The 122,073-nt window shown below is 45.3% G+C and overlaps 2 long non-coding RNA genes across 2 annotated transcripts; one reads left to right on the forward strand and one right to left on the reverse strand.

Moving 5' to 3' along the window:
• The first annotated feature begins 32,421 nt into the window (after positions 1–32,421).
• LOC138283233 (uncharacterized) lies at positions 32,422–121,620 on the forward strand. Its single transcript, XR_011201142.1, has 4 exons — positions 32,422–32,476; positions 83,641–83,723; positions 120,638–120,685; positions 121,568–121,620. It is a non-coding gene; the product is annotated as an uncharacterized lncRNA (long non-coding RNA).
• On the reverse strand, positions 56,133–73,417 carry LOC138283232 (uncharacterized). The gene is made up of 3 exons (XR_011201141.1): positions 73,059–73,417; positions 72,115–72,161; positions 56,133–56,239 (listed from the first exon to the last, which is right to left on the reverse strand). It is a non-coding gene; the product is annotated as an uncharacterized lncRNA (long non-coding RNA).
• Positions 121,621–122,073: the final 453 nt, after the last annotated feature.

Genomic DNA, 122,073 nt, shown 5'->3' on the forward strand with positions numbered 1-122,073 from the left:
CACAACACAACACCAACAACCTTTGCCTCCGGATACACCACCACGCCAAGGCTGGTGGAAATGCTGAAGCAGACCAGGAGAGTAGGGTAGAACGTAAAACTGGTCTGGTGTCACAGGACAGCTGGTATTGTCAGCATGTAAACTAGAGGACAATGCCAAATCTCAGGCCATTGTCTCAAGTGGCATTCCCCATTGACAACATTTGCCACAACTACCTGTGCTGTATGCACTGGCCAGTTAGGAAATGGCAGTTAGGTGCCCATGGAACACACACACTCTAAATGATGGTACAGTATGACTTTGTGATCAATCCCCATCAATCCCTATCCAAGGGCAACTCCTGTCAACTGGTCATGTCCATAGACTCAATAACCATCAGGCACTGTCACATACATAATGATGTACACAGCACTAATCTCATACCCATGCTGGCCATCCCTGACTTTACTCCTGTGCCTGTGTCACAATAGCTGCAATGCCACCATGCAACATCTCATGTATCATAGTGCAAAGACAACTGCATTGAGGGGGAGGACATATGTGTGTAGGAAGGCAAACACACCCGCACAGTCACAAGAGGAAACAGAACTCTGCCAGGTCTATCAGTGCAATGCAATGTAGCACACATACGCAAACATCACCATGAGAAACTACCAATGGTAACACGTGCATTGTCTCATGGAAATGCCTTGCATGGTGTGGTGCTAGGTCTCAGCACCGCATAAGTGTATGTGAAAAATGAAAGATTGGGACGGGGCCAAATTGTCATGTGTGGTGCTGTGGCATCAGCACACCAACAATTATTGCAAGGCCTCACCATGCAAATGGAAGCAGAGGGAGGGTTGATGAGGACAAGAAGGTGGCAATCCACAATTTGAACAGAACCCACACCTAGAAGATGTGACGCAGACAATTGCCCAAACTGCCCTTCACTACATGTGACATGATGGTGGGGCATAGGGCTGAGAGACTGCAAACATTAATGACAGGAACAATGCATGGGAACCAAGATGACAATGTACCACCAATAGGAAGTCAGTAATGTCACATTACAAGAGGCACAATACAGACATACTAATTGTACAATATCTCATTGTAGAGGACGATGGCTCTCCTGTGGATCTGCCTGCCCTGGACTACCCTGATGTCCTGGATGACCAGCTGACAACCATCACCCAGGAAACCCTCCAAGATGTCCTGGGAACCCTCCAGACACCACCTTCAGTCCCAAGGAGGAGCATACATGAATCAGCTATCCCAGAGGACCCACCCACCACCCCAATAGTATGACCTGCCAGCTAAAACACAGCTGAGGACTCTGATGACACAGGTACCACCTTTGAGAGGACAGTAGTGGGAGTACAGTGGGAGCTGGCCAAGGAGGTGCGGGTGGGGATGCAAACTATGGCAGCCAGCCTTGAGGAGATGCGCATGTGCATGATAACGTCCGCTGAACAGCCAGCAGCCAAACAAGGCACACAATCCCTACTGCATGGAGTCCAACAGTGTGTGGAACCTAACCACTGCTGTGAGGGAGTTGCCACAACACCTGCCCTCCTAATCTTGCTGCTGCATGGATGACAACAAGCAGGACTCCATGCACCGGGACCTGGCCTCCCTCAGGGCAGACATGGCTGCCTACCACAGGGATGTTGCTGCCATACTCAATAATCAGCAGCTCCTCCTTGCTGCATATGTAGTTCCACAGATGGCAGCTGCTGGTAATTTGATGTCCACTTTTCCAATGACTGAAGTGTGTGTGGCCCACTCAAACCCACCACCACCACTATCAAGGGCAGAGGAGATGACACACATCAGAGGATGAAGATGTGGAACAGATCATTTTCACCCGTTGGAGTACCCGGTAGCACCAGCCCATGCCACATAGGCAGTGACTTCCCTTTGTCCTGTGCTTGACAACATGTTTCCTTGCACTGAATGACACTTCACCTCAGCATGTCCAATGACATGTCCCTCAACCTTGCACGTGTGTTGCATCACAATAGAATGGTTTACACTAATGAGGTCACAGACCTGGACTATGTAAATATTGCACTACAGCACTTTAAAATAAACAGCACCCACACAACCACTTTGGCTCTGTGTAATGTGACACGTCTACTTTGCTGGGAGATTTGTGATGCGTGCAACACATCTATGGTCACAGAGTGTCAATACACGTGTGCAGAAAAAATGTGGGCAGATATTTACGCACAAGGTATCTACATGATGATCGTCAATGCTGGCCACATCCCCTACAAGCAAGTCACTGTGTATGTGACATTTGCTTTAAAGCATACATGCCTCACCCACTACATACAACAGGAATGGCTGTGTAAGAGTGCTTTGCTAATAACGTCAACTGGGAGTACAAGTAAAACACATTGGTGTGAAATTTTTATACTTGACCTCATCTGAAATTGGCACTACTCAGTTTAGCAGTGTTGACATGAACTTCAGGCTGCAGACAGACACCCCACAGTGCGCAACCTCACGACACAGGATCCAAACAATTACAGCTTAAAAAGCACACCTACCTGTCTAATACATGGGAACCATAGTCACGTTGAGTGGTGGATGCAACGGATGGCAGATGCATTGAGATTTAGATTTGTTGTAGCTGCCAATGTGACAGCTCAGTTGGAAGTGGGAATTAACATGTCAAGAGAGGGATGTGGATGCAGGCCGGAATTCACAGGCCAACAGACAATTGGCACTGTACACTCATGCAAATACCCTGAGCCCCAAGCATATGACACATGCAGTAAGGGAGTACCTAAATTTATATTATCTATGTATGGAACTGAACTTAAAACTATGTAACACACCTAGTCTAACCTAATCTATCATAACTATTGATTACCCACATCTGGCCCTAACTACCCTATGCTAAACTTACTTACCACATTTAACAACACTCTAAACATTTGCCCTGCACCACTCTTATATAACGTGACACATGCAGGACAACATATACTAACCTAAACATATACTACGTAATGCTAAACAAATATATATATATATATATATATATATATATATATACAAAAAACATATAGCTCGGCGAGGATGGCACTGTGTCAATCCTATGCTTAATGATTTTGCTGTACATATGGCAGAAGACTTTGTCCCTATCTAGCTCGGCGTGGATAGCACTGTGCTGATCCTATGCTTAAAAACTTTGCTAGATAAACAGACATTTGAGGTGAGCAAATCTAGAGTGTCGCTGGTGTTGCAGAGTGCTCTTTACTGGAGCTACTTTCCACCTAAATTTGGGAACTACCCAGAGTTCTCTTTTGTTTTTTGCATAATTTATGCATCACTCTAACACTGAAAGGGCCTTGTTTTGACTTATACTGGGTGCTCCCTTGTGTCTGGACAAAGCTAAACCCCTCTGATGAGCTCTAATGAGAGCAAAAAACGTGTCAGGGGTTGCTTTACTCATTTCAGGTTGGCTTGGACGGTATTTGACCAGTCCAAATCTGTAATACTGTGCCTGGAGTGGTAAATGGCTTTTGTCATTTTACAGCTCAGCGAGGATGACACTGTGTCAATCCTATGCTTAAAGATTTTGCTGTACAAATGGCAAAAGACTTTGGTGGTCATTACAACCCTGGCGGACGGTGTTAAAGCGGCGGTAAGACCGCCAACAGGCCAGCGGTAAAAACTTTGGAATTATGACCGTGGCGGAAACCACCAACAAAGACAGCCACTTTAACACTCCGACCGCTACAGCGGTACAGACAAAAAGCGCGGCGGTCACCGCCAACAGACAGGCGGAAGACAATGTACCGCCCACAGTATCACAACCTTCCAATCCGCCACCTTTTCCGGGGCGGATTCACCGCGGATAAAAACACGCCGGAAACAGCCATTTCAAATGGAAAACGCTCACCTCTATACATCCCACAAGGAATCAGGACACCATGGAGCCGGAACTCCATATTCTGCCAGCGATAGTCTTCCTGCTCCTATACGAGGATCATCAACGCCGGCGGCGAAGAGCACGGTGAGTACTGCACCTACGACATAGGGGAGGGGGGAGGCAAAAACACAGGGACACACACAACCAACATCCCAACCCCCACCCCGACCCTCACCCACTACAACACACACACCAATGCATATCTATACATTACAGTAACAACCCCCAACCCCCCCGGAAGAATCCAAAGACAAAAGGAAATGAGTTGAACCATTGTAATATATCAAAATACAGTAAGCAAATATATACAGATATATATACACATTAAACAAAAAATATGCCACGATTAGTAGTGCAGGTAATGCACCATTCATTGTCCGTGGACCACTGGGCCCAAAATGCATGGGCGAGGCCCACACAAGATACCTGATCAAAACGGAGAGAACACTGCTGGGGCATCAGATAGAAATACAACAGGCACCTCAGGGGGAAGGGAAGGGGAGGCACCTCAGCCGGATGAGTGCACCACGCCAGATCCACGAGGGGGCTCCATGCCCATTGATGTATCCTGGGAAGTGCAAAGCCACAGGCTCTAAAGTCTTACAAGTGGGTGGGTTGCCCACTGTACCATCCTGGGGAGTGCAAAGCCACAGTCTCTCAAGTCTCTGCAGTGGGTGGGTTGCCCACTGCTTTATCCTGGGGAGTGCAAAGCCACAGTCTCTCAAGTCTCTACAGTGGGTGGGTTGCCCACTGCCATATCCTGGGGAGTGCAAAGCCACAGTCTCTGAAGTGGATAACAGTCTCTACTGGTTCTGGAGGGGGACTGGTGCCCAGAGTGCAGCACACACCCCGTGACGGTCCCAATTGCGTCACTGCCCCTGCCGCAAATAGGCTAGCGGTGCATTCCATGGCGGTCTTTGCCCTGTTCAGCGATCCCTGGCCTGTTCAGCGGTGCTTGCGTTGCCAGTGTCAGACCTGTTCAGCGGTGCATTCCATGGCGGTCTTTGCCCTGTTCAGCGGTCCCTGGCCTGTTCAGCGGTGCTTGCCAAGGTGGTCCTTCATTACCCAGCTGGGCTGTGGCTGGCGGTCCTTCATGGGTCAGCTGGGCTGTGGCTTGCGGGACCCTCCTGGCCAGCTGGGATGTGGCTGGCGGTGGCCTCCTGGCCAGTGACGATGGGGCTGGCCTCCTGGGCAGTGACTCTGGCGGTGGCCTCCTGGCCAGTGACGATGGGGCTGGCCTCCTGGGTCGGGGTGGAGGAAGTTGGAGGGGGGAGGCTAGACACAGGGACAATGGCTGCCATCAGTGCTGAGGCCAGAGTTTGCAGGGTTCGATGTAGGGCAGCCTGACCAGAATGAATGCCCTCCAGGAATGCATTAGTGTGTTGCAATTCCTTTTCTACACCCTGGATGGCATTCAAAATGGTAGACTGCCCAACAGTGGGTGACCTGAGGAGGTCAATGGCCTCCTCACTGAGGGCAGCAGAGGTGACAGGGGCAGGGGCTGAGGTGCCTGGCGCGAAGGTGATGCCCACCCTCCTGGGTGAGCGGGCACGGGGCACACATTGAGGGGCTGCTGGGAGGGCGGTGCTGGTAGGGGGGGTGGCGGCTGTACCTGTAGAAGTGGGGAAAACAGATTTTGCCACCACCACAAGGGAGCTCCCATCGGAGGACGAGTCCGTGTCGCTGGTTGCAGATCCTGTGACCGCCGTGATGCTCCCCTCGCCCTCTGTCCCACTGGTGTATTCTGAGTCCGTGGTGTGGCCCTCCATGGCCATGTGGGATGCAGCTCCCTCGTGCTCCGGTGCCACTGTACCTCCGCCTGATGATGCTGATGCACACAAGAACAGGGAGACCACAATAAGGGGGGAGGGGGAACAGAAGAAAGACAGGTTGAGTGCATGGCTTACTGCTACCGTTGGCGGACAATACAGGCACAGCAGCCCCCTGCACTACGTCGCGCTGTTGGGCTCTACAGATGCAATTCCTGGGATATGGCCTACAAGGCAATGGACGACATCTGCACACATAGATGACACAGGGGCATGAATACCTGTACTTGGCACTCTACAGAGGTGGGGTGGGGTGCCACATGGCCTACATTACGGAGGGGCCTAGCCTACGGAACTCGCCCTGGCCTAGGGAAACCCACAGCCCTCCTCCCCCACCCAGACCCCTCCACTGCACGCAAAGTCAGCAGAATGATTTTGTACTCACCCCCTTGTGTCTGCTGTGATGCCCTCAAGCGCCCATCCAACTCAGGGTAGGCCACCGCCAGGATCCGGAACATCAGGGGGGTCATGGTTCGACGGGCACCCCTCCCACGTTAGGAGGCCATCCCCAGCTGAGCCTCCGCCGTCTTCTTGCTCCAGTGGCGAATGTCCTCCCATCTTTTCCGGCAGTGGGTGCTCCGTCTGTGGTGGACCCCCAGGGTCCGGACGTCCTTGGCGATGGCACGCCAAACATCCTTCTTCTGGTGGGCGCTGACCTACGTGACATGTACAGGGGAAGAAGAGAAGTCGTTAACAACTGCACCGTCTAAGTGAGTGGCCCACATCCCTACCCTTGCCATGTGGCACATGCATTCACAGTCCATCATGCACGCAGAACTTTGCCCCCTTCATTCTTACAACCAGCCCTCTCCACACAGGCATAGCCCATACAATATGCTCCCTGTGTACTTACCTGTTGGTCTGGAGGACCGTAGAGTAGCGTGTACGGGGGGAGGACCCCGTCGACGAGCTTCACCAACTCCTGTGCAGTGAAGGCAGGGGCCCTTTCCCCAGACGCACGAGCCATTGTCTCTTCCATACCGAGGTCACAGCAGCACTTGCAGTGTAGGTCCTTTCCTGTCGAAGATCAGGTATCGAGTGATTTAACAGATAGAAAATGGCGGTCACGTCCGAGGCGGTCACGTCCGCGGCGGTCACGTCCGCAGCGGTGCGTAACATCACCGCCGGCGTACTTCGTCATTGGCTCCTGGGACCCATAGGGTCCAAAGTTAACCAATGCAGCATTGCGCGGCGGTCTTTGACCGCCTACCGCGACGGTGTACAACGCCAGCGCAGTTACCTCACATCCCATTGTCCCACTTTAGAGGTCAGGCCGCCTCCATTTCAGGGGCCCACATGCCCTAATTACCAACTGCGTCACACAGACCTAGGCCTTGTCGCACAACACAAATACAGGCCACATTTTGTTTATGAATGGTGTTCTGTGTAGACTCTGGGTACATACCTCTGAGTTGTTTGACTCTGTGGTCGCTGTGGTCATTCCTAGGCACCATCTGCTGGGACATGTGAGGAGATGGCGGAATCCTCCGGTGTACCGACCGCAGGTGGACCTGTCGACAATGGAGGAAAGACATTTGATCATCACCTACAGGTTTGACTGTGCCACAATCCAGGAACTGTGTGCCCAGTTGGAGCCTGACCTGATGTCAGCAATCCGCCATCCCACAGGGATCCCCCTCAAGTGCAGGTGCTATCAGTGCTCCATTTCCTTGCAAGTGGGTCATTTCAAACAACAGTGGCCATGGCATCAGGGATGTCCCAGCCTATGTTTTCCAACGTGTTGTCCAGAGTGTTGTCTGCCCTTCTGAAACACATGCAGAGCTACATCGTTTTCCCTCAGGTGGAGGATTTGGCTACAGTTAAAGGTGACTTCTATGCCCTTGGACATATCCCCAACATCATTGGTGCCATTGATGGGACCCATGTAGCTCTGGTTCACCCCCCCACAGGAGTGAACAGGTGTACAGGAACCGGAAGAGTTATCATTCGATGAATGTACAGATGGTATGTTTGGCAGACCAGTACATCTCCCAGGTAAATGCTATGTTGCCTGGCTCAGTGCATGACGCCTACATCCTGCGGAATAGCAGCATCCCTTATGTGATGGGTCAACTCCAGAAGCACCGGGTGTGGGTATTAGGGGACTCTGGTTACCCCAACCTGTCATGGCTACTGACCCCAGTGAGGAATCCCAGGACAAGGGCAGAGGAACGCTACAATGAGGCACATGGGCGGACTAGGAGGGTGATCGAACGGACCTTCGGCCTCCTGAAGGCCAGGTTCAGGTGCCTCCATATGACAGGTGGATCCCTATTCTACTCACCAAAGAAGGTGTGCCAGATCATCGTGGCCTGCTGTATGCTTCACAACTTGGCTTTGCAACGACAGGTGCCTTTTCTGCAGGAGGATGGTCCAGATGACGGTGTTGTGGCAGCTGTGGAGCCTGTGGACAGTGATGAGGAGGAAGCAGAGGAAGAAGACATTGACAACAGAGACTCAGTTATCCAGCAATATTTCCAGTGACACACAGGTGAGAACACATTCCTGCCTACTACAAGTACTTTCACACTTCTACCTCCATCCTGTCTGTCGATTTCAACCAGTATATGGTAACTGAGTTGTACATTTCCCTTACTGTTCCACAGGTGTGGTTTCCAACGTGTGTCATCTGCTTAGATTCCTCATGGACTTGAGATGTGTGACATAGGTATGTTGACATTACATTTGAAAGAGCATTTTGACACTGTAATTGCTAATACACATTTTCGAAATCACAGACTGACTCCAGATTGTTTTGTGCTTCAAGGGTGTTTGTTTCAATACAAAATATTGGAGGGGGAAGTTAAATGGTGAGGGGTGATGGCGGAGGAATGTCCATGGCAGAGTCCAGTCTGTTAGTCTCACAGGTGCATTGCCCATATGGGCATAGGAAGTGGAGCTGGGGCAGTTTAAATATGGACAGGGTGACAAAGTGGGACAGTGGGTTGACAATCAGGGTGGTCTCATTTCTTGGCGGGGGTCTTGGCATCGTGCTCTGTCTTGTTCCTGGATCTCAGGGACCGTTTGCGGGGTGGTTCTCCATCTGCAGGGGGTGGGGTGCTGGTGTGGTGGTCCTGTGGCGGTGCCTCCTGTCCACTAGCGCCGGCGGAGGTGGTGGGCAGTTCATCGTCCATGCTAGTGTCAGGGGCCCCTTGTAGTGCCACAGTGTCCCTCCTGGTGTTAAGTATTTCCTTCAACACCCCTACGATGGTGCCCAGGGCGGAGATGATGGTTCTGAATTCCTCCCTGAACCCCAAATACTGTTCCCCCTGCATGCGCTGGGTCTCCTGAAACTTGGCCAGGACCATTGCCATCGTCTCCTGGGAGTGGTGGTATGCTCCCATGATGGAGGAGAGGGCCTCGTGGAGAGTGGGTTCCCTAGGCCTGTCCGCCCCCTGTCGCACAGCAGCCCTCCCAGTTCCCCTGTGTTCCTGGGCCTCCGTCCCCTGGACCGTGTGCCCACTGCCACTGCCCCCAGGTCCCTGTTGTTGTTGGGGTGGTGGGTTATCCTGGGTTCCCTGTAGTGGTGAACACACAGCTGATTGACGTGTCCTGGGGACGGAGGTATGGGCCCGCTGGGTGGGTGCTGAGCTGGTGTTACCAGAGGGTGGAAGCTCTGTGGTGGCCTGTGACTGGGTGTGGGGAACCAACTGTCCAGAGGCCCACGATGGTCAGGGCTGGTCATCTGGATCCAGTTGGACAGAGCTGCTGTCATCACTGTGGGCCTCTTCAGTGGGTGTGGTGGAGATGTCTGGACCCTCCTGTCTGGTGACGTTGGGTAGTGGTCCTGCAGGGGTGTAAAAGCATGATTATTGCATCTGTGTGTGTCATGGTGTGCAATGGGTGGGTGACCGTGTACCCCAGTGCTAGCATTCCTGTGTGGGGGCTTGTGTGATGATGGTTTAGGGGGGTGTATGGGTATGTGCAGTGGGCATGCTTTAGTGATAGGTGTCCATGCTTTGTTGCTGCATGCAGGGCTTGGTGTTGGGATGTGTGGTTTGTGTTATTAGTACATTTGTGAGGAGTTGTAGTGATAGGGGAGGGGGTGAGGGTGGGGGTCTGTGATAGCATGCAGGTAGGGTGGGGGATATGAAAGTTAAGATTTGACTTACCAGAGTCCATTCCTCCACTGACTCCTGTGAGGCCCTCAGGATGCAGAATCTCCAAGACCTGCTCCTCCCATGTTGTTAGTTGTGGGGGAGGAGGTGGGGGTCCGCCGCCAGTCCGCTGTACCGCGATGTGGTGTCTTGAGACCAAGGAACGCACCTTCCCCCGTAGGTCGTTCCACCTCTTCCTGATGTCCTCCCGATTTCTTGGGTGCTGTCCCACTGCGTTGACCCTGTCGACTATTCTTCTCCATAGCTCCATCTTCCTTGCAATTGAGGTGTGCTGCACCTGTGATCCGAATAGCTGTGGCTCTACCCGGACGATTTCCTCCACCATGACCCTGAGCTCCTCCTCCGAGAACCTGGGGTGTCTTTGCCGTGCCATGGGGTGGTGTAGGTGATGTGTGGGGTGGTGTATGTGGTGATAAGTGTGGTGATGTGTAGTGGTGTGTGGTGTTTTGTGCGTTGAAGTTGTGTGGGTGATGGTGTTGTGTGCCTGTGGATGCTGTTGTTCTTGCTGGTGCTGTCTCTCTCTGGCCTTCTTTCAGAATTTTTTGTCATGGGGGTTTGTGGGTGATGTGGGTGTGTGTTTTATATTGTATTGGGTTTGTGGGAGTGGTGTGTGTATGTGTATCAGGTGTGTGCATTTTGAATTGTCTAATGTGGCTGTGTTTTGTAAGAGTGTGTGTATTTTGAGCGCGGCGGTGTGTACCTCCAATGGAATACTGCGGTTGAAAGACCGCCGCGTGGATTCGTGGGTCATGATAGTGTGGGTGTATTTCTGTTGGCGTGACGGTTTTGTTTTCGCCAGTTTATCACTGACCTTTGGTGTGGCGGTCTTCTGTGGGTGTCTAGTTTTTGTCGGATTTCGACCTGTGGGTCATAATAGCTGTGGCGTAATTCCGCGGCGGTGTGTTGGCGGTCTTCTGCACGGCAGTAAGCAGCTTTTACCGCCAGTGTTGTAATGACCGCCTTTGTCCCTATCTAGCTCGGTGTGGATAGCACTGTGCTGATCCTATGCTTAAAACTTTAAAACTTTGCTAGATAAACAAACATTTGAGGTGAGCAAATCTACAGTGTCGCTGGTGTTGCAGAGTGCTCTTTACTGTAGCTACTCTCCACCTAAATTTGGGAACTACCCAGAGTTCTCTCTTGTTTTTTGCATAATTTATGCGCCACTCTAACCCTGAAAGCTCCTTGTTTATATGTATGTATATATATATATATATATATATATATATATATATATATATATATATTAATTTGTAATTTAAAATATATACATGTACACAAAAGCCACAACATTAGCCCCCACCCACAAACTAACGTAATAATATGAAAAACCACCCCCAAACCTACTCATCCTATCTAAACAACTACCCTACTCTAACCTATCACTAAACCCCTTAAACCCACTACAAAACAGGATGAGGAATGAGGAAGGAGGGGACTGAACTAGGGGTAAGGGGAGGCAAGAGTTCGGAGGTTGGCCCTCCTCAGTGTCTTTTTGATGGCCTTCAGTCTCTTTGTGTTCCTCTCAACATCCTTTTGTATGCTGTCTAGCTTTTTGAGGACCTTTTTCATGTCCCTCTGGAGCTCCTATTGCCGACATGTTCATTGCAGCAGGCGTGGTGGGCTGTGGTGCTGAGGTTGATGGTGTAGCAGGTGAGGCAGATGTGATGGTGGCGGCTGTGGTCCCCTGTGTAGGTGTGGTGCTGGCTACATTTTTTGTGGCCAATGTGGGTCCCCCTTGGCCGAATGACCGCCATTCACCTGTTGCTCGCTCTCTTTGATAGCAGTGTGCCATCTTGCGGTACCCAGACCCAACATCCAAGATGTGGCAATATCGCACTGCCCGCTTTGGGAACGCCCTGATTTCCGCAACATCCATGTTGGCAGCTGTAAAAATGAAACAGACAACCATCAGTGTCATCATTGTGTGATGCATGTACAGATGATAATCTAACACTCTGCCTCGAAGTATTACAGTTCATGAAAGATATAATTTCAAATAAATGTTTTTAGTTATATCTGTAAAACGTTTTGTGTTATCCAAGAGGTACTTACAACAAATGCATGAACCACATTTATAACAACCTCTTGTTTACTTCAGAGTCCAACTCTCAATATCAGAAATAGAATCTAACTGTTCCTTATAGCCAACTGTATCACTGGGACGGAGTAATGTCCTCAATGTTAGTACCTTTCTGAAGATGATCAATACTTTCTCATGTAGAATTACAGAGATATCTGGATGTAGGGAAAGGACCCCTCCCCAATGTTTGAAAATTTGAAAAGACTTTAATAGATTAGGTTATTACTGGTGCGTCACTTCCAGTCCCAGTGTCGCAATGCCAGGGGACTATTTATGCCCACGGTGACTTGGCCACTTCCATTTCGACTGGGCCATCACAACATCGGGACCAGGGTTATGGTGGCGCTCATCATCCTACCTTCTTCAACACAGCAACAACCCCCATGGTTACTTATGCTCAAGGGTGGATGAGCGCCGCGCCGGGCACTGCCCCTGCTGCTTGGGAAGCACCACTGCAGTGTGACTGTCACGCAGTGCTTAATTTTTGCTTGTTGTTTCCGGTGCTGAGCACCGGCACTTATTTTTGATGGCCGGCGCTTAGTCTTCTGCCTCAAGCATTTGCTGCGAGCAAAAGACACGTTTGAGAAAAAGACGGAGGAAGAGAAAAACGAAAAAGTGTCACAATGAGAGAAAGCTGCAGGAGTGAGCTGTAGGGGCTGGGAGTGGCTATGAATGGATTAATGAGGCCCGAGATGGCCTCAGGATTACGCTGCCTCAGTATTCCGTGTTCGCACATTTAATTGCAGCAGCCGTGTGTTTAAGAGGAGGGCTTTGGGCACCGGCACCTTTTTATTTAAAAATTAAGCACTGCCGTCACGTGTCTCCCCAGGTCCCCTGATGTAGTAATCTCACGCTTTTATGTGTGGTTCCGACCAAGTGGATAATTTCGAATGTGTGAGTACTGCATCAATACTGCCTCACTGCTGCTTTTTTTCTTGTCCCTTTCCATCAGCCCTGACAGAACTACTATTCTCATTTACGGGCCCACGTCTGCTTCAGAGAACTGCATAAGCACGGCTTCCGTGCTTATGCAAGGAGCAATCCTTGATTTACTAAGGCTGCATCAGCACAGCCTCAGCTGCATTTTTCTCTGGCGTATACCCAGCGACCCGGCAGCATCCCGCACTAAGATAAACAATATTCATCCTGAGTGTCACCAGCCCTAACCTCGTCCCTTTCTAACCCAGGGTCTTCTTCTTTAAGGCAACATGTTTGAGGTGATACTTGTTTGCCGCTCAGACTTTCACAGAGGCAGCTTCCTGTGGCCAGGAATTTGGATCTGGGCTTCTGGTGTGGTGAGTAAAGATGTGCTAATGGGGAAAGAAGGGATTGTGTTGGGAAGATGTGCACTATTGTTGGCATTGGTCTTGTTATTGTGGGCATAACTTGTATCCTTTTTTGCTGTTCTTGAAAGAGCTTGTATTTTCACTGAGGGTGTTGGGATGCAATGGTTGTGTGGGGAAGAACAAGAGCCATGACCCTGAACTGGCTCACTTGCTAAAATTAGTGCTACAGAAATTGGGAGGTGAGGGTGGGCCTGTGGGATCATCCTTTGACTCTGACCCTGATGTTCAAGTGATGGAATGCACTAGGTGCTCCAGTATCCCTCCTCGTGCAGCCTTTCCCTGTCTGAAGAAGAGAACCAAGAAGCAGGGATGGCAGACTGGTTCTAACCTGGGTCAGGATCCCGATAGACAAAAATCTATAGGTCAAGAGGCATAATCTGCCATGCAAGTCACCACAGTCTCAGGCAATACCCCAGTGAAGGTGGCAGTCACCACCTTCAACAGACATCTAGTGTTCCTTGATGTGCAGCCTAATGCTGCCTCGAATGTTGCACCAGCTCCTGACACCAGTGGGTCTGGTGAAGTGCTTAGGGCTTTGAGGGAGATGCATCAATCCTTGCAAGATCTCACCCCAAGTATACAAGGCAACCTTCTCAACAGCCTCCCCAACCGGGCTTGCTAGCGCATAAGTAGCAGGGCCAATACCCTTGGTGGGTAAATAAGGGGGCGTCTATGGAAGCTTCCCTGCTGCCTAATGGGTCTTCCACCGGGGGGCACCGAAGCTCTGGATCATACCTCTACTGTTTTGTCATCTGTCGCCCTGCTACTATATCAGTTTCAAATAATGCTGATACTTCTTCCTCAATCTCTGCTCTAACCTTTTTCTGGACCCCTTCTAATTCAGTGTTGTTCACCATCGTGGACTTGAAGAAGCAAGTTAAGGCCATTGTAGATGATAGAGAAAAGGGGGAATTGCCCAAGAAAGCACAGAGAGTCAGGATAGTGGTGCATCTAGAACCAAAGATACACCCGCTACAGCAGATGGAAGTTAGGTAAAAAAAAAAGCTGCAGGAGCAGTCAACATGGATAGCAAAGCTGAGGGAGCTAAGGACGTTAGTGATTCTAATCATGGGAGGGGCATTGCTAGTCAAGAGGCTATTTTTTCCAAGCCAGGCAAACTGGCATCTCATGTGGTGGATGATGTGAATTAAAAGATTTGGAAGGGTGGTTTTGAAGAGGTGTTTTCCCTGATACGACCAAAAAGTAGGGAGTTTGGCGACTAAGGGGGAAGAGGAAAAGGAGGTTGCGAGGGAGAAAAGCAACAGGTTGAAGGGAATATCAATAACTGACTTTTCGGTTTCAATGTTTATATGATAGTTATATTGGGAAAAAAGTCCAAGTTGGCCACTTTGATGATATTTTATGTGAATAAGATCCTCAAAGCTCATCATATCTATGGAGTAACTGCGTGACTTGATTATGACCAAGACTTCAGGTGGGCCAAAATTGATGTTCCTGATATTTTAGGTGGGATCAAACTGAGGTAAATGTTTGGTTGGAAACAGTCAATAACAAAACCTCAGTTAAGCATCCTTTCATCAGTAGTACTCCACTGATGACAAGAAGGGGGCATGTTGGGCTTTCATCAGGCAGGCTTGTACTGGCTCATCTGGGTCATGTAAATTCAAGCATGTAGATTTCTTGTGTAGCATCCCATCTCACACCATATTCAAATTCAATTGGCATAAAAAGTCCAAGGAGAAGGGAAGAGAACCTGTCGAATCCAACAACTGATCTGAGCCTACCCACACTGGTACAGGTGGATAGGTAGTTGCCATAGCTCAACATGCACCCCCACAAACCGGTAGTACACTCAGGGGGTCATTCTGACCCTGGCGGCCGGTGACCGCCAGGGTCACCGACCACGGGAGCACCGGCAACAGGCTGGCGGTGCTCCCGAGGGCATTCTGACCGCGGCGGTTCAGCCGCGGCCAGAAAGGGTAAACCGGCGGTCTCCCGCCGGTTTACCACTGCCCTACAGAATCCTCCATGGCGGCGGAGCGCGCTCCGCCGCCATGGGGATTCTGACACCCCCTACCGCCATCCTGTTCCTGGCGGGTCTCCCGCCAGGAACAGGATGGCGGTAGGGGGTGCCGCGGGGCCCCCGTAAGAGGGCCCCACAAAGTATTTCAGTGTCTGCAATGCAGACACTGAAATACGCGACGGGTGCCACTGCACCCGTCGCACCCCTGCAACTCCGCCGGCTCCATTCGGAGCCGGCATCCTCGTCGCAGGGGCATTTCCACTGGGCCGGCGGGCGTTCTTTTGGAGAGCGCCCGCCGGCCCAGCGGAAATGTAAGAATGGCCGCCGCGGTCTTTTGACCGCGGTGCGGTCATTTGGCGGCGGGACTTTGGCGGGCGGCCTCCGCCGCCCGCCAAAGTCGAAATCAGGCCCTCAGTGTACTTTGGTTTCTCTTCCAGTTTCAGTACCACAGTCACCGATGTGGCACCAATTCCACACTGCAATAACAGGGGCGGCTCCTTCGCAATGGCTAAGGAGTGTTGCCCCCCTGGCTAAGCCAGGAGCTGAAAAATAAAAGGATATATCATTATCATTTTCTTTGTCAGCTCCTGGCTCAGCCAGGAGCATGTTAAGGGAGGGGCTGGGCCACGGGAGCAAGGAGGAGTGGAGTTTGTGCACTTTAAGTGCACATGTGTGTTTGTCTGGCCGTCTGTCTCAGGCCGGCCAAACACATATGCACAGGCTTCAGTGCACTGTCTGAGCGGCAGAACAAGCCTCTCAGACCGATTCTGGTGCTGCTCTCATGCTGGGTTTAGCATGAGAGAAGCACTGGGATTGCTGGGGAGCCTGTACTGGTGTCCCAGTGAATGCTGAGACACCAGAAGAAGAGCAGAGGAGCAAGGGAGCAGGTGGCGACGGGAACAGGTACGTTTTAAAAAAAATATTTTTTTAATCCCTCTCCCCCTAATGGCAAGGCAGCCCCTCCCCTTGAAATTTGATTCCACCGCGGCTGTGCACTAACCACGTGTCAAGGTTTACTCACCCAAGCATAGTGGCAATGAAGCTTCAGAAAAAATCATCTCTGGGGAGAATTTCAGGCTCTCTCCCTAAGCTGCGATTTGAAGCCTTTGTATGTTACTCCTTGGGAGTAGTATCTAAGAAAGAACCTGAGCAATTCAGACTGATCCACAACCTGTCAGATCCAAAGGGGAGAGCTGTCAATGAGCCAATAATCCCACAAGTATGCTCAGAAAAATACTCATCTGTTGTTCAGGTGTTGGTCATGCTAAGGAAGCTGGGATGGGGAAGAGGGGGGTTCTCCTAACAAAAACTGTAATTGAATCGACTTTCCCACTCCTACCTGTCCACCCTGATGATTTACACTTATTACTATTATGATAAGTGCATGCCTAATGGCGGTTCGGTCTCTTATTATTATTTTGAACAGTTCAGCTCTGCTTTGGAGCGGATATTTGTACAGCAAACAGGTCACCAGGATGTCACTCATTACATTGATGACTTTCTTTTCTCAGACCCACCCGATTCAGATGAGTGTAGTCACACATTGGAGGCATTTAACTCCATTCCACAGGAGTTTGGGCTTCCTTTGCATCTGAAAAAATTGTCAGCCCCTTCACTTGCATTACCTTCTTAGGCATTAGGATTGACTTAGTCGCTAGTGATTCTCACCTTCCCCCTGAGAGAATGCTTGCGTTCAGGCAGTCAATTGAGATGGTGTTATCCCATAAGAAGGTGAGTTTGCACCAGCTACAGGTTTTTATGGGCCAACTGACTTTTGCCATGAGAATTATCCCCATGTCCTGTCTATTTTCCTGATCCAGGGCCAGGTCTATGTCAGGTCTTGCGCTGAAAAATCATCATACAAGGTTGCCTGCAGAGGTCAAGGAGAACTTAAAATCTGGCACACTTTCTTAAACAGTTCAACAGTTCAGCAATCTGGCCTATGCGTTCTGTATCCAATCAAACACTGGGTCTCAGCTTCCAGTGTTGGTTATGGGGCAACCTTAGGGACTCATTGTTGTAGGGGGGATTGGCTCTCATCTTGGCTCTCGTCTTGGTATAACCACAGCATAACCAAGAATATTGCATTTCCAGAATTGTTGCAGTGTCTATCTGGTCAGCATCCTTCAGATATAAGTCCGTTATCTTCTGGTTGGACAACATGGCCGTACTGGACGCTATTAATAGACAGAGGAGGGCTTGTTACAGATTGCTCTTAAGGCTGTTGAAACATTTGGTCTTGCTTTGCTTAAAATATAATGTGGTGTTTAGAGCCAAACGTGCCCGTATACACAATCATGCAATTCATGCTTTGTCTGGATCCAAGTTGTAGGAATTCAGGACCTTTCACCTGCAAGCAGCTGAGAAGAGCTGTATTTCCCAGGAAAGCTGCGGAGGACTGGCTTCCCTTGCTAAACACACACGGGTGGCATATGAGAAATACTTCCTGAATTATAGGGCTTTTTTGCATTTTAGAAATATTGAAAACCCATATCTGATCTTGCATCTTGGAGCCCCTCTGCCAGCATAGTGTTGAAGAGGTGGTGCCAGAGGCAGGTCATCAAGTGAACAGAGCCCTAAGACTACCCCTGAAGGGTACAGGTGATTTCACCTGATTGGTCCAAGTAGATTAAGGGAAATAAATCCTTAGTGCTGTGGCATTCATTCTCCCATGTTGGACCTGCATGCAACATTTGTAAATATGGATCTTGTTCTTAATATTTGTTATACCTGAATTCATAGGGTTGGTATGTGCAAATACACTGTATTCTGTGTAATTTCCATGATGCAATCCTCTTCCTATTTTGTGACTTGGACCTGATTTGTTAAGTGAAGAATGTTGTGTTTATTGTTTGATGTGAATACACGCTGAATACTAGAGTATGTCTTTGTCACTGACTTGATTGATTGAAGTAGCATGCTAATGTTTCTTGAGGGTGTTTTCCAAAGGGAAGGGTGTCACGGCCTGTCTTGAGTAGCAACATAGCCGAGTTTGAACAGAATGGCCTTATACACAGTATCCCTGCTTGTAATGGTGTTGGGAGTACTTTAACTTTGTAATCATAGGGTTGTTCTGATGGCTCTTGGCAGGGTAGGTGCTGGAAAAAGGAAATAAAGAAAATGTTCTGGCCATTTAGGATTCCTCCTACCCTGGGAGTGTGAATTTTGTTTAGGATCTTGAGGGGAGGATAACTTTTTACTACAGCAATTTAGCCTGAATATCCCAGGAGGGGTGACAGGAAAGGTCCCCCGAGGTTGTCAATTTCAACATTAAACAAGCATTGGAAGAGCCATTAGGTTGCACCAATTCTGTATTGCAGGAAAAATTGCACAATTACACTGCCTCATCAATATCTAGGCATGCCAGTGGACGGACAAACAAAATAGACAAGCAAACGAAAGTGATATTAAAGCCAAATGAAAGTGATATTAGAACATTGGAATGCTGGGGGCTCCATTGAAAACAATGGAGTGCTGCGGGCTTTTACTGGCTGGTAAAAGCCCGCAGCGCCAACATTCCAATGTTCGCTTTGTTCACAGCAACAGCTGTGAACAAAGCCTCACGGAGCCCGAGGGGATTTTAATCCCCTCGGGCTCCGTGAACATTTTTTTTTTTAATAGAACATTCTGCCCTGAGTGGCAGAATGTTCTAATAGCCTTAGAACCCGCCGTAGCGTGCTCTACCGGCTATTAAAGTCCCTCTCCCTTGTTAAATGCCCTCTCCTTCGGCTCGGGCATTTAACGCGGGGAGCGGGCCTTTAATAGCCGGTAGAGCCCGCTACGGCGGGTTCTAAGGCTATATTAAAGCCACTAATGAACAAGATGTTGTCTGATAGGCTCAACCTAAAATGTACATCTTGCTGGCAAAAAGTATTAGGACAGGAAACAAGGTACCAAGGAAATTATTTTGGAAATACTTCAATAGATGCACGTTAAGGAGGGCAACTGGTAATGAAATGGGGGATCAATTCTCTTAACCTCTGAAAGTAGTGCTGATGAGGTCGCCCTCGATCTTGATACCGATGATGGGAAAAGTTATTGGTGGTGGTGGAGAGGCACTGAACAACCAGTTGCGGTTTTGAGTTGAACTCCAGTCTCCTGGTTTCAACTAGGAATGTGAGCTGGGAGATTGACTGTCATTCAACTGTGCAGTCCAGCATGACAGTAGACGTGAGTGGTGGGAAAAATGGGGAGAAAGTCATGAATAAAAGTGGATGCACTGTCATTCTTACCAACACACTTGAAGAATTTGATGTGGGCTAATTTTTCCCTTTATCAGTCTCCTTCTTTCTGTTTTTTCTTGACCCATTTCCTTATGTTTGTTTTGTTCTTATGTATTGTGTGACATCTTACGTCTCCCTCACCATTTTCTGTTGTGTTTTATTATGGGGGGTAAGAAGTGTTATGTCTGCTTATATGTTCAGGAGTACTTACATGTGTTTTATTCTGGAATATAATTGTAAGTATTTGAGGTGACAGCTTCTTTCCAGTCTGAGGCAAATAAAACTTGGTGAAGCACCTATAATGATTCCTGATATGCTTTCAACAGCTATTCATAAAGTGCCTAAAATATCCGTAAAAAGAATAGCAATAATTGACTCACTTAAACAATGGTGATTAATGAAACTATTTTGCAAGAGAGAAACTCAGCACAGGAAACAAAGGTCCATATCTTCGAGTAGCAAAGTGACACTCAAGTCATAACTCCTATTCATTTATGTCCTTAAATTTCAGCATTACTAAATTGTGAACAAAGAATAAACCCTACTGTTGTGGTTTTTTATCTAATGATTTCAAACTGTCTTTTAACTTCACAAACTGGTGGCTTCATAAACTTTCAAGCAGGCCAACCATCCCTAATAGAGAGGATAAATTGTAGACTGAAGAAACACATCTGTGCCTTCTCAGTGGTGTTATTGAGAGCTGCTAACTCTCTTCAGCATGCCAACTTTTTCATTTATTTTTTGTAGTGCTCCTTGCTGTAGCCCAACAGTAATCGATCAAAGGGAAAACCTCCTTTGTGTCATAATCCAACTGTATGAATCATTTATTTTCAGATTTAAAAACATGGATTTGCTTTCACATTTCAATATTTTTTATATGTCACTAGACACAAAGTGTAGTGCCTATCTGGAGATTCGACTGGGAGATAGTACATGTACAGCCATGGGTATCAATAAGAAGTCATGTAGACTGTAGCTTTAAGGAAGCGTCATGTTTAATATGAAGCACGTGGGTGTGAGTTTGGCGCTTGTGAAGTGCTTCATAAAGTTGAACAAACATTGCATATTAATGTTATATTAACCCTAGCACTTTTGAGTTTTGGCTTGACAATGCAGCTATTTTAGAGACCTATTTTGACCAATTACATAAACCTTGACTCAACCCTGAAAAGTACCTCACCCATACTGTTGTTTGCTATGTCAGTCTGCCTCCAATGAGTGCTGATATTGCAATGCCTCAGGAGTTATTTTACATCTCAATAGGACACACAGTCATTTTACATTAAATTATTTTCCTCAAAGATGCATTTATGCAGAAAACAATCCTTTGTATGTATTGATTTTTTTATACTGCAGTAGGTTTTTTCATATTTTAGTCAGGACTTAAAATCCAAACCAGATCTATTGTCTGGGTCAATGCTTCTTAGGTTTGGACCCCTTAACTTCAGTTCAAACAAGCATTTACAATGCAATGGGTCTCACATTTGCATGAGTTAGAGCTGTTGGTGTTGTAAATTCATAACTGGACTTTTTTGCCACATAAATTGGTCAACCCTGTCTCATAATTTGGTCTTTTCATGCCACATAATTCCAGTGGCCTAGCATGTACTCAAAGCACTTCCACGTACCTTCTTCCTTTACCTGCAGCCAAAAATGAACATGTTGCCATTTAGCATTCTAATTTAAATCTGCCATGCTGATTCCAATAGAATACCACTTTCACCACCCCACCATCAGAGTTGCTAGCTGGCTAACACAATTCCCAAAACAAGACAGCCACAGAGGAGTAATGAGAGAAATAAACTAGAAGGGTCACCCAAACATAACAAGAGTGTTTAAACAATCGTAGTGTAATAAGGATGTTAAGTTTGCCTGAATCTTGGTCATTACTGCAGCAAGGAGAGATTAATAAAACATATACAATTATCACATAAACTCAATAAAAACATGTATTAGAAATAAAGGTTTGGCATTAAACTGTAATGTCAGAACAGCTCCTAGAGGACATCACAATGAAAATAACATTTGTAATAAAAACATGGTCAGGTTACCATATAGTTACCCCCAAGAAGGCTTAACCACATGATAAGAAAATCACTGAAAGTATTGCAGTGTAACAATATATTTAGCCCCTAGAGGGCACAGTGCATTGCATATTTTCAGTCAGCTGTAAAACACAAATTCCAGCTATGAGAGAGATTAAAAAGACACTGAATGAAGGGAGGGGTTATTGTTTTGGGGCCCCACTAACCTCGTGAGGGGGCCCAGAGATGATCTGGCCAGAAAGAGCAGGTTGTGGTGAAGGTTTTGAGGGTGGTCCCATTGTTCTAGGACCAGCACAGGCTGTTATGAGCAAACATGTTTTGTAAAAGAATGCCCTGCAAAGCATTATGGGACGACTGAGTGCAGCAAATTTTGTAGTATGTTGGCTGTAAAGCTCAGAACAGCTCTCAGAGGACACCCCAACGAAATGTGATTTGTAAGAAACATGGTCATGTACCCATATAATGAGCCCCTAAAGGGCATTACCACATGAAAATAGGATGGCATAAAGTAATGTAGCGCAACCATATATTTAGCCACTAGAGGGCGTAGTGTTTTACACATTTTCAGGGCAATTACAATACTAAGGCCCTTAGATCACAAACTACTCCAAGCTGTAAAACAAAAGTTCCAGCCATAAAAGAGCTTAAAAAGGGACTTAATGGTGGGAAGGGTTATTATTTTGGTGTCCCCAGAGATTATCTAAACAGAAAGAGTGTATCATGCTGAACAGCGTCCCATAAATGCATGGACAACAAATGTTTTGAAAATGAATGCTTGCAAAGCATTATGGGGCAACTTTTCCTGAGTGCCGTAAATAATGTAGTTTTGGCTCTCCTGCTGTGCCAGGAGAGCTGTCTTGCAGATTTCTGTGTTTTTCATTAAGCATTTATCAATTATGAGTGTTTTTCGGAAAGCTATGGAGCGTAAAGGGGAGGGTCGAAAGAAATGGCTCTGATTAGGTAACAGTGTAAACAATGTAACCAATGCTCCAATTTTGCCAATGAAGTTTGCGCTCTGTTGCCGCTGTGAGGGCCATGGCTGCCATGGAGCAAGAAGGGGAGAGACAAAAAAAAAATAGTTCACCCATGCAGAAGGATATCAGCAGTCGTGCAATTATCCATGTAACATGGTCAGTTTGAAACAAAACCGCCTCAAGGTAGGACAAATGTAAAACAATTACCAATAACATCAAGGTATTTTTTTAAAACACAAGTCCACAAATGAGTGAAAGTGATAGGTGTCAGGTGGGCGTGGTTAAAAGCTCACAATAATTACAACAGGTCAAAGCGCTTTGCACACTCGGCCTAAAAAGGAATGTTTTGCACCATTGGGAAGTAATCATAATAGTGAGGACAATGGAATGTGTGCACCATTTTATGTAAACACCGTTCATATTTAAACATTCACTGTATAAATGCAAAACAAACGTAGAATCTCAAAGTGACTGTTTTATCTAAAGTGGAGTGCGACCCAAAGAGGGTTTAACATTTGATATGTGCGCCTCCTGTCCCACTTGAAAAGGTTAGGTGACTGAAGGCAGAATAGTATTTTCCTCACAAGTCTAAGAACAGACACGCTAGTGTAAAATGTGCCTGTTTTTCAGTAGAAACACATTCCTACTACCAGAACCAGGGTCCTGTGCCTCACAAGTCTGAATCATACTGAAAGCCAGGATCGGACTGTCCTACAAGGAAATCAGGCAGTGGTGGATGGGGTGGTTTGGCCGTTCAGTGTGTGGGCTGTTTTTTCGGCCGTTTGTGGGCCTGTTTTATGCAGTGGCGGCCCATCCTTTAGGGCGGAGCGGCCATGCCCCCCCACCTTTTGCCCCTCATGAAGAGTGTCTGTCAGGCTGAACAAAGGTCCGCCTGACAGACACTCTCCATGTTCAGCTCAGGCAGCCAGGAGCAGACATGCGCGATTTGCGCACATTCCTGGCTGCCTGAGCTGAACTTTGCTGGGCTGAGGAGGTCACAGCTCCTATGGGCGTGACCTCTTCGGCTCAGCAAAGGTGCCTCGAGGCCCTCCCCTGGGTGAAGAGGAAAGCGTCACCAATTTTGACACTCTCCCTGGGCGCTTCAGTTTAAGCACTGAAGTGCCCAGGGCGAGTGAGGAAGGCAGCAGTCCCAACCCTCCTGGGACCTGGAGGCTGAAGGTAAATGTGTGTGTGTGTGTGTATGTGTGTGATGTTTTAAATTGAATGTTTGGTGCACGCCTGCATGTTTGAGTGTTATGAGTGTTGTTAATGGATGTGCGTGCGTGCGTGTGTGTGTGTGAAAGAATGATAGTGTGTGTGTGTGCATGTGTGTGTGTCCCGCCCGCCCGCCCAAAGCTGCCGGCCGCCACTGGTTTTATGGTCTGCTGGGCCGATTTTTTCAGTTGAGTTCCCTGATACAATAAAAACAAACATTGCCTACAGGACACTCACGTTTAAAACTGCCCTAATTTACAAACATGGGCCAATTTTTGGGGGCTTTCTAATTCACTAATGGGGCCACTTTTATTTTGGTTCCCGGACATATTTTCGTTCCTAGTCTGACACTGTGAAAACCTCGATATATTGTACGGATCGACAGAAAATACTATAGGATACGAAGCATCCGCGACAGCAGCCCTTGGGTTAGTGCAAACTGTAGGATGAGTTACCCAACCATATACAACGGCAAGACAAGAGGCAAAGTCCCCTTGTAAGGTCAGGGAACTCCGATATAACTTGAAATAGTTTTCTAATGCACAAGGGCTTCGAGTTATTTTGGTCCTTACACTGCAGGTCACACTGTCACGTTTCTCTTCACCCTAGTTTATTAATCCTGGGTATTTAAACTCCTCTTATTAGAGGGTGTGGGTGGAGAAGTGTGGAATAAATGTGGAATCTGTACTGAGGAAAATAACACGCCGATATACATTGTCATGGTATTTTCACAGGCCAACAACAAGAACACAACCAGGCTGTAATAAGGAAATTACACACAGCTGTTCATCTTATTAGATGCTCATGATCCCTTTATTGCACGGGGTGTTTTCTTCCACAACTCTAGCTCTCCTCACACAACCTTCTATTACATCCCATTGAAAGTGTTCTTCTCGTTCTATATAAATGTAATAATTATGGAATCTACTTCAAAAATATCAACACGCAGCTTTTTTCCTGGAAATATAATGTAAGCATACTTACATAAATCACTATCAAAACCTATTCTGAGTTAGCATGCACATAGAGCGTTCTCATCCTCTGCTAAACTTCAGATGCGCAATAAATAAACTACATGGAAGTCTCAGGATTAGAGAGTAACTCCTATTTTAGGAACATAATGAGGGGAGATCAAAAGCTGTCGTATATTTGGCAGTTGTAGTTAATGGTTTGTTGAGGAATATGCCCTCCACTTTGTCTCTTGGTGCTGACAGAGGCATTCTAACATCACAACTCAGTAGAGTTGTACAGTGATAGTACATTGTTACAATGGCGTACTGATCTCATGTTTCTATTACAGGTGAACAGTGAGGCATAACTCGACTCTAATAAGTACCTTAAGCAAAAATAGAATTAAATCATCAATGCAGGATTCCATGTCTTCTAATAAGGCTATATGTGTTCTGTTTTTATTGAATTGTGTGCATAATTACACATGAAACAGAATGTGTCGTTCTCTCTGTGTTTATCTTTAAAATAGAAAAACTAGAGAAAGTAGGTCTTATTTTGAGTGTCTCTCCATGTGGGCAGTTATGATTGCCATGCATATTTATGACTGACACTGTGGGAAGTTAAGAAAGGGGATTTGGATTTCCTTAAACAGCTCCAGAGGTGAACTTTGTACTACAACACTAATGTTTCAGATGTATGGTTGTATTATAGATGGCTGCTTACAGAATTTCGTTAAATGTAATATTTATAAAGAGCTTCAAACCCATTATGAGGCCCCTCAAGGCGAAGATGTATAAGGCAGATCCGCCCTGGTTGAGTCATGGCTCAGACCTTAGCCAGACTGGCACCCTGAACATGTGAAGGTGAGAGACAGGGCGCTTGGTAGGTTGCTGCCCTGACTGCTCATGAATCGATCGCTTGCCTGGTGTTGCCCATCTATTTTCACTCTTCCACGAATGCCAAAAACGTAATCTTAGATCCCACAGACCCTAGTTGTTTCTAGTATACACGAGGAGACAACCTCCTGCCTTTTAGTATTTCCTTCTTGGCAAAATGTACTTTCAGTGTTAGTAGGCAGTGACACTTCAGGGTTAAAAGATACACCGCAGTGATAGGAGACTGCACAGCATTCGTTGTTTCAGCTAGGACAGCAGCACGGTGCATACTTAGTAGTTCTAATTCTGTTCCATCATGGCCCAGCTGTTTTGACTTGCGAATTAGAGCTTTTTTATATTTCCAGAAGTCAACTTTCCTTCTGATCTCCAGTGACTGGTCCCTTCCCACACCCGCCCTACAGGCATCCAACCCTGAGTGGGATTTTACTGGAAAAAATATTTCTGAAAACTTCGTCTTTTGACAGAACACACAGAGTCATTCAAATAAAATGGGCAAAAATAAACATTGCTAAATCTGATAAGAAAATATTGTAAGTAGCCCTAATTATAAAGCGTTTGAACTAAGTTATGCATCGAGAATGCTTTGTGCTGTCTTTGTATTTCCCTTGAAGGGTTATAAAGTCATTTATGTCCCTTTTCAGTTTCTTCCGAAATAATGTTTGTTCACTTATCTCGGAGTAATAGTGTTTACCTTTCCTCATCCTCTCCAAGTTGGTAGCCACCCAGTAAAATGGGTGACGCCTCTAAGACTGCTGAAAGGCAAGACCCATTTCTCCTTGAGACAGAAAAGCCATATATTTAATATATATAACGATTTGAGTTGGATCAGTAAGGATGGGAGCTGTATTTAAAGCTAAGGGCATCTGGTCCTCTCTGCCAGGGGAGAGAACTGTCCGCACAAAGGAGCTGTGAACAGGCACAATGGATCTCAGATATAGTACCCACCATGCAAGGACCAGCCATGACGTGTATCATTGGTTGTAAATGTGCCTTTTAAGCTGTGTTTGCGGCGGCCAATGGAGTGCTCGCAGTGGAGTGCGCTAGGCTTTGGTAGCCGGACTGCAGGGCTCCCTGTGTACAGCAGTCTCGGCCCTGGATTAGTCTGCCTGGCGGGCCCCCAAGTGCTCCAGTCTACATTCATAGCACTCTTTAGCCGGCGCAGGCCCCCTCCGCGGCCCTCTTTGTGCTCAGCTGGGCCCCGGGCTGACTGACAGCAGACTCGTGGCACCGCCTTTCACAGAGCCTCGTTTGCATTTTTTCAGCTGTGGATTACAGGCAGGCGGGGGAACCCCACTTCTGTTGAGATTTACGTGGCGACGTGCGCAGTCATTCACTCTGGCAGCGGGCGAAACAGCAAAGCTAATGCCGCACAGATGGTGGCATGGCGTGTGTTTCTGACTAGAGCAAAACAGGGCTTCCACAAACCCACAGTAAAATCTGGAAAAAAAACTAAATTAGAACAGGCACAGCACCACCAAAAATGATACCGCCCCCCTCCGTGCACGCAAAGGACTGACATGCACAGAGATTACATTTGTCTTAATATAGGAATGTAAATAGGACATCACCTATTTGTCTTCCCAGTAAAATAACTCTCATAATTCGTAAAAATAGCATCGCTAACTTGATGGTGCACCACATCTACAAATAGTACAATGCATTGTAAGTCAGAGTTACGGATAAAGATGCCGAGAAGACAGCTGATTCCAACATCCAGAAGGCACAAGTGACAAGTGCTAGTTGTTCGGATAAACCGCTGTTGCTTTGACAGTGAACGCTATTGTCAAATTTAGCACATTTCCACAGAACAGAGGCGTGGAACTTTGAACATAGCGGCGTCTGTCATTGCTACAGTAAGACTTCTGTCACACTGGATTTAGACGTGCCTGGGTTTAGTACCTTTAAACTATGCTAATCCAATCATCCCAGACATTAAACTCCAATGGCAGCAAAACAATCAGTGTTGAGCCGAAAAGAAAGTTTTCCCCTTCACATTATTCCCAGATAACCCTCTGCGTGTAACCCTTTTTCAAGCGATTCCCCATCCGCACCAATCCTCTTCTGCAGACATATGCTGCAGGCAAGCAGTAGAGCTGGGCTTGGAAAACTTTCACCAGCTGCCACCAGCAAGCACCCTTACAAACCGCCGGCTTTTTTCCACTAGGAACTCTATCCATGAGGAGTATTTTAATTCCATGGTAAGGTTCTGGAAAGTTCTGCTCCGTTTCAACTCCTCCTGGAGGGTGGTAATCGCTATAAAAATCCAATTACAATGAACACGACTAACTGTGAGGAACTGCCAGCATCAGAATCGTGTTCCAGCTAAATTGGTGACTGTTTGGAATAATATTGTTTGCACTTTTTAATTTTTCAGATTCTTCAGGAGAGAGTGTAAGGAGAGGTTTTGTGTGCAAGTCTTGCTAAAAAATCCAGCTAGCTAACTAATGTGCTTTGAATAATTTTCCTCCACTTGTTTTTTCCTTGCATCCTGATTCCTTTATTTATTCATTTATTTAATGCAATTTTTGTAAAAACAAATTACTTGTTCTTTACTTATTCTGTTGGTGCTGAACTCTCTCTTTAAGCAGGGAAGCAGCTAGTATTTATGGGTTTCTCTGTGGCAGAATGTGTGTGTTAATACTTCTTTGAGCTGCATTTTATCATGGCATTGGTTGTTACATTCATATTTTTAATAATCACAAAACGAACTATTTAGGATGGGTTGTCCCCACTTAACATAGCCTAATTCTTCAAAGTAAACCCTTGTTTGCCTTAAAACGCAAACAGAAGACACATTTTCCAAACTTCACTCTTCATTTAGAAGGCTGTTATAAAAGGGATCAGGAAAATTGCTTTGCGTGGTGTATAACATCACCCAATTTTACATAACGGTTACCCCAATATATTATTAAAAGAATTAACAAAATTAACCGATGGACCGCAATGTCAATTTGTAACATAAATGAATTAAAAAGAAAACTGCGCACTCTGCCATACACAGATCAGAATTTGTGGAAACTATTCCACTAATATTCAATGTAGCACGTAATTGGGTTTTATTAAGCTGACCCTGATTATTTCAAAAAATTTTGTTTAAAAAAAAAAAAGTGTCCAATGTTATAATAAATAAATATGACTATAAAAGTGCAGGAAATCCTAGGAGAGGCAGGGAGCTGGTTGTAATAAACACATCAATATGTTTATTAGGGCCAACGTCGGATAGACATAAAACAATATCCATATACACAAAGACGAGATATGAACAGAAGAAAATCTTTATATTTTATTTTCCTAATAAATCTCACTAAGTGAACTAAGCTCACCACAACATTCATGCCATAAGTGACTAAAAGTTTTGTTTCAGTTTCCTTAGTTAGAGTTCTATGACATCAACCAATAGTCTAAAACTATCGTTCTGGTACAAATATTGTGGGGCAAAACCAATTTGCAGCCATAAAACCTGGAATTCACACAGTCAGTACATTGCTACAGCATAATGTTTTTTAATACGTTTTGCAATTTGGAAAAGCCCTTTTCAATCAAAAAAGGGGTTTTGCAATGCATTTCAAATCCCAATTAGGATGGCGTGTAACATGGTAATTCCTTCCTATTTTTGATTTGCAATGAGATGTACTAATGGTTTGTTACCACAATTGTGGTAGCAAACCATTGAAAAGTTACCAAAACTTCTAAGAAAAGTGGTCTCTCATTTTCAAGGGGACACTCTACCCCCTTGGCAGCTTCCTATATGGGAACTGTATTCATCGGACTCGGAGAGAGTAGGAGGTGTTCCAGATGACCAATATTAGCTCCCCTTACAACCCACCAAGTCTTATCAAAGAGGAACCATTTTTTTAAAAGTAGCACCTGTTGGAATATGGGTTGCTTTATGAAAAATGTTTCACATTTGGAAATGCAAACAGAAGGATGGAGGTGTGTCTGCAGCCCCTTTGCTGGCCAACTTTCCTTCAGTGCGTGTGAACAATAGTGACGATCTTAATTAATATTCATTAGGCAGGCCATTATGTGACCCACTGCGAATGGGAATTTTTGATGCGACCTATGAGTATGAGTCACATTGCAAAATGAGAGAAATATTGCAAAAGGTAATTGCACGGTTTTCACCCACAGTTTGCAGTTTGTTGGTACATACATCTGGCCTCTAGGTACAAGTTAAGAGCAAATGAGCCATATTATACTGTACATCAAAGTTAAAAATACATTTTCCTTGCCCGGACTCAATATGCAGTATAAAAACAGGCAGTTATTCTGTCCCATTTCCAACCACAGCTATTCTTTTCTTAAACTAGGGTAATGGATGTTCTGCAAATACATTAACATAGACCTTATTCCGAAACTTTGAGTTAAGTTGTACATTATTTTTCTTTCCTTCTCCATACAGCTCATCCTTTGCGGTACATGAAAAATAACAGCCTTTCTTTAATTTCTGCTTAGGGAGAAGTTAAAAATAGTTCTTCTCATCAGTCATGTAAGTAAACAGAACTGTGGAAATTTTCATCGTTGGGTGGAGTATCTGAATCTAAAACAGTCTCAAATGTTATGTTATTGGCACTAGCAGAGTAGGGGGAATCCTTGCCGACTAAAAGCTAGATGGATGTCATCCTCCATCGTTTAACAGTTGAGGTAAAACATGTTTAAAGCAGTGGCGGCTCCGCCGCTATTGCAGAGGAGCATCGCCCCCGCCAGCAGCAAGCGCTGCAACTCCTTTATCAATGAAAGGATAATAAACTAAGTTTATTATCCTTTCATCTTTAAATAGGCAGGGCATTGGGAATGACGAGCACTGAGGGGAGTGTACTGTGTACTCCACTCCGTGCGCATGTATGTTTGGTGGGACGTCTCGGGCCGGGCAAACACACATGCGCACTGTGCTCTCTTAAGCCTGGCACTGTGTTGCAGGGCTGGAGAGAGCAGGCATAGGCTCTGAGCAGCATCAGGATTGGCCGCAGGGCAGGCTGGGAGCCTGTGCCATCCTACTGCTAAGACGTCGAGGATCGGCAGCGCAGCAGTAAGTTTTTTAAAAATGTATTTATTTCATCTTTATAATCTTCCCCCCTGTGCGCCACTGTTAACGCGTCCAGCCCTTATAAATTACCTGTACCTGGACACGTTGGAGGTCGGTGAATCTTTTAGCCGAGTCGGGCTCTCCTCATCCTAGAATAATCAGGTCACTCAGATCAATAATCAATAACTATTGCAATCGGTAATCAATTCTCAATTAATAGATCAAGATAACACATCGGAAATCAATAACAGTTGGTATTTCGGCGCACCATGACCTTTCAGTCATGAATAACCACACCAGTTTATTAAAAGTTAATGAATTTATTTCCCTATATAAACAAAGCTAGCACGATATATATAAGTCTCAAAACCAAATGATATATATATATATGAACATTACTACCTGTCCATAGCGGCGGAAGAAACGCAATCTACGCAAAATCTGGATAATGAAACATTCAGTTATGGCAATGCAAATCACTAATATGAGTAACTGTATTTGACTGATTTCATACATTGGCCAGCATAACAAGATTTCAAATTAGCATGGTGCATCGAATGAATACCTCAACTAACCTCTGATTAGCATTGGTATGTGGGGCTTCATGCAAACGAATTTAATCAACACAAATTTGGAAAACTTCTAGCTTGGGCCCTATCAAAATAGCAGTTGGTACCTAAAAGGAAAAACACAATGCATAATACAATTATCCTTTCATATTTACCAAATACAATCAGCATTCAAGAAAAGTCTTCGTCCCTCAGGTACTGGTTCGATCAGCATGGGGCAGGTTTCAAAGGGGCAAAGTTAAGAGCAAGCTTCCTTGCAATAGCAAGGAGAATGGGGCAAAGTTACTGCATGGGCAAGACGGGGCAAATCAAAGTTAAAGTCTCTAGCGTGAGAATTCTTAAAGTCTCTTTCTCTCAGATAGAGAAAAGGGCATCAGGGTGTTGTCCAAAATGGAGTCTGGCATCTGGCTTCAAATTGGCATCAAGGAAAATGGCTGACTTCTCTTTGTCCAGTGGGTTTAAGTAAGAAACATTCCAAATTCTGCAGGGTCTTCCATTGGAGGGTTCATAGGTTTGCTTCAAATTATCCAATGAAAACTGTCCTTTTACTAGCGCTCATTTATGCATACATTGTCCTTGGAGCCTTGGAACACAAGTTGCAACATGGGTTGCCAATTAATTTAGTATCTGTACCTTCATTGTCCGCACCTGCAGAGACTGACCTTGTATCAAAGGGATGAAACCGGCCTAGCACGAAACCTTGAAGATAAGTGCATTAGTCATCTCTACTGGAAAAATACAACTTCAAGCAAGAATATATGTTTCATTAGTTCAAGGAAAAGCCACGCAGTTAGAATTTGAGACCAGGCAACTAGGCCAAAGCCTCTTTTAAATTTAAGCTAAGCAAAACAGTTTCAAATAAGAAATCATGGCATACATTTGCACTTATGACGGATTATTGCAATTTTCAATTTCTCCATGATTAATAAAGCTCGTTTATAATGATGGCGAACTACCCCGAGGGCACAATTTCCCTCGTACATTATTTTCTTTACTAAAATCACACTACATTATACGATTTTGGTTACATGATATATGAATATATGTTGGACCCTCTTTTTCTGCGTCATCACCACCCAGCCCCCTTTTAATCCCTGAAAGCCGCAACTGGTTTAAAGCAATGATTAACAAAGAAATATTTTATTCTCAACAGAGTTGCACAATGCTGAGGAGCAAAAAATAATACTGTTGAAACCTCGTAAAGTGCAACTTGGGAAGAGAGAGGGAGGCGAGAGAGAAGACGACAACATCAAAGACACATGAACAGCACACAAAGGATTGGTAATTTTAAGGTCCGGTATAGAGACAGCTTTAGCTTTCATTCCAGCCTCATGTGAGCAAATCATCAATCAGAAAAAATACATACATGTTTACATACAAATATAGGCTGTGAATCTACAGTCTCCTAAAAATATGTCATTAATGATGACATCAGTGATGTCATGAGGGTCGAGCGCCCAAGCGCTCTGGCCTGTTGTAATCTCTCTGTGGGCTTTTAACCACTCCCACTTTTGCTATTCATTCTTTGTTGTGCTTGTCTTAAATGCTTCAATTTTATTGGTGCATTTTGTGACATGTCCCTCCTTTGTGTGCTGAGTTCCCTCCCAGACGATTTCACTAGGTGAACATTTTTGTTGGCCATCACACTACGTCAGGCTTCCTCCTGTTACAGCGTGTGATGGCCCCTCCTCTGGTTTTGGTTTGCCCTTTATCCCAGCTGTGATACTTTCTAGACATTCACGCAGGGAGCCAATAACTCTCATGCTCACGCTCATGATGGCTGTGGTGCTTTTAACTGACTTGCTTCTGTCAACTGTTTTACTTTTCATTTTTAATTTATGTGGCAAGAAAAACCCAGTTAGGAATTTACAACGCTAATATCTCTAACTCAAGCAAATGCAAGACCCATTGTATTGCAAATGCTTGTTTTTAACATGTCATCGGTGATGTAATTCATGAGGTCAAAAGCAGTGACTGGCAGAAGCACAAATTCTAGCAAGCTCAGGAAGCTGTACCTGTTGAATTTCTTTTTTTTTTGCTTTCAAGTGTTTTTTTTATTTTTTATTACAGCATCTAGCTATAAATTCACATTTTTCAGTGAGTTTCTAGGGTTTCTAAACATAAGATAAAATTGTATTACCTTAGCTAAATATAACGTCACTATAACTTGTTTTTTTCAGTGAATTTCTATGTTTTGATATGATTTTGTTACCATATTTTTCAGTAAAGCATAAGGTCACTTTAACCTTTGTTTTTTTCCACCAACTTTCTTGGTTTTATGATCATATTCACATAACTCCCTCACTGACCATAGGTTTAGGCAGAGTGCGGGTGGCGCCCAACTCCTTGTGGGTATCCTACCCCATATGGGCATGGCTCTTGCCACACAAGGCCATGAGGCCGGGCCCTGTAACCAATGCCCGCCCCGATGACCAGCACCCAGCCACACACAGCCTTAAGAAGGGTGACCAATCCAACATGGACCACCATCCCACATAAAAAAAAAAATGTTTTTGCAGTAGTGCAGTACTCCCACTGTATTATGGTTCAAGCATCATGCGAGGTACAACAAGACCACACAAGCTTCACTTATTGAAGTTTGCATGGGCTTGTGGTACCACAGCTCCCACAGGTGCCTGATGGTACTTAACAGGGGGCCATTCTGAGTCCGGTCGGAGTACTGTGGGAGATGCAGCACTTTTTTTTTGATTTTTTTTTTTTACTTTTTGGCCCCGGGGGGATGCCTCTGAATCTCCCTCTGAAGTGCCAGTAGGTATGCTACTCCCTTATATGCAATTTAAATTTTATTTAGAGGACACAGGGATCGAGTCTTGGAGTCCTGTAATGGTGGCAGCAACATTTTTTTTATGTTGCTGCCAGCTAAGCAGATCACTTGTTTCTATGGGACTGATCCTGCAGGACTAGAATGACCGATGGGAAAAAAGCCCTCCTGACTAATCAATTAATTCAATTTTTTTTTATTTGCGGTACTGTAGGAATACTGTGGGAGAACTGCAGGTGCAACCGTCCAGATATCACTATGCTTTAAATGTAATCTTTTAAAAATGGCTGAATAGATTTACACCACATAACCAGTGCTTTAAATGGAAAAATAGAAGTGCAGGTACTCTGTACCAGAGTACCTGCTTGTTTCTGAGAAGTGCCGGTACTCTCCAATTAAAAGTATTACGTTTTTCTTGAGATATGCCGGTACTCTCCCTCTCAAAATAAAAAAGTGCCGGTACTCCATACCGGAGAGTACCGGCCCATTTAAAGCACTGCACATAACAAAAAACACCCTTTCTGAGTAAATTTCAAACCATCTGTCAAAGTTGGTGTAATTCTGCTCAGCTGCTTTTTCTGTATTACTTCCCAAAAATTAACTATGGGAATTAACATGGGAGAGCAACATTTTGGGACTCACCCCATTTTGTCGGCCCCTGCTTGATGGATCACCGTGAAACTTTACAGGAAGGAGCTGAGGTGTATAAACCTTTTTTGGAAAGTTTCATAAAGGTTTGCCAAACTGTGCTAAAGTTATTAGCAAATAAAAACACCCCTTGTATGGAAAGTCTGATCTAACTATAATTACACAGTGGCCACTGCCACTCTGTAATATAATATGTGTTAGAAATGGGGTTTTTGGTTGGCAGTTAGGTTGCCCTCTGTCCAAGCAAGAACCCTCACTCTAGTCAGGGTAAGTCACACACAATCCAAAATCAGCCTGTGCTCACCCTCCGGTAGCTTGGCACGAGCAGTCAGGCTTAACTTAGAAGGCAATGTGTAAAGCATTTGTGCAATAAATCATACAACACCATAGCATAACACCACAAAAATACACCACACAGTATTTAGAAAAATATATAATATTTATCTGGGTATCTTCAGGTCAAAACGATCAAAGATGCAATATGAATTTGTAAAGATATCACTGAAAAGTGATATAAAGTGTCTTAAGTCTTTAGAAAGTAAACAGAGTCTCTTTCAAACACAAAGTACCTGGTTTCTGGTGGAAAATCTCCTCAGAGGGCCACAAAGGAAGAGGTGCGTGGAAAAAGGGTGTGTGCGTCGATTTCTCCCCAGCACACACGGACTTGCGTCGTTATTTTCCACGCAGGGAAGTCGGGCGTTGTTTTCCGGCGCGCGGACAGTCTCTTTCTGTGGGTCGCGGGGATTACCAGATGTCCCGGGTCTGTGCGTGGATTTTCCTGCTTGTTTTCCGGCTGCGCGTCGTTCTGCGGGGCTGCGCGTCGAAGTTTCGATCTCACGGCAGGCGTCGCGTCGATTTCTCCTGCGGAGTCGGGCGGCGTTGTCCTTGCGAGGCCGTGCGTCAAAGTTTTGATCTCACGGCAGGCGTCGCGTCGGTTTCTCCTGCGGAGTCGGGCGGCGTTGTCCTTGCGAGGCCGTGCATCAAAGTTTTGATCGCACGGCAGGCATCGCGTCGATTTCTCCTGCGGAGTCGGGCGGCGTTGTCCTTGCGAGGCCGTGCGTCAAAGTTTTGATCTCACGGCAGGCGTCGCGTCGATTTCTCCCGGGAAGTCGGGCGGCGTCGTCCTTGCGAGGCCGTGCGTCAAAGTTTCGGTCGTCCTGAAGGCGTCGCGTTGATCAGCGTCGGTGTGCGGCGTTTTTCTTGCCGCGGAACAAGCTGTGCGTCGAAAAGTTCGGCGCACGGAGCGTCCAAGAGGAAGAGTGAAGTCTTTTTGGTCCTGAGACTTCAGGGAACAGGAGGCAAGCTCTATCCAAGCCCTTGGAGAGCACTTTTACAGCCAGGCAAGAGTTCAACAAGGCAGCAGGCCAACAGCAAGGCAGCAGTCCTTTGTAGAAAAGCAGACAGGTGAGTCCTTTGAGCAGCCAGGCAGTTCTTCTTGGCAGGATGTAGTTTCTGGTTCAGGTTTCTTCTCCAGCAAGTGTCTCTTGAGGTAGGGCAGAGGCCCTGTTTTATACTAAGTTGTGCCTTTGAAGTGGGGTTGACTTCAAAGAGTCTCTAAGAAATGCACCAAGTTCCCTTTCAGCTCAATCCTGTCTGCCAGAGTCCCAGTAGGGGGTGTGGCAGTCCTTTGTGTGAGGGCAGGCCCTCCACCCTCCCAGCCCATGAAGACCCATTCAAAATGCAGATGTATGCAAGTGAGGCTGAGTACCCTGTGTTTGGGGTGTGTCTGAGTGAATGCACAAGGAGCTGTCAACTAAACCTAGCCAGACGTGGATTGAAGGGCACAACAAGATTTTAGTGCAAAGAAATGCTCACTTTCTAAAAGTGGCATTTCTAGAATAGTAATATTAAATCCGACTTCACCAGTCAGCAGGATTTTGTATTACCATTCTGGCCATACTAAATATGACCTTCCTGCTCCTTTCAGATCAGCAGCTGCCACTTCAACAGTGTATGAGGGCAGCTCCAATGTTAGCCTATGAAAGGAGCAGGCCTCACAGTAGTGTCAAAACGAATTTAGGAGTTTCCCGCTACCAGGACATATAACTACACAGGTACATGTCCTGCCTTTTACCTACACAGCACCCTGCTCTAGGGGTTACCTAGGGCACACATTAGGGATGACTTATATGTAGTAAAAGGGGAGCTCTAGGCTTGGCAAGTACTTTTAAATGCCAAGTCGAAGTGGCAGTGAAACTGCACACACAGGCCTTGCAATGGCAGGCCTGAGACAGGGTTAAGGGGCTACTGAGGTGGGTGGCACAACCAGTGCTGCAGGCCCACTAGTAGCATTTAATCTACCTGCCCTAGGCACATGTAGTGCACTCTACCAGGGTCTTACAAGTAAATTAAATAGTCAATCATGGATAAACCAATCAGTAGTACAATTTACCCAGAGAGCATATGCACTTTAGCACTGGTTAGCAGTGGTAAAGTGCCCAGAGGTCAAAAGCCAACAACAACAGGTCAGAAAAAATAGGAGGAAGGAGGCAAAAAGTTTGGGGATGTCCCTGTCAAAAAGCCAGGTCCAACATGACCCCCTACCAGCCTAAAGCCAGGGGAGAACAATCACTATCCTGATGTACTTCCCTGTTTGAGGCGACAGAACAAGGACCCAGGCCCACAACAGCAGGGGCATGCTCCAGTTCTTCGCCTTCCTGACTCCAATTGGATCACTCTGTCCATACTCTCAGGGCCCACTAAGCCAACCCATGGGGAACCTTTCTCCTTACCTGCGGATCCCATCTGTGCAGCACCTAACCTTACTTTGCTCACAGATGTATCCCAGGAGCAGGATAGTACCACCATGACCAACACAGTGGTGTTGCCCACTCTACCCCTGGGGTGTGACACTTGTCCCCTCCCCAGGGATAACTCTGTCCACCCGGACAGCAAGCCACAGTGATTACTGACAGCTGCCAGGGATGAGAGCCAGGCCCCAGGCCTCTCAAAGCTCTCCAACCACTGTGGCTGTGGAGAGTGGGGGGCGGTAGCCCCAGGTGCTGGGCACCCTTTAACCACTCTCCCTTCCACCAGGTCAGGGATGACAGCCTGAACCTGGTCCTCCCCTCTGGGGCTTTGTACCCTCCCTCCTGGAGCGGAACCCCCAGAGTCCAACATGGTCAGGGTGCTTACAGAAGTCACCCTGTACCATTACTCCACCAGTGCAGGGCTGTTAACCTGCAACTGGCCCTCCAACCTGGGGCCTGTACCTTCCGGTTGGACTAGGGCCCGGGGTGAGGCTTCCCTCCCCCTGCCCTCCCTTCTGGGGTCCAGCACCCTCCAACTAGGAGTGGCCTTCTCAGAAGACAACATGGTAGGGGCACTGTTATCAGTAGCCCCTCCCTCCAGGTCCGGGGGGACACCCTGAACCTGGTAATCCAGCCCAGGGTCTGTACCCTCAGACTGGATCACTGCCTGGCAAACCAGGACTTCCTGGGAGGCACACCTACCCCCCACCAGGTCAGAGTTTAACCTCTGCACCTGACCATTCAACTCAGAGTCACCACCCTGAAGTTGAACAATTGCCTGGCACGCCAGGACTTGCTGGAGGGCACACTGACCCTCCACCAGGTCAGAGTTTAACCTCTGAACTTGGCCATTCAACTCAGAGTCACCACCCTGAAGTTGAACAATTGCCTGGCACGCCAGGACTTCCTGGAGGGCACACTGACCCTCCACCAGGTCAGAGTTTACCCTCTGCACTGGGCCATTCAACTCAGAGTCACCACCCTGAAGTTGAACAATTGCCTGGCGCACCAGGACTTTCTGGGAGGCACACCTACCTCCCACCAGGTCAGAGTTTAACCTCTGAGCCTGGTTCCCCAACCCAGGGTCACCACCCTGAGGTTGGGCAATTGCCTGGCACGCCAGGACTTTCTGGGGGGCACACCTACCCCCCACCAGGTCAGAGTTTAACCTCTGAACCTGGTCATCCAACCCAGAGTCAACACCCTGAGGTTGGACAATTGCCTGGCACAGCAGGGCTTCTTGGGAGGCACACCTACCTCCCACCAGGTCAGAGTTTAACCTCTGAACCTGGGTATCCAACCCAGAGTCACCACCCTGAGGTTGAACAATTGCCTGGCATGCCAGGACTTCCTGGGGGGCACACCTACCCCCCACCAGGTCAGAGTTTAACCTCTGAACCCGGTTATCCAACCCAGAGTCAGCACTCTGAGGTTGGACCACTGCCTGGTACACCAGGACTTCCTGGGGGGCACGCCTACCCCCCAACAGGTCAGAGCTTATTCCCTGAACCTGGTTAGCCAACCCAGAGTCACCACCCTGAGGTTGAACCATTGCCTGGCAGGCCAGGACTTCCAGGGAGGCACACCTACCTCCCACCAGGTCAGAGTTTAACCTCTGAGCCTGGTTCCCCAACCCAGGGTCACCACCCTGAGGTTGGGCAATTGCCTGCCACGCCAGGACTTTCTGGGGGGCACACCTACCCCCCGCCAGGTCAGAGTTTAACCTCTGAACCTGGTCATCCAACCCAGAGTCAACACCCTGAGGTTGGACAATTGCCTGGCACAGCAGGACTTCTTGGGAGGCACATCTACCTCCCACCAGGTCAGAGGTTAACCTCTGAACCTGGGTATCCAACCCAGAGTCACCACCCTGAGGTTGAATCTTTGCCTGGCATGCCAGGACTTCCTGGGGGGCACTCTCACCCCCCACAAGGGACACACCGTCCCCAAGGGCCACACAAGAGTCTGGTTGGCGCAGGTCTCCCCATCTCTCCCCATCCGGCAGAGTCTGGGTTTCCCCCAAACGAGAAACGGTTTCACCTGGGTCATTCCTGGGGGGCTCTGCTCTCAGAGCTGTCCCCTGACTCTCAAGGTCCTCCACTGGGGTCTGCAACCCCCTCTCAACCCTATGTCTGGACTTCTGCACCCCCTCACTATGAGGGGTACTGCCAGACACCAGAACTGTTGGGATGCTGGCTACAGTCACCCCCCCAAGTTCTTCTGACACTGCGGGGCTTCCCTCAAAAGGTGGCCCTACGGTACAGGCTAGGCTTCCCTCCTGGTGTTCCCTCATGGAACCCTCTAGGACCGGGGACCTACCTGGGACACTACAATCCTTTCCCACCACACTCGGTTGGGAACCACCTAGACCACTCCCTTCAGGAGCACCCCCAAATGCCTCTTCAGACTCTCTGGTACTCACCCAGAAGTCTGCCTCCATTGTAAGCTCCCTGGGGTCAGAGAACTCACACTCCACCTGGTGTTGGCGTAGCTCTGGAAAATAAGGACCAGACATATGCTCTCCAGCAATTACATCACTCTGCCCTTCACATGTATTAACCACAGTACCCTTCACCCAACCACCCAGTAACTCAACCTTGGAAAAGCACTCTACTTCGCCCTCCTGAGACTGGTGAGACAGTATCTGTCTGTCCCTGACACTCAACCCAAACTCTTCTGGGATGTCTCTACACTCTATATCCAGGACGTCCACCAGGGGGGAACCCTTTTCTCTGTCACTCTCTGCTAGAGTCAGTAAAGTGTCCCTCCCCCCAGTAGGAATATGACTCCCTGTGCCAGTTCCCCAATCCTTCTCAGGGACCCTGTGCATAACGGGAACTACCTCATACCCTTGAACCGCCTGGGGTGTGTCAACTCCCTTCTTCAAGTTGGGCACCACATCTCTGGGCTTGTGCCCTTCTTCAGCAGTACTGGATGCAAGATTTTTGCTGCCACCATCTGAACTGGACTCAGCCCTTCCGGCCTCCAGTTTCAGCTCTTTACAGCTCAGCTCTTGAGCTGCAATCTTTTCTTCTTCCAGGGCTAAGAGACTTGCTGCCTCAGCCCTTTCAAGCTGCTCATCTAGCTCTTCTAGACACCGCTCTAGAGCTAGGAGCCATTCATCTCCCACTGGTTCTCTTTCCTCATCTGAGTAGTCATCCTCCTCATGTGAGTAGTCCTCCTCCTCATCTGAGGGGTACTTAGTCATTTGGTTTCTTGCTGCCTCTCTCTCTGCCCATCTTTCCTCCCCCCAGACTATGTAGTGATGGAGCATCTCCGCCTTAGTAGATCTCCTTGCTACAGGAAGGCCCCATTTTCTGCAAAGCTTCCTTAGGTCAGCCTTAGTGAGGTGGTCCGTACGAACAAAGAATGAGTAGGTACACAATCCCATTTTGATAAGATCTTATCAGCAAAAACCAAAATCCAAAGTCCAAAATATCAATAGTATATCCAGGAGGACATCAGAGAACCAAGAGCCAAAAAAGATGAAAAATCAAGTTGACCTTCAACTGTGGGTAGGTAGTGAAATACTTAGCTACTGTATGTCACTGCACAAACACAAGTCCTATCCTCACCGCTGATCACCAATGTTAGAAATGGGGTTTTTGGTTGGCAGTTAGGTTGCCCTCTGTCCAAGCAAGAACCCTCACTCTAGTCAGGGTAAGTCACACACAATCCAAAATCAGCCTGTGCTCACCCTCCGGTAGCTTGGCACGAGCACTCAGGCTTAACTTAGAAGGCAATGTGTAAAGCATTTGTGCAATAAATCATACAACACCATAGCATAACACCACAAAAATACACCACACAGTATTTAGAAAAATATATAATATTTATCTGGGTATCTTCAGGTCAAAACGATCAAAGATGCAATATGAATTTGTAAACATATCACTGAAAAGTGATATAAAGTGTCTTAAGTCTTTAGAAAGTAAACAGAGTCTCTTTCAAACACAAAGTACCTGGTTTCTGGTGGAAAATCTCCTCAGAGGGCCACAAAGGAAGAGGTGCGTGGAAAAAGGGTGTGTGCGTCGATTTCTCCCCAGCACACACGGACTTGCGTCGTTATTTTCCACGCGGGGAAGTCGGGCGTTGTTTTCCGGCGCGCGGACAGTCTCTTTCTGTGGGTCGCGGGGATTACCAGATGTCCCGGGTCTGTGCGTGGATTTTCCTGCTTGTTTTCCGGCTGCGCGTTGTTCTGCGGGGCTGCGCGTCGAAGTTTCGATCTCACGGCAGGCGTCGCGTCGATTTCTCCTGCGGAGTCGGGCGGCGTTGTCCTTGCGAGGCCGTGCGTCAAAGTTTTGATCTCACGGCAGGCGTCGCGTCGATTTCTCCCGGGAAGTCGGGCGGCGTCGTCCTTGCGAGGCCGTGCGTCAAAGTTTCGGTCGTCCCGAAGGCGTCGCGTTGATCAGCGTCGTTGTGCGGCGTTTTTCTTGCCGCGGAACAAGCTGTGTGTCGAAAAGTTCGGCGCACGGAGCGTCCAAGAGGAAGAGTGAAGTCTTTTTGGTCCTGAGACTTCAGGGAACAGGAGGCAAGCTCTATCCAAGCCCTTGGAGAGCACTTTTATAGCCAGGCAAGAGTTCAACAAGGCAGCAGGCCAACAGCAAGGCAGCAGTCCTTTGTAGAAAAGCAGACAGGTGAGTCCTTTGAGCAGCCAGGCAGTTCTTCTTGGCAGGATGTAGTTTCTGGTTCAGGTTTCTTCTCCAGCAAGTGTCTCTTGAGGTAGGGCAGAGGCCCTGTTTTATACTAAGTTGTGCCTTTGAAGTGGGGTTGACTTCAAAGAGTCTCTAAGAAATGCACCAAGTTCCCTTTCAGCTCAATCCTGTCTGCCAGAGTCCCAGTAGGGGGTGTGGCAGTCCTTTGTGTGAGGGCAGGCCCTCCACCCTCCCAGCCCATGAAGACCCATTCAAAATGCAGATGTATGCAAGTGAGGCTGAGTACCCTGTGTTTGGGGTGTGTCTGAGTGAATGCACAAGGAGCTGTCAACTAAACCTAGCCAGACGTGGATTGAAGGGCACAACAAGATTTTAGTGCAAAGAAATGCTCACTTTCTAAAAGTGGCATTTCTAGAATAGTAATATTAAATCCGACTTCACCAGTCAGCAGGATTTTGTATTACCATTCTGGCCATACTAAATATGACCTTCCTGCTCCTTTCAGATCAGCAGCTGCCACTTCAACAGTGTATGAGGGCAGCTCCAATGTTAGCCTATGAAAGGAGCAGGCCTCACAGTAGTGTCAAAACGAATTTAGGAGTTTCCCACTACCAGGACATATAACTACACAGGTACATGTCCTGCCTTTTACCTACACAGCACCCTGCTCTAGGGGTTACCTAGGGCACACATCAGGGATGACTTATATGTAGTAAAAGGGGAGCTCTAGGCTTGGCAAGTACTTTTAAATGCCAAGTCGAAGTGGCAGTGAAACTGCACACACAGGCCTTGCAATGGCAGGCCTGAGACAGGGTTAAGGGGCTACTGAGGTGGGTGGCACAACCAGTGCTGCAGGCCCACTAGTAGCATTTAATCTACCTGCCCTAGGCACATGTAGTGCACTCTATCAGGGTCTTACAAGTAAATTAAATAGTCAATCATGGATAAACCAATCAGTAGTACAATTTACCCAGAGAGCATATGCACTTTAGCACTGGTTAGCAGTGGTAAAGTGCCCAGAGGTCAAAAGCCAACAACAACAGGTCAGAAAAAATAGGAGGAAGGAGGCAAAAAGTTTGGGGATGTCCCTGTCAAAAAGCCAGGTCCAACAATATGTATATATACATATTTCATATATATGCTCTGCCTCTTTACACCAGTGCACTCTTACAAGGTCAGCACCCTGTATAATCATATGATCACATAGCTTTGAGTCTTCAGGCAAAACACATGAGCACACAAAGTTGCTGTGCCAATTCTTTTCACTGCAACAAAAAGATAAAAAGTTGCAAAACTGCTAACATGCAGAACATCTCATACCCTCATGGATAGTTCTGTGATGGGATAAAAAATGTATCAATTGGTGGTAGTGACAATACAGTTATGTCTCAGACCACATTTCCATTAAAAATTAGTCCTGGTTTCACCAAGATGGTCTCATTTTTTTACCATGTGTCCTAGCAATTTCAGTAAATTTAGTACTTGTCGTGGTTTATAGAGAGGGTCGATTGAACACAGAGGGAGGCAAGTTTTCATGTATATAACTGTAGGATTAGTTAACTACATATATCATACAGAGTGTAAAGGCTGTATTTAATTATCTCTAGTGCTTCATTGTCAGTGTTTTCTATGTCAGGGAACACTTTCTTAACTCAATCTGTGCACCTTGGTCAATGAAAAACTGCGTTTGTGGAATGTTCCGGTTTTTGTTTTTTCAAAATCTGGTTACCTTATCAAAACTGCATTTTGTGTTTTGCATATAACTTCGGCTCCCATTTTTGCATCTTAATGAAATTTGGCACTCAATTGACATATGCAACTAAGGTCAACAGGCCCAAAATTGTCATGATCCTTCCAGTGTGGGGTTCCACAAACCCGCTGCTGCCAAAAGCACCCCAAGCATAGAACAAATTGCAGGACACTCCTCCAGGTGGATGCAAGCGTTAAGATTCCAGGATAGATTTGGCCATGCAAGTTCTCAGATAAGTGCTGAGCACAGCATCTCAAGATGCCCCACTTGCCAATTTGGTAAATGCTTCTCCCTCTTCGGCCTATGCAAGGGCCCAGTTAAGCCTTTAACGTAACAGTATGCCCCTCCTAAGATCCCCTGGGCACTTGTAGGTGCCGTAAAAGTAGTCAATGAACACAAAAGAATGAACAGATGAAGCATATTCCAAGAATGCCAGAATGTTCTTAGAATGGTGGCCTTTCTAATGTATGAAAACTTGCAGCCGCCTTAAAATTTCAGATACCCACACATTCCTCGAACTTCATATTCTAGTTACCCTTGAACTATTTCTAGTAGAAGTTCAGATGAAACTTGGATGAGTAACATAAGGCTTTAATGGCAATGAATAAAACATAGGATGCATCTTAGAAATTTGAGATAACTTAATTTGAAAAGTAACCGGGTCATTCTGATAGTTTATGAAACATGGGTTAAAAAATCTCAGTTGAAACTTGAAAGGCAAAGTATGGACACACAAGAAGATGACCAAACCTTCTTCCTGGGGAAAAGGAATCAACATTTGATCTTGGCTTATCTGTGTTTTCTGGACCTTTGAGTGATGCAGACTTTCAGAAAAAAAGTTGGCTATGCTTCTGTAGTTTCAAACTGTCGGTTGTTGCATGACAGAAAGAATGTATACAGGGAAAAAATGGAAAAACTCTTGTAAGAAATCTTTCCGTACAGCAAAAAATACGGTGAAACCCTAATAGATTTGTGAATAGCATTAGTGGCATACATTCTCAAACAGACAGGCGAGAATCCAAGTTGCTTTGAATAGCAGTTTAATAGCATTGAAGATATTTTTCAGTCTTTGCTTTGTTTGCTGTATTGAATGAATTTGATAACCTGACAAAACAACTTGTTCAACACCCAAAGTGTTACATGAAGATTTCTAAACATGTGAAAGGTATTGAGTACAGAAGTGAATGGACCGTGGCAATCTATTTACTTGACAAATGTCATTCAAAATACACTGGGCCACTTCTACAGCTATTGATAACTCACTCTGCAAAGACAAATGGGCCACTATTACACAATATTCTTCTGATTAGGGAAGTGATGTTATAAAATTAGTTGATATCATATGCCAATGGTCAGGAGCCACAGGAAAAGGTTGTACATATTAAAATATTTTAGAATGTAAGGATTTATTCTGAGCGGACACAGGGCACTATAGAACCTATTCCTGAACATCAGAATGAACTGTTGGCCACCAAAAATACTGTAGAAGTAAGTCCAAATTAATCTTGACTCCTCTATGACCAGAAATCACTTCATCACATCTATTTGTAATACCCTTGTAGGAGCACAGATTGCTTGCTGACTGAAACACATCTCATTTAAGTGAACCACAGAAGTCTTTAATGCCACTCTTTCGAATGTCTTGGTTTTATCTGCTCTTGACCCATCTTAACCTTAATTAATATTGTACAGTTCCAACCACTCATTGAGAAGGAATCATCCAGCTGATTGAATGTAACAGATGGCTCAAGGTAACTACGAGATAATGTATCAGCCAACACGTTCTTAGGCCCAGGAATGTTGGTGGCTCTACAATCAAACTATCCATAAAACACTGTACATTCTGTCGGTCAGTTCAAATTACAGATTTCCAAGCACACTAAAGGTGATGAAAGAAATGCTTGCAATAAGCCTAATGACTGGCAATTTTCTGGAGTACCATTCCAACCCATCATTCTTTTGGGCACTATTCCACCTCAGTTGGGATCCAGCCATATGCATATCATGCTTGACATTGCTCCAATAGGAAAGGTCAAGTCCAAATTACCAGGCCAGATGCTCTCTGAACCAGAACACAAGCAACCCAACACTTGTCCTGTCTTCATGGGGGTTATCGGTTGAGTGTAACTTGGTTCCAGTCACACAGCGAACACATGACCCAGGCCTGGCCTACCAAAGCCACTTATGGTGTTATGCCTAGCACACAAAAGCTGAAAGAGGGAATTCTGCAATAATTCTAACCACTGGCAATCTCCTGGGGTAGCATATTAACCCATTGGTCTTTAGCCCACCATGCCACCTCAATTTGGACCCAGATTGCTCCTGAATCCCTTTAATAAGTGGCTCTATTCAGTCAAGCCATTCTCAGTGATAAAAGTTCTCTTTGAAGTCTTAAAAAATTCCATTCAGAGTCATAACCTTGAGTCTCCTTTTTTTTATTTATTATTGTGCATTTATAATAACACATTCAATGTGCCACATTTGAGAAGTCAGCACTTACATCTTGTGTACCGTTTAAAGCGTAAGAAGCAACAAAGGCATATACCTTCTTACAATACATGAATAAAAGGAGTCCGGGCTTCACTCAGTACAGTACAATATTTCCATATTCTGAAACCTCCTGAAGTGCACATTGAGAAATGAGAAAGCATTACAACAACAGAAGGCTAAGCTCAGAAAGATAGGGAATACTAAAGAAACAGAAAAAGGAGGGGGGAGTGAAGATAGAAGCAAAGGAGGAAAGATCAGAAAAACAATGCAGCCGTCAGAGCACCCGTATAACTGCAGGTCGTGAGGGATAGCATGGAAGGAAAGCATAACTATTTGCATTCTCAATAGGAAGCACCGAGCCGTCAGATGCCGCCAAATGACCGGGTCTCCAAAAATGAGTGCACGGGGGCCCATATGTCTCTCGGTCGGGAGCCCCCAGGCATCAGCTCCCAGTATATCATTAGTTGTTCTTGACAGAACGAAGCATCTTGTAGCCACTCACGACAACGGGTAGCTCAGCTACGCCCCCAGCACATTGCGACCCTGCGCTTAGCCAGCAGCAGTCCTACCAGTATCCTGTGGGCAGAGGGGATCTCCTCCACATAACCCAGAAGTGCAAGTTTAGGGGTATGCTGCAGTTCGAGATCAGTCATCTCCTCAATCATCCGCGACACCTCTGTCCAGTATTCGCGAAGCACAACACAGCTCCACGCGAGGTGCAAAAAGTCTGCATCAGGGACCCTACATCTAGCACAACACGCATCAGCACGCAGACCCATACTTCGCAATCTACAGGGTGTATAATACAAACGATGTAGGAACTTAAAGTGAATAAGACACAGTTTGTAGTTAGGAGACAACTCTCTCATATGCGCGCAACATCTTCGCCACACATCATCAGGAATGGTCCTGTCTATGTCCACCTCCCAGCTTACTTTAGCTTTAATCTCAGGTGTCTCGCCCTGCATACAAGCATAGAGCTTGGTAATAAGCCTGCACGGGTGATTGCATTTGATGCATGAGTTCCAGTGCTCGGCACTCCGGCGGCATCGCAGGGAAACAGGGAAAGCGCGCCCGGAGCATCGCGCCAATTCTAAGTATGTATAGTCGGTGCAACGCAGTATCTTGCCCATCGCTAGGCGCCACCTCCGAGGAGATAAACAGCCCATCAGAAAAGCAAGAGCCTAAGGTGGTTAAGCTAGATCACGAAGAAACTCGCGCACACGGGCATCTTCCGACAACTGCAGGTCGGCAACATCCAATACCGGCATCGCAGGTGCAAAGGGATCACGCACATTGGCATGCCTCAACAGTGCAGACCAAGCTCTTGCAGTGCAAGTCACAGTGTCAACCCCTCGCGGTCTTGCTCTAAATGGGCTCCCAAGCACCAGTGGTAATCTACTTGGCCACACAGTGTCACTTTCAGGTGCCAAATGTGACAGGTATCTCGTGGGGTGCAGCCAGAAATACGAAAAATGTGACTACGCACATTGATAATAGTGCTCTAAATCCAGGGCATGCAAACCTCCCATCTCAAATGGAAGTGTCAGTTTTTCCCACGAAATTCTGGGCTGACCACCAGCCCAGGCCAGCTTCACCAGCGCGGACCTAAGTTGCTGCAGAAAACTCAATGTGAGGACAAGAGGTAGATTGATTAACAGATATAAAAATTTGGGCAAAATGGCCATCTTCGCTATCGCAATGCGACCCGTCAGCGAAAGCGGCAGCGAGCGCCACAGCTCCATCTTGTCCTACAGCCACGTAATGTAACGTCCTTGCTCAGCCAGACACCTAAATATCGCACCAGGCCATCAGCCCAGCCAATGGGGTATTCAGAGGGGAACTGCGTCGTAGCCTCAGAGAGAGGCAGCACCACCGACTTGGACCAGTTGATGGTAATCCCGGAAAACCGTCCAAAGCACACTATTTCATCTAACACGGCATTGAGGTGTCGCTGCGGATCGCGGACATACAGAGCGATATCCTCCGCTTACATGGAAATTAATATTGGATGCTGTTGAAATGCTCTATGATTGTGGTGTTGTCTCAAGCGAGCCACCATCAGCTCCATCGCTATTGCTAAAAGCAACGGAGAGGGTGGGCAGCCCTGGCGAGTGTCCCTAGCAATCAGAAAGGGGTCAGAGATAGTCTCATTTACTCTCAACCGAGCAGAAGGTCGTGAGTACAACAAGCGGATCAGTTGGATAAACCTGAGACTCAGTCCCACTCGAGCCAGCAGAGCAAACATGTATGACCACGCCAGGGAGTCAAAGGATTTGGTGGCATCTTGGAACACCGCCTCCGCATGGACATCAAGGTCGATCGTACGAGATACCGCAGAGTATGTGCGGAGATTATGTAAGGTAGAATGGCCCAGCACAAAGCCCCGGCATCACCAGGGTCCGGCAGCACCAGGGTCAAAAGCAAAGGCTGCAAGCGAGCAGCTATCATCTTTGCCAGAATCTTATTATCTATGTTGATTAATGAGAGGGGCCGATATGAATCGCAACTGCTCGGATCCTTCCCGGGCTTTAAAAAAGTCACAATAAGAGCCTCTAGCAGTGAGGCAGGAAGAACACAGGTCTCAAGAGCTTCCGCATAAACCTCCAGGAGGTGCAGCGCCAGGATGTCAGCATATGCCTTATAAAAGGACAGAGTTAGGCCATCCAGCCCAGGCGCCTTATCACCCAGCAGACTGCGAAAAGCCTGGATCACATCGTCCACCGAAAAGGGGGCATCTAGATATGACCGATGGGAATCCTCAAACCACAACAGGCTAATATCTGCAAAGTAGTCATTGGCTGCCGCAGAGTCCAACCCAGGAGGTTCCGTATACAAGTCTGCGTAAAAGTCAGTGAGGACGCGCCTGATCTCCTCAGTGCCGGTGTAACGCTCACTGGTTGAATCCGACAGCTCTACAATATAATTACTTGCCCATGGTTTACGGAGCATATTTGCTAGTGTATGGCCAGCCCTCTCCCCCACGCCATATCTCCTCGCCATAGCGTGCCTCCCCAGGAAGCAGACCTCACGCAGTGCTGCCTCCTCATACCGTGCCATCGTACTTCTCAGGGCAGCCAAAAGGTCCCCCGACCAGTCCGCGACTAAGCGTTTTTCCATATCAATAATCTTGGCCTCCAGATCTGCCAGATCCCTCCTCAGCCCCTTCAACACTCCATGCTGTTTAGAGAGGCAGATAACATGAATCACCACCTTAAAAGCCTCCCACAAGGCTCCAGACGATGTCACCAACCCCAATTCTCAGCAAAGTAATGTACAATGGCATCACGGATCTCATCCCTGAATACCTGGTCTCTAAGTACCATGTGAGGTAGCCTCCACATAAAGGTTCGCCCGGGGCCCCCGGGTACAGCCAGCTCCAGCAGGACCAGCGAATGGTCTGACAGGGTGCGTGCCATATGCTCAATCGACTGCGTCTAGAGCTCAACACCCCTGTTACCAAGCCATCTGTCAATGCCGGACCAACTACTATGAACATAATTGACACAGGTGCCCTCCCTGTCAGTTGCATGCTTTGCCCTCCATATATCTACCAAAGCACCCTCAGCCATCACAAGCGAAAGGACCTAAGCAGCCGCCACATGCTGTGGCCGAGCCAGGCTTTCACGATCCACCACAGGGTTCAATATCACATTGAAGTCCCCCCCACAGCAAGGTGCCTGGACCCAGTGAGCCAATCAACTGCCACACTTCCCCGAAGAATTCAGGGTCATCAATATTAGGGCCGTAAATCGATACCAGTCTACAAGGTCTATCCAGCAGAGTACCCCGTAGCATAATGTAACGGCCATTAGGATCCACAAGTACCTTTTCGGTGCGCCACTGTAGCCCTTTCCGAATTAAAATCGCCACACCTTTAGCATATCGCGAATACATTGCAGCGTGACACTCTCCAATCCAGCCAGCCTTTATCCGGATTTTTGTGGCCTCTACCAGGTGGGTCTCCTGCAGCATGCTAATGTCAGTCGCATGTCGCTGCATATAGGCAGACAGCAATCTCATCTTGCGCCCATCATTCAGCCCGCGAACATTCCAAGTAAGGCAACGCACAGGTGTCACTCTTTTCCGTGCCATTCCAATATCCCATCTGAGCACACATCCTCCCAAACTATCACAGTTAAGGCTTTGGCAGCATGCATAGAGAGAAGCAAAAGGAGAGGAAGAAAGATAGAAGCAGTAAACCAGAAGCAGAACATTCCTGACCCCCACCCACGCTGAGCCCCCAAATGGGTCAGTGCTGCAATCCCTCCCATCCCCAAATACACATCCCAAGAAATAATAATAAACAATGTAAAAAGGACTCATCCAGTGGGGCGTGAGCCAGGCCATCCCAAATACCATCCCAAATGGGATGGAGGGGCAAGGGGACTCAACATGCAGAGTATATAGTAGAGCAGCCAACGTGAACATTTGTGTCAATAACAAATTTGCCAGTCACAGGGACGCGAGCAAGGCCACTAGGGCCCCAAACAGTAGAAGACATTTAATCATTATCACTTAGGGCATCTCTCTCTCTGCCAGTATCTCTCAGGCTCTCCAACAACACCTTTTTAGGGACAGATTTAGCAAACTTAGCAGCCAACTTCGGTTCAGTAAAGAAATGAAACTTACACTTATGTTGCACTCGCAGTTTAGCTGGATAAATGAGGGAGTATTTACCATCGGTCTGACTCAGAGTGCGCTTGACCAGCAAGAAAGCCCTACGGGTAGCTTGCACCCCACGAGTATAGTCAGTTCAGTGTTATTATAAATCACAGATCTCCGCTCTCTGGCCAGTCTAAGGCCCATATTTATACTTTTTTGCGCTGCATTTGTGCCGCTTTTTGATGCAAAAACGGCACAAACTTACGAAATACAATTGTACTTTGCAAGTTTTCGCTGCTTTTGCGTCAAAAAATGACGCAAATTTGGTGCTAAAAAAGTATAAATATGGGTATAAGTATGGTGTTCCTATCTCAGTAGTTCAGTAAGCGTACAATGATAGGGTGCGCCGGTGTGCCCGGCGAAGGACGTGGCCCCAGAGATCTGTGGGCCCTCTCCACCACCAACATCCAGGAGAGCTCACCAGGGAATATCTCAGCCAGCATGGTTTCGACATAGTCCTCCATACGCCCCATAGCTGTCGACTCAGGAAGGCAATTTCTCAAGGCCAATCAATTATATCAGGCATACTATGAGGATTCAAAGAAAATCCAAATGCACTCAAGTCTCAGTCCAAGATACTCAACTTCTTTCTTGTTAGACTCACACTTCTCAGGCTTATAACTCAGGTGATGCTGTTGGAGTCTTGACAATGCAAGGTTCACATGCTTGAGATGTTCAGTAATAGTCTTTGAAAAAAGTAGATTATGATGGAATTCATAAAGAACTGAAAATAGCATAAGGAGTGCACAACTAACATTGAATTACACAATAGAAGGCTGTTTTCCAATCATCACCTTCCTTTATGTGGTAACATTGTATGGGGTGGCCCTGTGTTCCTCAGAACCTGGGACAGTAAATTATATCAAACAAACATTGATTCTGTTGGATATATGTTTTGGCATATATCTATTACATTTGTCAAGGGTGAATCCCATCATCCTGTAGGGAACAGAGAACTTTGCTTAAATACAATGAGAGAAACAGAGGAATGATATATGGGTGCTTTCACATACAATAGTTAGATTCACAACGCAATCACTATAACACTGTAGGGTGCTCTATATGCAGTGCAAACATACTTGTGCTACTAGTGAGTGCACATACTTCAATATGAACATGTTTTTTTCTATCAAATGAACCATTTCTGAACTCTTCCCCTCTTAAAAATATGTAAAGTTTCTTTGCTAGGCAAGCTTCAAATGGCCCTAGGATTGGTTGCCAGCTTATATAGAAAATACAGACACTAGTTTGTTGACGTTATGACCCTGGTATTGTGAGATTTGCTCGTCCAAAGGGATCTTCATCAGGATTGTGTTGGGACACCCAGACCTCTGTCTATATACATGATGGATCAGTCATCATCTAGCCGTCAGCAAAGCCATACGTCTCCAAAAGGTAGCCCTTACATGTAGTCACAGCACTGCAAGTATCATACCGTGACTCAAATAGTTTGAAGGTACCCAAATTCACCACATCTCCAAACTGTGGTGCATTTTAATTTATTCAATAGTCTGAAACATCCATCAGACAAAGTTATCTCCTATTCAACAGTGCATCTTAGGGAGTACTGAACACTCCCTCCTTCATGAATTTTTAATTTGATAAACGTTGTACATATTGGAGCATGCACATTATTAGCACACACGTTTGCACTGCACATGAAGCACCCTACTGTGTTGTAGTGGTTAAATTGTGAATTTAACTACTGTGTGTAAATTCACAAATATATAATTTCTCTGTGTGGCTCATATTTTATTTAACTGGAAGAACTATGTTCCATATAGGGTGTTGGAAATTACCACTGACAAATGTAATAGAAGTGCAAAGTGTTTCTGACAGAACAAATGTTTTTTGATGTAACTTCCTTTATGTGCAGCAAATGATATATGCCTCCTACATCAAGCTTTGTAAAGACTTTTATTTCAATACATTATTGGTAAGAGGTAAGAGGTATTTAGCATTGTTTGTAATCTTCAAGCATCTCTAATCAATATAGGATCAACGTTCATGAGCGTTTTGTGGCACAACAAAGGCCATAAATAGGTGAGGAAGATGTAACACTCAATTAATTTCTTCTAATTAGCCTTTAGTATCTTTTTCTCAATGATGGAATATATTTGCCCAAATGCACCACTGTTCTTAGCTTAATTGGTATAGTACAGGTGTTCTCCCTATGATGAGGAAGACAGCTGACTTTAGACTTGGCAAAAACTAAAGGAAACATGATAGTGCATTGCATTGACACTGAAAACAAATAAGCCATAATTACTTTAGATCTAAAATTGTTTAGTTCATCACTAGGTGGCCCAGAACGTCCTGAAGCAAAACAATGATGATGACCAAACTGTGACAATAAAGAATTTGGTGGAGAAGACCAATTCACGTATGGGGTTTCCTCTTAAGCAGAGGCAATAATGTCAAAAGAGACCTGCAGAAGAAAATATGACTCTTGCATTGGTCAAGTAGGTGATAGCAAACCATCAACAATTCAACTTACTTCAGAAATATTCTTGTTTTTTTGGGAATATTATTAGTTTCTGATTCTAATTCATAAACATACCAGGGGCAACACTATCAAGCAAGACAGAAGTATTAACAATCTTCAGTTCTTCAGTCTGCACCACAATCTGTAGTAGCAATAAATGATTATTAATGTTATTCATATATGAGCCAATGTTCTCCAAACTTCTTTTCTGGAGAAGATTACATTCTACACATCTTTATTAGACTTCTAAATAGAGGTTTGAACGATGCATCCAGTTTCACCAAAATAAAGGCTTTATCCTGCTTTACAGGAGTAACCATTTCACGTTCTGTCAAAGATTCCTACTGGCATAGGTTATTTTTATAATAGAGGGTCATCTTGTCCCCTGATCAAGCAGGCAAAGAATTCTTAAGTTAAAAATGACTTCTGAGAAGCTTCTTCCGTTTCTTCTGTCTCTCATGTAACCTTTGTTTAATTAACAGCACCAAATCAATAAGTTCACAACAATTGCTAGGGCTCCTTCCTTTAAACCACAGTGAAAAATAGTTATCTGAGTTATTTCAACATAGGTATTATCAGCTGAAAACTGACAAAAATAAGTCATATGTCAAAACATCCTTTCAGAGTTGTTGTATGTCACATAGGGGGTGATTACGAGTGTGGCAGTCTATAGACCGTCGCCAGTGCGGCGGTCCGACTGCCACATTACAACCGTGGCAGTCAGACCACCAGCTCTGCCAGGATCTCGGATCCCGGTGGTCTGGAGATGGTGGCAGTCCTAATTTGCCAGGGCAGCGCTGCAAGCAGCAGTGCCCTGGGGATTACAATGTACTTCTCCGCCAGTGGTTTCATGGCGGTACTACAACTGTGAAAATGCTGGCGGAGAATGGGTGCATGTGGACCCAGGGGGGTCCCTGCCCTGCCCATGCACTTGGCATGGGCAGGGGCCCCCCTGGCCAGCACCCTCACAATGTTCATTGTCTGCAAACATTGCGAGGGTGCTAGTGCACCCTCCGGGTTATAGTATTGCCACTGGGTTGATTACGAGCCGGTGACAATGCTGTAGCCTGTTTCCCGCTAGGTTGGCAGGCGGAAACCAAGAGTTCTGCCTACCAGCCTAGCGGGAAACTCTTAATGGGGCTGGCAGGGAGGTAGCCTGTCTGGCGGCATCCTCCCCGCCAGAAGTTTGTCGGACAGTAAAAAACATCAGCTGAACTCGTAATGACCCCCATAGTGCCTTCTCTACAGAATATTTCACACCAGGATGCTCAAACATCTTAAAGGCTACTAAGAAGGTAAAATAAGATTGCAAGCAAGTATGGGAATTGGTTACCTAAGGAGTAGCCCAAGCCAAGGTAGATCCAGCAAAGCATCCAATCAGATAAACAACCTAGTTTGGTAACACTGTGCAGATAACCTTAATTACCTGCACAGGGTGGAATGCAGAATACACTGTAAAGACATCCAGAAACTCTTCACTTCATAGGATCTCCAGAAAAATATGGGACACTATGTGAACTACTGGAATCTCTACAAACCACACAGCCAAAGTCTGATCAAAGCTGAATTCTTCTGACCCAATTGTTCTACCACCTGTGCCAGGACCATAACATGACAGTATTTAAAAAGCTGTTAGTATCAACCTTAAGAACCTTCATGGAAGGTGCAGAGAACGAATGATGAGAATGGCTAGCACCCAACTCCTCTTGAGAGAACAGAGAAAAGAGCTGGACCAAAAACCTGGTAAAACACTAATAGAAGTTCCAGCTGAAAGAAGCAAAAACATTTGGGGATTGGTGCTTTTGTAATAAAAATGACTTCAAGCTTCGAAGGAAGAGTGCATACTTCTGCAGCACCTAGAATTTAAAGACATTTGTGACCCTGAACCTTTCGGTGGTTTGCCTGTAAATATCTGTGGGTGGAGATTGAAGTTATACTGCTGTGAAATACTTAAATTAAACAGACTTGGTCAAAAGAAACTGAAGTCAAATGAAATGGACACACACATAATTTTCAGAGATTCTCTTTGCTCCCAGCATCCACAGATACACACAGCTCATGTCACAGCTCTTTGCCTCTGCTTTGCACTCTCTAGACAAACAAGAGATGTTTGTCACTGCCAGGATGGCACTGAGTACAGTTGGTATGCCTATCCCCTTGTGCTCTATTGTAAAATAAAACTACATCTTTACAAAGTATGCTGCTGGCTGGGCACCATTTCTGGCACGCATCTACTGCTTAAAAATATTAAACAAATTTATGAGAAAAGCTTGGCCACCATTGCATAGAAGCTCAGGAGAATTTTTTAAGAAGTTTATTTAGGTGTTATTGGTAGAGCGAAGCAAATGTCACATCATCAATAGTAATGTCATTGATAAATGAAGTGTCACATGACCAGGCAAAGCATCAGAGAGAAAAATTATTGCTTATCAATTTGATATTATTCAGGCAACATCCATGAAAAAAATGACAAAGCTCTCAATGTCAATAACACCATTAATTCCCACCTTCTTGGTGGGATCTACTCATTGGGAAACTCTTCAGACATATTCTTGATTTAAACAACACATCAGAAGGTTAACGGAGATCCACATTGTAACACTTTTGTCTCCGCAGTTAGGCATGTCTAATGTTTACTCCCTGTGTCCCTTACCTTTTCAGCCAATAGTTTTATTGTATAAATGTCCCATTGTTTGGACCACCAAATGGACACAAGGTGTGGGTAAGTATTTTGGTGACTTTCATGAAAGAGCTATTGAGAGTTGTGCAGCCGATAACATGTGGGCCAATAACCTCTCCATCAACATGGATAGCAGATCCAATCTTCTCCCTGTAAAGCAAAGAGTAAGCTCATTGGTAATAACAAAACACACTTCTAATGTTCCTACATCCAAAAAGGGACCCAAAAAGTAAAAGTAGTATATCACTCCAGCTCATAGTTGGAGTAGGTCCAGCAGCACACACGACCAACCGCTGGCACTGCAACACCCTCCCATAGAAAATAATGGCGCTAAGGACTTAAAATATAACCCTGTAGGAAATAATGTTAAATGAAATATATTATAACAGAAACATAAAAATATATATTTTAAAGTTAAGACACTGGGGCTCATTACAAGTTTAGCTGTCCGAACATGGGACTGGCCAACTCATGGGGAGGACGCTACCACCATGGCGGTGGCGTTCCCTCATCCTATTACAAGGTTTCCGCCAGCCTGACCTGGCTGACCAGCGAAAACCTTGAAATAGAGCGTTCCCGCTGGTCTGTCCATCAGGAACAGTGTTACGAGATAGCACTTGGCTCCCTTATGGTAGTGCTATCTTGCAGCACAGAGGGGGCTGTTCAGCACCCTCGGAATGCGCAATGTTTGTAAAGCAGACAGTGCGCATTCCAATAGTGCTGGGCAGGGGGGTCCCCAGCACTTGTTCTCTGCCAGCCTTTTCATGGAAGGGAAACCGCCATGAAAAGGGTGGCAGGGAACAAGGCTGTATTCAGCAGGGTGGAGCTGAGTTCAGCGCCGCCCTGGCTGATTGCAACCAATACCGACATCACCCCATTAGGATCTCGGATCCTGGCTGAGACGGCAGTTGAATGACATTCTGACCGCCAAACTCATAATCTGGTGGTCGGTACGCCAAAGTCACGGCAGTCCGACCGCCACTGTGAGGCTAGCGGTCTTGTGATAGCCGGCCCCGTAATGAAGCACAATATCTAAAAAGAAAGCATGTTTTATTTAATTTGAATTTATAAATGAATGTAATTAACTTTTATTAAACTATTTTATTAATTTTAACTGCCTAAAAACATAACTTTTTTCTTTAGGTGGGAATTCATTTTTATTTAAATAACCAAAAAATAGTTCTATTTAATTTAATGTATTTATTCACAGATTTAATTGAAAATTGAGTAAATAGTGCTGTTGCTAGTATTTGTTCTACATTTAAAATACATTCATAAAATTACCTTACAAAACTATTTAACATAAAATATTTGTACTATTTTTTTCAAGTTAAATAATCTTTGTTACTTTTCCGCATACATTACCATAAGGAACCTTCACAGCTTGGGTGGGGATCTCCCTATGTTAAAGTAATAAGTAGTTTACCACAAGAGGTGAAGAAAAGGTTTGAATGTGGTGACCAGCCATGTGTACAGTCAGAGCTGTGTTCTAACATTTCATGTTGCGATTAACCTGAGCTATTTATGTTGTATGAATGGAATGAAAGTTTATAAGTACTAACATGAATGTAATGTATTTTTGGTTGGATTTTACTAATCATATTATGATGCCATAATGGAAATGCTTTTCTAGTTTCCATTTTGTGACAAACTAACAAAACTTTAATATAGTGTAACAGGTAACATTTCCATTTTGTGAAAGTTTATTTTTGTGATGCTGTATTGTGTACCTTTACCGTTGTTAGAAATTTGGTCTCTGGTTGGCAGTCAGTTTCCACTCTGTCCAAGCAGTGACCCTCACTCTAGTCAGGGCAATGGAGATACACACTAAGGATAACCACTGCTCACCCTCTTGGTAGTTTGGCACAAGCAGTCAGGCTTATCTCAAAGGCAATGTGTAAAGTATTTGTACCCACATACACAGTAAGGCAGTGAAAACACTTCAAAATGGACACCAGTTTAGAAACATAGGCAATATCTGTCTGAATCAAACAAGACCAAAACAACAAAAATCCAACATACACAAGTAAAGTTAGGAATTTTTCAAATAATAGATTCTTACTCGATAAAAAACAAAACATTGTTGTTGCACAGAGTACCTGGTTAGTGTTAAAAATAAAGCCACACGGGCGAGTGTGCATCAAAAAAGTCAGCAATGCGTCGTTTCTCTCTCCCGCAAGATAGCGATGCATCGATTTCCGGAAGGGACACATTGGGTCCACGCAGGTTCACGTTCATGCATGCAGAATCCGACCGCACGGTGATGGAAAACCGCGCTGCAAGGAATTTGAGTCGTTTTCAGCAGCCGCAGTGGGTGTTACGTCGTTTCTCCAGCCGCAATGCAGGTGATGCATCGATTTCCCAGCCGCAATGCAGGTGGTGTGTCAATTTCAGCCATGAGGTGGATGGCGCGTCGCTTTTACAGCCGCGTTGCAGGTGGTGCATCAAAACTTTCCCTGCATGGCTTCCTGTGTTTAGACATCAGTCCTTGTTCTACCAGCTTCAACTTTTAAGGGCCCAGGGACTGGATAGGGCACCACGTGCAGGGCAGGAGTCTCAGGAGAAAGGTCAGGTGCTGGCAGAGGAAGTATTTGATGGCCCTGAGATTTCAAAACAGGAGGCAAGCTCAGTCCAAGCCCTTGGAGACACTTCACAAGCATGAATATACACAAAGTCCAGTCTTTTTCCTATTTCAGGCAGAAGCAGCAACTGCAGACCAACCCAGCAAAGCACAGTCACAGGTAACGGGGCAGTACTCCTCCTCCAGCTCTTCAGCTCTTCTGCTTGGCAGTGGTTCCTCTTGGTTCTAGACGTAATCTGAAAATTTGGGGGTTTGGGTCCACTACTTAAACCTCTTTCTGTCTTTGAAGTAGGCAAACTTCAAAGGAAAGTCTCTGTTGTTCACAAGATCCTGACTTACTCATGTCTTGCCCCAGACACACACCAGAGGGTTGGAGACTGCATTGTGTGAGGGCAGGCACAGCCCATTCTGGTGTATGTGACCACTCCTACCTCTGTTATAGCACAGATGGCCAATCAGGCTTTGCAGGCTACATCACCAGCTCCCTTTGTGTCATTGTCTATTGGATATTCACAAACATCGCAACTGTCAGTCTGACCCAGACAGGGAATACACAAGCAGGCAGAATCACAGAATGGTTTAAGCAGGAAAATACCCACTTTCTAAAAGTGGCATTTTCAAACAGACAATTTAAAAACCAACTTTACCAAAAGTTGTATTTTTAAATTCTGAGTTCAAAGATACCAAACTCCACATCCCTATCTGCTTCCAAAGGGAAACTGTACTTAAAAGTTATTTAAAGGCAGCCCCTATGATATCCTATAAGAGAGATAGGCCTTACAGCAGTGAAAACCAAATTTGACAGTATATCACTGTTAGAACATGTAAAACACATCACTACATGTCCTACCTTTTACATACACTGCACCCTGTCCATGGGGCTACCTAAGGCATAACTTAGGGGTGCCTTACGTGTATAAAAAGGGAAGTTTTGGGCTTGGCAAGTGGGCACACTTGCCAGGTCGAATTGGCGGTTTAAAACTGCACACATAGACACTACAGTGGCAGGTCTGAGCCATGTTTACAGGGTTACTCATGTGGGTGGCACAACCAGTGTTGCAGGCCCACTAGTAGCATTTGATTTATAGGCCCTGGGCATCTCTAGTGCACTTTACTAGGGACTTACTAGTGAATCAAATACGCCAATTGTGAAAAAGCCAATTACACATGCAATTTACACAGGGATCACTTGCACTTTAGAACTGGTCAGCTGTGGCAATGTATCCAGAGTACCAAAATCGCAAAACAAAGTCCAGCACACAGTCAAAACATAGGAAGCAGAGGCAAAAAGGACAGGGGAGACTATGCCAAGGATGTCAGGTCTAACATGTATCTCCCCCAGCTGAAAGTAGGGAGAACTACCCAACTTCACTAAGAATCGGGACAGACCATCAACATTGTTGTGTTATGTTCCAGGGCGGTGTTCCCTACATTCCCTGTAGGGAGATAGACCACCTCAACAGTTTTGGATTCTCACCCCTTATCTGCATTAAACATCCGAGGGGCCTGTGGTCTGTCTGAACCTGGAAGTGAGTCCCAAACAAGTAGGGTCTTAGCTTCTTCAGCACCCAGACCACAACAAAAGCTTCACGCTGAATTGCACTCAACCTACGTTCCTGGGGAAGTAACCTCCTACTGATGAAGGCTACAGGTTGGTCTAGGCCCTCTTATTTAGCTGTGCTAGTACCGCTCCCACACCATCCTCTGAAGCATCAGCCTGCACGACAAATTACTTATAGAAGTCCAGTGCCTTCAGCATGGGTGCCATGCACATGGCAGCCTTCAGGGCATCAAAAGCTGTCGGGCAAGCCTCATTCCAAATCACCTTTTTTGGGTTGCTTTTTGGAGGTTAACTTAGTCAAGGGAGCAACAATAGTGCCATACCCCTTGACAAACCTCCTATAGTAACCTGTGAGACCTAAAAAGGCTCTCACCTCAGTCTGGGTCTTGGGAGGTTCCCAAGCCAGAATAGTGTCAATTTTGGGTTGTAGGTGCTGCAAGTGTTCTTCCCAAGTGGAGCTGAACACAATGTCATCCAGGTAGGCTGCAATGAAATCCAGCCAACACATGGTTAACAAGCCTCTGAAAGGTGGCAGGGGCATTTTTCATCCAAAAGGGCATCACCCTAAACTGGTAGTGCCCATCTGTGGCACAAAATGCAAACCTCTCCTTAGCCCCCTTCACCAGAGCAATCTGCCAACATCCAGATGTTAATTCAAATGTGCTGAGATATTTGGCAGCCCCTAACCGATCAATGAACTCATCAGTTCGGGGGATGGGTGCGCATCAGTCTTTGTGACCGCATTGAGTCCCCAGTAATCCACACAGAACCTGAGTTCTGGAGTGGCACCAGGAGCAGCAGCTTTTGGGACCTAGACCACAGGGCTGTCCCAAGGGCTACTGGAAAACCCAATAACCCCAAAAGATAACATTTTGGATAGCTCATATACTTAATGCTGGCTCTAACCTTGTCAGTCACCCTGTAAATGTTATGCTTCACAGGTGGACTGTCACTATTCTCCACATCATGTGTGCACAAGTGAGTGACCCATGCGATCAAGGAATAGAGAGAGGCAAACTGTCCAAACACTTGGCAACAGTCCCTCTGTTGTTCTAGAGCCAGTCAGGAGGAGCGGTTCCCACCCTCCAAGGAAACATCTTTCTCTTTGGCAGACAGGAGGTCAGGAAGAGGCTCACTCTCTCCCTCCACCCCATCATCTGTTGCAAAGAGCATAGACAATTCTGTCCTCTCAAAGTGAGGCTTGAGGCGGTTCACATTTAAGACCCTCAAAGGTCCCTAGGAGTCCGCAAGTTCATCAGATAGGTGACATCACTCTTGGGCTCCACCACCTCAAAAGGCCCAGTCCACTTATCTTGGAGAGCATTAAGCTGTGCTGGGTCCATCACCCACACTTTTTGTCCAGGATGAAACTTTACCAGAGTGGCATTCTGGTCATACCACCGTTTCATATCTTCCTGGCATGCTTCCAGGTTCTCTTGAGCAAGCTTCCAAAAGCGGGCAGTGTGGTTCCTAAAAGCCAACATGTAACTGAATACATCTTGGGGGGCTTACTGGAGGCCTTCTCCAAGCCTTCTGTAACCAGAATCAAATGTCCCCTCACAGGGTACCCATACAACGATTCAAAAGGGCTAAATTCAAGACCCTTTTGTGGCACCCCCCAAGAGAATGTCCCACTAATGCCTCAAAGGCTCTGACAGGCCCCATAATCATGCCTTTCAAGGTGCAGTTGAAACTTTCAACCAGACCGTTTCCTTGGGGATGCGAAGGAGTGGTAAACTTGTAGGTTACCCCACACTCCTTCCACATAGACTTCATATATGTAGATATGAAGTTGGTACCCCTAACAAATACCACTTCCTTGAGGAACCTCATGTGGGTAAAACCCCCCATCAATGCACGGCCCACCACAGGGGCAGTGACTGATCTCAAAGGAATGGCTTCTAGTTACCTGGTGGCATGGTCCATTAAGACCAGGATACCCTGTTGCCCATGCCTTTCTTGGGATCCAGGGGCCTCCAAATGTCAATGCCAACCCTTTCAAAGGGGGTGCTGACAACAGGAAAAGGTTTGAGGGGGCCCTTACATTTTCTCCCACTCTTGCCACTTGCCTGACAAGTTTGGCAAGACCTACAGCATGCATCAGAGTGCCTGCGCATTTGGGGGCCAGCAAAATGGGTGGCAAGCCATTCAAAGGTCTTGTTCTGTCCCTAATGTCAAGCTAAAGGCACATCGTGAGCCAAACCCAGTAGGAAGGCTCTGAAGTACAGGGGCACCACCAGCACACAGGCTGTCATAGACTCAGCAACCTTAGGCTCGCTATACAGGAGGCCCATCCTCCCAATAAATGTAGTGTGAACCAGACTCCTTGCCAGCCAGCCGCCTGGTCTGCAGCCTGCTGCTGCAAACCCTCCAGAGTAGGGCATGTTTTCTGTGCCTCACAGAATGCTTCCCTGGTGGGTCCCCCTTATTGCTGCCACTGAGTCAGCTCAGGTACCTCTCCTAGTTCAGCCACCTGTACCCCTGTAGGCTATGGGGCCTCCCCCTCAGGTTCAGCCTCCTCCCAGACTGTGGGAACTTCTGGGGTGGGTTTCCCATGCCCTTCTTCTTCTTTCTGGCAGGCACCTGGGCCACTCTTTCAGGCTCCAGGGCCTCCAGATCACCCTGACGGGCTGCCATTGACTGGGTGGACACACACACACTCACCCAGGGAGACCCAACATCTCCAAGGGAGACCTGTGTTCCACCTCCTTCCAAGAGGAATCCTCCAGGTCATTGCCAAGCAGACAATCAACAGGCAATGGTTGGACTCACAGCTACCGTCAAGGAACCTGAGACCTCCCCCACTCAAAGGGAACACGTGCCACTTTGCACATTCGCTCAGAGTTGTCTACCGCAACTACTTGGTGAAGTGCATGGGGAACTACCTGCTCTTCAGACACCAGGTGACTTCTCACAGCAGTCACACTGACTCCTGTGTCTCTCAGAGCCTCCACCCTCCGTCAATTGATGGTCACCCACTGACTGTACTTCATAGTGTTCTCAGGCACAAGGGGTCCTCTTGAAAATCTCGTTGTCCCCTAGTGAGATAAAGGTCATCTTAGCTGGCTCCCACCCACCTGGAGGCAACTCCTCCCCAAGAGCTACACTAGCCAAATCCTGTGACTGAGCACCAGTGGGTGCCTGTGTCCCAAGGGACATTTGGGGTCCCCCCTCATGTGACCCACCTGGGACCCTTTAGAGAACTCCCCCTTTTACCCTTACACCCCCGTAAGGGTAAAAGGTTCTCATGGGGACCCTGCCCACCCTTGGCGGAGTCTCCCCCATACCTCTTCTGGACCCTGGTGCATTCCCACCGGTCGGCTTCCTGCACAAGCTTCCTAGGGTAAGTCAGCTTGCTGTCAATTAGGTGGTGGCGCAGCTCTGGAAAACAAAGCTTTCCAAATGCTACCAAGCAATCAAATTGTACAGCCCCTCATACGTTTTCACCTTACTGCCCTTCACCCAACCATCCAGTGACCTGCAAAAAGAGTCAACACATTCTAACCAGGTTTGGGATTCCTTCTTTTTGTAGGACCTAAACTTTTCCTGTACTGCTCAGGGGTGAGACCATATCTTGTGAGTAGGGAGTCCTTCATTATAGAGTAAGTGAGTCCCCAAGGGTTCCCGAAGGGCGGCAGAGTGTCCCTCACCTCTTCCTCAATGTGCTTCCCCAGCCCCTCCCCGACCCCGCCCTACTGTGCTTCAGGGACCATGTTCATGTGGAGGGCTGACTCATACCCCTTAAACCACAGATATATGTTATCCTCCCTCTTGTAATCCATCGCCAAATCTTTTGAAATGTGCACCCTCCTCTCAGGCTGCACTGAGGTACTACTGCCACCATCTCTGCTAGACTGGCTCCTCTGATCCAGCTTCCTTAAACTGAGCTCATGAGCCAAGAGCATCCTTTTCTCCTCTATGTCCAACCTCCTCTCTTCCATTGCCATCATTTTAAGCTTCTCTAACTCAAACTGGTGCACCCTCTCCATCTGTCTGTCCTTCAACTCCTCAGGAGTCAGACCGTTGGATGACACGCTGCTACCTGCCCTGGAGACCCTCCCCCAGGCAGAACAAGTACATCCATTACATTATGAACACTCTGCACCTTCTCACTCTCCTCCTTCTCTGTGGGCCCCCAGCCTCCTTGGCTGCTATCCAGGCCATCAATTCCTTTTGCAGCTCCTCCTTCCTGGCGGAGCTCTTGATTGAGCGGGCAAGATCCTTACAAAACTGCTTCAGTTGAGCCACTGTGTACTCCTCCAGTTTCTCCAACTCAAAAACAGCCTTTGTAGCCACAGATGGTGCATCCTCAGATTGAGACATGTTGGTGAGTACTCAAAGATGCAAAGTTCCAAAAGTAGTTCAGAGAGTTCCCAAGAGAAGTAAAACAAATCACAAAGAAAATGGAAGCAGGAAAAGTCCAAAAAGAGAAAAAGCAAAAACAAGTAGTGTGTGGTAAAGTAATGGTCTGCACTGAAATAGTAGTGTACACTTAATCACTGTATGTCAAGTACAAATACAAGTTCTATACTCACTGCTGATCACTAATGTTAGAAATGTGGTCTCTGGTTGTCAGTCAGTTTGCACTCTGTTGAAGCAGGGACCCTCACTCTAGTCAGGGCAATGGAGATACTCAGTCAGGCGTATCTCAAAGGCAATGTGTAAAATATTGGTACCAAAACACACACAGTGATACAGTGAAAACACTACAAAATGGATACCACACCAGCTTAGAAAAATAGGCAATATTTATCTAATCAAACAAGACCAAAATGACAAAAATCCAATATACACAAGTAAAGGTATGAATTTTTAAAATAATACATTCTTACTCCTTAGAAAACAATGGAAACAAAGTTGTTACACAAAGTACCTGGTTTGTGTAAAAAATAAAGCCACACAGGCGAGTGTGGGTCAAAAAAATCAGCAGTGCGTAATTTTTCTCTCCCGCAAGGGAGTAATGCGTCAATTTCCAGAAGGGGCACCTTGGGTCTGTGCAGGTCCACGTTGATTTTGATGCCCAGAGATGATGCGTGCAAAATCCAGCCACACGGTGATGGGAAAACCACGCTACGTCATTTTCAGCAACCGCAAGCGAGTGTTGCATCATTTCTCCAGCAACGATGCAGGTGATGCATAGATTTCCCAGCCGTGATACAGGTGGTGCATCGAGTTCAGCTGCAAGACGGGTGGCGTGTCGTTTTTACAGCCACATTGCAGGTGGTGCATCCAAATTTTCCCTGCAAGGCTTCCTGTGCATGGATTTCAGTCCTTGTTCTACCAGCTTCACCTTTCAAGGGCCCTAGGACTGGATAGGGCACCACTTGGCAGGGCAGGATTCTCAGCAGAGAGTACAGGTGCTGGCAGAGAAAGTCTTTGGTGGCCCTGACACTTCAAAACAGGAAGCAAGCTTGGACACACTTCACAAGCAGGAATATACCACAAAGTCCAGTCTTTGTCCTCTTTCAGGCAGAAGCAGCAACTGATGGTCAACCCAACAAAGCACATTCACAGGTAAAGGGGCAGTACACCTCCTCCAACTCTTCAGCTCTCCTCCTTGGCAGACGTTCCTCTTGGTTCCAGAAATAATCTGCCTTTGAAGTAGGAAAACTTCAAAGTAAAGTCTCTGTTGTTAACAAGATCCTGCCTCGCCCAGGCCTGGCCCCAGACACACACCAGGGGATTGGAGACTGCATTGTGTGAGGGCAGGCACAGCCCTTTAAGGTGTAAGTGACCACTTCTCCCTCCACTCTAGCACAGATGGCACATCAGGATATGTAGGCTACAACCCAGCTCCCTTTATGTCACTGTCTAGTGGAGATTCACTAACAGCCCAACTGTCAGTCTGACCCAGACACTGAATACACAAGCAGGCAGAATAGCAGAATGGCTTAAGCAAGAAAATGCCCACTTTCTAAGAGTGGCATTTTCAAACTAACAATTTAAAAATCAACTTTACCAAAAGTTTTATTTCTAAATTGTGAGTTCAGAGACACCAAACTCCATGTCCCTAGCTGCTTCCAAAGAGAAACTACACTTAAAAGTTATTTAAAGGCAGTCCCCATGTTAACCTGTGAGAGAGAAAGGCCTTACAACAGTGAAAACCAAATTTGGCAGTATTTCACTGTTAGGACATGTAAAACAAATCACTACATGTCCTACCTTCAACATGCACTGCACCCTGCCCATGGGGCTACCTTGGGTCTACCTTAGGGGAGCCTTACATTTAGAAAAAGGGATGGTTTGGGCCTGGCAAGTGGGTACATTTGCCTGGTTGGTTTGACATTTTAAAACTGCACACACAGACACTGCAGTGGCCGGTCTGAGCCATGTTTACAGGGCTTCTTGTGGGTGGCAAAACCAGTGTTGCAAGCCCACTAGTAGCATTTCATTTATGGGCCCCGGGCACCTCTAGTGCACTTTACTAGGGACCTACTAGTGAATCAGATATGCCAACCATGGAAAAGCCAATTACACATGCAATTTACAGAGGGAGCACTTGCACTTTAGCAATGGTCAGCAGTGGTAAGTGCCCAGAGTACCAAAACCAGCAAAAACAAAGTCCAGCACACAGTCAAAACATAGGAAGCACAGACAAAAAAGATGGGGAGACTACGCCAAGGATGAAAGGTCTAACAACCTTGCTTTCAAACCACTATGGGCCTGATTACGACCTTGGCGGATGGAATACTCTGTCACAAAAGTAACGGATGTCCAGTCCACCACATTACACGCTCCATTATATTCTATGGAACTTGTAAAACTGCGGGCGGGATATCCATCACATTTGTGACAGAGTATCCCATCCGCCAAGGTCGTAATTAGGCCCTATATGTTTTAGTAAAATATGTTCCTAATATTATACACAGAAATTGAAAATAATATGTAATTCTTTTGAAACCTTTCTTGCCTTGTAAAAGTACACTCAAACCTAAGATTGGCAATTAATTTAACTGAAGGATTATGCAAAAATCAAATCCTCTTTGCACAAATGTTTCTTCTTCTTTCAATGCCTGATTCAAAAGATGTTTTGGATGTTAACATTTCTAAAATTTGAATCTTTGAAAAAATTAGTAAACACACATAAACACAATAAACGTTTTGTAAAGAATGCACAATTTCATTTCTTGTATTTAGAGATATAGGGCCTCATTACAACATTGGCGGGCGGCAAGCGCCGCCCGCCAAGTTGTAACCCCCATGTGGCCGCCAATGCGGCGGCACTTCCGCGGTGTCCATTTTGACATCCCCGCTGGGCCGGCGGGCGGAAACCGAGTTTCTGCCCCCCGGCCCAGCAGGGATGTGGGCCGCAACATGGGAGCCGGCTCCAAATGGAGCCGGCGGTGTTGCGGCCGTGCGACGGGTGCAGTTGCACCCGCCGCGCTTCAGTGAAAAGCTGCATGGGGCCCTGTCATGGGGCCCCACGACTTCCCGTACCGCCAGCCTTTTCCTGGCGGTTAAAACCTCCAGGAAAAGGCTGGCGGTCGGGGACTCGTAATCCCCTGGGCAGCGCTGCTAGCAGCGCTGCCCAGGCGGATTATCACCGCTGGGGCAACGGTGGCGGAAAACTGCCACCCCGGCGGTGCGACCGCGGCGCTTCCGCCGCAGTCGTAATGACCCTGGAAGCACCGCCAGCCTGTTGGCGGTGCTTCCGTCATTTCAGCCCTGGCCGTCCTGTACCACCAGGGTTGAAATGACCCCCATAATATCCCTGTTACCTAAAGTTGGTTTGATCTGCAATATTGAACATACGATTTCAAAATGTCTTCTTTTTTTGCTTTCCATTTAAGTAGACCCAGCTGGTCAACCATCATCAGAGCAGGACCTAGGTCCTGCAAGTAGATCCTCGACTGCAAAGTAGGCACAACATCTATCCCCACCAGTGAGGAGAAAGACCACAGTAGCAGAGAGCGTGCACCCTCCTGTAGACAAACAAGATTAGTCACCAAAAGACTCCTAGTGGTGGCCATAGAGCCCCTAGTGATGATGGAATTTGTAGACAACACCAGCCAAAAGGAGGTACATATTGGGTGTCCTCAAGGCTATGAGCCAGTGGTGTGTGAAGGGCAGGCCCCATTGCTATCTGGGCCTGCACCCATCCCATTGTTAACTCCATAGGCCCCCGTACCATTGGGACCTCCAATTGCACCCTCTGCACAGCCATTATCTCCTCCTCAAAACCACAGCAGCAGTCAAGGGACACTTTAGTCTCCTGGACACTAAGAGCTCTCATGTGTAAGCTGCCCCCTTTCCTCACAGGGTGTCACTTTTTCTAGACTCAAGGAGGGTCTGAGGCCAATCCAAACATTTCAAGGGCTGATCTCTTGGAATATCCAGAATTTAGTTGGAGTGGTCCAGATAGTGTTGGTCACTGAAGAGCTCCAGATATTATACCACACATGACTTATTTGAGAGCAAGTCTAATATCTTGTCTGCCTACCTACCCCTCCCACCTTTTGTTGATCTGTCTCCCAGTTCGAATCTTACACCTGTTTTCCTTGCTACTGTAGGAGGCTGGCCTGGTTTGTAGTGGTACCAAGGGGTACTTACACTCTGCACCAGGTCCAGTTATCCCTTATTAGTGTAGAAGAGGTGTCTAGCAGCTTAGGCTGATAGAAAATGGTAGCTTAGCAGAGCAGCTTAGGCTGAACTAGGAGACGTGTGAAGCTCCTACAGTACCGCTAGTGTCATATGCACAATATCATAAGAAAACACAATACACAGATATACTAAAAATAAAGGTACTTTATTTTTATGACAATATGCCAAAGTATCTCAGTGAGTACCCTCAGTATGAGGACAGCAAATATACACAAGATATATGTACACAATACCAAAATATGCAGTAATAGCAATAGAAAACAGTGCAAACAATGTATAGTCACAATAGAATGCAATGGGAGCACATAGGGATAGGGGCAACACAAACCATGTACTCTAGAAGTGGAATGCGAACCACGAATGGACCCCAAACCTATGTGAGCTCGTAGAGGGTCGCTGGGACTGTAAGAAAACAGTGAGGGTTAGAAAAATAGCCCACCCCAAGACCCTGAAAAGTGGGTGCAAAGTGCACCTAAGTTCCCCAGAGAGCACAGAAGTCGTGATAGGGGAATTCTGCAAGAAAGACCAACACCAGCAATGCAACAACGATGGATTTCCAGGCGAGAGTACCTGTGGAATAAGGGGACCAAGTCCAAGAGTTACGATCAAGTCGGGAGTGGGCAGATGCCCAGGAAATGCCAGCTGTGGGTGCAAAGAAGCTGCCACCGGATGGTAGAAGCTGTGCATTCTGCAAGAACGAAGAGGGCTAGAAACTTCCCCTTTGGAGGATGGATGTCCCACGTCGTGAAGAAGCTTGCAGAGGTGTTTTCGTGCAGAAAGACCACAAACAAGCCTTGCTAGCTGCAAGGGTCGCGGTTAGGGTTTTTGGATGCTGCTGTGGCCCAGGAGGGACCAGGATATCGCCAATTGCGTGAGGAGACAGAGGGGGCGCCCAGCAAGACAAGGAGCCCACTCAGAAGCAGGCAGCACCCGCAGAAGTGCCGGAACAGGCACTACAAAGTGGAGTGAACCGGAGCTCACCCGAAGTCACAAAGGAAGGTCCCACGACGCCGGAGGACAACTCAGGAGGTCGTGCACTGCAGGTTAGAGTGCCGGGGACCCAGGCTTGGCTGTGCACAAAGGAAATCCTGGAAGAGTGCACAGGAGCCGGAGCAGCTGCAAAACACGCAGTTCCCAGCAATGCAGTTTAGCGTGGGGAGGCAAGGACTTACCTCCACCAAACTTGGACTCGCTCGTCGTGCTGAGAGGAGACCCAGAGGACTGGTGAAGCAGTTCTTTGATGCCTGCGGTTGCAGGGGGAAGATTCCGTCGACCCACGGGAGATTTCTTTGGAGCTTCTAGTGCAGAGAGGAGGCAGACTACCCCCACAGCATGCACCATAGTCGTCTTTGCTACTTTGTTGCAGTTTTGCAGGCTTCCAGCACGGTCAGCAGTCGATTCCTTGGCAGAAGGTGAAGAGAGAGATGCAGAGGAACTCTGATGAGCTCTTGTATTCATTATCTAAAGAATTCCCCAAAGCAGAGACCCTAAATAGCCAGAAAAGGAGGTTTGGCTACCTCGGAGAGAGGATAGGCTAGCAACACCTGAAGGAGCCTATCAGAAGGAGTCTCTGACGTCACCTGCTGGCCCTGGCCACTCAGAGCAGTCCAGTGTGCCAGCAGCACCTCTGTTTCCAAGATGGCAGAGGTCTGGAGCACACTGAAGGAGCTCTGGGTTACTCCCCTTTCCTTTGTCCAGTTTCGCGCCAGAGCAGGGCTGGGGGATCCCTGAACCGGTGTAGACTGGCTTATGCAGAAATGGGCACCATCTGTGCCCATGAAAGCATTTCCAGAGGCTGGGGAAGGCTACTCCTCCCCAGCCCTAACACCTTTTTCCAAAGGGAGAGGGTGTAACACCCTCTCTCTGAGGAAGTCCTTTGTTCTGCCTTTCTGGGCCAAGCCTGGCTGGACCCCAGGAGGGCAGAAACCTGTCTGAGGGGTTGGCAGCAGCAGCAGCTGCAGTGAAACCCCGGGAAAGGCAGTTTGGCAGTACCTGCGTCTGTGCTAGAGACCCGGGGGATCATGGGTTTGTCTCACCAATGCCAGAATGGCATTGGGGGGCAATTCCATGATCTTAGACATGTTACATGGCCATGTTCGGAGTTACCATTGTGAAGCTATACATAGGTAGTGACCCATGTATAGTGCACGCGTGTAATGGTGTCCCCGCACTCACAAAGTCCGGGGAATATGCCCTGAACAATGTGGGGGCACCTTGGCTAGTGCCAGGGTGCCCACACACTAAGTAACTTAGCACCCAACCTTTACCAGGTAAAGGTTAGACATATAGGTGACTTATAAGTTACTTAAGTGCAGTGGTAAATGGCTGTGAAATAACGTGGACGTTATTTCACTCAGGCTGCAGTGGCAGGCCTGTGTAAGAATTGTCAGAGCTCCCTATGGGTGGCAAAAGAAATGCTGCAGCCCATAGGGATCTCCTGGAACCCAATACCCTGGGTACCTCAGTACCATATACTAGGGAATTATAAGGGTGTTCCAGTATGCCAATATAAATTGGTAAAATTGGTCACTAGCCTGTTAGTGACAATTTGGAAAGAAATGAGAGAGCATAACCACTGAGGTTCTGATTAGCAGAGCCTCAGTGAGACAGTTAGTCATAACACAGGTAACACATACAGGGCACACTTATGAGCACTGGGGCCCTGGCTGGCAGGGTCCCAGTGACACATACAACTAAAACAACATATATACAGTGAAATATGGGGGTAACATGCCAGGCAAGATGGTACTTTCCTACAGCTATCCCTGTGTTTTCTTCTTCCCATGGGGTATCACATCCTGCAATGGCCAGTCCTTTAATGTCACCATTGTCGGAGGACATCATTGTGGATAAGGGAGGGACAGAGGATGGCCAGGAACTTTTGCACAGAAGCCACAACTCTGACACACCCTTTGGTTTGGGAATATGACTTTATGATTGTTTGGGACAGTGGCCTTGATTGTTTTGGAATCTTTTTTTTTTGTTTTAAATCAGCCCGATTTGTGTATAGACTTCCTACCTTGAGGTTTGCTGACATGTTTTTATTTTTTTCCCACCCACCTCCAGGTTTTCATTTCCCCTCTGAAAAAAAGACTCTTTTTTTATTAGGTCCATTCACAAGAACAGTTTATATACTTCACAATACTTATTTCCATAACATCAGAATTTATAAACTGTATATGAAACGTTTTAAACATTTAAAACAATAAAGACGTTCTTATTTTTAACAAATGCAGAGACATGCACTGCACTGCACGTAATACAAAAGAAATCTATAATTACCTTGAAGATGCTTTCATTATTATCACACTATTTTTAATGCATTACACCTTGAAAGTAAACAAAGAACAGAACATAAATAACACATCTTATTTAGAAACTTCCATCATCAAACATAAAAAATAAATTTAAAAAAACAGATGAATGATAAACACAAGTTGTTTTAAAAAAGCTATAAATTATTTTATTTTTCAAAATGGTTTTCAGTGAGTGGGTTCGGACTGAAGTAGTGAAATTTAACAAGAGAAAGTTAATTTCGGGGGTTTATCGTATTCCAGTGCCTACGCAATGCTGATTACAAGATTGGTTGAGAGTGTGCTTGTTATCTTGTGGGTGGTTGACCTTAGACGTTGAGGTGGTGCAGAAGGTTTTGGCAGTGGTGGCTTTCTCCTCGTAGGTAGAAGTGCCTCTGTAGAACCTGTGTATGCATTGGCTGTGAAGAATATTATTGGCATATTTTACTTATTGCCTCTATCATCTTCAAGGTATGTTGCTTTGCACTCTCTTCCCTCAAACTTCGAAAATGTCATGTGTATCTTTGCCTTATGTGGGTAATACTTCATAATGATATTCAAGGCATGGATCTGCCTAACAGTCATCTCAGGGAGGCCTTTAAGGGTGGTAGTTATCTCAGGGAGAGTATCCCAACTGCATGACTATCCTCTTGCAGATTAGACTTCTGTTGGGAAAAAGTATCCTCCCAGAAAGCGGGATTAGACATGCCATCTGCCCCCACATACATAACCTTCTGATATGGCCTGGAGGTTGAAAATAATGGAGAGATAGGGGTGTAATTTAGGTAGAGGTGGGGTTAAGTGTGATGAATTATGAATACCTGTTCATCACATGTGTTTTCTCTTCCTCAGATCAATGAGAGAAGACCAGAGATGCACCTTCATGGGAGAAGTAAACAGGAGATTATACGGATACAGATTATACAAAGGTACCTGTTACTTGCGGGTAGTGTTGAGTTTGGAGTGTGTTGAGTCTTGTGCAGGTAGAACTGCACCAGAGTGTGTCTGTTCAGCGAAAGGCTGTGGACTGACAATTCTCAGAAATGATTTTGGAGGAAGGCTACTGCCTGGCAATGAACTGGTTTTCTTGGAGATATTCTGTGTGGGGGCAACAATTGTCCTTCTGCTCATCCAGTTCTTCCTTCTCCTCAACCAGCTCCTGCTCCTCCTCCTTCTCTTCTTCTTGGGCAGTGTTCACCACTGAGATAGTTGCTTGGTGGAGAACTGGTTTCTCTCCTTGGACTGCTCTCCGGTACTCAACTTGTAGATGTTTCAGCATCATCGCCAGCGCAATTTCCACAGTGACTGTAATAAAAAGATGTGAAAAGTTGAAATGCATCAGAACCAGTTTTCATTTCTAAATTGTTTCATTACTTTGCTATTGTTCTGAAAATGTTTTTATATATATACACACACACACACACACACACACATATATATAATATATACATACACACACACAAGCACACAAACATATATATACATACATATACATACATATATATATATATATATAAATATATATATATATATATATACACATATATATATATCTGGGTGACCTTTGTTATACAAGTTGAAAGGGAAACAATAAACACCAATAAAATACTTAAACTGTTTAAATTAAACAAACAATAGTTAGTAGAAGAAATAATAAGATGTAGAAGTAATTATCAGAGGTTCCTAGATTTATCTGATCAACAGAGAGAAGGAGCCTAATTCATTCTACAAGGATATCTCCTTATCACCCAGGTGTTGATATTTTTAAAGTGGAAACAAAGGGCTATTGTACGCCAGAAGCTGATAGGCGAGAGATGCATAGTGACACAGTGAGTAGTAAGCTGTTTAAACACAAAGTTACAGACCCACAAATATTCCTTTCCTGCAAATTAAGGCAAGGCCTAACAGATAATTTATGGTGCTTCCATTAAAATGCCGAAACCAAAGGCAATGTTTTAAATAAAATATAACTTAATTACCAATTGTATTACAAATTGAAGAGTGTGCAAATACATACAGTTACCCTGTCAATTAAAATAAAGATATAGGCGAGACCCAAACAAAAAGAAGCAGATGTTTAATTTACCAGTCTCTACCATCCTTGTACTCTATGGTAATAGTATGGTTTTTGGTGCAGTGCTATGAGCAGAAGTAAATATTGTGGCATGTAGTGGTTGGGACAACAACGCAGGGCCTTTAAAGTGACAAAAGAAAGGATATTAGTATATAATGGTTTATTAATACAAATGTCAAGGTAAGATTTGTCTATTATCATAAGTAATTAAAAACATATTGTAAAATATAGCGCTAGAGGTTAACAAACCAAGTGATAGAATTCACCTATAGTGTGGTATGGACATGGTTAGCATAAGGTCATACCTGTGTGTGTAGCTGGGTTGCAATGAGAGACCTGCTCTGTGTGTTGCCCTGCTCCACTTGCAATTACTCCTGTCCCAGCCAAAGCAACTAATCTACTCTGAACAGTAGCTGCATAAAAGTGCACTATAAAAATGTAAACCAAATATTTAGGTATTCCTAGGGTATGTGTGAAAAGGTATGTTTTGACCAGTGTTCATTTGATGTTTGGCTAAAAATGTAGGTATGGAAGAAGGACAGATATGGGTGAGTGATTGTCGGTTTGGTTTCATTGAGAGAGAGGGGTTTACAATCCTTCAAGACACCACATTAGTCTTATTTGAAAGAGCAAGCCCACCAAGCATATGGGGAAGCGTTGTGTCAATTACAACTTTCTTCAGTGGGGTAAGAAAGAGACTGGATTCAGGTGACCCTCCAGGAAGAGGTTGGACCAGCTGAATACTGGTGAACTACTTCTTCACCCGCCTCTTCTCATCTTGTCCTTTCTTTGTAAATGTTAAAAACCCCATTGGTACATGCTTCCTCCCCCAATACACTGAAAGTGTTGTTCATCTTTTGCCATAAGACTACATTCTGTGTTCCTCAGAGAGTGGCTGTAATGAGTACATGAAGTTGTTTGTATTGTTTTACCAGAAGTCTAACTACAAAGTCTGTTTTTTTCTGCAAGTGAAGTTTCTGTTCCTCTTCAAAACTGAGATCTGCATTATTGCAGTAGAATGTGATAGCTGCAGGATCTGAAGGACAAAGAGGAAAACAGCAGAGCATATGAGTATTCTGTTGTTGGAGGGGAAGTTACTTGGATGAGGTTAATGTAATTCTCCTACTTCCTCCCATGCAGAGATCTTCATCCACATGCAGAGTTCTCTCTCCTGCCTGTGGAGATCTCTTGCACTGCTGCGGAGGTCTCTGTCACAATTGAGATACCGAGGCACATATTTTGGGGAGGGACTTATGGGGATGGGTGGATGGTTGGGAGTTGGGAGGCGGGAAGGGTGGTTTTGCGGGCACCTTGGTGGGAGATACCCAGATCACCTTTTGGGGTAGGAGATCACCAGGTGGGTGAGGTTTGCAAGTAAAAGACAAGTAGAAAAGTCCTGACTAAGTATATTCATGATTCCGTGAAGTGACTAGTAGTACATTAGTGCAATACCATTTATAGGAGAATACAAGAAAGTGGGTCGCTAAGAGTTCTGATCTCTATAAATCTATCTATCGATATATAGAGAGTCTAGCTAGGTTTTTTCCCCAATAGATGAGGCAATTATAAATTTTAAAAATATATGGATCACCTCCTGCAACATAAATGGAATTATTAGCAAGGTGAATTATAGGTCCATATTGACATGGCTAAAAGCATCTAAAGTACAGGTCATTTTCTTGCAAGAGACCCATCTTAAATCTGCAGTGAACCAGACAAGTATTCCGGGTTGTATCTCGCATGCATTCTTTGCGTCAACCAATACAGCAGTTAGAGGGGTGGTTGTACTGATCTCAAGGGAATTTCAGCGTGAAGTCCAGCAGGTGATAAGGGATCCCGGGCGAGATGGATCTGGGTCAGTGTTATGATCTACCATCAACTGGGTCACTTCATAAGCATTTATGGCCCTATTGAAGGTGACGTATCTTCTATTAGCAAAATATACAATCACACAACACAATCAAGGGGACGAGTTGTCTTGGGGGGGTTAATACCAGCTAAGATGTTAGACTAGACTGTTTCTACACATTTTAAAGTGCGTTTCGGTGTTATAGGGTATAGTGAACAACCTTCCTCAGGGCCGTTCCCAGTGGTACTAGTATATGATACTCTAATCTTGGCAGCCAAATCTTCTGGTCAGATTAATTATAGGTTTGTAGTGTTCTTTTTGATGATGTAGTCAAGAAATCTAATAAAAAAATTAATTTATATAAACATTTTGTATAAATTCTCGTGCTAGTTATCTAGCAGTCACCTCTCTGAGCGTGACACATATATCGGAACGGCCCTGAGGAAGGTTGTTCACTATACCCTATAACACCGAAACGCGCGTAGGCCTTCGGTCCCTACGGTACCACTTGGATAGAACCATGTTCATATTGTTTCCTTGGCTGTGTATTAGATTATTAATACTAATATACTAGAATAACCTATATCTGTATATTCTTATCATTCTAAATTGTCTCAATCTTATCATTTGGATTAGTTTCTTGATGTGGTGATTTACTTGTAAATAAGACATGTTTTTCTATTTGTATAATCCAGTGTATATGTGGTATGTTTGATTTAGGTGCTTTGTATGTATGTTTTTCTAATTTTTCTGATTTAATGTACATATTTTTTATGATTGTATTATTATTGAATAATAAAACATTTATATTTGTAAAATAAGTTTGTATTAATTATGCAATAGGATCACTTTATTTGCAACTGAGTACCTAAATGTAGTAGCCTGATATCATAAACATATAACTGGTCAGTTATATATAGTTAGTATCATTTCAGACCATAGTATTGGTACGTGAAGATGATGGTATCTTCATGGCTATCCTAGTAGCTTTCATAGTAGTTTTTTTCTACATTGGTTATTTCCCTGTTTGAGCTACGCTTATTAAATTCAGGGAATCCCCTTATATTTATTGCTGATTAGCAAAGCAGCAACCTGGGTGGTACATACACTGGAGTATGGAAGAGCCACTGTGTCTCTTTGCATCCCTAAGTGTGTGTTGAATCAGTGATACATCACAAGGAATGGGGCCTGGGCATGTCTCAGGAAGAGAGAGTTTGGGCTGAATAGGGAATCAAAAAGCGTTGGGGATAGGGCCCAGGATCAACCTTTTAATGCACATATGACTGTGGCTGACATGAGATGTGTACCCTTGTAACTCATATGAATATTAATGTGGCAGCAATCATCTCTGGAGTCCTGCCTTGCTGTGCTGCTGTGCTGCCTGCTGTTCCCCTGGCTGGGTGATAGGTACTGCACATGCATCCCTTGAATCCAGAGTGACTCCAAGGGCAATCTGGCTGACATCCTGTTATGAGTTATCAGAGACATTAAAGACTTCTAACCACCCTACCAGCACCTGGACTTTGCCATCTGTTAGTCTGCCCTACCAAATGATGCCACTCCAGTTCTGGACTCATGGAAATGGACCTAAGATGCTTGCTCCATCAGAAGCCACACTTCTTTTGTAGATCTGGTGCATCGCTTCTGTTGCGTGGGTCAGAAATGATGAAGCTCTCCTGTGGGTCAGAACTGGCACAAGTTGGAACCACCACATAGTCCCTGCTGCTTTTCTTCAAACTGGCACATCACTGCCATTAGGTGACCCTTATCATAGCTGCATAAGTGCAACTGCACAGTGCATCACACAGTGTACATTTGCATAGCAGTGTGTCAGAAAAATCAATGCAAATGTTGTAAACATGCTGTTTACACTCAGGAAATTATGCAACGGTATTTCACTTTCTATTGGTGTTTGTTGGTTGGAGCTGGTTGTAGTTGGAGTGGAGAGAGAGTTTTGCTGAGATCTTTGTTGTTTGTGGTGTAGTCTGTGTCTGGTCTGTCCCTGTTACCTATACATTGTGTGCTTTTTGTATCTTTATGTCGTATGTTATTATTGTAGTTGTCTTTGTATTGTCGCATGTTTGTCATTTTGGGGATTGCTTTGATTTCACCATAGTTTGTTGTTTAACCCCTTCGCTGCCAGTCCTTTTCCCCCTCAGGTGGCAGTTTTTTTTTTGGCTATTTGGGGCAGGGCGCGCTTAGGCCCTCATAACATTTTGTTCACATAAGCTACCCATGCCAAATTTGCGTCCTTTTTTTCCAACAGCCTAGGAATTCTAGAGGTACCCAGACTTTGTGGGTTCCCCTGAAGGAGGCCAGGAAATTAGCCAAAATACAGTGAAAATTTCATTTTTTTTTTTAAAAATGGGAAAAAAGGGCTGCAGAAGAAGGCTCGTGATTTTTTTCCCCCTGAAAATGGCATCAACAAAGGGTTTGTGGTGCTAAAATCACCACCTTCCCAGCTTTCAGGAACAGGCAGACTTGAATCAGAAAACCCAATTTTTCAACACAATTTTGGCATTTTACTGGGACATACCCCATTTTTACGATTTTTTGTGCTTTCAGCCTCCTTCCAGTCAGTGACAGAAATGGGTGTGAAACCAATGCTGGATCCCAGCCAGAAACCTAAACATTTCTGAAAAGTAGACAAAATTCTGAATTTAGCAATGGGTAATTTGTGTGGCAATCCTACAAGGGTTTCCTACAGAAAATCACAACTGAAATAAAAACATATTGAAATTGAGGTAAAAAAACAGCAATTTTTCTCTACGTTTTACTCTGTAACTTTTTCCTGCGATGTCAGATTTTTGAAATCAATATAACGTTACGTCTTCTGGACTCTTTTGGTTGCGGGGATATATAGGGCTTGTAGGTTCATCAAGAACCCTAGGTACCCAGAGCCAATAAATGAGCTGCACCCTGCAGTGGGTTTTCATTCTATACCGGGTATACAGCAATTCATTTGCTGAAATATAGAGAGTCAAAAATAGGTATCAAGAAAACCTTTGTAATTCCTAATTCCACAATAGGCACAGGATAAGTTGTTGAGGAGCAGTGGTTATTTGCACATCTCCGAATTTGGGGGTGCCCATACAAGCATGTGAATTACAGGCCATTTCTCAAATAGACGTCTTTTTTACACACTGTCTTATATTTGGAAGGAAAAAATGTAGAGAAAGACAAGGGGCAATAACACTTGTTTTGCTATTCTGTGTTCCTTCAAGTCTCCCGATAAAAATGGCACCTCACTTGTGTGGGTAGGCCTAGTGCCCGCGACAGGAAATGCCCCAAAACACAACGTGGACACATCACATTTTTCCACAGAAAACAGAGGTGTTTTTTGCAAGGTGCCTACCTGTGGATTTTGGCCTCTAGCTCAGCCGGCACCTAGGGAAACCTACCAAACCTGTGCATTTTTGAAAACTAGAGACCTAGGGGAATCCAAGACGGGGTGACTTGTGGGGCTCTCACCAGGTTCTGTTACCCAGAATCCTTTGCAAACCTCAAAATGTGGCTAAAAACATTTTTTTCCTCATATTTCAGTGACAGAACGATCTGGAATCTGAGAGGAGCCACAAATTTCCTTCCACGCAGCGTTCCCCCAAGTCTCCCGATAAAAATGGTACCTCACTTGTGTGGGTAGGCCTAGTGCCCGCAACAGGAAATGCCCCAAAACACAAAGTGAACACATCACATTTTCTCAAAGAAAACAGAGGTGTTTTTTGCAAAGTGCCTACCTGTGGATTTTGGCCTCTAGCTCAGCCGGCACCTAGGGAAACCTACCAAACCTGTGCATTTTTGAAAACTAGAGACCTAGGGGAATCCAAGACGGGGTGACTTGTGGGGCTCTCACCAGGTTCTGTTACCCAGAATCCTTTGCAAACCTAATACCTTGCCTAAAACACACTTTTTCCTCACATTTCGGTGACAGAACGTTCTGGAATCTGAGAGGAGCCACAAATTTCCTTCCACCCAGCGTTCCCCCAAGTCTCCCAATAGAAATGGTACCTCACTTGTGTGGGTAGGGCTAGTGCCCACGACAGGAAATGCCCCAAAGCACAAAGTGGACACATCACATTTTCTCAAAGAAAACAGAGGTGTTTTTTGCAAAGTGCCTACCTGTGGATTGTGGCCTCTAGCTCAGTCGGCACCTAGGGAAACCTACCAAACTTGTGCATTTTTTAAAACTAGAGACCTAGGGGAATCCAAGACAGGGTGAGGTGTGGGGCTCTCACCAGGATCTGTTACCCAGAATCCTTTGCAAACCTCAAAATTTGGCTATAAAAACACTTTTTCCTCACATTTCGGCGACAGAACGTTCTGGAATCTGAGAGGAGCCACAAATGTCCTTCCACCCAGCGTTCCCCCAAGTCTCCCGATAAAAATGGTACCTCACTTGTGTGGGTGGGCCAGGTGCCTGCAACAGAATGCCAAAAACTTGTAGAGATAGAGGGGATAGCACAGTGAGTTGATAAGGACATATTCTTCTTTTATACATCTTTAGGCTGACTCTGCTTTGGGGACCCACACAAGTGAGGTGTCATTTTACTTGGGAGACTGAGGGGAACGCTGGGGAGTAGGAATTGTGTGCTGGAGTGGTGATCCTACTAAGAAAAGTCAGCAAAATATGCTTTTTTAAGCGAATTTTGAGGTTTGCAGAGGAGTCTGGGTAAAAAAATGTTGGGGGATCCACGCAAGCCACACCTTGGGGTGTCTAGTTTAAAAAAATGTCTGGGTTTGGTAGGATTCCCTAGATGAAGGCCACACCCACGACCAAAAACATAGGTGCTCCCTACCCCCCAAACACAGGTAACTAAATACATGGCAGTAATGCCTACCGTGAAACTGAACATACGAAAATATAAAATAGGCAGTTTACACTCACAGTATTTCCTCAAAATGTTTCTTTGTGTGGTAATTTCTGAAACAGCCGGGCACACACAGCCCAGGCTTTGAAGGGCAATCGGGGCAGTACATCCGGCTCTCCCTCCGGATACCTCTTCGGGCACATACTCTACATTTCTTAGTGGGTAAGTCTTTTTTGGGAGTGGGAGGAATGTGATCTGGAAAGTGGCGATCTTTCAATCTAGCCACATCCTCCACCACTGCTACTCTAGGAACTCTTGCCTGTTCCACCACAATAATGCACTCTATCACTGACTCCTGAAATTTAACAAATGTCATCCTTGACTCAGGTGAACAATCCTTGAACACAATAAAGGCATTAAAAGTTGCCAAATGAAATAAGTGTAGGGCCAACTTTTTATACTACATGTAAGACTTACGCAGAGCAGTGTAAGGTTCCAACCTCTGACCTACTCTATCAACACCACCCATGTGCCTATTGTAGTCCAAAATGCATGCAGGTTTGCGCGCTTCGGCAACCTGACCCCAAACAGTCACAGGGGAAGTACTCTCATCATGGATGGTAGATAGCATGTACACATCCCTCCTGTCTGAAAATTTCAGAGCTAGCAGCTCATTATTCTGCAAGGCACTGCACTGTCCCCTCTCAAGTTTTACACAGACAAGCTCCCTTGGATAGCCTTTCCGGTTAGAAAGGATTGTGCTACAAGCAACAGTGTCCACTCTAAACAACTCCTTGAACAACTTCACTCCAGTGTAGAAATTATCTACGTACAAATGGTGACCTTTGTTAAACAGTCGTCTACCAAGTTCCCAGGCAATTTTTTCACTAACTCCAAAAGTGGCCAGACAACCATGAGGGTCAATACTGGAATCCCTACCAGTGTAGACCCGGAAATTATACACGTATCCTGTACTGCTTTCTGACAGCATATACAATTTAATCCCATACCGTGCCGTCTTACTAGGAATGTACTGCTTAAAAACAAAACGCCCCTTGAAAAGGACCAAAGACTCGTCCACACTTATCTCTTTGCCTGGAACACAGACCTCTGAAAACCGATCTACAAAATGATCAAGGACTGGCCTAATCTTAAAAAGACGGTCACAATCAGGGTGATCTTGTGGGGAAGCTAAAGCATTGTCTACAAAATGCAGCATATAAAGAAGAAGCAAATAGCGATTACGAGTCATAGTTGAGGAAATATAGCCGTTGCCATCAAGGGACTAGTAGACCAATAAGAAGCCAGTGACGGCTTCCTTATCAACCCCATCAAAAAAGTCAAACCTAAAAACATTTTCATCTCTTCCAGATATGTGGGAACCCACTGAGTAGCTCTAGACTGAGGCCTACGTCTGGCAGCATTGTCCCTCAAATATTGCTCTGCATACACATTTGTCTGCTCCACAATCTCTTCCAAAAATACATTGTCCATAAACAAGTGAAAGAAATTGACAGGCAAAAGGTTTTCCGTATTGACTCTACACCCTGGGAGACCAGTAAATGAAGGTAACTGTGGCTGTCCATGTTTGGGGAAATCCAGGTGTCAGGTCTTCTAATGAGAAACCCTTCAGCCCCAGGCTGCTGCACCCTTGGCACATCAATGTCCTCATCTAAAACAGGCCCATCATCTGCACTAAGAGTGGCTTCCTCATCAGAAGAATCCTCTCGGACAGAAAACTCACTGCCAGAATCTCTCACTTCCTCCTCTGCTTCAGATGCAGAGTCAGTCTTGTAATCATGGTCTGAAGACTACTCAAAAAGCATGCCAACAACCTGCTGAGCGGTCACTCTGCGGCTATCCATGATCCTCCCTAACAACAAATGGATTGCCAACAACCACCAGCACTAAAATAAGTCATAAACAAAGTGCAGCTTGCCTGAAAAAGCTACTCACCAGCAACTACTGTGCACAGACACCGCAATCACCAATGATATCCCACTAAAAAGAAAAAAGAAAAAAGCAAATTAGACATATGACAACACAAATATCATTGCGCTCAAATCTAAGGACAATTTCACACACAATACACACAATTGGCAGATCGGCCAATGTTTTTTACGACCATCTGCTCACAAGAGGGGCAGAATCCACTTAGGCACCAGGGATCCTGTGTGTGTGTGTTTTGTGTGGGGGGGCGGCACCTTTGGCAAGGCTCACCCCCCAAAGGAAGCACGTTACTGATGGCCATTTCTGCCCACCTTGGAGGCAGATTGGCCTATTTTGTTTAGGTCCATCTGCCCCCAAGGGGGGGCAGAAGGCACCAAGATGTCAAAGATTTTCTTTTTTGGTTCCCTTTGTTTTTTTGTGTGCTGGGGTGCCCCCTTTGACAAGGGTCGCCCCCCCCAAAGGTGGCACAGAGCTGTTGGCCATTTCTGCCCCCCTTGGGGGCAGATTCGCCTATTTTTTTAGGCCCATCTTCCCCCAAGGGGGGCAGAATCCAATTAGGCACCAGGGATCTTGTGTGTGTGTGTGTTTTGTGTGGGTGGGGGGCAGCCACTTTGGCAAGCGTCGCTCTCCAAAGGGGGGCACATTACTGATGACCATTTCTGCTCCCCTTGGGGGCAGAACGGGCTATTTCTTTAGGCCCATCAGCCCCCAAGGGGGGCAGAAGCTACTTAGGCACCAGGGACAATTTCTAAGTTCTTGGTGGTGGGGTGTTTCTCAACTGGCGAAGTCTTTGTATTTGTGATTATAACAGTTTATTTCTTCTTTTTGTTCTAGTTCAAAGCTTTTGCTTCATTTGCTGTGGATCCTTGCGGTTTGGGCAGTAGTTGTCCTGTGGTTTGCATAGTTGGATGTTTTAGGTAAGTGAAAGCAATTTACTCCAAAGGAGTACTGTTGACATGCATGAATGACATGTTTGTAGGTGGTGTACTAAATGGGGGGCAGAAATGGCCAACAGCTCTGTGTCCCCTTTATGGGGAGACCCTTGCCTAAGGGGGCAAAGGGGGGGCACCCCCAGCACAACACAAAAAAAGGGGGAAAAAAAAATCCCTGGTGTATTGGTGGTTTCTGCCCTCCTTGAGGGTAGATGGGCACAGAAAAATAGGCTCATCTGCCCCCAAGGGGGCAGAAATGGCCAATACTAACTTTCCCCCCTTTGGGGGGTGACCCTTGCCCAAGGGGTGCCCCCAAACACACTAAACACACACCACACAATCCCTGGTGCCTAGTGGGTTTCGACCCCACCCGGGGTCGAGATCGGCCAAAAACATGGCCGATCTAGCCCCAGGGGGGGCTGAAACATATAAAAAATGATTGCCCCCAGGGCAGCGACCCTTGCCTAAGGGGTCGCTGCCCAAAAACATAAGGAAAATAAAATCCCTGGTGGTCTGGTGGTTTTCTACCCCCCTGGGGGCAGATCGGCTGAAAAAATGGCGATCTGCCCCCGGGGGGGGCCGAAATAGGATTAGTTTATGGCCCCCCACAGGAGCGACCAAAAAACATAAGAAAAATATAAGAAATATATATTCCCTGGTGTCTAGTGGTTTTTGATCTCCCCCCCCCCCGGAGGCAGATCGGCCAAAAAAACATCCGATCTGCCCCCGGGGGGGGCGAAATAGGATTAACAATAGCCCCCCATGGAAGCGACCCTTGATTCCCCTTCCATCCTCGACTTGGGGGTGTGGGTGGGGGGCCCATGGGGGGAGCGCTAGCGCTTCCCCCATGGGCCCAGTGCAGGACGAGGTGGTCTCATCCCAGGCACGCGGGGACCGTGTGCTGGGACGAGACAACCTCATCCAAGGCATCATAGGGGTTAAGGAGTGTTATTTGTTTGTTTAGGGTTTTAAGGAGGGATGGGGAAAAAAACTTTTCTGAGGGAGAGGTTGGTGGATTAATATAGCTGATGATGCAGGTGGACATGTGTCTTTCACCCACGGAGAAGTGGACAGCTTTTGGGATCCTGATGTGACAAGTAAGTGTAATAAGTACATAGTTGCAGCTCTGAGTGTGATCCATGATAGTTGTAACAGTGTGATGTGTACAGGGGGTATTTATCCCCTTGTAAGAAATTACATTCAGTGTGTCAACACAACAGCCCATATTCACGAAATAATTTGGAATTGACAAGGAGGCATGTTGATGTGAATGTGGCATCAATATAGGCAGGGCCAGAGGAATTATGCAATTTTGCGGCTGTGGAGATTTTTGGATTTTTTTAGATTTGACGCATTTGTCACATAATCCAACATCTGCTGCATAATCTGCAGATTTATTTTTCTTTAAAAATGGTTTCTAGCTCAAACAGTCCAAAAGTTACTAAAAATGTAGTGACAAGTGTTGCTGCAAAGCAAAGGCCCTTTGCAAAGCTCGGCTGGCCATATTTCTGCTGCTTCCTGCTATAATTGAGAATTAGACTGGTACTAATGAGGAGCAACCAATACGCAGATGGTGCTTCCCAGTTTAACAAGCATTTGCAATGCAGTCAGTTTTGTATTGGCTTGAGTTGGAGCTACTGCCATTTTAAATTCATAACTGGACTTTTCTTGCCACATAAATTGGTCAACCCTGATGCAAAATTGGGTCCTCTCTGCCACACACATCCAGTGGCCCTGCATATAACTAAAGCAGTAACATTTACTGCAGAGGGTCTTGCCCTGATGACCTTCACCATTTCTTAGATAGTTTTTAGTACTGTATTTTTGCAAGTCTAGCAAGTGAATAGCCCCTAAACACTGTAAAGTGCCCCAACTCAACATTAGTGGAAGTGGCAACCAGACTCAAATGGTTGCTTGGAGTGGTGAATTCACCTCGGCCTGTGCCACAGCCTGTAGCATTTTGAACAAATTGATTTTAAGGGTGATTCTAACATTTTGTGATTCTGCAGCTGCTATATTGTACGCACAGTTGTGGAGTTGGCGTGCTTGCCACAAAATTCATAATGTACAGCATAATTGACTCATTTAAGCAGCACAATTTAATTTCTTGTTACCCAGGTCAAACATCACCTCACATGCTGCATGGGATTTCCACCTTTTACACTATCATTCAGACCTTTATGTAAAGGAAAATATCTCTAGGAAGCAAAAGTAAAATACGTTTGCAACTTTTGAAGAGAAAGATCCTTGCTCGTAATGGAACAGGCCTCAGTGAAACATTGCTGCAGAGATTCCGAGACGTGTATTCTGTTTTTCCCACAGAGACAGAAATGATTTTTAAATGATAATATTAAGTAAATAAGCATTAAGTAAAACATGTGTAAATTATTCAGTCTGGCGCTATTAAATAAAGAAAATAATGCCCATGAAAAGCGCTTCAAAGACCTTGGTACGGGTTCCCAATTGCAAAATATTCATTTCTTAACGGTCATATTCGGGAAGACGAGATGTGTTTTGCAAAAGGGGAAACAGACATTTTCAGTGCATCATCACTGCGTAAAATAGCTGTGTGGGTACAGTGCTTGCTGCTCTAATAAAAGGAAGAGTCCAAAACGGAAACCTGTATTTAACTTTGAAAGTCACTAACTATTTACCTATAGTTTAGAATATAAATAAAGAAGCTTGTGTTTAATTAAATGATAGTGACACTTTTACATCGCACCGTACCACATTGCGAACCATTTTATGCTCTTGATTCATGTTTTCACTATGAAAAAACAAAACACATTCTTCCTATGCAATAAAATAAAGTATTAAGCTAAGCGTAAACAGGGACCAAACCATGGAGCACTTGGATGAACAATGGAGGAAAACTGGTAGGAATGCAAATTGCTCCAATACTGCTGAGCACGATCGCGCTGTGTAAAACGTTCAAAGAGCCATGGTGTGCTTGGATAAACAATGGAAGTAAATTGGTAGGCATGCAAATCGCTGCAATACTGCCCGCATGATCGTGCTGTGTAAAACCTTGAATTCGCGAAGAAGCGCTTGGATAAACAATAGAAGTAAACTGGTAGTATTGTATTGTAATGTAATAGTTTTTATATAGCGCTTACTACCCCTGATGAGGCGTTGAAGCGCTTATCGGCAAGTAGCACGCTGCTCCGGAACCCAAAAGGAATTAGTGGTGGATTAGTATAAGGAAATATGAGAACAGTTTTAGTATCATTATGAGTTCATTTGAGCCGCGGATATGTGAGTTTGTTAGTTGGATTGGCTGGAGTAAGGGAGGAGTAGAGGTGGGAAGAACCCAGAAGTGTTAATTGGGAGTTTATAGTAATAGGATGAGGCTTGGGATGAGTAAAAGAGAGATGGAGGAGGTAAGTGTCTGTGGAAAGGGTTAGGGAGATCATAGTAGCAGGAGGGGTTTTGGATGAGTCAAAGGTGAGATAAATGAGGGAGAAGTTAGTATCTACATTACTGCTTTGCTGTATACTTTGTCATCAGATCTGAAAAGACTTTAATTGTAGTCATGCAAAGCACTCGATTATTGCCGTGCAAGAAAACATGCAGCTGGGTATGTTTTCAGTAATTGGTTGTGTTCGAGAGGAGCGCTAAACACTGGAAAAGGCATAAGGTATGTATGCCTTTCACAAATGAAATCAAGGGAATTTTAAAAGGCAAGGCCAGGAATGAATGGAAGTGATGGGCATGACATAGGCATGGTTAAAAGCCCAAAAGAAAGACAACAGGTCAGAAGCGCTTGCGCGCTCATCCTAAAAATGATGAAATAATGAAAAATACCATTACAAAATGTGCAGCTTTATGCCATATAATTTACATTTTCTTGCATCATACTTTACTCAAACCTGCCACATAATTCTGCACTCTCCTGCCACATAATTCCAGTAGTACTGAATATGTATGGGTAAATATCCCTGCTGATCCACACTTGAAATTTGGGGGACTCATACCTGTTACTGTACCTATGTGTCAAACCTGAACCCAATTTATATATACATTGAGGACAGAATCAGCAGGGTAGATGTCACATTGCAATCACTGTACTACTGTTAGATGCTGGGAATGTGTCAGTTACATCCCAAGGTTTTTCAGGATCATGAAATCAACCCATGAAAAGGTACAAATGACATCTTAACATGCATTTCTGCATGGGTGTGAGTCATTTTTATGAAGTCTGGATATTTCATCAGTATGAACACTTACCTGAGGTATGGCTGTTGGAATCCTGCCTCTGCAGTGACTGAGCCTCCCTCAGAGGTGTCCATGTCATACATGTGTTAAATGGAGTAACAGAGGGACAATTACACTGAGACCTTGGAGGCTGGAAGGATGTATGGCTGCTACTCTCCTGATCCATGGTGTTGTATGAATCCCTACCTCTCAGCATGTCTGATGCCCATTGTGATGGTAGATGTCCACATGGCACGGTTCTTGTTCTATGGCTTAGCAGCTTTAAAGTGGATGTCAGCCTGCATATCTCAGTCAAATCTGTATTTGTAGAGCACAGTGTGTCTAAAACCTATGCAACTCCGGTAGGCCTCACTGCATGGACACATTGTCATTGGCAGTGTGGGCAGCAGGATAAATGCACTAGAGTTCACAAGGATTAGCATATCAATGCCAGCCCCATGGCCAATATATCCCCTATGTGGTATTTCTGTGGAGCATTTCTATAATGCAAGGTGTGAAGCCAAGTTGCTGCACTGTGTAAAAGTTAAAATGTAGGAATGCACAGTGATACCGGGATACAGTGCATTACTGTGTTTTCCTACTGGTGGAGTGCTTTTGCGTGGCTCGCACCACCACAGGCACTCTGCATCATGGTGCAAAGGACCCTGAATTGCAGGCAACATAGTTCTTTGCCAGATCAGTACTCCTGCCTGCATACACACACTCATGAGAGGCATTTGGCATTTTCTTTGTGTGCTGATGGATGCACCACAGGGAGAATGAGTGCACAGAAAAGTCAAAGTGTAAAGTTTCTCCTGATTTTGGTACACATGATGTGTTATGTCACGTTTCCGGGTTTATGCTCAATTGAATCTGGATGCAAGACATGGGGCAGAGCAAAGAGCGCAGTGGACATGCGGTGGACAGTGCACAGTGCTCAGAGGCTTGGGGGCCTAGCCACAGGCAGAACACAAGTCCAACATAGGTATAGCCCTTCTCCCCCCAAAAGAGTTGAGCGGAGCAACCCCTGAAGCTTTTAGAGCCCAGAGTGCAGAGCACAGAAATGGAGCGGCTCTTGGAGCCCTGAATGGGGTGGAGGCCAGGAGACAGGAGTTGGGGCTACTGTTGCAGTCGTTGCAGTCACTGCAGCTGTTCTGGCTGTTGCTGCTGTGGATTGTTGGCAGGTTGCTGGCCAAGACCTACTGTGCCTTCTTCCCCCTTTTACCACCGCTGTGCCACTTGCTGCTTTCCGTTCTGCCGTTTTTGTCTCCTGGTGGTTTTAACAGCTCTGGTGCTTGGCTGGCTTTCCTGGCCTTTAATTTTGGTAACACACCTGCTGATTAGAAGAAAGAGGAAGCTGCAACCCTTACAGATAGCAAAGAGTTCTAAGGCACAACTGGCCCTGGAGCATCAGTCTTTAATCTTCCACCGTATCGCAAATGTTTGAGAAATCGACGAAAATTCTGCATAAATTTGATTTCCTGAAGGACCCTGTTGGGGTTATTTTTATCATCTCTTAAGACAAAGTCACTCTTCCTAACTCAATCTCGCCAAAAAAAAAAAAAAAATTGCCTTGCATACTATCTAAGTAGTAAAATCTGGCCCGGAGAGCGAATGGGGTATGAAATTCCAAGTAAAGAACTGGAGGGTAGCCTGGAGGGAACGACACAGAAAGAGGAGACTATCTGGGGTTCAATAAGTGACCTACAGCTACTTATTCAAAGATCACCAGCTCTAGTGACCTCCCCCAGCGCATCAACACCATCCTCGTTAACAATCTCAAGTAGGCTATTAAAGAACGGTGTTCCACTGCCATTAGAGGTCACAGTAAAGGCCCAGTAAGGACTAGAGGCCCTTGAAATACACATGGCACAGAGGGAACGGAAATGTGAACAAATGAACTGTATAGCAGATGCACAGAATGTATCCCATGAATTAAACCCTAAAGGATCTTGTCAGTTAAATCCAGATTCATCAACCTTATGTTCTCACGCCATACAAAGGGCAGATGTTCTGTGCGGTGGGAATATAAATTTAACAGAAGCCAAATGGAAGACAAACAAACTGCACCTTCCGGAGGAGACTGAGTTTTATTGTTGGAATATGCCATGTAAAGTAATCGATCGACAAAATGAGCAAAAAACTGATCCGGTGAAAATAGACACTTGTCCCCAGGTAGACCAAAAAATAATGGGATTAAGTCCGGGAAAAAGAAATATGGAAAAAACACTATATGCAAACCTCAACAGGGAAGAGAGATTACTGGACAGTGTGGGATATCTGTTTTAAAACCTCACAGTTAATTTTGGATGCCTTGATGTACATAACCACTCAAATGATGTTCAAGTGAACTTGTTAAATGCCATGGCAAAGCCAGTTTCGGGGATCAATGAAAAGTTGGCTGATTTAAATAAATTCATAATCAGAGCACAGAAGTTTGCAGAAACAAGAAATATTAAATACACCCACGCTCCATTAGTTAATAAACTGTCTACAATACTAGAGGACCTTACTACTTTCATGGAAGATTTAAAAAAATAAATTTGAGACCACCTGTTGCAATAATAATCATATTCTATTAAAACAACCAACAGAGGCTGATAGCAAGTCATATGATCTCACTAGTGCATGTATTGAGAAGAAAGGGGTTGAAGGTGAAGATTGCTGTATAAAGACAACTGAGGAGCCACACATCCATGTAATAAAAAGTCCAACAACAAGGGAGGTGCCCCCTCAAAAATAAGCTCCCTCAAAAACTAAAACAACCTGATGATCTGCTGACAAAAAAAATCCCAGAGGAATAAACAATGTAAAGCCAGAAATAAAACTAAGGGTGCTTCCATAGTTGGTATTTATATAACTGAAAATACACTTGTTAAAAATGCAACACAGCATGAGGATAACTTAGTGACTGAGTCAATGAAAATAACAGGGATAAAACATGGAGTAAAAAACTGTTCTTGCTATCTGAAAATCAACTGAGAAGATCTGAGCAAGGTGGTAGTAACCTAACTAATGAAGTGACCCTCTCAATGGGAAAAAATACATCAAAGGACTGTTATAGCTCCCTTGGAAACTAGATCAGACTGGAAGAGAAGCAGGTGATGGAACCTCCACATGGTCAACACCTGATAGCTAAGGGGTGCACTACAAAGCAGTGTTAATAGCATAGGGCTAAAAATGAATACAGCAACGGATAAACTGTAGGTATAGGTGGAAATGAAACTGAGAAACATCAAGTTGATCCTACAACTTCACAAGAAATGGATATTCAACCCATGACTACTCAAGGAGCAAATACAATGAGAACTCAAACAAGTGTATCAATGTACACAGACTCCATGATGGGTTCAAAACTATTGATTAGGCCCTCAGACTTTTTAGTTGCAAAAAAATCAGCAAGTCCGGGTGTTATATGTAGGGATAGCTTCCTTTGCCCGCCATACAGTGGCAATAAATTGTACTTACACCAGAATACCAGTCTAAGGGGATGCATGACATACTTAATCATGGGAACATTTTAAAACTTTTACATGCAGTACCAGCTTTTGAAAGGATATTAAAAACAGACATTGAACCCATTAATTTTCCCCGCAACAAAAACAGTGAAAACAACAATCAAGAATCAACTTTGGTCACATGGGTGTCACCTCAGTAAGCTAGAAACGTTCTATGTGAGAAAGAAAATTCTTCAGTCGGGAATTGTGATCAACATTCTTCCACAAGTAGGCTACCCAGCCCCTCTAATAAATCAGAGTGAGCTTCCAAAGAAAGAGCAAAAGGGGCTATAAGCAACCGTTCTGAACTTAGGAATCTGAATGGCAACATATCCTCTCTCTCCTGTGTTCTCATCACAGCAGAACACATATTGTCAAAATGTAGCAATAATTTTGACCAACTAAATACAGAGTGGTTAACAGCAGCCTTACATCAAGGTAGCCATTCCTGATAGATAAATAGGCAGCCACCGTGACCTAGGGTTTTGAAAACAAGTTGTAATCATTGAAACTGTGCTCGTGGAACATCAACAGAGGGAACACCAAAAATCAATATAAGGACTTAACAAGTCTCCTGAGTGGCCAGCAAGTTATCCTACTGCAAAAGACCTGGGCAATGCAGATATTTACAATAGAAGGGTACAAGAGGTTTGGGTGCCCAAGGGGGGGTGGGGTGTCGGCAACCTTTATAGCTGCAGCCTTAAATATACATATCGAGCAGCTGACAGTTAAACTACAGAACTGGCATAAAGAGACTAGAGGCCGCTGCTGGTAATCAACCTTTATATCCACCCTGACCTTTGCTCTAGGAGGTTGATGACATCTAAACTGGTAGAATTCTATTTAAAAAGTTTTTAAGATCTGTTGTCCCAGAAATCCTAATGGCAGGAGATTTTAATATGAATTTGCATTGGTTCTTTGTTCGAAAATAACAAATCCTACAAAAGGACATTCTCTGGGCTGTCCTGAATGAGTAGGATGGGGCAAAAGGCTCTGGGCCCAGAGATGAAAAAGCTGTTTCTTTGGTAAAATATCTGGAGTCTCTGGGACTTAGAGTATTGAATGGAAGATTCCAGCAAGACAACCCTCCGTCACGGTCTTACTTTTCATTGGGGGTACATTCAACAATAGATTACACTGCAGCAACTTTACCATTACTTAGTTTAGTATCAACCTATCGCATTACAAAGACAAATAAAAGTGATCATGAACAGCAAGGAATGGAGATCAATGTCCAATGCCCTACCCATAGACATGCTGATGTACTCCCAGGGGAAATAACTACAATTAATTATAGAAAACTTTGCTGGTCTGATGGGACAATAGAATCAATTGGGGTTAATGCATCTGCTTTGGTATTGCAATATTTTAATAAGGATATAATCAAACCAATAAGTATGTGGTCTTTATTTATAGAGAAGCTTATGGCCTCCTTCTGTACAAACAACATCAAAGTGCTTGCCAAAGTAAAGAACAAATAAAAGATATAAAGAGGATATGAATTTCTGCTTCCACTCCTTTGATAAGGAGCAATTGAAATAGAACCCTGAGATTAGAAATTAGTAAATAAGCAACCAGGGAACTGCAAAGTCCAAGCTGACCTAAAAATTATAAAAATATATATCGGACGTATATTTGGGAAGAAAGGACTTTGAAAAAGCATACATTTTGGGCAAAAGCATTATACCTAAGCAAAAAGAGTAACCCACAGTTTTTTGGGGAAATGTTGAATAACTTGAATTGGGCCCCAATAACTATAACAAGTTCTAATATAGCGGAATTGGTATGGATTGATTTTTTAACTAAGCATTTTAATAATTCTCAAGAGATTAAGGAGGAGCCAATCCAAATGGGTAGTGAATTGAGAGTTACAGACACCTGCTTGGGGGAAATAACAGCACCATGTGGACCCCCTTATTTCTCAGAAGATATCACAAACCCTTTTTCTGAAGTTCACATTTGGAGTTCACTTGGGAAAAGCAGAAAAGTGGGGGCCTAGGCCCAAATGGAATACAAAACCCCCTGTATAAAACCAACCCGGAATGTTTGGCAGAAAAACTGGCAGTAGTCTTTAACAGTGCCTTCGAGCTTGAAATGATTCATGCCTCATGGAAGGGCTTGATAATTACACGTATTTTTAAGGGGGGATTGCTCCTGTCCAGGAAACTATTGTATAATCATTTTGACTGATACTGAGGCAAAGTATTTTGCAGGACTTCTTTTAACGGATCATCTGTCCTGGAAAATCATATCGGCCCTGCAAACCAATGAGGGTTGTCCAAGCGGCAGGGATCGTGGCTAATAATTCAACATTGTCCATTTATATGGATAAACACAACGTAAAAAAATCAACCTCTTTTTCTGTGTTTCATGGATTTTGAGTTGGCTTTCCACTATGTGCAGTGCAACCATATTTGGAAAACGTTAGTGTCCAGGTACCCCTGCTTGCTTAGTAAAAGCAATACAGTTTTAATATACACATACCTGGACGAGGGTGAAGATTGGGGATGGCTTCTTCCTGTCCAGGAAATTAGAAACCAAACAAGGACAAAAACAAGGTTGCATACTTGCACCATATCTGTTTGACCTCTTTTTTATCAGACCAGTCTATAGCCTTGGATGCAGTGAACCCACTTCCTCCAAAACTGGGAGATACGTACATCTCAAACCTCCTGTATGCAGATGATGTGATACTTCTAAGTCAACCTAAAATAGGTTTGCAACGGCTTATCAACAGGATGTCCGAGTATACAAAGGCCAACAGACCGCTGATAAATGAGAAAAAAATGAAAGTTATGGAAAAAAGTTTTAAAAAAGTGCAGAAATCATAAAAATGGTACCTGCAAGGGCAAGAACCGGGACTGGTTAAAACATATATGTCCTCGGAGTCCTATGTGACAGAAGGGGCTATTTCTGATACCAAAAACAAGACTTTCAGAGAAAAGGAAACAAGCTGATGCTTGCTTTCTGCACATTAAAGAGATCGCTAGATGGTCCAAGCCATCCACCTTTTTTAAAAGTAATTGCAGCCAAATTACTGCTGAGTATAAATTATGGAAGTGAAGCACTATGAGGAAGAGATGCGAAAATCTTGAACGGGATAGTCGCAAAAATCTTTAGGTCTCTTTTCCATCTCCCCTGTTATGCCTTCTAAGCACAGATAAGGCTTGAGGCTGGACAACTGAATCAAATTATTGCAAGAAAAGGGAGATATATTAAAGTATGGAAGCATGTACAGCTAACCACTGGAAACCAGCTTTCACAAGTACTTTGGGAAGAAGCACAAGTACAACTGCACCATCTAGGCAGTATCTGGACCAAGTGCTGGATGATGTGGTTGTTTGATCACTCTGGGAAAGCAGCATCCCTTATGATGTTTTTAAAAAGTCTATTACCTGTACAATGAAGAAAATGTCATTAATAAAATCTCCAGCATTAAAAATCACATCAGAATAAATTTCTTAAAAATCCTTCTCAGCTAGGTCACAATCATAGATAGCTATAAATGAGAATAAAACCTTTAAACCTTAGCCCTACTTGGAGACCATGTGGACGAGGAAGGAGAATGACTTATTTATTAGACATGGTTTTGGTCTCCTTACAGTTCAGGCCGATGAGATTCCTTGTCTACGGGACTCAAACGAGAGTTTGTGTAGGTTATGTGGACTTGGGAAAGAAACCATAACCCATATGATCTGTCTTTGTAAAGGTCTGCTAAGTGAGAGAAAGGCCTTTTTAATCAAAGAGGAATTCGTACATGTGGATAAGCAATGATTGTAAGTTTTAAAGCAATAGACATCATTTTAAATTCTAAGTTCACAACATTTTTGCAACTGGTGTCAAGAAAGCTGCACGATTGCGATATCTGTATAACTGATGTGGTTATAGTTTGTTAAGTGTTTTAAAATCATTATGGGCCGTTCATAAATGAATAGAGTAGGAAAAGTCAGGTGTATTTTTTAAGTTAGTACAACAGGGTGTGGGGAATAATTTGAGTATTATACTTCAAAATTATTTTTAGCATAGGCATTGAGCACTTTAGGCCCATATTTATACTTTTTTAGTGCCGCATTTGCGCTGCGTTTTGACACAAAAGCGGCGCAAACTTACAAAACACATTTGTATTTTGTAAGTTTGCAACACTTTTGCGTCAAAAAGTGACGAAAATGTGGCGCTAAAAAAGTTTAAATATGGGCCTTAGTATTTAAGCACACTGGCACATTCTTAGTTACAGCAATGTAGTTTGTGCAAAATGTTGTATGTTATTATGTGTTTTAAGTATATAAGTATAGATATTTAGCACTTTAGTATCCAAGCACCCTGGCACTTTTTTAATTATTGTAATGTAGTTTGTGCAAAATGCTGTACTTTGTTGTGTATTATGTGTTTTTAACATGAAGTTTTTTAACATTATCATAAAGGATCTAATTAACCATGCATTTGAAGCTAAATTGGTGAATTGTTTAAAATGAAAGTCTTGTGGCATTGAGACACTCACCCTCCATCTATTGACTGGCTCCATGATGCAGAGTAAGGCAAGTCAGCAATGTGTGCTGCATTTCGTAACTCCAGATTACTTTTTAAATGCAGGTTTACACAAGCTGGACTAGCTTACCTTAACAACTCTCATGTAAGTTTTGCCAAAACTTTGCCCTCCTTGCATGATCAAAAGTGAACATGTCTGGACCATGTCTAGATCTCCCCATTGACACATCTGAATAAGTATGGATCACTGGTATGAGTGGTATGCATGTTATTATATTGTGACTAAACAGATTTATTGTATACTTACACTGACCTCATCTGTGTCAATTTTACATATTGCACTAGGGGATGTCATTGTACTAAGGGTCTATTGTATATATATCAATCTCAAGATTTGGTGTAGGTGTGGAGTGGCATTGATGATTCCATGACAATGTTAAACAAAATTTGGTAAACGTCCTGGACATTTGCAACTCGAGCTAATATGTGTTTACATATACTCCCTAGATAATGTCAGGCATGGCCAATATATTTGAGCTGTGATGGACAGGCTATGTCCACGTTCATAGAGTTTCCAATGGCTATCGAAAAATGGGTCATGTATATAAGAAGGCAAACGCTAGTGGCAGATGGGGATCAGGAACGAGGTCCAGCCCGTAGAAGACCCCTGCAGCAAAAGAATTTCAGAGTGGCAAACAGCAGCAGGGCAGCACACAGCCCACTCTGGGACCATGAAGTGGATCAAACCAGGCAGCCACAGGAAAAAAAGAGGGCAGACATGCTGCACCATCCTCTTTGAGTTTTACCATTGTCAAAATGTTGCAGGGGAAGGATAGGAGGATGGCGCACTTAGAGAAAAAGCGGGTAAAAGCATCTAAGAAATATTATTGACATGCCAGGAGGCACTGGAGCAGACTGCAACACAGATCTCACTGGCTCCCTCACAACATTCCCTTACCAGTTTTTGTTATTGTTGATAATTGTTTTTATTTTTAGTAGTCGTACTAATAGTTAGGGTTTAATGTAGGTGTAGGTTTAGTTTAGATACGTTTTAGATATTTAAGACATTTTAGGTAGTAGTTTTTTTGTGTATTCTTCGTATGGTAGGCTTGTGTGTGGGTAAGGGGTTAATGTTTTGTGGGTAGGATAAGAAAACGAATTAAAAAAAGAAAATAAAATCATATTTTTAGGCTTCGATGTGTAGTTAGTATATGTTTAGGATGGAGGAGATGTTTGTATTGTACTGAGCAATGTGAAATAAGGAGGATGAGGTTTGATGTTTAACTTGTCATATGTGAATAGTGGATAAGATAGGTTAAGATTTAGATAAGTTAGTATAGACTAGTGTTAAGGATAGTAAGTGTAGAATAGGTAGGGTTGGTTAGTTTTTATAGATAATATTTTTTCAACACTGATAAATGTATCACTCTTCTCTAGCTGGATGCTTTTTATTTGTCAAGAGTTGGCACTATTGTCTTAGGTGAGTAGAGTACATGGACAAAATGTCCTAAGTTCATTGTTGGCATATGTTGCTTTGTTAGAGGCCCCTGGACAACTGTAAGTCTTCCTCGGATTTGAGTTCAGTATTGCACCATTTTCAAACTTTAGACACTGAAATGTGGAGCTCAGAAAGTGAGATTACACACAGCACAAAATAGGTAGTCTCCTACTGTAGCACCCTGTGGAAAGGTAGTGGGTAGGCAAGTGTTTAATTTGACTTTTCATTACAGAATGCTCCATCATGCCTGAATTGTGACCTAAACTATTGCATAGCATTAATATTAACACCCTTGCACCATTGCGAAAGGAGGTCTGCATTGTTATGTGGATTTTAATTTTGCAGAAAGTGACACCTGCCTGGACATCGCCCATCATTATTTGAATTTACTTCTTGTTTATTGTGCCACATCATGCAGCTCACTTAGAAAAAGCAGATAACAAACATTTTTCATATGTCTCCCATTTACTCCTCCCCTGGGGAGATGTAGCATTAATGCAGCATCACTGGTCTTCCACCTATGCTAACTTTGTGTGTGCAAATGATTTGATATGTGGATACACTCGCTCTCAAAATATGTGAGGCCTCTCTGTGGGAGAATAATATAAGTCATCTATTTTGGCCTTGTTGAATTACTCAACACTTTTCAGTGTACACAGGGGGAGGTAAGGAGCACTTACATGTCTTGGCCACTGTCATTTAAAGTAATGGGTTGCTCTTGTGCATCCTTCTATGGCACAAGTACAATGCTTATCCATGAGGATTATGGGCATGACTATCTGGCTAGTATTGTGCAACCATCCAGAGTTTTATTTTGTTGGTTATGTTTTTTGTGAGTTACAATGTTTTCACATTTGGAAATGATGTAATTTGTACATTGCAACATTGAAGTTGACATTTGTTACAGTGCTCTGAACTCACATGCTTCACACATCCATTTATAGGTAGTAATTCTGTGTGTACTTTATTAGGACATTCTCACTGTGTGGGTATCAAGATAATGCATCTTGTTGACATGACATTGATAAAGTATACATTATTCATCATAACATTGCACTGAATGTAATTGGAGTATGTGCACATACAAATGCAGCATGAGCAATTAAGTTGAGCTCCCTCTTCTTCAGCTTAACAAAAGTGACATTGGGAGTTATAGTTACAATATGTTTGTAGGCATTTGAGGAACAACCATATAAATCTCAATATGCTTTCAAGAATTTTTTTTTTTTCCAGAGGTTCCTATCCTCACATTACATGTAAGCATGTTTATTCTTAAAATGTTTTACAGATATGTCAGATCAAATAGGTATTTTGTGTAAAAATACATTTGTTTATATATGTTACAGCGCATTTACATATGTGTAGTGAGATCAATGCGGAGGAAAACATTGCCATTATCAGGTATTGCATGGATTTAGGGACACAAGTGGACACAATAAAGTACAGCACAAACAAAAAGTACTGTCCTGACTTACAAAGAGGTTGTCATGATGTCCTACACAGGACAGAGAGGAAAAATGGCCAGGGGTATTCACAAATGTTTATCAGGACCTTCTTCATTGGAAAATGGGGAATTCTACATCTTCTTCCTCTGATGGGTGTTCTGCCTCCGTTGGAAGTTGTGGTGTTTGAAAGGGAGGCAGCTGAAGATGTTACTAGCCTCAGGCACACACACCTCAGAGGCAGTAGATGTGACTCCATATACCCAGCAACATTTGTGAGTGCAAATAAGGCAGCATGGTAAGCACTGGCAAGGGTGTCCTGGTTAGCCAACAAAGCAACGTTGTTGCTATTAAGGGCACTCATTGTTGCCATGAAAGAGTCTATCTTGGTGTCCAGGGACTGAATGGATGTATTAAGGGCATCCAGCTGCCTGCCAATTTCACTGCTGTGAGATATTGAAGGCTGGTGTTGTTGTTTCTTCTGCAGCATGACACCAGCAATGTCAGCTGGGGACTCATCAATCCCATGGAGCCAAGAGTAGGTGTCTTTGATAACCTCTGACAACCCCTTATTAGGGCTAAGACACTTACATACGTGTTGAAGAGTGCCCACTATCGTCTCCATCCCCAACCATACCTCATCAGTCATCTGCTGCTGGACTCCTACCATTCGCCATTGAAAAGCAACTTGGTGGTCCTCAGCTGTGATGTCATTGGTTGATGGTCCATGTCCTGTGTACGTCGGTTGATCTGGAGACCCAACAACGTCATCTTCCCTTGACAGTCTGGAGGAGAATTGTCAAATGTCAAGGAGCTGTTGGAAGTGTCTTAATTCACTGGAGGCAGGATATTGTTCTCAACATGTTTGGTATCACGGACTGGCTGGTCTACAGAAGGTGGTGTTTATCCCTCTAGAAAGTTATAGAGATATGTTGAGGATTCTATGATTCATTATGACATGTCATTGCTGTAATATTTAGCCAGTAATTTTCTTCACTTTCAAGTATACAGGGATATGTGGAACATATGATTTTTCAAGTGTTGTACAATGTTTGCTCTTCACATGGCAATACATGTATGTTGTTCACACTACCTCAGTATTCACTAGGGGGTCTATTTTTGTAAATTTCAGACACCACAATGCTACCCTGTCTGAAAGAGTGAGGTCAGGAATGGGCCACATTTTACATGTGTCTACTGTCTGCTTGTACTGTTTTAACTCTGGTTTCTTAGCACCACTGCAGACTCCATTGCTGCATGTAGAAAGGGTAACCGCATTCGCCCTAGCCATCTGTTTGCAGCCCAGGACTGGCCAAGACATCTCAATTATTATTATACCTCACATTATCCTGGGCTCTGCCCTTCACAGAGCACTACACACCAAGCTGCCTTGCTGTACTGTCTTTCATTCCGTTTGTACATTATTGGACCCTAGGGTCCATCTTTCACAAACATCCTTGCAATGCTACATGGAGGCCACCTTGCTGCAATGCATGTAAGGGAAAGGGCCTGTACATGCCATGATCCAAATTTGAATGTAGAATCCTGTAGTTTTCTAACACACACAGTCAACACCAGACTCCACAACACTAAGAACTAAGGAGCATCTCTGACATGGATAGCCTCCCTCATAATTGGTAGTATGCAACAGCTCATGCTCACACCATTCCCTCAGAAACCATTGGGCTCCTCTCCAGAGTTCAGCAAATGGCGTCACTCTGCCCTACTCTCTTGGACATGTACATCACTCCTCTGGCAATCATAATTAAGACCCAGGGACTGTACTTCATCTCTTACATTGACGACACCCAGATCATACACTAACTCTCAGGAGACACCAAAGTAGTTACATTATGCCATTGACCAACATGGCTTCCTGTATGTGAGATTAGTTTCTCATACTCAACATGACAAGATGGAAGTGATGACATTCTGCAACATGAACTCACTCTGGCTGCCCACATGACTCGTCCCAAAACTATCACCCTCCAACTACCACAGACACCTGTCTATCACCCTGGATACCTACCTCACCATGCAACTTCCAATTGCCACAATCACTTATACCTGCTTTCACTTTATTTGCAGGGACAGACATTTCTTAATATGGCTCCGCCCTGACACCTGTATGACCATGGTGGAGGCAGTATGTTCTGGTTGGCTGAGACGAGGCCCTAGCCAGGCAGAACCTACCACTCCCATCAGGGGTGGGTGAATACACTCAATATATAACAGGCGCTCACCTTTGGGTAGCTTGGCACAAAGCAGTCATGCTTATCACAGAGGTAATGTGTAAAGCATTGGCACAGCATGACCACACAAGCCTTGGACAAGCTGCTCACAGTGGCACCCAGCCAGGCCAGACACTCCACTTCACAGATAGTTACCAATTTGGCACCTCCCAGGATGGTAGGCACCATGTCGGGTGTGATGACTTGGACCACCACGTGCATCCCAGTTGCACAAATTCGCTGTTCTCCTGGTATGGGAACAAGGTCTGGGGTACGATGACCTGAGTTGCACCAGACGCTTCCAAATGCAGAAGAAAAAGTGTTCAATGCAGGACCTCCCTTTGATGAGACCCAACGTCTGGTAAGTGATGTCTTGAGTCATACTACACAATTCTGCTTCCACTTGACAAGTTGCCAATGCAGTGTCTCCCTGAAATAAGGCACGACATCTGGTGTGCGATGACTTGAGGAACACCAGGTAATCCCACTGCACACAAACAATTACCATTCCTGTGCCTCCCTGGAAGGAGGCACAACATCTGGTGTGTGATGGCTTGAGTCGCACTAGGAAATTCTGCTGCACTCGAAAAGTTACCACTACAATGCCTCCCTAGAATGAGGCACAACGTCTGGTGTGCAATGACTTCAGCCACACCAAACAATCCTGTGGCACATGAAAAGTTACCACTGCCATGCCTCCCTGGAATGAGGCACAACATCTGGTGCGCAATGACTTGCGTTGCACCAGACAATACCGCTGCCTATGAAAAGTTATCAATGCAGTGCCTCCCAGGAATGAGACACCGCACCTGGTGCACAATGACTTCAGTCGCACCAGGCACTTCTGGCCACACAATCAGCTCTTGTTCCGTACCTCCCTGGAATGAGGCACAATGTCTGGTGCGCAATGACTTGAGCCACACCAGACAAATCCGGTCACACACACACAGACTTCAGGTCAGTGGTACCACAGGAGGTAGATTGCAGCACTGCCCCGGGTACGCCCCGACCTCCAAGGGTCGCAACCAGTAGCACGGACACGGCATGCAATGAGCGTGCAGTAGGTTGTCGCATGAGAGGAATGTGGAACACTCGACAACATCAGGCCACATGGGGTCCCACAACCATTATTCTGTACACTACCAACCAAATACTTACATGTGAAATGAACCCACATTGAAGGGACACACTCCTTGAATTCAGGCTGTACTTTGCAGGTCCTGCACCAGACAAATCTGGTCTCCACGACCCAACACTTAGTTGAACAGTCACACCTCTGCTACCAAGTGAAATCCGGCAGATGATGTACACAGCAGGAGTTCACCGCTCCACAGATGACATGGTAGACGGTGTAGGTCCCTGACAGGAGGTCTTTTATGTCCCTGAGGCTGCCACACAGAACAGGGGGCAAGCTAACAAGCTCTTGGAGAGCACACTTCAGCAAACAGTGTGCCCAAGCCACCCACAATGCAGGAAAAGTGTGCAATCTTTCCCCAAGACAGTAAATACTCCTGTGCACAACAGATAACTCTGGCAGTGTGCACCACGCAGTAGGGGACTGTATCCTGCACTACTGCAGGTGTATGTCTAAGTTGCTGAAGCGTGATCCACCTAGTTATATTGAAGTGGGTCTTTGAAGTTGGGGGTGGTTCAAAGGGTTTCTCCATGAACCACAGATGTCTCCCCTAAATTTCAGTCTTGTCTGTCATGGGTCCCTGGAACATATACACTTATCTTTAGTGGTGCCATGAGCTGCCTCCCAGAGGCCAAGTATCAAAACCTCTCCCTCTAATCTATCCAGTCAGGACCTCAGATGTCAGATTGCTGTTGTTTCGGTGTCCAAGTTTTATATCTGTTGCTGGGGAATGCAGAGATGTGTTTTCCCCCAGACCCCAGTGAAATTAGGTTTGAATGGAAAAGGAACACAAACGGGATTTTAGAACATGGAAATGCCCACTTTCTAGAAGTGCAAAAACAACAGATAATGGACGGAATGCAGAACAAATCAAGCATTCACCCCCAGTCACAGATCTGGGTTTAATCCATCATTTGTTTAGCTTGCAATGCCATTCCAGTTTGGACCCAGCAATATGCAAATCAGTCTTGACCCTGTTCCCCATGGGTTCAGCCCAGCCTGAACTGCCAGGCCAGGTCCTCCCTGGACCAGAAACAAGCATCCTGGGACCGGTTTCAGGGTATCACCCTTCATCAGCCAGGCTAGCTTGAATCTGTTTGCATAGCACGCACGGGACCCACATGTAGGCAGACCCTTCCCACTTGGGTGACAAATGCAAAAACAACAGATGATGGACGGAATGCAGAGCAAATCAAACATTGACCCTCAGTCACAGATCTGGGTTTAATCCATCAGTGTTTTTGCTTGTCATGCCGTTCCAGTTTGGACCCAGCCATATGCAAATCAGTCTTGACCCTGGTCCCCATGGGAACAGTCCAGCCCGAACTGCCAGGCCAGGTCCTCCCTGGACCAGAAACAAGCATCCTGGGACTGGCTTCAGGGTAGCACCCTTCCTCAGCCAGGCTAGCTTGAATCCGGTGGCATAGCACGCACGGGACCCACGTCTTGGCATACCCTTCCCACTTGGGGTGACAAATGCAAAAACACCAGATGATGGATGGAATGCTGAACAATGCAGACATTCACCCTCAATCACAAAGATCTGGGTTTAATCCATCGTTTTGTGCTCACCACGCCACCCCAGTTTGGAACCAGCCATATGAAAATCAGTCTTGACCTTGTTCCCCATGGGAACAGTTCAGCCTGAACTGCCAAGCCAGGTCCTCCCTGGACCGGAAACAAATTTGGGGAACCACTAACTCCGCATGTCAAGTCTAACAGACCATCACCCAGGACATCATCACATGTGGATTGTGGTACACCAATTACCTCTAATAGAGTATCTCCCACACACCTGCTACACAAGAGCCAAACTATCCAACACACCACTGCCAGGCACACACATCACGTCACCTAAGAAAATAATATTGCCTCACCATTAAGACACACTGGTAGTTAAAGATGCTGAGCCACACCTACAGGGCACTACACTACCAGGGATCCACCTAGCTCACACTCCATCTACACCTCCACTAACCAATCACAAACCTCCACTCAACATCACCTGCACTCACCCACATCCCCAATATCCATATGATCATGCCAGGAGGTTGGTTGTTCTCATACATGGCTGCCTGCACCTGGGACAACATCCTCCAGCACATCAGGTCAGCTGCATCAACTATGGATTTGTACTAGAAACTGTACACGTGGCTCTTTGAGTGATACTACTGCAGTGCGTGCACCTCTTCAGCACCTGACATAGACAATCTACAAAGACAAATTGACTTAATTTAAATTATAGTACAGTTTAGGCTACCTGACCCCAACACAAGCACAATGGAGTGATGGTGCAAGGGGGCCTGCCAAGTGTCCCAGGTCCATGCATGGTGTGCTGCTCCAGTCCAGATTTTTTTACTTTGTTGTATTCTGTAACTTGTAATCCTGTATTGTGAAGGCATTAATGAAATCACAAGACCAGTAATGAGAAGTCATACCTTGACTGGGGCAGCACATCACACGTGGACCTGAAAACCTTGGCAGGGCTGGACTGTGTTGGTGAAATTAGTACTGCCCATGGAAAGGACAGTTATGTGAAGGATGAGCTGACATGTTGGGCATTCATATCCTTTCCCTTTCACAGAGCACAGCACAGAGAAGTGAGGAAAAGTGTGTTGCTGCGTTGCCCTGCATAACAGTTTGCTAATAAATGGTCCCTTGTTTTGCCCTACCCTGTAGTTCTTCCTGAACATCCACTTCAGCGCTGTTCTGCCCTTCCACTCCAGCTACCAACTCTGTTGGAATGACGGATGAGGGATGCCACCTGCTCCTCCAGTGGATTCAAGTCCTCCTGGACATCAGGTCCTTCTCTGGTCCTCATGGCTGCTTTAAGGTTCCTGGCGAGTTTTCCTTTGGTCCTGTGATTGTACTCGTGCCACTTCTTCTTGCACTCCAAAATAATCTTGTTTGTGCTGTGCAGTTGATTTGTCCACTATGGATTGCCTATGTTCTCTATAACAACAACATTCACCCACTATGTTACTTTTCATAAAATATGGATTTGTCACCTACATATCACAAGCAATGTGCTGCTCTCCGCACATTAATGTTCAAAGCGTTTTATGTCTCAAACATGGGACCAGATTCTAAACAATTTCTCGCCAGCAAATGCATTGACAAATGAGCTACAGTACCGGTATCATATTCTGAGACTTGATAGACTCACACACCTACCTCCAGTAGGTTTTCTTAAAATGCAGTCTATATGTGGCAAATTAAGGTAGGCAAAATAGGTTTACTATCACATTTTCCTTCAAATCAAATTAGATAGTGGTGGAGTTTGTACAAATATTGCAGTGTATGATTAAACCACAGACTAAAATTCAGTGACTCATAGTGCTTGAATTGAACTGGTGATTTTGGGTGCCCGTCACTGGCATTTAATTATCGACACTGGGACTTATGTTAATCTGCCACATGATGGAACTGTGAGATGAGCACAACAACTGTTGTTTAATAAGTCGATAGAAATTAAAAATTCATAATGCATGCACCCTGACTATTCTTATAGCTGGGGGTGGATTGGAATAGTCTGAATTGTCACTCTTGCAGGAGTGCGATGGTCAGCAGATGTGTTCGTACTGTCATTGACAATTCTGGAAGGGAAAAAGTGTGGTGCAGTGGCTTCATGAGTAGGGTCTTGGCACTTGTAAGTGTTTATAGAAATTAAACAATGGTGATTCAGCTCTTCATTATGCCTCCCGTGTGCCTCCACCCCTCATAATTTCACGCCATTCTGCCCAACCCCCTCTCTCAGTCAATTTGTGGATTTCCAGAATATTTTCCCTTTTCCAGCACCGAGTCACTGAGCTCTGTCCCTGACTACATCTGCTGGCTAAAGCATCCACTAGTACCATTACTTTTTTTCAAGTACTTTTTATTGGATGTATTACCCACGATAACAATGTACAGCGGACCATAACCCATTGTTGGTATTGGCACAAATTACAATAAAAATAGCAAAAAATAAGCAGAACATTTTGATACAAAATACATCCTTAGTCTTGAATTACTGCGGCCAAGCCACCCATATTTGGTTCTGTTTCTTCCAGCATCCCTGCCTTTTCTGTGGTGGTACAAAGTCTCCTGGATCCATTCTGCTATTGCGGGCCCTCTCTGAATGCCAATGCAGGGAGACATCCCTTTTGGCAATGAATAATCTCATTGCTACTAATGACCACATCACTTGGGGGACTTCCCACTGATCCATAAGGCATAAGAACACTATTTTAGGAACAAATGTAACCATTCTGCCAGCAATTATGGATGGGACCATGAGAATGGATTGCTAGAACTGTTACAGAATTGCGTGTCACCATATTGTATGGTAGAAGGTTGACATTTCAGACCTGCATTGCAGACACTGTGAACCTATGTCACTCTGCATTTTATTCAGTCTGGAGGTGCTATAACAGATGTGATGCAGATATTTCAGTTGGATCAGTTTAATTCCCATGGAAATAGTGAGAACTCTAGGGGACATTATTGCTTACATTCAGTTGGTGTCATCTAGTGGACCAACATCCTGCGCCAAACTGTCCCCTAGGGTGAGCTTGGAGTCTGCGGAGTTAAATCCTCTAAGAGCAGTCATCGTCAACTTTGCCTCCAATGGGTTGCATTCAGGGATCATACTGATTAGGATGGGCAGTGAGCTCCGCTAGGGGAGTTAACAGAGTTTTTGGCACTCCGCGCTCTGCTTGGGGTGTGGAGTTCGGCCAAAAACTCCGCTAGCCTGCTAGTGGAGTGGAGCTCACCGATGTGCTTACACACTGCAACCCAGTTATGGACCACACAGCTCAAGCGCAGTCTGCGCTTGCACTGCGTGGCACATAACTGGGCTGCACTTTACACTCTGCCCAAAATGAAGACAGCATTTGCCCTATGACAGGCAAGGAGACCCCTAGCTAATGCTTTGCTTTCTGCCGGTCGGGGGCGTGGAGCTGCTGCAAACTGCTGCTGAGGGGCTGCACCAGCGCCAGAGCCGCATACAGGCCTCCCTCCTTTCACTGTCATCAACAGCCTGGGAGCAGGGGCCAGAAAGCCAGGCCTCTGGCAACGGGGACTCTGGACCCAGCATTCAAGTAAGACCCTCATTTTACTTTCCCTTATATGTGCAAATGGGGTCCGGCACTGGGCATAGAAAGTATTTGCACATGAGAGGGGTTTATGCTTGGAAAAAAGGAAACTTGCAGTCAGAGCTTCACTTGGAAAGAACCTGTTTCCCCAGAGTCCCTGGGAAAGGAAGGGGTGTTATGAAGTACAGTGCTGAGGCCAGCAAGGAGAGCTGGAAACCGGGGGAGCATCAGCTGCTGAGTGGTAGTTCTGCAGCCCTGCCAGATAGAGATATGTGTGGCCTGAGACAGTGCCTTAGAGCCCAGTGGCAAGCAAGGCTAGGCACTTTGTGAAAATATCAGGCTGCTGGTGGTCATCTGGTTTGCTGCTGCTAGTGCTGTGCCCTAAAGAAAGGGCAGTCTGAGGCTGTGTGCAGGTGCAGAGGAAGCAATTGCGAGGCTGGTGCAAGACAGGGGGTGTGCTTGGCCCTCCGTAGAAAGTTTGTGAAGGAGGGCACTTGGTGAAGGGAAGTGTGCAGGTGTGGTTGAGAGCAACAGGCTCCAGGCCAGTGGGCTGTGTCAGCACAAGAGGCCTGAAACGGCATATCAACCTGGCCTAAATGCGTACGATCTCGGAAGCGCTAAGCAGGGTGGGACATTCAGGCCAGGGTGGTAGGTCAGGCGGCATTCCACCAGAGGCGGAAATCTGCTGAATTTCACAGAGTTCTTAGCTAACTCCATGAGCTCCACCCACCCCTATCCTCAGTATGGACATTTAAAACGTGACAGTTCTGTACACCAGTACTATTTCTGACTGCGCCAAGGAGTACTGTAAATAGTCAACAAGTCGTGTATTATAACACTGGTAAGATACATCAGCTGGTCAGCTTGATTACTGTATAAATCAGTGAGTAATCTGCAGTTCACGTGTGCTAATGCTCAGAATATAGCTCAAAAAGTCAATTGCGTATCACCTGATCAGGAGTTTGAACCAAGGTAAAAACTTCAGTTTGCAAGTTAAAACATAAGGACAGCAATGGGTATTGGGGTGTACTCTGCACGTGTCATGGGACAATAGAAGTAGAGGTTTGTAGAGGAGGTCCCTCTCATCTTACCACCTTGCAGGGGCACACCTTCGTGTTTTGTTATGCTATTGAACAAAAGGAGTGGCCCAAGCTAAGGCACATCTAGTAAGACAAATAATTAGGTACTCTCACCTTTGCTCAATTAGGTACATAAACTGTGCATGCCAGAAAGTAAAATACTCTGTCAGAAATCCACAAATTCCCTTAATTTAATAGGATCCCCAAAAACATTGGGGCACCTGAAGGAAACTGTGGGATATCAGTAGTCCTTAAGGTCTGTTTTAAGGCTGAATTCTCTGAGTAATGTTGGTGTAATTCTTATGAAATTTCCATAGTTCAACAGATATGTGGAGTTGTTGAGGCTGCAATCTGTTAAGGATTGGATGCTGTGAAGTTCTTTCTAGTTAGCTTTTTGATTGTCTAAGGAAAAGGCAACTCCTCCCATTATCAAAGGTCACGCCATACACTTAATATGCACATGAAAGGTATCATGAGTCTCCTTAAGAAGGTTCCATGTAGGCAGGGGCGGCACCTCGATAAGGGCAGAGCAGCGTCGCCCCTGCCAGCAGCAGCAGCTGCAAACTTTTCCACAAAAACGATAATAAACTTTGTTAATTATCGTTTTGGGGGAAAAGGGGCAGGGCCATGAGGGTGACGGGCAATGAGGGGGATTACTCAGCACTCCCCCTCAGAGCGCATGTATGTTTGGCTGGCTATCTCGGGCCAGCCAAATACACATGCACACAGGGCTCTCTGAGAGCCTGCACAGGCTCCCAGTCTGCCTGGAACCGGCCTGACTGAGCAGCGTCAGGATTGGCGCAGGGCAGGCTTGGAGCCTGTGCCTGCAGGCAGAGGTGAGGAGCAGCGTGGTTTTGAAGGCGGCTGCAACCCAGGTAAGTTTTTTAATTTTTAATTTAATCCCTCTTCCCCGCTGCCCCGCCACTTCACTGTCACCGAGCCGCATGTAGGAGGAAAATTCCACAAAGGCCAGAAAAAACTACTCTGCAATATTGGTAATCCTTGAATGAAGATTACAGATAATACAAGATAATACACTATTACCACCCGATTTCTGGATTAAAAAGAGTCCAGCATGAGGTCTTCCACAAAAAAGAATCCAGAAAGAATCTTTCTACTGAAAACGTAATTAATTGTTAGGGACAAAAATTCAATCTAAAAGGGCAATGAATGCAAATATAAATTGATGAATGAATGCTTAGCGACGTGGTTTTCTTTAACAAAAGCCTCCTTATTTATCTAGTAAACAGCAAATGATAACACAGGACAAAAGTTTGAAACAATTTTGGATTGGGAAGCTCTGGCAAAAAACGCTTAGGCCTTGTTGGATTGTTGGATAGGAAAAGACACAGGGCTAATTGCACCAACTGCTTCAGGGGAACAGCAGCTTCCAGAATTCGTAGGCATGAGAAGAAGAGCCCCATATTTGATATCCTTCCACTCCTTAATGGTACTGTACTTCGCCAGCTGTTCCCTTCACTCAGTGCACCTCTGTGAAGGTGAATGGGAATAATGAAAGAAAACTCTTCGCTGCACAATGAGTGCCAGGATCCAAAACATCTAGGGCCTAAATTTATGAAAAGTTAGTGCTTCCTTTGCGTCATTTTTTTAACGCAAAAGCGGCGCTAACTTACAAAATATACAATTATAATTACAATTATATTTTGTACGTTTGCACTGCTTTTGTGTCAAAAAATTACGCAAAGGCTGTGCTAACTTTTCATAAATCAGGCCTTAGTCTCATCTTCTAAGGACTACACGACCAAGCAAGCATTTCATTGCTTCTTGTGAGTTCAGTCCCTAGATGTAATAACCCGAAGTTATCCAAGTGAAACAAGCTACTACTTGGATTTCTCTTTTGCCCAGTTCCAGGAGACGATATCAGAAGTTTTTTTCCCCAGACTTCTTAAAATCTGTTCCATTGGTAGTTATAGAAAGACAGACAGTGCGACCTTATACTTTGCTTAGATAATATATCTAGACCAAATAAATCACTCACGTAAGATACATCATCACCGATATTCAAATACTGTGTTTAGGGATCCCTTTCACACACCAAATTGTAACCAATCAAACATTTTGGGAAAGCACCTATTTTCCCAGCTTCTAGAACTGTTCCTGCCAAAAGGTTCAATACGAGTGTGACGAGTAATCAGTTTACTCTAAAGATCTGGTTAAACAATCATTGGCAAAAACCAATAGGTCTCGCTGTATAAGAGCTTTTGGCTATACCAGTGTGTTTTAGCCATGTAATACACCAGAAGGCTGCTGTTCAGCATGGCTAAAGGTTAATGGCATGGGGAAGAGTGATGTTGAGTGCTGTACAGTGAAATGGCGAAGAGTGGGGTAGAGTGTGGTAGACTGAAGTGGCAGAGAGTGTCGTATACTGAAGTGGCATAGTGTGAAGTCGAGTAGAGTGGCATACACTGGAGTGGAACAGAGTAGAGTGGACTGGTGTAGAGTGCATTGGCGTAGAGTGTTGAGGACTACAGTGGTATGACATTGAGTGCATTGGCACTGAATTCAGTGGCGTACAGTGCAACATCGTAGAGTGGAGTGGTGCAAAGAGGAGAGAGGCAAAGATTAGAGTACAGTGAAGAGTGCAGTAGGGTAGAGTGGCTTAGAGTGGAGTTGCATAGAGTTGAGTGACGAAGAAGGCAGTGGTGCAGAGTAGAGTTGATTAGCATACAGTGCAGTGGCATAGAGTGCAGAGAGGAGTTGAGTGTCATTTAGTGAAGTGGTGAAAAGTAGCATAGCATGGTGCAGTGTAGAGTGCAGTGCCATTCAGTGCAGTGGCATAGAGTGCAGTAGCGTAGACTGGAGTATCATAGAGTTGGGTAGTGCAGAGTACAGTTATGAGAGTGCAGTGGAGGAAAGTGAAGTGCAGAGTAGTGTCAGAGTGCAGTGGAGATGAGTGGAGTAGAGTGGGATAGAGAGCAGTGGCACAGAATACAGTGATGCGGAGTAGAGTGCAACAGAGTAGAGTGCAATGACTTAGAGTAGATTGTTTCAGAGTACAGCGAAGTGCCATTGACAGAGTAGATTGTTTCAGAGTAGAGTGAAGTGGCCTAGAGTTGAGTGGTGCAGGGTAGGGTGCGGTTGCGTAGAGTGGCCTAGAGTGTAATGGCATAGAGCAAAGTGGTGTAGAGTGCAGTGGCATAGAGCGCAGTGGTGAGGGGTAGATCAGTGTGGCATACAGCGGCTTGGCTTAGAGTGCAAGGGCACAGAGTTGAGTGTTACAGAATAAAGTGCATTGGTGTAGAATGTATTGGCATAGAGTGCAGTGTTGCAGAGTGTCGTAGAGTACAGTGGTGTAGTGTGGAGATGTGCAGAGTAGATTGGTGTGGCATAGACTGGAGTGCTGTAGAGTGCAATGGAGAAATGTGCAGTTGTGTAGAGTAAAGTGGCGAAGAGTGCATTGGCATAGAGTGGGTCAGGGTAGAGTAGAGAGGCGTAGTGTGAAGTGGCATAGGGTGCAATGGCTTAGAGTGGAGTGGTGCAGAGTAGAGTGCATTGGTGTGGAGTGGTACAGAGTAGAGTGCAGTGGTGTGGAGTGGTGCAGAGTAGAATGCAGTGGCGTAGAAAATTCAAGGTGTGGTAGCACACTGCCATTACAGATAGCACATTTTCAATTGAAGTGACCATTACATTTGCACAGACATACAGTTTTACTACAAAAATCCTATGCTGTGCACAGATGAAAATGTGTGGAAACTGCATCACCTAGTTTAATTATTAGTTTGATCATATTAAGTATTTGTTTCCAACACACTTCAGAAATAACAAAAAATGTGCTTCGTTTGTGTGTTCATAATTCTGATATATTCTGAAATAAATTCATATAAATGTTGTCTTCTGCTAGAAAAAAAACTCTTTCATACCCCCACTATCCAGCAAGATTGTCACAAATAATCCTCTCACTTTTAAGTCCGAGAAAGAAAAGTAAACTGGCGCCCTTGGGAGAGAACACCTGGCATTTGACCTTGGTCTTTGAATGCACAGCAAATATTACAAGATAAGAGTAAGTAGTGCAGCCCTATTTACAGAAAGGGAGAACTCGGAAGGATTCTGTGAATAAGGTTTTGGCAAGGGAATGACCGAACTCAAGCGGACTGCCTAAGACAAATAAAGGCAGCAAATGGAAAGCAAGAAAATGTGAGTTACAAACCAAAAGTCAATGGCAAGCAACATGCAGAATGCATTCCTAGGTCACCTTTCTGAATGTCCCCAAGATGTCTTTAGCAAACCAGGCAACTCTGCTGTCTGGTAGGCTGCGACCTAAAATGCGTACGCAGTCTTGTTATCTCAGTATTCTGTTAGAGCCCCACCTGGATGTTATGTGGAGTTAACTCTGGGGCTAATTATCTTTACAAGGTGATGGTTATGCCGATTGACAGCTCAAGAACCAAGACCAAATATATTGCTTTGTGACATGATTGAACCTGGTGGTGGTGGCAAAACATTTATCTGACACAAGAAATTTGTCTGTTGAAATTGTTGGCATCAGGAACAAATTTGTCATGTTTTTAAAATGTTTTTCCTCTGGGCAGAATTTTTGTTTGTCTGCAGTGTTCAAGGATTTTGCAGTATTCTTGTGGAAAAACTGCAAGAAAGGTGTTTCAGGGGCCACCACCATGTGATAGTAGAAATAATATTATTTCAATTTGTCATGAGGGAAATGCTGGCATACCACGTACCAAACGAAATCTGAAAACATTGTATTAGTGGCCCAGAGTAGACATAGAGACTAAAAGGTTTGTATGATCATGTATGGACTGTGAAGGAGCTGACAAATCCCAGAAATGTTTAAATCTCCTTTAGGTTCACTAGGGTGTCCCAAATTACCATGTGAAGAAGAGGCATTGCACGTCATGGGACCAATTACATGGAGTGATGGGTCTTGTAGGTACATGTCAGTGTGGATGCACTTGTTCTTTAAATGGTTGGAGGTAGAGGTGACTGACAAGGTGGACACTAAGGCAGTGATCAGGTTTTTGGACAATATATTTTTGAGAGAGGGTTTTCTGGCATCTTTATTAAGACACAATGGAGTACAGTTTAGATAAGAGGAAATGAGAAATGTTATTAGACTTGCGGCAACTAAGCACATATTTACAGCAGTTTATCACTCTAGGGGTAAGGGCACTGTGGAGAAAGTGAATAGATTGATTAAAGGCATTTTGCAACTGGCCAATCAAGGAAGGAAAGATTGGGAAGTGGAATTGAGGAAAATGGTCTGGATATGTAGGATGACTTCCTATGACTCTGTAGGTGAGAGTCCCTTTGGGCTAATGAGAGGATGTGTTTTGCACTCCAAACAAACCCTGGGTGGATGAATAGAGGGAAGAAAGTATGAAGAAGTAAAAAAATGGATTTTAATGTCTCAGAGGAAGAATAAGTTGTATTTTGATTCCAAGCATGGAGTACATGAAGTGAAATTGGCAGTCTGACAATAGGGCCTTCATGATCTAGCAGCTTTTGCGGGTATGCACTACTTGAGAGTTAATGTGGATAAAAGAAAAGTAATGAAATTTCATAAGAAGGGATGCCACCTGAATTATAGATGGCTTCTGGGTGTAGCGCGTTTAGAACTAATTAAATCTTATCTGTATCTGGGAAAAATTGTCTCTGATGAGTTGAGCGAGAAAAGACATATTGTCCACTTGACAAATAAGCCTCATCTCATGCAAATGCACTTACAGCACTATATGGTACTACCGGCCGAAGGCACTGTATTCATTTGCTGACTATTTTCAAGATGAAAATTCCACCTACACTATTACAGATAATGGAAACTGTACACATTAAGCACTGGCACTTTATGCATAAAGTAGAAGGGAAAATTTTGTGATCAATTTGTAATTTAAGAACCATGGCACAAATAGAGGCATTACGTATTAAAACGGGGCTGGTCAGCACCTTTGTTAGAGGGTTGGCATCTTCAGTACCTTGGAGCTATCATATTATGCATTCAATAGAAAACTCCTTGAGGAAACATAAGTATTGAGGCTCGTATTTATACTTTTTTAGCGCCGCATTTGCGTCGTTTTTTGACGCAAAAACGGCGCAAACTTGCAAAATACCATTGTATTTTGTAGGTTTGCGGCGTTTTGCATCAAAAAGCGGCGCAAATGCGGCGCTAAAAAAAGTATAAATACGGGCATGAGTGTTTCACTTTGATATGGGGAGACTGCACTTTGATGTGGTACCTTATTCAAGCACTCAAGCACTTTAGCCTGAAATGTGTAGACCTGCAAGATATGAACTATAGCAGCCTCAAAGACTTTAAAATCCTCCATGAAATTTAAATCTATGGAACAGGATAATCGCCACTGCGGGAGACTAAAAAAGCTGGCGGAAGTAACAAGAACTGGAAGTGTTTCGGCCCCTCAGCCCTACTTAAGGTGGAATTCGGAAGATGCGGTCCACCGATGCATGCTTATGTTTAGATTAAATTGCATCCCTTTAAGCTGTGTTGTGGGCGTGTGGTGGGGAACAAGTTGGGCTGATAGGAGTTGTAACTTGTGCAAGGGCGCAGTACAAACGATTGACCATGTATAATTTGCTTCCCCTCTTTTAAAGCCCGCTAGATGTTGTTTTTTAAAACCTCTGTTTCTGAAACATGGTTTTAAACCAGCCAGTGCAGTAGCTCAGTTTCTATATATCCTGGTCAATGAAATGAAGAGCTATAGAATTTTTAACATTTTTAAGAGTTTCTTAAGCATGGGCTACCTTTTGTCTTTTGCAGTCTAATTGGCAAACCTTACTATACATGAAAATAATTTTATAGTATTAAGTTTATTTTGTTGATATTTTACTGTTGACCTCTTTGTCGATTTTAAACTTTAAATAAAATCTTGAAATCTTGACAATAGGTCAGAGGTAAGACAATTAGGAAGGTTGCAAAAGCAAAAAGTACATTTAGTACTCCTAAACAGATTGTGAAGTTAATAAGTAACACTGTAGAATTTAATGATGACAGTATGTCAAGTGAGTCATTTGGCGTTAATTAGACATGAATGTGGTAGCATGGAAAAAATGAAATACAGTGAGAATGACTGGATAGACAAATACTATTAGATGTGTGCTAATCCAGTAGCTGAACCTGAAGAGGACATTACTGGAATAGTACATGGTGATGTATGTGAAGATGGGAACATTATTGTGAGAGAGGAGAAGAGTCAGAGTGTGAATAAGAGTGTGGCCTTGGATGGAAATCTGAGTAGTCAGAGTGTGTCTTCTGATGGTGCCAGAGAAAGCACTTTTGGTAGAAGTATTAAGAACCTAGGAATTTAGAAGACTAAGAGGAGAATCCTGGATACGGTGAACTCCATGGGAACCTATCTACACAGAAGAGACGACATAAGAAAGAGGTGGAACGACCTACCGGGGAAGGTGTGCTATGGCATCCAGGCACCACATTGCCGTCATGAAGACTGGCTGTGGGTGGAGCCCCATTTCCTCCCCCACAGTTGACAACATGGGAGGAGAAGGTCTTGGCTATCCTGCATCCTGAGGGCCTCACTGAAATCATTGGAGGGCTGGACACTGGTAAGTCACCATTACTTCTCCACTACCACGTACACCTGCAAGTTTCCCCGTCACCCTATCTCCCTTCAACTCACTCCATCCCAAACTGAGAACCACCCCAATAACCACCCTCAACACTTTTCCCCTTCATGCCCTACCCACTTCAAGCACACCTCTCCAAGGACAACATTCACACACATGAGTAATGCATGGTCAGCATGAAGCACTACCAATCCCACATTGCATCGCCATACACAAACCAAAGGTGGAAAAACCACAACTATCCCATAGGGAAACCCATAAATGTTGAATATGTATCTGAGAATTAAATTAACAAATATCATAGATGTCCACAGGACCCCAACCAATGTCAGCCGGCAGCATGTGCCACGTCAACCCAGTCCTCCACCAGAAGGCCCCAGTGATGACTGCAACTCTGGATGTCTGGATCTGGAAGATCTCCCTGGCCCATCTGGTACCACTTGTCAGTCAGACACCAAAGGCAACACCCAGTCCACCCCAGAACACCCCACATTGGACTCCACTACCACAGCAGTCACCCAATGTCCCCAAACCTCTGTCCCCAGGACACGTCAATCAACAGCATGCCCAACTATACAGGGACCTGAGTCAACACCTCACAGGCAAGACGAAGACGGTCCTGGTGCCAGTGGGCACATAGTTCAGGGGACACAGGCACGGGGGCAGGGCCAGTGGGAGGATATCTATGTGCCAAGAGGTGGACCAACCCAGGGAAGGGACTGACCAGGAGGCACTGTCCCATGTCCTGGAAGCATACTGGAAATCCCAGGACAGGGTGGGCCAGGTACTTACCATCTTGCAGGAGAACCAGAGGCTGCAGGGGGAACACCACTAGGAGGACATGCAGCAGTTGCAGGCCCACAATTTCCCCCATGGCCTCCATTGCAGGGGTGCTCAGTGATATAGCTAACATCATGCGTGAGTCCACAACACACTAGCGGGCCCCTTCCACTAGCCAGTGTACTGACCAGCCCTCCACATCTACTGCAGCTAGTGGACAGAAGGACCTGCCACAGGCCTCACAGACCACCAGCACCCCTCCCTCTGCAGCAGGTGAACCACCCTGCAAACGTTCCCTGCAAGCCAGACATCAGAGACTGTAGCCAACCACTGCCAAGAGGTGAGCCTCACCAACATGCCTCCCTTGTGCGCCAATGAGACACCTTGTACACTTTGGACTGCCCCTGCCCCAGTCAGCCCTGCTGCCCTCACTGAGGAGGCTATTGACCTTCTGAGATCCATCTCTGTAGGGCAGTCAGCCATTGTGAATGCCATCCAGGGGCTGGCATCCCAGATGTAGCAATGCAATGCCTACCTGGAGGACATTCATGGTGTCTTGGCTGGCCTACAGAGATCGTTTCAGGCTCTGGCCTCCTCTTTGACGGCAGCCAGGGCCCCTAGTTCTTCTGTCCCCCCTCCAACTACGTGTACCCAGTCCCGGAGCCCTCTCCCCCACCCATCCCAAGCACACAGTCAGGCGAGCATGCACCCAAGACAACAGACTGGACTCGCAAAGACAAGCACCACAGATCATACCACAAGCAAACACACAACCAACACACAGAAGCAAACACAACAACAGCCACTGCCTCCACTGGCTCCCCCTCCACCTCCTCCCTCACAGTCACATCAGCACTCACACCTGCAAGCACTGCATCCTCAGTCCCAGATTCTGCCACCTGTTCAGCCTTGCCCACAGACACCAGAACAGCAGACACGCAGACTAGCACCCCCTTCACCACATGCGCAGTCACCACCAACACCATCACATCCACATTCACACGACCTGTTTGTCCTCTCTCTCCCTCTCTACCCCCTCCTTCCAAAACACATAAACACTCCCAGACAGACACTCAACAGCCATCCACCTCACACATGCACATTTTATATACACCTGCAACCCAGTCCAGCACACCTACAACCCTACAAACACTCCCTCTACCTACACAACCAAACCTCCTCCCACATTCCACCCCACTGTACCTAAAAAACATTTCCTTTCCCACCTTGACCTCTTCCCTCCACCTGACCCACCCTGTGTTGTCCCAAAACGTAAGGACCCGCTCCCCTAGCCTAGTCTCTCCAGCTCCCAGTCCTCCCATGGCCCCCCTAGTGTTGCAAATTTCCCTATTCCTGCTAAACAAACCTCACACTATAGAGCACAGGGCAGCCACTCCCACCCTCCGCTTCAGGCCCACTCCTGCGCCCCGTAAACAGCATACCAAGACCCCACCCCAAACCTAAGTCCAAGGACTCCCCTTCCAAGAGAACCCCCCCAGTCCTCCCCCAACCCTCTGAGGTGCCTGCCTTCCACATTAATGTCCCTGCCCAGTGGAGTCACTTGGGTTGTCAGGAGTCAAGTTGGGCCAATGATGTTGCCCTGTGTATTTGCATGGACACTTGGACTGGCCAATGGCCCTTTGTGTGAAGGTTTTGTTTTGTTGTGGGTGCTATTACAACCAGAATACAGTTGTTGACTCACATGTATTTGTCCTGGCTTTCTTTTCTTCTGGCTCATGTTATTGTTGTACTTTTCAGCGGATTGTTCTCTATGTGTGTGGTATATGTGTATGGTGTGTGTTGTGCATGTGTCACTCTCCCCTCCCTCCCGTGTGTGCTAGGTGACTGTACTCACTGTCGTAGTCTTCATTGACGTCCCTGCTCCTGGACTCCCATTGCGAGGTACAGCATTGGCAGGACTTCCAATCCAGGTTCCACGGCGGCTGCGGACTCCTCTGTATCCCTGGAAGTGAGTGTCTCCTTTTATGTGGTTCATTTCGCCCAGGCTTTTTGTGGCAGTGGTCCCTCACAGGAAATCCTGGTGGTCTGCCATGTCGTAATATTGTGGGCGGTAAATGGTGTTCCTCCAGCCTGAAGATGGTGACCGCTGTTGTCGGTGGCTGAACTGCACTGGTGGTTCAGGCGGTGCATTGGCTGTATATGGGAGGGATCCCCACTGTGGTCATAATATGGCGGTCATCACTGCCAGCCTGGTTGCGGTAATACTGCCATCGCCGGCGTGGCGGTCAGTTGACCGCCAAAGTCATAATGAGGGCCAGTGTTTGTAGTATGTAGTGTGACAAATTTCTTTGCACTGTCTATCTTTTGTAATATCAAGATGTATAATAATTTAGATTATTTTAGGAATGTAGAAATTTGGGAATGTTACAGTTGTAGTAGAGTATTTGTTTTTTTTTGGTTGTTTTTATTTTATTTTGTTACATTAAAGGGAAGGGCTGTGTAGTAATGGGGTACAATGTAAATGTGTCATGTAGAATTTGGATTGTGGAATGGTTAGCGTGTTCTATGCATATAGGTAAAGACTTGTAATATTGGGTTGGTGTGTACTGGTTCACCTGCATCCTACGAGGTTGCTCAATAAAGAATTCACACAACTTACCTTATGATTTAGCCAGGCATTTGTCAAATCTAACTAAGCGTGCACTGCTACCAAATCAGTAGCACATACAGTTAAGGTTCTTAATTGGGATGGTACGATCACCCTTGTGTTTGTCGTTGTTCATGTTGTGTTGCCCTGGATGCTGCATGCTTTTGGATTTGACCTCTGAACTTTTGTTTACATTATCACCACTCTCCTTCTCCTTAGCTAGAGAAACTTTTGTGCACAGTTCCAATATTTTGGCTTTCTTCACAATCGCCATGATGTCCTTCAGAATGGACTCTCTTTCAACTAACAATCTCTCCTGTATATATATATTTTTTTGCCACATAACTGATCACGCACTAACTCGTCGTGCAGGCTTTCAAACCTACAGACATTGCTAGTTTCTTTTAAAACTGAGACATAGGCGGTTATTCTGACCGCGGCGGGCGGCGGTAGCCGCCCGCCATGCGGTCACCGCCATTTGGCTGCTCCGCGGTCAAAAGACCGCGGAGGCCATTCTGGCTTTCCCGCTGGCCCGGCGGGCGCCCGCCAAAGGAGCGCCCGCCGGCCCAGCGGGAAAGGCCCTGCAACATAGAAGCCGGCTCCGAATGGAGCCGGCGGTGTTGCAGGGGTGCGACGGGTGCAGTTGCACCCGTCGCGATTTTCACTGTCTGCTAAGCAGACAGTGAAAATCATGCTGGGGCCCTGTTAGGGGACCCCTGCACTGTCCATGCCAGTGGCATGGGAAGTGCAGGGCCCCCCAGGGGCCCCACGACATCCGTTCCCGCCATCCTGTTCCTGGCGGTAAAAACCGCCAGAAACAGGGTGGCGGGAAGGGGGTCGGAACAAGCAGCGCCGCCATGGAGATTCAGCCCAGACAGGAGAAATCCGGCGGGAAACCGCCGGATCCCCTTTTCTGACCGCGGCTTTACCGCCGCGGTCAGAATGGGCAGGGAAGCACCGCCAGCCTGTGGGGGGTGCTTCCGTGGTCATCCACCCTGGCGGTCGATGACCGCCAGGGTTGGAATGACCCCCATAATCCTCAATAGATTAATGCTTTTCTTGTTTCCCTGGAAAAAACATGCCTCATGATGGCTACACACACTGTGGGTGAAAAATGTTCATCTTAACCCAATAGATACGATGTAGGAGGGATAGATGGATATATGGGGGCAGAGGCCGAGTAAGTTTCTGAATCTTGAAGTTTTATTGAAGTTTTATAAAACGAATGACAGGGATTTCAGTGGAAGGGCAGGCCATCGGCACTGGATTACGTTACTAACAATGTTTTTCTTTCATCTCTTAGGTTATCCTGAGTAAATGTCACAGCCACTGTCCTCAGAAAAAAAGGGCGGTAAGTAGGATGTTCCTTAAAAAAACGTACAGTTGTCATTGACACCCATGGAAATAGTATAACGCAAAAAAAAATATTGAGGGGTTTCTTATAGCTGGGTTCCCTTCTCACCCCACTTACCTCTCTTAGACACCACCCTTCCCTTTTTGCCTGTAATCTCTCTTGGTTCTATACTTCAGAACCCACAACATAAAAAATGAAAATTTTATTAGACCTCCATAAATAGGAGGTTCTCTTCCTTATTGTTGCCGGTATTCGTGCTCTTGACTCTAGATTCACCCAAAAAGCGCACCCGGAGTAAAGAAATCACCATTTTTTAGTACTGTCACACACTATTCTACAGCCGGCTTCTTTGAACAGCTTATTGTACAGTACAAGACTTCCCCACCTGTGACTTTCCTCCCGCCCCCTTTCTCGCTTTGTGAACCAACCCACTGTGCTACCCTCTCCAATTCCGAATCACTCACCCACATAGCCCCAACTCTCCGTAGTTGTGGCGGACGAGACAGCATACTGCAGTGGCGACCATTACTCCCCAGACCACGTCTCAGACAGTAGGTCGAGGTTGCTTGAGTCGACTTTCTGGCTTCGGTTCTTCTAATCCAGTTGCTCACTGGGATCTTCCTGCCTCCAATTTTCTTCATCCAGATACTCCCACACCTCCCCAATGCTTTCTCCTCTGCTGGCATTTTTGTGGTCTTGTCCCAGTCTCCACAACACTCCTCAAGGTGGTCCTAGGTTCCACCTTACCTCTCAGTGGATTGGGCTACAACACTTGTAAATCTGCCCTCCTGTCCCGAGAAAGAATAGTCTATTATTACTGTTTTGGTTTATTGGGAGTTCCCTCCTTCACTGATAGTTTGTTTCTTCTCTTTCCTACAGGTGTTCCTGCGCTCCTGGGCGATGGGAAAACCAAACTGGTGCCAGTCAAAGGTAAGCACAATGATTCGGGACTGTCCCCCTCACACCCGACTTAAAAACATCCAAATCCCCAACACTCTTCTCATGTTTTTGAAGCTGGTTATAAATCCACAGTCCCTCTGGACCCAAATAGTACACTAAAATCATTTTCTTCCTCTCAGGTGTCAAAGCTCCATTAAAATCCTCCAAGTTGGCTACGTAGTTAAGAAAATACTCTTTCTATTCACCCCATTGCACAGTAGGATCAGCCGGATTTACAAAGAATTATTTTGGTGACCCAAGATGCAACGCACTTGCGCACATGTTATACTCTTTTAGAAATGAAAATAAGGAAGCAGTTTAAATTTAGCAAAGTGAGAGTAATGTCACATAAAAATAGCTTACTCAGATGCCCAGATACCTGCCCCATGGAATTGCACTCAATGCGCTACTACTTGCACAACCATGCACTCGTTCAGGGATGCACT

The sequence above is a fragment of the Pleurodeles waltl genome, chromosome 3_1 (genome assembly GCF_031143425.1).
Source record: "Pleurodeles waltl isolate 20211129_DDA chromosome 3_1, aPleWal1.hap1.20221129, whole genome shotgun sequence".
Taxonomy (NCBI): domain Eukaryota; kingdom Metazoa; phylum Chordata; class Amphibia; order Caudata; family Salamandridae; genus Pleurodeles; species Pleurodeles waltl.